Source organism: Camelus bactrianus, chromosome 10, assembly GCF_048773025.1.
Source record: "Camelus bactrianus isolate YW-2024 breed Bactrian camel chromosome 10, ASM4877302v1, whole genome shotgun sequence".
Taxonomy (NCBI): domain Eukaryota; kingdom Metazoa; phylum Chordata; class Mammalia; order Artiodactyla; family Camelidae; genus Camelus; species Camelus bactrianus.
This window is the reverse complement of record NC_133548.1, coordinates 25,433,014-25,577,192: the sequence shown is the minus strand read 5'-3', so window position 1 is coordinate 25,577,192 and position 144,179 is coordinate 25,433,014. Positions and strand designations below refer to the sequence as shown.

General features: G+C 42.5%; 1 long non-coding RNA gene across 2 annotated transcripts; it reads right to left on the bottom strand.

Annotated features, from left to right (window-relative positions):
* Window positions 1–37,374: 37,374 nt before the first annotated feature.
* LOC123619620 (uncharacterized) lies at window positions 37,375–139,976 on the bottom strand. 2 transcript variants are annotated; one of them, XR_012509857.1, is made up of 5 exons: window positions 139,727–139,976; window positions 106,246–106,383; window positions 101,279–101,369; window positions 68,988–69,231; window positions 37,375–40,054 (listed from the first exon to the last, which is right to left on the bottom strand). It is a non-coding gene; the product is annotated as an uncharacterized LOC123619620 (long non-coding RNA). The 2 variants fall into 2 exon arrangements; XR_012509856.1 differs by lacking the exon at window positions 101,279–101,369.
* Between the last annotated feature and the right edge of the window lie 4,203 nt (window positions 139,977–144,179).

The window sequence follows — 144,179 nt, the reverse complement described above, 5'->3', positions numbered from 1 at the left end:
CTAGGATATAAAGAAGCAAATACAACCCACGCACTCTTGGAGCTCTTAATCTAAGGACTAAGAAACCTGTAAACATTTGCAATACAAGGTGTCCATGGCTTGGGAGAATGAAAAAGAAGTTCAAGAAGCCTACAAAGAGGAGGAACACTTGAGGAGGGTCTTGAAGGCTATGTAGGAGTTCTCTGCTTAGGAAAAGAGAGACTTTCTAGGCAGAGAGGCACAAGAAAGTTGCACTGTTTGGCAAATGGTGAGAGCTTCAGTGAGGATTAAGAATAGTATTCACCTGGAGGGGAGAGGACCTGAAGATGGAAGCCCTTTACCCAATGCTGGAGAAGCTCAGGCTTTGCCCCAGAGGGAATGAGGAGGTGTGCTGGTTACAACTCTTTCATTCTAGCAGAAACGCGTGTGTTAGAAAGAGAGAGATTGAGCACGTGTGCTATTCCTCTGTCTGTAGAGACCTCAAGGACTTCATGAAGTCAGGCCTAGAAAGGGGCTGGCACTGAGAACAGGGAAGCTAGAGGAACTCCCCTCTACCTTTTGTCTTTTATTTTTTCTCTCTCCACATCTATTTTACATTAACCAGGATTCTTTTGGTCGTAAGTGACAGAAAAATAACTCAAAGTAGTTCAAGCCAAAAATGGAATTTATTGGCTCTCAAAAGTGAGAAGTCTAGGCATATGCTACAACATGGATGAATTTTTTTTTTAAACCTTGTATCCCCTTCTCCCATTTCTCCCACCCCTCACCTCCTGTATCAATGAGCTCTAGTTGTTGTTGTTGTTGTTGTTGTTTATTTGTTTGTTTAGATTCTATAAATAGGAGAAATCATATATTATTTGTCCATATGTGTCCATTTGTGATGTATATGTATCACAACTTCTTCATCCATTCATCTATCAGTGGACGCTTAGGTTGTTTCCATATCTTGGCTATTATAAACAGTGCTGCAATGAACATGGGGGTGCACATATCTTTTCGAGGTACTGTTTTTGTTTGCAGATAAATACCTGGAAGTGGAATTGCTGGATCATATGGTAGTTCTATTTTTAAATTTTTGAAGGACTTCCATACTGTTTTCCATAGTGGCTCCACCAATTTACATTCCCACCAACAGTGAACAGAAGTTCCCTTTTCTACACATCCTCACCAACATTTGTTATTTCTTGTCTTTTTGGTAATGACCATTCTAACAGGTGCGAGGTGGTATCTCGTTGTGGTTTTGATTTGCATTTCCCTGATAATTAATAACGTTGAGCATCTTTTCATGTACCTGTTGGTCATCTGTATGTCTTCTTTGGAAAATGTCTGTTCAGATCTTCTGCCCATCTTATAATCAGATTATTTGTTTTTGCTATTGAGTTCTTTATATTTCTTGGATATTAACCCCTTATCAGTTACATGATTTGCAAATATTTTCTCCCATTCAGTAGGTTGATTTTTTTTTTAATTTTGTTGATGGTTTCCTTTGCTGTGCAGAAGCTTTTTAGTTCAGTGCAATCCCATTTGTTATTTTTGCTTTTGTTGCTTTTACTTTTGGTGTCAGATTTTAAAAATCATGAAGAGCTATGTTAAGGAGCTTACTACTTATGTTTTCTTTTAGGAGTTTTATGGCTTCAGGTCTTATATTCAAGTCTTGAATCTACTTTGAGTTGATTTTTTTTTTGTATAGTGAAAGATAGTGGTCCAGTTTCATTCTTTCAAATGTGGCTGTCCACTTTTCCTAACACCATTTATTGAAGAGGCTCTCTTTTTTCCACTGTATATTCTTGGCTCCTCTGTCATAAATTAATTGACCATATATACATGGACTTATTTCTGGGCTCTGTTCTGTTCCATTGATCTATGTATCTGTTTTCATGCCAGAATCATACTGTTTTGATTACTATAGCTTCATAATAGTTTGAAATCAGAAAGTGTGGTGCCTCTAGCTTTGTTCTTCTTTCTCAAGATTGTTTTGGCTATTCAGAGTTTTCCATAATTCCATACAAATTTTAGGATTGTTTATAATTTATCTGTGAAAAATGCCATTGGAATTTTCACGGGGATTGCTATCAAAATTGTAGATTTCTCTTCTATTTCTATTTCTTCATGATTCAGTGTTGGTAGGTTTTATGTTTCTTGAAATTTATCCATTTTCTCTAGGTTGTCTAATTGGCTGATGTGTAATACTTCTTACAAAAATATCAACCAACATGTATGCCAGAACTATACTTGTTAATACAACTAAAGTTTAGCCAGAGATAGAGGAATCCAGCCAGAGATCAATGAAAGCATTCTGTGAGAGCCAATTGGCTCTATGGAATTTACAAAAAGATTGCATATTTTATTATAATTTGTAAACTGTGTGCCAAGCAGATTTTTATCAGTAAAATTTATAATGAACTTACATATGTACATATATGCTGGTTAAAAATGTTTACCAGCACATGATTCAAAAGGCACCCAGTCCTGATGCAAAACAGTAGATGTAAATAGATCCAAGAGGAGGGAGCTGTTGCCAAGTGTCACAAACCCAATGTATCGGAACCTCCTCTCAGGGCTGCCTGGGAAACCCAGCACATCCCATTTTATAGATGAGAAAACTGAGTCTTGTCCATAGTCACATAACTAGTGATTGATAGCACTGAAATCCCAACAGAAGTCCTTTTTAACTCTACAGCCCATCCCTCAAGACCACCTCATTAGAAATCATGTACCTGGTTCAACAGAGCATAGGGAAGTTGTAAGTGAGGCTCAGTTTGGAAATGGGCTAGAAGAAATTCCAAATGAGTCAGTATCCAGGTGAAGGCCAGGCAGACCTACAGAAAGGGAAGAGCAGGCTGTGATGGGGCCACATGCATAGGTACAGATTTTAAATGTGGCTGAGAGCAAACGTTTGGAGACAGAGATGGACAGGGACGACTTCCTGTGTCAGGGCTGCAATAGGAAGCACGTTTCATCTCATCAGTGATGGTTTGTACTGATGAAGACATTGTGAGTGCAAGCATCTGTAATCCAATTAAATAGTTCTATAATAGGAAATGGAGCACGCTTTTTAAGAGGTGATGAGCCAGAGATTACTAGGCGGTGCCGGGCCATGGCTGGGAGTAGTGCTAGTGGACTGTAAGGTGCACTACATTTGTGCTGCTGTTGCAGCTTGGGCGGTAAGGAAGTAAGAGCGTGTATGTGGCTACAGAGCTCATGCCTACTTTCTGGCAGAGCATGAGCAAGAGGAAACACAACTCAAGGTGACATTATCCCAGCTTAACACTCACTCAAAAGGGAGAGAGCTCCAGCCTGCCCACATCCGAATATAAATTCTCATTGGTCCACCTTCAGCCATGTGCCCATCTCTGGTCCAATCAGTGAGGCTAGGCAAATGAGTATTATGACTGCCCAGGTCTGGTGTGATGCTGAATTGGCAGCCTCGCCAGAACCACACGGAAGAAAGGGGCACTGCCCACCAAGTAGAGGGGTGCTGTCACTTAAAGGAGGGAAAGGATGCTGGATAAACAGAAGCTGAAGTCCCTTGATTTAGCAGAACTCTGCAGGGGATTCTCAGACACAGAGCAACTGCTAATATCAAGGCTACAATTATTAGACAAGGGACTTAGTGTCTTGACAAGACAGAGGGAGGAAGGGTTAACAATCACTGGATGGCCACGGTGTGAGGGACTGCACTTGGTATGCACACTGCCTCATCTAATTTTCGTTACTGCATCATCTTCATTTTACAGATGAGGAAACAGGATCAGAAGGTTAAGTAATGGCCCAAAGTCACACAGCTGATAAGCATCAGAGCTGGAAGACAAGGCAAGGTCTTCACCCGCTGGCACTGAAGAAAGTGCTGACCTGTGGCCCCCTGTCTTATCAGGCCTCACCGTCAGAGTCCTACAAATATCTTTTATGACCCTTGAACAAGATTTTCTTCAGGCTTTTTCCAAAGCTCAAGATGTAGGAAGATGTGTCCTCCTTCATTTCTAATTTTTGGAGGGTGGGATGTGCTATTTCAATGTCCCTGAACAGACACAAAAAGTAGTGGGGAAAAAAGGGGGCAAGATGGTGGTGTTTACACTGCACAGGTGGTCACTGGGTCCCCAAGCAGATTAACCAGCAATCAGCCTGGCTGTAGAGCTTCCCCTGTTCTTACATCTTGTAGAACAAACAGCATGGATGTCACAGAGTCAGCAGGGGAATGGAATCAGTCCCCACTTGTCCCCAGTTCCTGCCTCTGACACGTGCTGGCTGTATGAACTCTCACAAATAACTTAACCTCCATTAGTCTCAGTTTCTTCATCTGGAAAATGGGAAGGATCACACCTATTTTAAAGATGCACCAAAAAGATACTATCATCCCCATTCTTCAAGTCTGCCCATGGCCGACAAGGGACGTATTCTTGACACATGGCAGAACACTCACTCACTAGCTGACAAGAAACCACTGACATTCTACAGAGATTTCAATAAGAAGGGTAAAGACTGTTGCCAAGCCAGTTGTTGGTGCTTGAGGTGACAGGCCCTGGTGGATGGAGCTGGAACGCTATTTGGGCTCAAGCACAAGACGGGTGAGCAGAGGCAGCCAGTCAAGAAAAGAGCGAGCTTGAGGTACACGGGTGCTGTAAGCAAGAGAGATGCAGGATGAGAACAGTAACACGAATGACAGGAAAGGGAAGAGCCTGCCCTCGGCTCCTTCTCCCTTAGCTTGAGTGATCCCAGCCTCTAGTTCATCAGGGAGTGTCCACTCCTGACATCAGAACAATATGAAACAGAACACTGAGAGGAGCAAAAGGACCGCTCTCTAGGGGCATTCTCGTTCCCGGCACACAGTAGGCACCCAATACGCTTTTAGCACAGTTCTTTTCCTGGAGACAAAACTCATTCAGATTAGCCCCATGTGCCTGCAGCCGGGTCTGTATTTGGATCACCTTCCCTTCTAGTCCAGAAACCATGGCCAAAGTAACTTCTCCAAGATATACCGCACAATTAGTGTGCACCTCTTAGCCTTGGCTAATTACCTCTTTTATCAATTAAAAATATTTTCCCATTAAGCCAAGGAGTTGAGGGGGAGAGAGGAGTCTCTTCTCTATTTCGAAAGCCTTTGAAAAATCCAGCAAGATAACGTCACTGATTTGGTTAATTTCAGGTGCACATCAGGCCATTCAACCTAGGTGAATTTAATGACTCAGGACAGGGCGGGCGATGAATGTCCCTGTAAATCATTTATAATTGCAAGCATAAAAATTAAAAATCAGTCTGAAGAGCAAGATAACGTAATGCTAATGACGGAGGGCAGTAATCCGAAGATAGAGGTTCCCCGCTTTAATCAGGCCCATTCGGATGACAGAGCTCTAAGCCTCCAGGGGATTGTTCTGGAGACAAAAGGCTGAGAACCTACTTCAGTCTTTAATGACTCACCAAGATAAAAGAAATTAACTGAATTTTCATATTATAATTATAAAACTTAATAGGAATTTTTCTCCCCTTCATACTTTTTATTTTTCTCCTAGTCCAGATAAACCAACATACAGTCTATTCCCCTCACAAGGATGACTTTAAAAGGCCAGTTATGTTCAGCCACATCATGTCGAAAGTCTGGTTAATAAATCACGTCCAGGACGAGGAATCAGCAGTGCTATAAAGTATCTAGAGGCTTCAAGAAATTAGAAAAGTCTTTACCTTATTTCAACGTTTATATAATACTGTAGCTCTCCAAGTCAGAATCAAAAATGGGGTGAGCAATAAAACATCAAATTCCCCCCTTGAGATGCTTTCAAATCACAAATTGAACACTCTCCTTCCCTTGCCTTTTCTAGCTGATGGAGGTACCTAATCATATTTCCAAGTCTAATTCAGGTGGAACTTCTTCCAGGCAGCCTTCCCTGACCACCACCCTTCCTTCCCTTTTTCCCTGAACTTACCTGCCCTTGAGGGGCTCATCACTCTTTCTTCTGGGTTTCCTCTCAGCCTTGTACAGGAACTTATTCTGGACGTATCACACTGTACTGTGATGTATACTAGTGAGATCACTGCATTCTCTTCTCCAAAACTGTAAGTTCTTTGAGGGGGTACTATATGGGAACCATGACTGACTGACCCTCCAAACACCTGGCACTTTGTAAGCATCAATAAATACGTCAGCTGATTGAGTTTTATCTTAACTCTAGGCTAACCTGGGATAAACAAATGAGAGAAAAATCAAGAAAACACCAAGCCTTTAGCACTGAAGAATAAAAAATACAAAGAGAGATAAGAGGGGCAAAAAGGGTGGTTTTTTCTTTTCAGTAGATAAGTTTTTCTAAGTACACACACACACATATTCTTGTTCTTGATGATAAAAAACCATGAGGTATTTTCTCTGGAGCCTCTAAATACTTATAAGAGCCCTTGATAAAATTACAGTCTTTTCCTGAGCAGCTGGGGTGATATTGCTCTACATAATTTCACCTCTACACAAATTGTATATAGTCGTATTGTGAAATGAATGAGTAAGGATTTTTTTAGTTGCAAGGAAAAGAATCATTTTAAGGGAAAAACAATAAGCCAGGGTGTATTTTGTTACTACGGCCTAAAAGTATGTCACCAAATCCAATGGCAGGAACATGGCATCAGGGAGAACGGAACTGAGAGGTGGGAAGTTCTCTCAGCTGCAGGAGTCCCACCTTCCTCTCCCATCACTCATATTCCCTGGGTCTCTCTCCCCCTCGATACCAACTTAGTGTGTGTCAGAATCACCTGGAGGACTTGTTCAACTGCAGATTGCCGGGCTCATCTCCAGAGCTGTCAAATCACCTGAGAGTTTGCATTTTTCACCAGTTCCCAGGCGATGCTGCTGCCGCCGGTCTGGAAACCCACTTTGAGAACTGCTGCTCTATCCCAGTTAGTGCACAGAGCAGGAAGATGGCCACAAAGCGGCTTCATTTGCAGGTCACAGCTCTAGCCACCAGGAGAGACTCACCTTGCCTATTGCTCACTTCCTGGGACACAGGACTGACTGGCCCAGTTGAAGTACCATCTCTACCCCAGGCCCTCAGCTATGGCCAGAAATGTGGCTGACTGTGGGCACATGCAGCTTCCAGGGAAGAGGAGCTGGCAGACAACCCAGTGTGGCTGCCACAAGACACGAGGGAGTCTCTCATTTTTATTGGACTAACTGAAGCCCAGATGCCTTTATCACAGCAAAAGTTCAGGACTCAGGAAACCCACCCTCAACTGACACACAACTTAGAGTTACTCCTGTCTCTGCAAACAACAGCCCCTATGAAATATAAAGGAAGGAGGAGGACTTACATCAGGCTGAGTGAGACACTCCAGCAGAGGGTAGAAGAGGGTTTAGAGCGACAGTTATTAACTGGGGAAGACTCTGTCCCCCAGGGACACTTGGCAATTTCTGGAGACAGTTTTGGTTTTCACAATGTGGGTGGGGGAAATGAGGTCCTTCTGGCAGCTAATGGGTAGAGGCCAGAGATGCTGCTAAACATCCTACAAGGCACAAGACAGCACCCACACCAAAGAATTATCTGGCCCAAAATGTCAATAGTGCTGAGGCTGAGAAATCCTGGTCTGGAGTCTATAAGGTCCTTTAAAAAATTACAATCTTGTCAACCACAGAAGAGGCAACAGTGCTCCACATAGTTGAATCCCAGTCCCACCTGCTGAGCTGGGGTCCTTCACTGCTGCTTGCTAGCTGAGTGAGCTTGGGTAAGCCACACTTCCCCTAAGCCTCGGTTTTCACATACATATAATGGGATAATAGGGGTGATGGAAGGAATTCAATGAGTTAATAGCTGTAACAGCCCAGTGCCTGGCACAGAGTAAGTACTCAATATAGGGTCATTGTATAGCAATATTATTGTTGTTGTTGTTGTTGTTGTTATTATTATTGTTGTTGTTGTTATTATTATTTAGTTGTGAATGGAAATATGGAGGAATTCCTCCATGCCTCTGTGATTTGGGGTGGATAGCTCAATTAATTCAGGAAATTTTACAAGGGTAGAAAAAAGATTAGAGGGGAGTGATGTCAGCAAGATGGTGACATAGGTGGTTCCCGACTTTAGTCCTCCTCACAAGAAAACCCACTAGCAACTATCCATTGACAGAACATCACTGTGAAAATCCCAGAACCTGGACATGAGGTTGAAGCACTCCTCTGGACCACAGAGACCTCATTAGAAGGTGTCCACACAGTGAGAGGGCCTCTCTGGGCCTACAGTTTCTCCAGTAGGAAAATGAGAACCCAAGGTAAACATCCAGCTCCCCCAGCACTGAGAGATGCTTTCCAGGAAGCCCATGCAAGTCTTGCCTCATATGAATCTGTGGGGGATTCTGCAGGGCTTGGCCAGTGAGGATCAGATAGAGATGGAGAAGGAGGGTGGGACCTGCAGCAACCAGTGCTCAGATCTTGGCAGACTGCTTTCCAACTTGCAGTGGTGCCTGAGCAGAGATTCCAGCCAGTGGCTCTGCCTATCTGCAGAGCCAAACCAGTGGCCCCATCTAGCTAGGGTACTCAGTTAGCAGTTTTAAAAAAGGACACTGTCAACCAAGAATATCATACCTGGCAAGGCTGTCCTTCAGAAGGTGAGATAAAGACTTTCCCAGACAAACAAAACCTGAGGGAGTTCATCATCACTAGACCTGCTTTACCAGAAATGCTAAAGGACTTTCTTCAAGCTAGGATAAAAGAATGCTAATTAACATCATAATACATATGAATGTGTAAAATATTGGTAATAGTATATATATATAGTCAAAGTCAGATTCTCTAATATTGTAATGGTGGTGTGTAACTCACAACTATTGTTTAAAAGTTTAAAAACAAACATATCCTTAAAACCATATTAAAAACAACTGTAACTACAATAATTTGTTTTTGGATTCACAACATAAAAAGATGTAAATGTAATACTGATAACCTAAAATATGGGGGGGGGGGTAGTTAAAGTATAAAGTTTCTTTGTGCTAGCAAAGTTACCAGCTTAAAGTAAGGTATTATAAATGTAAGATAATTTATGTAAGCCACATGATGACCACAAAGGAAAAACCTTCAATAGATACACAAAAGATTATGATAAAGGAACTAAGTCATACCACTGCACACACACAAATCAAATCACAAAGGAAGAGAGCAAGAAACAAGTGATCTGCAAAAGTTAGAAAACAGTGAACAAAATGGCAATAGTACATTCTTGCCTATCAATAATTACTGTTAAGGTACATGTATTAAATTATCCCAATCAAAAGACACAGAATGTCTGAATGGGTAAAAAGATAAAAACAAAAAACAAAACAAACAAACAAACAAACTCAGATCCAATAATATGTTCATGCAAGAAACTTACTTTAGTTTTAAGCACACATAGGGACTGAGAGTGAAAGGATGAAAAAAAATATTTCAAGTAAATGAAGAAAGCAGGGTAGCTATACCAGACAAAATAGAGTTTAAGCTAAAAATGGTGAAATGAGACAAAGAAGATCATTACATAATGATAAAAGGGTCAGTCCATCAAGAATATATAGCAATTGTAAATAATTATGCTCCCAACATCAGAGCACCTACATATGTAAAGCAAATACATAAGTAAAATGAGACATAAATAGCAAGACAATAATAGTTGAGGACTCTAATACCCTACTCTCAACAATGGATAGATCATCCAGACAGAGCATTAAGAAGGAAACACTGCAGTTTAACAATACTATAGACCAAATGGACCTAAACATATACAGAATATTCTAACCAACAGTAGCTGAATACACATTTTTTCCAAGTGTATGTGAAACATTTTCTAGGATAGATCATGTGTTAGGCCACAAAACAAGTCTCAACAAATTTAAGAAGATAGAAACTATATCAAGTATCTTTTCTGACCACAATGGTATGAAACTAGAAATCAATAACAGGAAGAAAGAAAAGAAATCCACAAATACATGGAAATTAAACAACACACCCCTGAACAACCAACTGATCAAAAAAGAAATCAAAAGCAAAATTAAAAAATATCTTGAGACAAATGAAATACAAACACAACATATCAAAACTTATGGGATGCAGCAAAAGCAGTCCTAAGAGGAAAGTCTGAATAAAAAGAGAGATCTCAAATAACAACCTAACTTTACATCTTTAGGAACTAGAAGAACAAGAACAAATTAAGCCCAATGTTAGCAGAAGGAAGGAAATAATATAGATTAGAACAGAAATAAATGAAATAGAAAAGAGGAAAAAAACCAGGAAAGATTAACAACGTAAGTTGGAACTAATAAAATTTAAACAGTAAAGTTGCAAGATACAAAAATTAAAGTGCAAAAATCAGTTGTGTTTCTATGCACTAATAATGAACTATGAGAAAAAGAAATAAGGAAAGCGATTGAATTTACTGTAGCATCAAAAACAATAAAATACTTATGATAAATTTAAGCAAGGAGGTGAAAGATTTACACACTGTAAACTATAAAACACTAATGAAAGATATTGAAGAAGATACAAACAGATGGAAAAACATCCTGTGTTCATGGATTGGAAGAGTTAATATTGTTACAACATCCACACTACCCAAAGCCATCTATAGATTCAATGCAAAATTCCAATGGCATTAATTATAGTGATAAGGCAAACAATCCTAAAACTTACATGGGACCACAAAAGACCCCAAATAGCCAAAGCAATCTTGAGAAAGAACAGATCTAGAGGCATCTCACTTCCTAATTTCAAACTATATTACAAAGTTATAGCAATCAAAACACTATGATATTGGCATAAAAACAGACACAGAACAATGGAACAGAATTGAGAGCCCCAAAATAAACCCATGCATACACAGCCAACTAATACTTGACAAGGGAGCCAAGATTACCCAAAGAGTAAAAGATAGTCTCTTGAATAAATGGTGCTGGGAAAACTGGATGTTCACATGCAAAAAAATGAAACTGGACCCCTGTCTTACACTACTCACAAAAATTAACACAAAATCGATTAAAGACTTACATGTAAGGCCTGAAACCATAAAATTCTTAGAAGAAAACATAAGAAAAAAGCTCCTTGATATTGACCTTGGCAATGACTTCATGGATATGACATCAAAAGCACAAGAAACAAAAGCAAAATAAACATGTGGGGCTGCATGAAATTAAAAATCTTCTGCACAGCAAAGGAAACCATTGACAAAATGAAAAGGAGACCTAAGGAATGAGAGAAATATTTGCAAACCACGTATCTAATAAAGAGTTAATATCCAAAATATATATAGAACTTAACAGCAAAAACCCCAAACAATCAATTAAAAATAGGTGGAGGATATGAACAGACATTTTTCCAGAGAAGACATACAGATGGCCAACAGGTACATGAGAAGGTGCTCACTAATCATCAGTGAAATGCAAATCCAAACTGTAACGAGATATCACCTCATACTTGTTAGAATAGCTATTATCAAAAAGGAAAGAAACAAGTGTTCGTGAGGATGTGGAGAAAAGGAAACTTTTGTGCACTGTTAGTGGAAATGTAAACTGGCACATTCACAATGGAAAATGGTATGAAGTGTCCTAAAAAAAAATTAAAAATAGGACTATTCTATGATCTGGCAATTCTACTTCTGGGTATTTATCCAAAGGAAATGACAACACTAACTTGAAAAGATATGTATCTTTTGTACTCCATGTTCACTGCAGCACTATTTACAATAGCCAAGCAATGGAAATAATTTGTGTCCGTAGATAGATAAATGGATAAAGAAGTTGTGTGTGTGTGTGCACACACACACACGCGTGCACAATAGAATATTACTCAGCCATCAAAAAGAAGGAAATCTTGCCACTTGTGACAACGTAGATGGACCCTGAGGACATTATATTAAGTGAAATAAGTCAGATATAGAAAGACAAATACCATATGATCTCACTTATACATGGAATCTAAAAAAACTGGACTCACACTGAGTTCACTGAGAGCAGACTGGTGCCAGGCGAGGGGGAGGGGAGGGAGGAATTGGTGAGGGTGGTCAAAAGGTACACATTTCCAGTTATAAGATGAATAAGTTCTTGGAATGTAATGTACAGTATGATGACTGTAGTTTACAACACTGTATATTTGAAAGTTGTTAAGAGTGTAGATCTTAAAAGTTCTCAACACAAAAATGATTGTAACTATGTGAGGCGATCGATGTGTTAACCAACCTTATCGTGGTAATCTTAAGCATTATATACATATGACAAATAATTGTGTTGTACACCTTAAAGTTACACAATGTTATATGCCAATTATATCTCAATAAAGCTGGGTGGAGGCTCTAGTAATCAAAAAGCTTTCCTGGAAAAGAATAAACAAGCGGGTGGGGGAAGCCTCTTATCTTTGAAAAAGGAGACACTAGACCTTATGAGTGCCATCATCCTGCGTTCTCTCCCCATCTTCTAGCAAAGGGTTCTTATCTTGACACTTTTCATACTGCATTAGGGAAAGTGAATATTAATCTGAGCTGATACTGATCACCCATGACAGAAAATTCCCACTCTGATCAAACTTTCATAACATATTAGGAGTAAAAAGCCCTTTCTTGCCTCTCACAGGTCAACCTCCATGCTGCCTATAAGCGTATGGTAATAACTAGCATCTGTCCATCTGCAGAAGACTCCTTATACAGGGCAGTGACAAGAAGAAAGTTGAGACTGCAATCAAAATGTTAAATGGCCAAGTGACCAGGCCAGCCTCCAACAAGTGGACGGTCATATCCACTGTTTCCTCCAGAATGCCAGCACAAAGCTCTGCCCATAAAGATGTCACACCCAGGAAAGCATTAAGTCTTGGAACTTTTGAGTTGAAAAGACTCAGGTGTCTTCTAATCCAATTCTCTCACTTTTGAGCTATCAGTTCAGGGAAGGGAGTAGATGAATTCATCCAACCACCAAGATACTAAATCTTTTGTAGGAACTGGACTTTAGTTAGAGCAGGGGAATAATCTGAAAGTCCTTCTGTCCCATTGCAATTTATGATAGTTCTTTAAAATTTGGGACCAGAATTTAGCTGGACTTCGTGGTGTTTTAATTTCATTTTGATCTAATCTCATAGTCTCCCATTTAATGGGGGTAGTTATATTTCTGAATTGTTTCTGCCTTCTTATTTTGTTTTTTATGTTGACTAATTCATTTTTCTTGGCTTATTTTCTCTCTTTTTCTGGCTTCTTTTAGATTGACAATGTTTTTTATGATTCCTCGTGTTTACTCTGTTGGTTTAAAAGCTATAGACTACAATTCTATTCTTCCAATTGTTTTCTTTAATATTTTAACCTACCCACTTAACTGTATATTTGTACAGGAAAGTCTTAAATTATCCAGTATTTCTATCTTCCTTCCAAATGTGACACAAATATTAGCATGCAAAAATGCAAAATGACCTTTAAGTCCCAAAGCCTAAAATATTTACTAACTGGCTCTTTCAGAAAGGGTTTGCAGACCCCTGCTCTAGAATAATAGTTTTCTGGTGTAGAAAAATTCTATGTTAACAGTTACTGCCCCCCAGCACTTTGAATATATTACTTCAGTGTCTGCTGGCATTGGCTGTTGCTAATGGAAATTGTACTTTATCTACTACAGTTTTGCTATAATATGTCTAGCTGTGAATTTTCCTTTATATTTACTGCTTTGAATTTGCCATGCACTTTGAACCTAAAGAGGTTATCTCTTTCTTCAATTTCTTGTCAGATACTTTATCATCCATGTCTGAATTATTTCCTCAGTGCTACCCTTCAATTAACTAACTCTTTATTCAGCTGTGTTTAAGCTAGAGTTTATTCTATTACTTTTTTGGTTCAGTGAGTATATATATATTTTTATTTCTAAGATTTCTAATTAGTTCTGGTTTCATTCACTGGTTTGTTTTGCCTCTTTATTGCTTGCTTGACTTCCCTGGTCTGACAGCTTTGGAATTACCTCCACGCAGGCTACCCCTAATCACATCTTTTAATGGCATTTCAGGGCACCTGTTTCCTTGCATTATTTGGAAAACATAGATCCAGTCACGAGGCCATGGGCAACCTGGTTAAATTCCTACTCTGGAGGCACTGTGCTCTCCAACCTCCATCATTCTTAGAGTCCCATGGTTCTCAACCAGTGCTGACTTTTTCCTCTAGGAGGTATTTGGCAATGTCTGGAAATATACTTGATTGTCTCAACTGGAAGGGGGTGGCTGCTGTTACTGACATACAGTGGGTAAAGGTCAGTGATGTTGCTAAACATCCTACAACGCACAGAACAATCCCACTGCCCAAAACGATTATCTGGTCCGAAGTGTTACTAGTCCCGAGGGTGAGAAATTCTGCCATGGCCCCTAGTCAGTGGTCGGCCCTTTTTAGCCCCTTTTACAACAAGGGACCACAACCAGCCCCTCGCTTTAACCAGCAGTGAGTGTGCGTGAGTGTGTGTGGCCCAGCGAGCACTGGTCATTCTTTCACCCCTACTCATCCTTGTTGACTTCCAGACTCCGAGTCAACAGGCCCACGGATTCAGCCCCATTCCTGTTGCATTTCTTGTCTGTAGAATTAGCTCATTTCTGAGACAGGCCTTTTATACCTTTTTGGTTTTCTACTTTAATATTTTATCTCATTACTACACATTCGGAGCAGAAATACTGGGCCAAAGCATGAATTCACTGAGCCATCTTAACCCAAGCCAACTTCTTAGTGGGAGAAATCTACATAAATAAACCATTTCTTGGTCTTTTCATTTCTTTTTTAGATAAAAAATGCCAGGTATCTTGCAATATGCTCTGTTTACATATACTGTGGGACACAACCCACAGTATAATGAGATAATACTTTCTAGACAGAGTCTACTCAGTTACTTTTCAGCAGCTAAAACAGGCCTGGGTCCTGAGAGCCATCAAGCACTTTGCTCTAGTCCTTACAGCACCCAGCTCTGCTTCCTGCCCTAGGCTTGCAGGAGACGCCCTAGTGTCCTTCTAATAAATTCTCTTCATTGGCTTTATTGAGTGGGTTTCTGTTTCTGGCAATTAAAAATACTCTGTTGTGACTAAGCCACAAGAGGGGAGGGGCTGGATCTTGTTCACTATTGTACGCTCAGAGCCTAGCACGTCAGCATGTGATAGTTGCTCAATGAAGATTTGCCAGATGAATGCCTAGATGAGAAAGGTGTGACACGTGTGGAACCCGGAACAACAGAAAGATGAGGGTTTCTTCAGTGAAGTTAAGTCAGTAACATTTTTCACCAGAAGCCATTGCCAAAATTTCAATAGTCCAATGGAAAAACAGTGTGAATGCCAATATTCAAAGGGCGATGATGCTTTCTGGGCAAAAAGAAAATTTATCCCTGTAGTGAAATAAAACCGAGGATTTTAAAACTGATCCTGAAAATGTTTTCATAAATAAATATATAAATATTTTAAATCTTTCTGGAATCATAGATATTACAACTGGGATGGTCTGCAAAAAGATCAGTCCAATCAGCACTATTCTTTGAAGCAGTAACTCAGAGAGACTCAATAACTTGCATAAGATCACACAGAAAAGGTTGGGGTAGGGAGCCTGGACGCCATGTCTTTGGCCTCTTAAGGCAGTGTTTCTACTATAACCAGCTGCCCTTGGCAAGGGAAGTTCTTGTCCTTTCTCATTTCTCTGCTGCTACAATTAAAAAGACACCTTTTACAATACCCATTGAAACAGTCCCCATTTACTACTCCCAGTCTTTTAACCCTGGTCAAACGGTTGGACTAATGACCGCATTTATGCATTTATAAATTGAGCATGCATTTAAACAACAACCCATCAAATAAGTCAGCTTCATTGTAGCTCCATTAAAAAAAAAGTTTTAGATGACCAGGTTACCAAAAAAAAAAACCCTACAATTTTCAACTGTATTATTGCCAGTGAAATATTACAAGTGCAAAATGTAACTGCCTTAATGCTATTTTTGATATCATATCAGCAAATTACACCGAGTTCCCACTGTGACACTTCTATCAGGGTAAGCATTATCCTGTTGTGAGTGTCGATCCCTGGGGAAAATGAAGTCGCTCAAACGGTTTCGATGCTCCAGCAATTAGCCACCTCGAGACTGCCAGGAAGGACTGATTTCTGCGACACTCACGGAATGTTTAACCTGTAAACATCTAGGACATTTACCTCCTGTTTGTTTTTTCCCCAGTTAAGCCTCAGAGAATCCTCTTTATACAAGCAAAGCACCATTTTATGTAATAAGAACTTTTCTCCCTCTATTTTCCTTCTTAATCATCAGCAAATCCCCTTCTGCTATTAAAATACACACCATGAAAACTGGAAAAAGAGGTAGTAAGCATATATTGTACTGAAGGCTAATACCCTAATGTCATGAGGAGAAAAACTCACACAACGTGATGTGTTGGAGGATTACCTATCTTCATGTCGAGCAAACAAAAATAATAATTTCCAGCAATCTTTGGGAGCCAGTGATTTGTTTTCGAAGTTCAGAAGCTTTATTAGGAGATTATAGAGGATGCAAAACACAGACACACACATATACACTTAAGCTTTGCAAAATAGCTCCATTTACTTTGTGTATAAACACACATTGTACTGAAATCAGATGCAGCTTATAGGTTAAAAATTGTCTGGGCAGAAATGCCTCTCTGCACATTTCAGGTATCAATATCACGCACAATTTCAAATAATTTCTCTACCAGAATGAAGGACTCCACCCTCATCTCACTCTCAGTGAGCTCTGTTAAAATTTAACTGTGACAGGGAAATATACACAAGATCTTATGGTAGCTCACAGACAAAAAAAATGTGACAATGAATATATATATGTTCATGTATAACTGAAAAATTGTGCTCTACACTGGAATTTGACACAACATTGTAAATTGATTATAAATCAATAAAAAATGTTAAAAAATTAACTATGACATAAATGTAGTAAAGTTTTTAATATAATCCAGCTTTGTGATTGAATTCTGTAAAAATTACAGTTCGGAAGCTGGAGATTATTCATAAAGAACTATATTCTCCATACTATAAAACCAGTCCCTCAGAAAATGAACAGCCTTTTCCAGCTTAGCTGCAAAGATGAAAATATTAAGGTCGGTTACTAGATCTTGAGCATCTCTGCATTTTTGGTGTCTATTTTGGGTAGAAAATCATCCCTTAGGCTGCCATTCCATCTGGAAAATGTAATTAATAAATCATCAGCTCTCAGCTCTGCACACTGCCTTATAAAATGTACCACAAAAAAGAAAGACAGAAAGATAAAATCTATATATTATGTATCAGCCCCTAGTGCTGCTTTGCACACTCTCTTAAGTATCCCTAGATCTCTAGGAAAATGAGGTGCTTGGATTTACCTAGAGAAACTCGGCTCTCTCCTCTGAGCACACAGAACTATCCCTGCTCTTTCCAACCATCTGATCTCAAGCCCAGGCTTGTCACACATCTCAGCCTCTCAGCTTGAACCAGGGAGGGAGAAGCTGAAGAACAGAACTCCTCAAGGGGGCCCCAGGGCTTGATCAAAGACACCCTCTTGGGAACGAAGGCACCTTCCTTCTCCAGAGGGAAGGAGGAGGCCTGGCCGGGCAGAGCATCCTCAAATCAGAATCAGACAGAATAGGTTCAAACAGGTTCTCTGTATTGCCCTGTGAACTTGGGAAAGAGACCTACTCTTTCTGAACCTCTGTCCCACTCCAGAGTAAGCACTTAACTCTTAGCTCTGACAGTGATTAAAATGAACTAATTGGTTAGCATAGTAGCATCAGCCCCCCAGGAAACACCTGGTGGGTTCTGATTCTTCAGGAAAGACCATTCCAGGATGCCTGGTAGAAGCTGTTCAGCAGTGCAAGCCAGCATTTGTACTTACATTTCTTACATGAGGGTCCCAACCTCACGAAGGCTTCAATCTTCCCAGCTAATCCCAATGTCTCTCTTGCACCCTCAGACCAGAAGAACTGTTCTAATGCTACGTTAAACCTAAAAGGCTTACCTTTTCATTCCAGTCCTTTTTAGCTTCAAATTTACAATATTTACTCACTCTGCATGCAGCCCTGATTAATGTCTGAATCTGACCATGGTGGTTGTGTGTGTATATATATTTTTACATACAATTCCAATCTCCCACAGCTAACTGGAGTGTTATCTTACTTGGCTTCTGGTTACTGTACCTCCCTGCTTCAGAGAACCAGGTATTTGGGATTAAATCCAACCTGAAATGTTATTTGCTCTGTTTAGTGATTTTATGATGATTCTCTTATTATCTGTATGTGCTTCAGTACTAATTGTACATTACAATGGCTGTAAGCAGGCAGCCTGAGAGCAAAACAGGAGAGTGGGGAGGTTTGGAGCAAGCGGCTGTTCCACGGAATCCAGACAAGGGAAGAGCCAAAGGGAGAGATGCCAAAGGAAAAGGGAAAGGGGGCAACCTAGTTTGCAGTTCTCTGGGACGGCGTCAAATTAAGCGTTTGGGAGTACTTAGCAAAGTGTTCCACCAAGAAAATGCATTAAAAAGGAGGAAAATGAATGTTATTTCTAAAATCCCATGCGGTTGTTAAAAATAAACCTGAATCTTCAGACTCTAGAATCCATGTATGATTATATTCGAGGAATGTCTGCAAAAGGAAATACACCATTTAGGTTATTAAAACAGTCCAAAGACTTTGATGATAGTTGGCACACTGATTTAAGCATGAGGTTTAAAATAGTCAAATAACAAATTCCCAATCCTGAGTTTGAACAGAACATTTAAAAATCATCTGTCTGATATTTATCAGGACTCACAGGAACAATTATGTTCCACCCTTTACAAAAACATTTCCAGTAGTTTAGAAACCATAATGAGCCCTGAAATTACAATCTCTAGTGAAATACTCTATTATGTAACACATAGTTTGCAAATTATTTTTAAAGATAACATATGGCACTAAAATGCATCTATACAAGTAAGATAAATTGAACATAGAAAACAAATTATATGGTAGTTCTTGGGCATTTTTATTAGCTTTAAAATGATTGTAGCATTGACATTTTGCACAGTGTAATGAAACACAAATTATAATTAGAAAACATCTTGGTGTTCACTCTTGAATTCATCTTTTGCAGTTCCTGGTTTTCTGACAACTGCTCAGCCACTGGAGATGAGGGACGATCAACCATTACCAGCTTTGAACTTAACTTCCCCATTAGTCTTTAGGGTTTCAGCTCCTTCCACATGTCACACTGATCTGGAGAAGGGCAGGCTGATGTGGGGTTACTGAAGCCTGAGCTTCAGGGCCCTTAACTCACCAGGACCCCTTTCAAGACCCTGGACCTAATTTTGTGCTCTTTTTCTCTTATAAATAGGTTCTCCCAAATGCATAAATTTCAAGTCCCACAAAAACTGCCACTGGGTAGAATGGATGAACCCTCTTGAAGCATCTGAGCCACGCCAGGAATCACAAAATGCCAGCCCTTCCTAATCCCTGCACAGCAAAGGCTCAGCTGCCTGACACTGTGGTACCACAGGCAGATACCAAGTGGAGAGGAGCCAGGACCACACTTGATGGAGTCAGTGGGCGATGCTCCTTGTACGATATAGAAAGAAACTATAGTAAAAGATGGTTTGATGTGATTTTTCTTTTGTTAAAATAAGCATGTTATCAACACTCTGCTAGCCTTTGTTTTTGATATGCAAAGAAAATTTGCAGATACCTCTGAAATGAACCTTGGGATTCCAAAGTGATGATTTTGCCCAGTTTTGGGTAAGCATTGGTCTCTTTAAAATTTCATACTTGCCAAATGGCATATAGTTTAGCTTTCGCCTAAACATTTGAAATTTTCCTAAAAGTTCCATTTCTAATTTTACTTTGATTTAAAATTTTAATTTATGCACAGCTCCATCCAAAATGTTCAACACCATAAAAATATCTAAAATATCTGGCCTCTTTTGCATTTTATTTCAACTCAGTAATCAAAAGTTTGCAGAGTTTACAAAGTATTTCTCTAAAGACTGGAGTTTTTTTTTTTTATCATTGTATAACTACATTTCATCTTAGAGCTTCTTATGAATACAGAATTAAGAAACTGGGTTAAAAGACCTAATTTTATTGATCACCTCACCTCTCCCAGGCATTTGCTAGTATAAAACTAATATAAATCTCAGAATAATTCTATGAGGTAAGTACCATTATTCTTATTTTACAGCTGTGGAAACAGGCTCAGAGAGGCAAAGTAACCAGCTCAAGTTAAGTCATGCAACTAATAACTGAATAAGGATGGAGTCTGATCAATTCCATCACACTAGACAACTAAATATTTGAATACACACATAACCATTCTCATTTACAGTATGTATGAAGACAACCACTAAGAAAAGTGCAGAATTCATTCCTAACTGTGGTTCTCAAAAGTTAATATACGTAGTTTGATACCTCCGAAACAAAGAAAGTGACGTTTAGGGAAGATGGGACCAACATCAGGAACAAAGATGAGTGAAAAACAGACTCTAAATATTTCCCAATTCTGGTCATGTGTTATTAGTAACGACAAGCAGAAATTGTGAAGCACTGGAGACAGAAGACAATGCAATAAATTTTTTTAAAGAGAACAGAAATTCTTGGGCTGCAGCTAAAAACAGATCAAGGTTACCAGTTCCTGAATCCTGAAAAGAGTGCTTGATGCTTCAGATTTAAGAAAGAAACAGGCACTGACAGCACCCAAGACCAGAAAATGGGGGAAATGCTTTTTTAGAGGTGCTAGGCTTAGCACTAGACTGTCATACACTCCAAGGGGAAGAGAGGGAAGTGTCAGGATGGGATCCAGACAGTATCAGTTTAGAAGTAAGTTAAGATTCTGAGGCTGTAAGTCAAAGATCAGGAAACAAGGTCATTTATTCCAGAAAGTGATGTTGTTGAGATGTCTCAGTGGGATGCAGTGGAAATGGAAGAATGTCCACCCAGTTATAAAAGCTAGAAACTGACAGATTGAATAAGAAATGGACAGACACTAAAACACCAAATCAAGGAAGATGGACAGTCTTCGGCAAGAGAAGAGTGGATCTCTAAAATGAATTTGGGGCATAGGGTTGATTTTAGGTCTTTTGGCATCGATAAAAAATGACAGCAGTGCTTGATTTGATCTTGAGAATCAATGCCAATTCTTTATTAAACTGTCAATCTTTCTTAGTGTCATCCTTAAAGATCCTGATTCGGTGAATGTGCCAGTGAACCTGAAAGTTGCGAGTTTCAACAGCTCTCCTTGCAGAGCAAACACCCAGTAAATTCTGGCTCTCACCCGGAATTACTGGAGTTTCTGGTGCCGCTCAGTGCCACCAGCATGCAGATTTTCCTAACAAGCTACACTGAACTGTTTACTTCATGAATAATTTCCAGAAAACATGTAATTTTGAGAAATACTTTCAAAATAAATAGCTGGTACTGATTTCCAGAGCCCCCAAACAACTAAAACCCAATACTCCCCAGCCCTGCATTGCAGAAAATTGTGAGAATGGCCTTGCTGGCAATCTGAAAAGTTGTAAGACCTTGATAAAAATCAATCACATCGTCCAAACCATTTCCCCCTAGAGGGTAACTCCCCTGTCATCAGTCCATTTGAGCCCCTTCGGGGTTATGGGGAGGCCAGGGAAAGGATTAAAATCTGATCCTTCTTTGCAGAGTAGGATATAGGGAACTCCTTGGCTTCACAGCTCCCTGGGTCATGCAATGACTTGGGTCACACATCTGTCTACACCAAGCTTCAAAAGGTAGGCAGATTCAGATAACCCAGAGAGTGAAGCACCTGCTTGTGCTCAGCAGCCGTGGCCATTTCAACCTCGACCAGGTTGTCTGTGTCCACACTGAGGGGCAGCGGGTCTCAGGCTTCTCCTGCCCCTGGGGACCTGTCATTCAGCTCTACTGCTGTGACCACCATGGCTCGGCTCAGCCCAGCCAGGACCAGAAGACCCCACTCCACACAGGCCAGACAGCGACGTGATCAGGCTTTGCTGAGGGAAGTTCACAGCTAACACACACAAAGAAAATCTGGACTGTGAGGCTGAGCTCTCTCTCATCGCCCACTGGGTCCCGGAAGACCCTTTCCCCACCTGTGCCCGCCCGCCTCTGTGTGGCAGAGCCACAGCCCCTATTTCCACTCCATGAGCGTCCTCAGGCATAACCAGAACCCTCTTTGTCTAGATCTGAAGAGGTGAGGTCAGGGACAGACAGCACTCCCTTCTCCAGCGCCCAAGGCCTCTTCGCCCTACCCTGTCGGAGGCCCCCTCTCTCCTGGACTTTCGCTCTGGGATGGTCATCTTCTTCACAGGGGCGTCCTGGCCTTTGACTCTCAGTGTGGGCCTTACTCAGACCTCACCAGGTCAGGATACAGCTCCCACACAAAGGCCACGGACACAGAGGAGCTCAGACTGTGGGTGTTTGCTGATGGGGCTCTCAAGGCAGGTTTCGTTCATGACTCGTCCACTTAAAGGCAGCACAGAGAACTCTCTCAGGGTCAGACACTGGCCCACAAAGCACACGGAATGTTGCCTCTCCTCGAGAGATGCACTAAAAGAAATGTCAACGTGAGCCATACAGGGAAGGTTAAATTTTCCACATTAGTAGTCACATTAATACAAGTAAAAAGAAACAGGTGAAATTAAAGTGAACAGTATTATTTTATATAACCCAATATATCAAAATATTATAATTTCAATGTGTAATTAATACCAACAGTTATGAATGAAATACTTTACTTTTTTTGTACTACCTCTTCACAAACCCCTCATGTATGTGATACTTAACAGCACATCTCAGCTCAGACTAGCCACATGCCTTGAGGCCACCGGCGGCTGCTGGCCCCTGTACTGGGCAGTGAAGCTCGAGAGGCTTCCGGTCTAGTGGAGGTGGAAGATGTTCTGGTTCTCTCCAACCACCTCGCCGTGTAACATAATGTTTAGACTCAGAATTTGTCCCCTCCCTTACCCTGGGGATGGCGGCCCAGGGCTTTTTTTGGGTACATGTCCTTCAGCCACCCTTTAACACACATGGATGGAGTGCTTTATGCCAGGCAATGGAACAGACGGGAAAGAGTGGATCACAGCCCATGCTCCGCACAGTTAGCACCCAGACTGCCTGACCCCCGACACTATCGCCCACCTTGGGATTCCTGCTAAAGCTACTTTCTACAAGGTATGAAAAGAGCCTGCTGCTGGAGGGAGGTAGCTGAGCTCTCCTACCCAAAGGCTTTTACAACTGTTGTCTTGGTCGGAATTCCACTGTGGGTCCCTGACCAGTTGACTGCGATGTACCAGACACTTTGGATATTAGTACAGTTTATCAGTTAGGAGGAACAACTCTTCAGCTGCAAGTGACAGAATAACCGACTCACATTAACTCAGGTCGACAACTAGAAGGCCCAAAGAGGGTAAGCTTCAGGTGAGGCTTCACCCATCTCACCAGGGACTGGCCTGCGTGCTCTCTCCACTCTGTATTCCTGCACACGGACGTACGCGTCAAGCTTCGCCGAGTGCTCTCCAGCAGCTCCAGGAAACCACCCTGAGGTCTCCGAGTGGCTTCAGCAGCAGCTCACCTCACAACCAGCGGATGAGAAAGAGCCCCGTCCCCAGCTCCCTAGGATTCATCCCCTGCCATTGCCAGAACCAGGTCACGTGTCCGTTTCTGAACCAGTCACTGCTGCCTTCCCTAACTGGCTTGGGCCAATCAGGGCCCACCCCAGGAGCCGGAGCGGGGTTCATTCCACCCAACCTGTATGGCAGAGAATGGAGAATGGTGCAGTCCCCAAAGCAAAGCTCAAAGTGCCTCGGTGTGAGAAGCTGGGGAGAGATACTCGAGAGGCCCCAACAGACGTCTACCACAATCAGCATGATGTGTCCAAGGCTGTTACTTTATCTTGCCTGATGTGTGGGGGTTCCACTGGGGAATGGCTGAATTCTCTGGTAGCTTCAGCCATGTCACACACTATTAATTTCAGTCCCTCCAGAGAACTGTCAGAACCACCGGACTCCTTTGGGTGGAGGAAAATCTCCCCAGCACAATGCTTTTAAGAAAACAAGGCCCCATCCTGGATGGGATTTTCCCAGACTGCCTTACTGAAATCCTGAATACAATCCAGGGATATTAAGACACAGATGCCTCCTAAGAGTTAAAAAGTCCAGAAAGATGTTATGAACAAAGCTCAAGTGTTACCAGTTAGTACCCTAAGATTACACAAATAAAGCCTGGTCAAGCATGAGCCTGGCACATCTTTCAACATGTAGTAAAAAAAGTTAAGGAAGCTTGTGATGTCAAATTTCTCTGAAGCGCTCTTCAAATTTTTTTCTTAAACTCACAGCTTGCTGTGCCAACTCCTTCTGGTGACAAAAGGCCACCATGCATGTAGGGGGTGAGGGTGGAGGTTGGGGGTGGGGGGATCTCCAGGGATAAGGAAGCAAAGGGTGCACTTTGAAAAAGAGTAATTCTTGACACTAGAGCATCCCTTAATATATTTCTGCTCCAGAGGGCTTTAAAATGTAACATTCATTTGAAAGATAGAATGTTCTTCCTACATTTATAATCTATAGCAATTACTGTAATTAATAACCAGTGACACCCATATGGTCAGGAACTGTGTCTGTTCTGTTCAGCACCGTGTGCCCAAGTCCTGGAACACAGTAGGCATTCAGTAAATATTTGATGCAGTGAAATTAGATTGAATTTATTTTGTAGAAGCCAACCCATTTTAACATACAGGCTCAGCCTAAAGACTATTCCATGTCTTCAATCCTCAGTACTTCTTCTAAAAAAAAGAGTAAATAAACCTAATTACCTTCTCCCTAACCCCACCCAAAAAGAGGGGACACTTGAATAGTGATAGCACAATGTGATAATATATAACAGAAAGAAGTGTAAAATGATATGGGCACAAAGATGAAAAGACAATTAATTTTCCCTAGAAGGATTAAAGGAAAGACTTCTCGATTGTAACTGGCCCTACCAGAAGCTTCGACAGAGACAATATTTAAAGAGTGCAGAGCCCCAGAGGAAGGGTAAGCAGGAGGCAGGAAGATCAGAGGTGCCCTGCAACCCTGGAACCTTTCAGAGTGGGCAGGTTGTCTTCACAGATGAATGAGCCCTCCCTCTTCTGCCCCAAGAACCTTTGTGCATGTCCCCACCACAGGCCCATGGGTCCCAGTCTGCTAGAACAAAGCCCCAGGCAGGAGACAACACGTTGTCCCAGGAACTGAGGAGTTTAGCGGGGAGGGACGGAGAGTCCTTGCTTTGAAAGGAGGCTGTGGGTTGTTTTTGCCATGCTATTTTGTTTCTGGTGAAATTCAATCAACGGTAGTCCAGAAGAAGGGACCACATCCTCTCGCTAGATAGACAGATCTGTTTTTGCCACATGGTTTTCAGTGTTCCTAATGAACTGTTAACAAGCTGTCAATTAAGTGCACAAATTAGGAGAGATGACATGGAGAGGTTCCACAACAGAGCATACTCCCAGGCTGCAAACCACAGGCCCTTCCAGAGAGCCCCAGGGCCTCCCATTCGGACCTTCCAATGAACACCTTTGACCCAGATGGCGAAAATGTTGCAATTAGGTCTCAGTTTGGGGAGAGGGTGGGGGGAGGCGATTTAAGACACGAACTAAAAGTAAAATAAATTTTTTTTTCCTCATTGTAAGTGTTGAAAATCCTCTTGGCTTATGGCAAATCAAACAGTTAATTCTCTGCTGCAACTTGTAAACCTGTTTTACTTAAATGGGTGCTGACAGAAGACTTTATTCTGTGTGACTTTTATTGTCATTTCTTTTCCAGCCAATTGGTTCTGTGGGCTTTCTGCTGTTTACCAGGCCCCTCTTCCGGGAAAAAAACTCCACACAAAGGAAGAAAACTACACAAATGAATAACAAACTTTAGACATAACTTTCTCTGCTCTCTGCCTGCTGCTCCTTCCCAACAGTCTCTGAGAAGGACTTCTTGTTGGAGGAGCCCTGACTGCCCCGGCCTGTTTTACTGTCAGAGAGGGATGTTAAGGGAATGGCTGAGAGCAGTGCTGAAAATGCAGAGGCAGCTCAGCTCAGCTCATTGGTGGGGCGCGGGGGGTGGGGGGTTGGGGGTGTCTGTGAAGTTCCCTGGACACAAAGGGACATGAAAGGTTTTCTTCAGGCCCAAAAAAGAAAGGAAACAAAAATCACAATGGCTCCCTCGGTGAGAATTGTTGGAAGGGTTCCTCACACAGAAATGGGACAACAAAAAGACCAGTTACTGGTTAACTTTCAGAAAGAGCTGGACACACTGGGCAGAAGGGCGGCATCTTAATCGGGTGAATGAAATGGTCCTGTGGACAGGTTTCCCAAAGAGGTCGGTAGGAGTCCATTCCGGAAAGGAGGCCGCAGGAGAGGCTGTCCCTGAACACATGGAGCTGATGGGAAACAACTGGTCCCATTTCACCCCCAGAGTCAGTCATTTCCCCGAGAAAGACACGGGAGCCTCTGCTGGCTGGGCCCTAAGATTTGCTGAGCTGATTCCCGACCGGCTCCGGCCCTCTGAGACTTAGCTTCCCCATCTGCTGAAGGACTGGACTGATGATGAAGAAAGATGTTCTCTGTCCCTCCCAGAGTGGAGAGGTGGGCCCGGGAGGAGGGCTCCGGCCAGCAGTCAGGCCCTGGGAGGGCCCCAGTTCCTCCTTCCCTTCCTGGGGCACTGCTGCCTCCTGCTGTCTGCTGATTATATCTCAGGTCTCTCCCTACCTTGGTCATCACCACCTCCTTCTCCTTCCAGATTTCTCTTTGAGGCACCCGCAACCCTCTTCAACTCTGATTTTAAGCCTTTACCAGACCCTGCTGTAAGGCAGGAGTCCTGAGTTTGGAATCTGAAGACCCAGGCTCCAGTCCTAGCTCTGCCATCCACTGTGTGACAATAAATGCATTTCTTGACCTCTCTGAACTTTGCTTCCTTTCTGAAAACAGATCACAGAGAAAAAAAAAATCTGTTATGAAGCACAAATGAAATAATGGAAAACTTTGTAAATGAGGAGGCAATACACTAGAAATTTCAAAAACCTCCCCCCTCTTTTTTTTCCTCTTTTAGCAGTGTCAGCCTCGTTGCCAAATGACATTCTAACTGGAGTCCCAAAATATAAAACAGAGGAGAGGCAGAGTGTTCTGGTGGAGCAGGGGCAGAGCCCCCACCCCCTTGCCCACAACCTCCAGTTCTGTTCCCTGCTTCATAATTTGAAAACCACTGCCCTCAGGTAATAGTTACTAAATGGCCAATCAAGAGTTTCTGAAAATAAAATTCCAGGCTACAGATAACCTGAATGCAAGACGGCCAAACATTGCCCTGCAAATGCTTATTCACACTGACAGCTGTCAGTCCAGCATGCGGCCGGCTCCCGCCTACTGAAGTACAAACTTAACTGCAACAACCTGGCAGTGTACAAGCCTCCTCATGAGGTCTCCTATTCTGTTCACCACCATATCGCCCTTCTCTCTCCATGTCTTAAACTCATGGCTATTTATCCTTTAAAGGCGGTATCTTCTGTCCGTTTTGTGACTCACCTGTGCACACACACAAACTATTAATAGCTAGATAAAAGTTTAAGCTTCTTAAAACCAGTCCAAGAAAAATGAGCTACAGATTTATTAACCCTTTGCAACCCCCCCATGACCCTTACCACCACCACAATTATTGGTGGCCCAAAAGTGACCAGCAGTCACTGTCCATGGCTGCTAATGTCCCTGTGATAACAACGGAGTTTGCTGGACAGAGGAGGGGGTGGCAGGTTTGCAAGCAAAGCTCCTCCGATCAGCTTCTCCCAGGCCCAGTTTTAATTCAAAGTATTCCTGCAGGATTCCCCCATTTCCTCCCCCTTTTTGCACTCTGCCGATTTCATTAAGCAATTTTCCCAGATCTAAATGCTAACTGTCGTGGCAGGCTGCAAAGCCGCATTCCCTACCCCCAGCCCCCGAGAAGCCCAGAGGGAAAGTCAGCAGGCACAATTATAGCTTTCATGTGTCTTTCTGGAGAGAAGACTTAAGTGTTATTTTATATATTTTCTCTGCACCGTGTCAGTGATTTTTCTCGGGAAGCACAAGCCTCGGGCTTTTTCTCCCCCAACAATGAAAATTTCATGGAAAAGTTACCCAGACTAAGGAGGGCAACAGTTTTTTTCCTGAGAGCCAGGTAGGCTGCTTTCTCCCACAAGCTGCTGCTGTAAACACAGAGTCACGAATAAATCCAAGAAGGCAGAAGAGGGTGTAAAACATGAACAGGGAGGGAAAGAAAAAGAGGGGGATTCGAGAAACTGAGAGACCTCGGCATTTATAGGAAAAAAGAATAATAAATTGCTTTCCTGACAAATGAGAGAATCAGGCCTACAAGGGGCCTTTCCTATTAGGGTTCCCAGTGCAAACCGCCAGGCCATGGGCATTCGTGGCTTTCTTGTGCCCTCTAGTGGGCAAGGGTGGTCAGTGTTTTTCTGTGAGTGACAGCCAGAGCCTCTTATGCACTTGTCGGCCTTCTTATTACATCATGAATTTTGATAAGCCCATTAGCCAGCCAGGCAGCCAGGAGGAGGATGTCTTTCTCACTTGATGACTACACAATGAGGAGTAATATATTTTAATTTAAACACCATAAACCTATTGAGTGCTTAATTAACTTTAACCGTCTTTAGGGGAATGAAGCCAATTTGAGGGGGTCAAAAGGAGTTGTTTCAATATCAAACAGTTTTACATAGTCAATCCATTCATTCGGCCTACAGCTACTGATTAACACACAAAATTAACATGTTAGTAAAAATTCATATTCAGGCCTCCAGGGAAATTAAGATGCGCGTGCACAGGGCGTGATTAGCAGAGCTATTGTTTTCTCCCAACAATATAATTTAATGGGTTTTTAGAATTACAGAAAGAGAGACTCGGTGCTGGTTTGAATTGATTATTTACCACAAAGCTTTGAAATATAGAAAAGATAGAAAACATCTCAAGCCAAAAGGGCCAGCGAACAGAGGCGGACAGGCTCAGAGTGAGTGTATCTTACTAAGGAGTTTGGCCAGGATGAACTGATGCAGAGGCCGGCTGGGCGCCACCACCAGACAGGAGCCAGGGCCAACAGGAGGGGTGGGGAGAGGCTTTTTGGCTGCGAGGAAAAGCACAGTAAGAGCTACCTTTCCAGGCAGGAGGAAATTATTCCATTTAAGATTTAATCATACTACCCAGCCAGCCTATTTCCTAGAAGTATCTGAAGCATTTATATGATTCAAACACATATAAAAAGAGTATAATTTTGTTTTTAAAAAAAGATGAGCCCACAAGAAAGAGACCAGAGAGTAACAGAATAGGAGGTTATCCCATTTGCAAAGCAAACTTAGTTCTGAGCTTCCTGGTAGCCAAGGAAGAAGTGCTAAGTGCACTGGGATCTACAGTTCTCATTATCGATGTCCTTCCAGTTAACATGTAAGTTTGTCTGGATAGACATGTTTCCTTCTTCATGCTGAATTTAAGAGAAATTAATTTGTGTGGTTCCTTACAGGAAGTGTTTATACTCACTGAATAAGACCATCTATGTGTTTATGTATAGCTTAGCAAAAAATTACGGAAATGTTCTTCAGAAAGAGCTTCTCATGTTATCACTGCATAAAAGGTGAGCAGAAAGCTTTAAGCTGGAACTGGCAAAGCCATTTCTGTTGGGGGCTAAAATAATACAGGGTAAGAATATGCTTCCTGGTGATCTTTCTTGAGTTCAGGTGATAGCAGTAGCTTTAGGACCCAGACAAGCAGGAAGGATAAAGCACCTTTTCTAACATAGAATTTGCAGGAGCCTCATAACTGACCTGGAAGCCTTCAGTCTCTTGCCCTGTCCAAACCACCTCTACATGGCTGAAAAATGAACTTTCCTAAAACATTTACTTTAATATACCCATTTTGCTGAAAACCCTCCAGTGCCTCCTTGCTCCCCACAAACATCTGTTTCCAGCCTCGTCTCTCAGCATTGCCCACAGATCCTCCAGTCAACCCCCAACCAGGCCTCCAGCCCCGCACGCACCACTCCCCCATCCCCCGATGCTGCCTTTCCATTTCTTCAAATCCTTCTTTTCTCCACCAAACCTTTCCCTACTCCCCTCACAGGCTAGTTTTCTGCACAATGAGTAATCAAGGCCCTTCATTATCTGACCCCAGTCTTGCTCCTGCCATTACTTTCTGCGTGTCCCAGGCTTCAGGCTGCGAGACTCTTGCTTTTCCCCAGACTCACCACGAACGTTGCTGTCTCTGGACCTTTGTCCACATCATCCATCTGCCTTGCTGTCTCTCCTCTTTCAACCAAGCACAGAAGAGCCAGCTCATCTGAAACCTCTTTGTGAAGCTGTTCCAACCCTCTAGGCAGAGTTAGTCTCTTTCTGCCCTCTGCTCGCAAAGCACCTGCCCTCACCTCTTCTAGAGCCCAGCACAGCTTACTGCGAAGATTCAGGTCGGCTTCCATCTCCCCTGAAACCCTGGGAGCTTCCTGACAACAACGGGAGTGTTTTAGATGCCCTTTCTTTCCTTTCCTTCCCTTCCCTCCCCCTCCGTCTATCCCTCCTCCCTCCCTTCCTTCCCTTCCTTCCTGTGCCTGGCACTTAACAGGGGTCAGAATATGCTAGTCCAACTAAATCCCCCAGTGATCCTCAGCCACACGCTCCACGCCCACCACACTCACAGCTCCCGGGAGACAGGGTCTCAGGGCTTTGTTTCTCTGTGCCCCTCTGCTGGGAGAAGTAGTCACTCTCTGTGCTTGCTGTTGTAGGAAGACCTCTCACTTCCTGTCTGCCTGCCTGCCCTCCTCTCTCCCTTAGCTCTTCTCTCTTCTCTCAGTGGCTTTTCTTCACCAAAGAAGCCTGGCAAGGAGGACAGGTACAAGAAACCAGACAGAGTACAAGATAATGGCTGAGAGGACCCAAAGAACAAGTCTTTTTCCTCAGAGATACTTTACCCCAGCTGGCCTTGCTTCCTGGAGCTGCGAGAGGCCCAACGTCCAAAGACACTAAAGCCCAGTCCTTGGCAAAGTGAGCAGACCAGCAGTCGGGTCAGTGGAACAGGCTGGGGTCAGAGTGATGGAGAGAGGGGCTGGGTGGGCTCCAGCCCAGGTGACAGGACTGGAGCTCCTGAACAGGAGAGCTGGGGGCTGGGACAAGATGTGCCAGGACACTGGGGTGGCTAGCAGGGGGCAGAAACCTCACGGTGGGCTCACAGGCTGGATTAGGTTGGCAGCCAGTGCCCCTCAAAGAGGAGATGGCATCTTAATGTCCTGTGACCTTGGCCTGCTTCCCCTTCTCCTAACTCTTTTCTTCATTAACTACTTGGTGTCCACTCTGTTTCTCCACAGGTATCAGAAGATGGAAACATTTCAAGCCAAATATGTTCACAGGGAAGTTTGCTCACTACTGGCTGAGAGCAGCGAAGGCAAAGCTGCTCGGAGGCGCCCAGCGAGTCCTCTGGCTTCGGTCCCTCTGTTGGGCTTCTTTTGTCGGCACGTTGCTTCCCGAACCATCTGACAGCAGAGGCCAATCCTACCCCGTCAGGTGCTTGGAATTCACACTCTGATCCCCTCCACACACACACCCTCCCCCTCTGTATTGCACTATTTTGTTACAGAATAAGCGTATGTGTCTTTCATCACCATTGGATGGAATGAGGTTTGAGGGGGAAGCAGTTACAAAGCTACCACAGGTTTAGCTCTTCTTCGGAGACACACAGGAAAGATGGCTCCCTGAGTATCTGAAGAGACCACACGGAAAAACATCATCCACATCACCAGGGAGGGGCTTTCTGGTGGCAGTCTGGCACACTCACCTTTTTTTTAAGAAAAAAAAAAAAACACCTTTTTGGAGTGTGGGGAGATCATTAGGTTTATTTATTTATTTCTTTATTTTAATGGCAGTGCTGGGGCTTGAACCCAGGACCTCGTGCATGCTAGGCAAGCACTCCACCACTGAGCTCCACCCTCTGCCCAAACTCACTTTTTAGTCTTTAAAATACATGCAGTCTTAGGACCTTCAACTTATTTAGAAATTTATGCCAAATAAATGTGTACGTGCTCAGAGATTTAGCTGTACTAAATCTGGACATTCACTGCAGAATTATTTAGGGAAAGCTGGAAACATGCTCAACGGTAGATTGATTCATTAACGAACTTATGGTGTCCAGTCAACGGAATACCAGCAGTCTAAAGTAGATTAGTATTTATTAACAGAGGAAAATAATGTTGATCCTATCTTATTAAATCACAAAGGCATAGAATAAAAGAGTTTCTACAGTATAATCACATTTTATTTAAAAATAGATGCATGTATGTGAATATACAGGGAAACTTCTGGAAAGATAGTTACCAAGATGTTCTCAACAGTTGTCACTATGTAGTGGAGTCCTGGCCCTTTTTCATTGTAACCTTTCTGCTAATCTGCAATTTTTTATTTTCTAACAATAAAATAATGTCGCTTTTGTAAAAGGGGAAAAAAAGAGGAGTTATTTTAAATTACTTTTTAAAAACCTGACCATGCAGCTGTGAGCTCTTCCCACTCTTTATTGAAATAAGATCCCCAGATTTTAGGAAACTGTTGTATCTCGCTTGGCTAATACTCTGGTTGCCACTCAGCACACATGCTTCCCCCCCTTGGTAACAGAACCCCAGTGGGACAATCACTCAGCCTAATGACTAGGTTTTCCAGCCTCCCTTGTGGACGATGTGGCCCTGAGCCTAAGTGCTGCCGGAGGAGACGTATGCAGAAATGTTGTGTGGGGCTGCCGGGAAAACTCTTCAAGGAAGCGCACTCCACTGGAAGTTCTGTCCATCTGTCCTTCCCCCTTCCTGCCTTCTTGTTGCCATGATGGTTGAAGCTCCAACAGCGTTCCTAAATCACGGGTGACTTTGGGTTGGAGGCCACGTGATAAAACAGTGGAGCAGAAAGGTTGCAGGCGCCGTGGTTCCTGTCACCCCAGCCATGTCTGTTTATCCCTGGACTTCTTTATATGAAAAAAATTACAATCCTGTTTAAGTCCCCGCTATTTGGGTTTTCTGCTATTTGCAGGCATTCCTACTCCTCACTGCTACAGATGGTCGACAGTTACTAAGAGGAAAAATAAAGGAACTAAAAGAACTTGAAATTTTAAATTGGGGTGGCAAAGAGAGCCAGCAAACACTTCAGAGCTGGGCTTTTATGTGCTATTATTTAAAATCGTAAATGCTGACATTTATGCAACTGAGGGAGGAAATGCCATTATTTCAAGCATTAACAGCATACAGCTATGGCAAGTTATTTCACTTAGAAAATGTTTAACACAGGTACCATAATTGTCAGTTAATGGGTCAGGGAACCAAGAGAGACCTGCCTTTGTGTGCTAGGGCCTCCTCTCTGCAGATCACAAATATTTCCTTTTATGTTTAGGAAATGTAATTATGTCTAATGCAAATTACAAGCCAGAACACCACCACAAAGCTTATTGCTTTTGTGGCAGTTTAGTCTTTGCATTATTTTACAAACACTGCAGCCCCCAAAAGGCAAAGCTTAACTCCCCAGACCCTGTGGAGAATATGCACTCATGCCCGTGGCAGAAGTGGTCGGCACTGATGCTGGACAAAGCTTCCAAGGTGACTTTTTAACCAAGGCCTCCCCCAAACTGAAGCTTTCAGGGACCTCCCTCCTGCCTGACTTGTTCCTTTTTGTCTTTTAAGATTCACGTCTGATGGCCCCTCCTCCAGGCAAAGCTCAACTGGGGGCTTGTCCCTGGTGCTCCTGTAAACCCAGTGCTCACCTCTCGCAGTAACAGCTGCCACCTTATTAGGCATCAGGTGTTGTGCAAACTGGCGCTCTACGTGGACTGTCTCATTAAACCCTCGTAACAGTCCTGTGAGGTAGGGGCATGCACATTTTATAAATGAGGATACGAGGCTAAGAGAGGCTAACAGTTCACCCGAGGTCTTGCAGCAACGATCCTAAGGTCATAAAGTAATGATTCACCCAATTCATCTGGCCCTAGAGGCCAGGTCATAGTGCCTTGTAAACCAGAGGCAATCTCTGATTACACCGGATACTTCCCATCCCTGCAGCATCCAGGAGGTACTCAACAATGTCAGCTGAATAATGGACTGGTCCAGCGTCAGTCTATGCCAATCCAACTGCACAGACATGGGTTAAACATCACCAGACAAAAGTGAGACTCAGTCTCTGTGCCTGCAAGGAGCAGCCCCAGAGAAGAGGTTATGCGAAGTCTGTGTACAGGGAGTGTGACCTGTAGTTGAGGATGGAAGATCACTTGAAGACATCCTCGTACTGCGAGGGACACGTGGTTGGGTGGAGTCCACACTTCTCCCTCTTGATTCATCATGGAAACAAACTGGAACCAACAGCAGCTTAAAAACGCATAAGGACCAGCACCCTGGAGGCAGGGCCAGCCCTGTCCTCTGATTCCAGGAGGCAATGGCTCCAAACTCAGAACAGGATTTAGGGGGCGCCCTTGAAGGGGCTCCCAAGACTCAGAGCAGAGATTCGGACGAGGCCGGGGCCAGAGGGACCCAACCAATAAGGCTTTTCCTCAGCCTCACAACAAGGCGTGTCCCTGATCTTCCCACTGTACTCAGTGCTAACCAGACTCGCGTTTGGGGCCTGAGCAGCCGCCTACTGAGACCTTGCTCTGCACCAGGTACGTGTCCCTGCCCGGAGGATGCGCAGAATTGGGCAGGAGGCCTTTACTTCCCCTCAGGATAGCCAGAGACACAAGGAAGTGAAGGCAGGAGAAATGGAGAGATGAGGCCTGTTGCCACTCTTCTTTGAGCCCTCAGGGCCTTCCGACGCCCCCTCCCTCCCCTAACCTCAGCAAGCCCCTCAGTGGGCGCGGTGCTCGGGAGCCCGGGCCCCGCGGGGCAGGCGCAGGAAGCAGCGCCACGGTGGGCCCTGCCAAGTGGAAAGCGGCTTCCAGCCGCAGCACCTGGCCTCCTGGCAGCTCCTCAGCCGGGCTTGGAGTTGTGCCTGAGTTTTTTGTTCCTGGTTTTTGACATCTCCTCACTCCACCCCTACTTCATTTTTTTCACCCAAAAGCTTCCTCTTGAAAGCCACCCCTTGTAGCCACGTGAGGGGCCGGATGGGGCCGGTCCTGAACGGCTTCCTCAGTTTCCTAGGAACGCTGTCTCTGACTCCTTAGCCAACCACAGGCTAAAGTCTAGCGTTCTTGAAGCTGCAAGTCTGATCTGTGAGACGAAAATGAAATCCCTTTCCTCGAGCGGCCTCACAGGGCTGCCCGTGGCGAGGCTGTGATTTGTGGGCAACAGTTCAGCTCTGCAGGGGACACAGGGCAGGGCTGTCCTCAGCCTTATCAGTGGCCCCTCTAGACGTCAGCATCCTAAAGAGGAATGGGGCAGGCCAGGGACACAGAGACCCCTGCGCCCAGGTGTGCCTTCTCCCTGTGCAGCTGCAGTCACCAAGTGTGAACCCCGTGTCTCTGATGGTGGTTTTACAGCCTCTTGTCCTCACCCAGCACTAGAACAGCAGCCTTCAGCACCTTGTGTCTGGGCTGTCGTCGCGGCTCCCGTCTCTCTTCCCTCTCTCCTCTCCCATCCCTGCAGCCCTCGAGCACAGTGCGATCGTGTCTCCCCACTGCCAACTCCTCAGCACCACAGGCCAGCCCAGATATACTTTTCCATCCTCCTCCTCCTCTTTGACAATTCATACCCCTGCCACACTGTTGCTTTCTACCCCACGGACACGTGCGCACCTGTTGGCGGCATTGCCCCTAAAGTCTGTCCCCCACTCTCTAGTCTGCTGTGCTCCTCATGCTTCAAAATCCAGTGCACATTATACTCCCTGGGACGAGGACCGCTACTGCCCACTCCAGGCTGAATGAATTACTCCCACCTTTACAGTCTGTAACTCCTTCATTCCTTTTTCACCTCCTCCGTGGAACCATGTGCTCTTTGAGTCCAGAGCCTGGTGTGGACTTATCTTTGCACCTCCAGCACTGATAGGGCACCTCTCCTATGTAGGGACCAACAGTTTTGAGGAGAGAATGACAGTAAAAGGGAAGAGCAGACTTTGTGCGCAGATACAGACCTATGAGCCAGGCTCAGGTGAGGGAGGAAAACTGGCCGGAGATACCCAGAAAGACCGTCACGCTCCTCAGCATGAGCCCCTGCCAGAGACGAGTCTTCAGTGGGTTGCCCAGCCCCCGTCAGTGAGCGCCAGCTTTGGAGCCTTTCCACCTTCCCTGGGTCGGATCGCCCGCATTCCCGAATCGCACCTCTCCCCTTCCCCAACTTGCTCCTTCAAACATCGTCACCGGACTGCTCACACAACCCCTGCCCCCAGTTGCTTCCTAGCTTGTGGGTTTGGTACCGGTTGAATTGACTTTGGTCTACACTCTGCCTCTGATAACTCAGCTTCCAGGAGAACAGGTGGGGCACCTTCCTCTACCAGGTATTCTTCAAGGACAAGACAAATGCCTCATGGTAGGTTGTGCGGCCTCGGGCTGTTACTGTGACGTTTCTGTCTTAACTCAGCACTCCTTCATTCTGCCTGTTATTATATTTGGCTGCTTGCAATGCAGACTGGCCCTGCTAGACTGCAAGCTTTCGGAGGCAAGAACCCACCTCATCCACCTCTGTAATCCCCCACCTTGCCTTGAGCACAACAGATGCTCAGTGTATTTCCATTAGCTGCAAATTAATCAAAGAAGTTATGAGTTGTGTTTAAATAGGTTCATATGAGTTTGAAAGGCACTGTGGTCAGGATCATGATATGAAGCAGTCTGGAAGAGAAAAATGGCTCTCAAGGAGCTCATAGTATATTTATGATAATATAGGTGAGTGTCCAAACACTAAAAGCCACAAAGTAATGTAAAGAAAAACTATGTTCTTCAAGCATGCAAGGAAAATGAAGCAGAGATTGCACACAACTTATAAAGGTATTTTCAGGACATAACTCTGAATCACACCTAGGATTTAAAATACTATTGGCTTTGTTTGGGGAAACAAAGATTCTCTGAAAAGTCTTAATATTTGTTGCATGTAACTGTGACACTGTGTCATCATGATCAGCCCAACAGGGGGCTCTTCTGGTGCAGTGCAGCCTAGTGATTAAGAGCCAGATCACCTGAGTAAAAATTCCAGCTCCACCACTTACTAGCTGTGTGATGCTGGGCAGTGACTTAACCTCTCTGTGCCTCATGTTTTTCCTCCTGTAAATGGAGGCCATAATAAATACCTACCTCACTGGATCTGTGGGGGGACTAACTGAGGTAATAACATAGAAAGTTCTTAGAACATAATAAACCCTATGTCAACACTGACTTTATTCTTAAATATATCAACCTTCCAGAGAGGGACTGGGACATTGTCCAGCTAACAAGCATTTGTGTAGTACCTAGTATTGAGGAACTACGCTTTCCTTCTCATTGTGTTTGGGAACTAACTTTTAATGGGAAGCTTTTGTTGCTTGTTTTTAAGTGGCTGCCATCCATTAAGGGCTTGCTCTTTTCACAGAGTATGCATATAAATTAATCATGTATTCAGAAGGAACAGTGTACAGGAGCTAAGACCTCTACAGCCAGGTCTTCTGGGTCATTTGTAAGTGTCTCCACCATGTGACTTACCCTTTCTGGTTCTCAGTTTCCTAATTTGCAAAAAGAGGGTAATAATGTATCTACCTCTTGCCACCCTCGTGAAGATTAATGAGTTGGGACATGGAAAAGGCCCAGAACAGCACTTGAGATGTTGTTAATGCTCAATAAATGTAGCTGTTTTTATTCAATAAACAGGTACTGAGCACCTACTGTGTACCAGGCACTGTGCTAGTTACTGGGGATCCAGCAGCAAAAAAGGCTAAGTCCCCACCCTCTGGAGGTGTAGTATCCATTAACATCCTCGAACCTGAGACTAAGGGTGACTAAATCTGCCTGAAGTTACCTGCTAGTAAGTGAACAGGCTGTGGTTTGAACCTAGCCAGGGTGTAACCAGAGCACCATCCCCATTCAGCATGGAGCCCTCAGGGCTCAACTTTCACTTCTTCATCACCCTAGAGGCCTTGTTCACTGTCGGCAGAGTTAGAATTTCGACTCCTTAGGTTGTTACTCCAGACATGTCAACCCTGGTACCACCTTCATACCCCTCTCTGTGGGAAGCAGCCTGAGGCTGATCCACAAACAAGACAGAGCCACTAAGTGGACCACCTCTGGGCACCTGACTCAAAAGCAGCCCAGCTATAGGCTGACCATGACCTGTGATGTGGCCAGTGCGGGACCTCTGCCCAGTGAGGATAACAGGAACTAGTTAAGTCAGTTAGACTCAAAGTCTCGCTCTAGAATGTGAACAGAAAACATCGGAGAGAAACAAACCGATGGGGATGAGGGGCAGGAAGAAGAAACCATCCAGAGATGCAGAGAACACAGAGGGGCCGCATCTCTCTTGTTGGCAGAGAACAGGGGTAGAGACCTCAAACTCCAGGCACCGAGGGAAAGGCCTTGGACTCAGGACAATGGTGCATCCCATAGGATTTCCTGCCTACCTACAGATCCCGCATCCTGACAAGAAGCCTCTGTTAACTGTCCCCTCTGGCTGTGTGCAGCCATCCAAGACTCTCTGACCCCGGCCTCCCTGCCCTGCTTGCTCTCCTACTTCTGTTCCACACGTAGCGCTCCTGGGACCCAAACAGGCCTGGAGCATTCCTGCTCACACTCTCCCACGCCCTGTGCCCACATCCTTCAAGGTCTAGCCACACTCACCTTCTGCTTGAAGCCTCCCTCAGCAGGCACTGCTCACCACCTGTGACTTCTCTGATCTCCTGTTTCCTTCTCTGCCTTCAAGCCCATGCCCTGTCTCCCCAGCACAACTCCAGTCATGTCATGGGCCTAGTGTCTTCTGGTACAATGCCTTGTACACAGCACAGTAAAACCCAATAGACGTTTGCTGCTTGACTGGCCTTCCGATAATGCAAAGCACCGTGGGGCTAGAGAAGCAGTTCCCCACCCCAGCCCTGGGGGGCTGTTTTGCCCACAGGGGACACTTGGCAATGTCTGGACACATTTTTGCTTGTCACAACTGGGGGAATGTGTTACTGACATCTAGAGGGTATAGGTCAAGGATGTGCTAAATGTCCTGCAATGCACAAGACAACAGCCTGTCCACAATAAAGAATTATCATGCCTAAAATGTCAATAGCTGATGTTGAGAGACTCTGGGTCAGAGCCATAAGAAAAATAAAAAGAAACAAGATTTGAGGGGTACACTTACAACAGTAACACATTGATAGAAGTGGAATGTTCAACTAGACCATGTTTCTCTGAGTACTGCTCATGATTTTAGAAAAACTACAGTGAAACCCTGTGGTCCCAAATCCCAAGACAATGCTAATTTGGAGAAAAGGTAATCAACAATTGACAGCAAACTCACCCCAGCTTTTCCGTTTACTTTTCAATAAGCAATAAAGTGACCCCACATTTTACGGGGTGGAGTTTTGGACCCCACCGAAGGCATTATGGCGGGGTTAGATTGTAGTTCCATGGTGTTGGCAGAAATTGCGAGCAAGATAATGCCATTTTGGACGGTCCAATGATTTTTTAATCCAACCTATGGAGCTTCACTGGGATTTATCCTATCTACCTTCTTTTTAACTTGAACAGCATTTCTCCCTGCACCTCGGTTAAGCGCATAGGCTTTGTAATGGGCAGAGCCAGATTCCACTCTCCGTTCTGCCAGTGGTCTGTGTCTGTGCACCCCAGGAGGGCAGGGACCTGGCCTGTGCCACAACCACTGCACACTCAGTGTCTGAAAAGAGGGGGTGCCCAGGAGACATCTGTGGAATGAATGATTGCACTCACCGTGCCTCCTACCTCGTTAGAACTCAGTTTCTTCGTCTATAAGATGGAGAACACAGCACCGAGGACAGCAGTTGTTGCAAGAATTCGATGAAATGAGACCGTGTAGATCAAGCTGCCAGCACAGAGCTGGACCCAGTTCACTGAATGGCTGTCATCCCTCCATCTTAAAACTAGTGACAGCCTGCTGGCTCTTTCAGAATCCCGAACGGCATCACGATTTCCTCCCTGAATCGTCTGTTCTTCAAAGAAGCACTGTCAAGCCAGAGGAAGCTCCAGAGCACTGAGGCTGGGGTGGGTTTCTTTTTCTGAAACAAATTAAAAATCAAAAGTTCTTCCACGGTTTCTAAGCCAAATTTATTCTCCCATGTGGGCTTCCTATTTAAAATTTCAATCTGATTATACACATCTCAGACTAGCACCAGGAATGGATGAAGGCCAGGGGCCTGTCTTTTTATATTTTCCCAGCATTACCTACCTACAGCAGGTGCTTAATAAATAGTAAATGAACAAAGGAAAGGACCACAACCTCAGGTTTTAGCTACCAGATTCCACAAGGGTGAAAACTAGTTCACAAACATCAAAGCTTATCTGTCTGTACCATGGTTCACAACTGGACATAAAGCCATCAGGATGAAGGAGTTTAACTGTAGCGTCAACACTTCAGATAAAACCTTGCAGACCCTGTGGCTGCTGAGAGGATTTCTATAAGGCAGCATCCGTCAGCACACAGACCAGGAAGGCAGCCTTGCACAGCAGAGCAGGTGAAAGGGGCTGGCTCCAGACCATGCGAGGTTCAATTCCTGGTTCTACAGCTTTCCAATTGTGCAACTTCAAGTCTCCACGTTCTCATCTGTAGGACAACAGTAGACCTGCTGCTATGGGCTGAACTGTGTCCCCTGTCCAGATTCATATGCTGACATCTTAACTCCCAGTACAAAGACTGTAACCTTAATTAAAGGTAGGCTTTTTACAGAGGTAATCTAGTTTAAATGAGGTCATCTACTCCCATCTGACTGGTGTCCTTACAAAAGGGGGAAATTTGGAGACAGACAGGCACACAGGGAGAATGCTAGGTGAAGACGAAGCCAGAGATCAGGATGATGCTTCTATAGGACAAGGAACAGCAAAGATTGCCAGCAAACCACCAGAAGCTGGGGGAGGCGCGGGTGGATTCTCCCTCACAGCCCTCAGAAGGAGCCACGCCTGCTCCAAATCACATATATAAAAAACAATCACATTGACTTAGAAATAATGCCTTTTCCATTCCTACATTTCATGAAGTAAGTTTATTCTAACATCAGTCTTCATCACCTAGAGCTTTTTTTGAGTCAGTTTTCAGGAGAACTTCATCTTCATTTTGATCTAAATTATTTGAAATGCAGCACTTCTGAATCTGTATATGATGCTAACATGAAAATTTTATCCTAAACCACGGCACTATTTTCACATACCATTATAACTGTTAGTTTTTTTTTCATTTATTCGTACTTATTATATATTCATGACCTTCACAGTGTAACCATAGTGCTTTGTAAAGTGGTTTCTAAAAGGTGCGTTTATGACAAATTCTAACTCTTGCCATTGTGAAGTCATACCCAAAGGAATAATTCCTAAATCAGTGCTGGGAACCTCTCTAAGCGTTGGAAACTAAGGTTGATTTAGGTCAGTTCAGGCTAATGTGATTTTTCAAAGTAAAACAACTGAAGGAGAATCCCATAACATGAGGGAACTTGAAAGACTTGAATATCAGGCAACTTCTTTTCTGAGGGGCAATTCTGGGGTGGGGGGAGCCCATTACTTTAGTTCAGACAATAAGTAGCTTATGCATGGTTGACTTTATCAATCCCAAAGCTTTTTCCTACGTCCAAGTGATTCTCATCCTTCAAGGCTAAGTTCAAACATCCCTTCCTCTACGAAGCCCCTCCCCCACATAGTTGGAATAATTCTCTCATCATTTTAGTTTCCACTGCACACCACTGTCCATCTCCCATAGTTTTCTCTAGCCTGGAAATTGAGTGCTTGTCTTAATCACTCCCTTGGTAAACAATAGGTTCCTTTTTCGTTAATGAATGAGAGAAAATAATTTTATTTTTTCTTCTGTTTATACCATTATTACATATTTATTGTAAAAACTTCAAATTCCAAAGATTTGTGTCAAGACTAAAGTGCATCTTCTAAAACTCCCCTATTGTTCAATTTTTCATGTGTACACTTCCAGAATTTTCAGTTTGCACACAACACACACATGCATATACATGTGCATACACATATATATGAGACATATTTTAAAATAGGTAAGGAATCATGCCATAACATGTTGTTCTGTAACTACTCTTGTCACTTAATAAATTATGCACTACATAAAGAAATACAAATTTATATTATAATTGTTAATGGCAGCATAGTATTAGAATATCAAAATTTATTTAATCATTCCTGTACTGATGGACCTTTAAGTTGTTTCACATTTTTTTAATAATCACAAGAAATGCTACAATGAAAAGCCTTGAAATTACAGCTTAGAAAAATGATAATTTTCCTAAGATAAATTCTGAAAAGTAGTATGTTAGTTCAAAAGGGTATATTTAATGTCAGTTTTAGCTACTCCCAGCAACAGTGCAAAACAGTGCCTGTTTCCCAGGGTCCTCACCAACATTAGAACTAACATTGTTTTTAATCCTGGCTAAAATGAAAGAATATAAAAAGTAACGTTGCATTGTTTTAATCCCCATTTTTTATTACGAGTGTGTTTGAGCATCTTTTGATTAATTCAATTCTACAATTGTTTATTGTATAATACAATTATTTATATTGTATTATATATATTTGAATCCACTACAATTATTTATTGTATAGTGTAATTATTCATTGTATTGCATTATAATGTATCACTATTAAGTTCTTAATAAGCATTTGGAGAATAATAACAGTTAACACTGGATATATGCAAGGCCTTGTTCCAAGCGCACCTCCACATGGTCCCACCTCCTCTGGGTCATCTGGGTGCATTGATTAGGTATGTGAAGGTTGTCATTTAGTTTGAATAGGAGTCTGTATTAATTTGTTTGAAATATGATTACATTTTGAAAGAATGGTAGTTATTTGTTAAACATTTTACATATTTTTTTCCATATTATTCCCCCAACAACCTCGCAAGGTCTGCATTATTACTATTATAATCGTTACTTTGCAGTTGAAGGAACTGATGCGTGGGACGCTTAGGTGACTTACACAAAGGCACGGGTCTAAGACACGCAGTCATGATTTGAACTCAGGCTTTCTGATCCCAAAGCCTCTATCCTTAACCACTACACCAAACTGCCAGCGACAGAAGCCCTTGTCAGGGACACTTACTATCCACCAACAGAAGTAGTATCTGGCTCACAAGCCCCTCAAGATGGCCTCGTCTCTAAGTCAGAAGGGACACTTAAACCTTAAAAGTAAAAACAGTAAGAGCTAGAGATGAACCGGGGCACTGGAAACTCCCGTGCTTCCACCCAGAGCTTCAACATCTCCATCAGACACAGAAGAACCCCTGAACTGGAGACTTGTTCAGGGCTGGACAGGGTCACAGTGGGAGGTGGATTTCCTGCACACAATGGCAGGAGAGGTTGGGCAGCACCAGTATGTGAACCGGATGGGCCCATTCCATTTAGAAATCTAGACTGAGAAGCTTTGTTAGGCAAGCAAAGAGAATAAGAGAGAGCCAAGTCAGGGAGAATTGGAGAGAGTGAAATGAATAAGGTGACATTTTCTGAGTGCTCACTAGACACCAGGCACTGTGCTTGTGTCTCTGGTAAATCCTCCCAACCATCCTGGGAGGTAGGGATTAACATAGCCAAGCTGCATATGATCCTTGTGCAAGGTCACATAGCAGCAGAGCAAGGGTTCAAAGCCAGGTTTCTGATTCAAGTCCAGGAAGGATCCCCAGGGTTCTATGGATGTGCCTGGGTGGGACAAGGCTCTGGGCTTCTGACCTCACATCAACCAGCACTCCATTTTAATCTGCTTTGTAAAGGAAGGGCAGTTCCAGGTAAGGGTTTATTGGAATAAACTGCTTTAAAAAAATAAGTACCATAACACATCAGGTTCATACCTCCCTTTAACCATCAACCAATCATACTACATAGGCACATACTAATCATTTACTGTGCACAAGGCTTTCTGGCTGGCAGTGGCGTAATGAAAACAAACTGGACATCACGACACTGCCCTGATTCCACACTTACTGCACCAAACAGCAGAAGTGCAGGTGAGTAGGGTAAACGCGAGTGCAGAAACAGACAAATGGAACCAACCACGTGAAACAGGGGAAGGTTTTGCTGAAGATGCATGTTAGAGAGGGTCCTGGGATTTGTGATTTAACCAGGAGGACAGAAGACAGCAGAGGCAGAACCGCGTAGAATGAGGTATGTTTGTCCTTATGTCATGAGCACAGTGAGGAATGCGTGGGCACAGAGGGGCCATTTCAGGGACGAGGAGCCCCCAGACCAGCAGTCAAAGCTCAAGTAGCCTTTGTTTCTCTGGTCATCCTGGGGAAGATGATGGAAGCGAGAGCAGGGCTTGTACCCCCCAGCCTCGCTGAGTCTGAAACTCCTTCTAGTGAGCCAGGTGTGAACACTGCCTTTCCTCCAGAAGATGAGGCCAGAAGAGCCTCAAAATGAGGCTGTTTGGTTTTAATATAAAATGTGAAATGTGCATTCCTTTGGACCTGGAAAATTCTCCTTCTGAAGAAGAGATCTGATTACGGAAAGTGTTATCATAACAAATGTCCAATAGCAGTGTGCTTAGTAAATATATTAAGGTACCTTCCTACAATCACACACTAGAAAGCTATTAAAATTAATATTGGGGAAGAATACTTACAAGATTGAAAGATATCCATGATATTTGTTAAGTAAAAGAAATCAAATTACGAAATAGTGTTAGAGTATTACTCAATTCTTGCAAAAGGAAAACAGAGTAATATATGGAGAAAAACACCAGGGTGCTCATAGAGGTTATATGATTATTGATGAGTGTGGACCGACTGGTGGTTTTGGCCTCTCTCTATTTTCTGAAGTTTCTACAATAAACATTTATTATTTTTGAAGTAAGGAAAAAAAAAACAAGAAGTCAGTTTTAAATGTTCCTCCCACCCAGAATAAAGACCCAGAACAAGTACACGGCTGGCTGCAATACCTGGCTCTTATTTCTGTGACCTGGCTTGTTTCTAGACACAGAATTCAAGGTTGGGTATCAGAAGGTACAGACTGAATCCTCACCCAGGCCCTGTCTGCTGGAGCACATGCCTCTCAACCTCTCCATTCCATCACCACTGTTTCATTTAATGGGGAAAAAAGTATTTGAGTTCAGTTCAGACCCAATGTGTATAGGCTATTCTTCAACACTAAGCTGCCACTTCTTATGCACTGTTTCCACGCAGGGCTCTGTGCTAGACACCTTCAAATTACCTCCTTTAACCCTTCAAAAACTGTGAAAGTTAGCAACCATTATTTCTACTTTACCGTCAAGAAAACAGAGGCCCAGAGATATAAGTCACCAGCCCAATTCCTAATGACCAGTGAGTGACAGAGCCGGGTTTCGAATTCTGGTCTGTCTGACTCCAAAACCTTCTTTAATCTTTATGTCTATATGATTCTGTCCTTGTAAGGAACCAGTTTATTAATCTTCATAGAGAAAGCATATGTGTTGAGAGAGGTCTTCCAAAGATTCTGGGACTGGAATGAAAACCTCCATCCAGGAAGGTGTCAAATGTGAGGTAATAGGTGGCAACTGTGACAGATAAATTACATCAAAAATGAAGGTAATAAATGTGCTATTCAAAACTCATCACATCCTCACTAATTTACTACATTTTCCTACTAACTGTGCTCTCACATGTGTGGTAGAAACACTCCTGCATATCTCTTTCCAACTCTGCACTCCATGACATCTTGTTGGGAGCCTGAAACTGGCTATGGTGGGAGTATTTGCACCACAGAAATTAGCAAAGGCTATGAATCAAGGCTTGATTTATTGTTTTGTTGATTGTTTAGACTTAAGAAGGTGATGAAGAAAATGTTAATAATATAGATTAAACTTAAACTGTGCCATCTTTGGCTGTTACACTAAGAGTAGTACAACAAAGATGAAAAAATATTCTTTCAGTAGCTATTATCTGCTTCACTAAAGAAGTATCTCATGCCACTGATAAATGAGTAAGGTTCTGACCTATGTCTTCGTTGTGTCATTCCTGTTGGAACTGCACTCATTCATCAATGATGTGAGCAACTTCTTTGCTGAGTCAGATTGTAATCAGGCATTTATCTGCAGGTCTGATTTTGCAAAATTATGGTTGGACTGCAACCACAGCTGGGCTGCAGATACAAGAGTCCAGCAAAAATCAACAAAAGCACTCTGTAATAATCAGTTGACTCTATGAGGTTTACAATAAAATGTGTTATATCGTTTAATAATATTTGTAAGTTGTGAGCTATACATTGTCTATGTCAGTAAAATTTATAAGAAATTTTTTTTTTCTGAAGGAAAAAAATGTTTTCAGTTGTTAAACATTTAAAGCACACCTCTGGATAGAACCATGAACAACCTACATGGCTCCTCCAGCAACAAATTCTCATAACTGTACAGACAAGGTCCTCAGGGATCCCAAGGAATCTCTAGGGGAGTGACATTTCAGATCTGGCCCCTTTTCAAAACACATGTCCCACCTCCCAACTTCTTAAAGTCACTTATTCTCTGGGCCCGTCTTTCAGAGAGCTAACCATAGATCTCTCAATAAAATTAGAAAGTCTCCCCTGGACCATGAGCTAGAAACAAAATAAGCTGGGTTGGAACAGATAGCCTTCCCGAACACCTTGTAAAAACTCGATCAGAGCCTCTTCTTAGTCACAGGTGAAGATTTCACTGCCACACTAATCATGTGACATTGTTAGTTACTGATTTACATGTCAATTTCCCCTGCTAGACCATGAGCTCCGTGGAAACAGGAGTGTCTCTTATTCATCCCACGCTCAGCTAGAGTTCAGTCAATGTTCTTGAGCTCATGCATGAACGCCTAGAGAGAAGGAGGCTGAAAGAGAGGAAGGATCTCCTTTACAAATCTGGTGTTGGCCGAATTAACATCTGTCTCACTGTGCTATTTAGGCATTTCTTGTATTATTCAAGAGCAATATTTTGATTGTGATGCTACATCCAAATAGATGCAATAGCGGGTCAATTCAAAAGTCATCCAAATCCTTCAGAATATACTACGTATTCTTGTTATTCCTACTATATAAGATACCTCATCATCATAATTAATCAACAATATCCAAGGACTTCACAAACAAATAAGCTGCCTTTGCAAATATGACTCCCAAATTTCCAAATATACGGCCTAAAGACACTTTACAAGTATAATGTAGACTTGCCTCTTCAAGTTTTGTATTTGTAGAGGGAACAATCCATGGTTGTGTGACTATGTGTGGTGGGAGCAGGTCCCACACATACAGTTTTATCCAAGGGTATCACATCTACCCTGTGTCAGAGTGTGTAGGAACCCATGCTCAGGGCACTTCGGGGACAGGAGACAGAGATGCAGAGAGGTGACAGCTACTCTCCAGAATACAACCAATCCTGAGAGGGACAGCAGGCAACACCCACACAGGTACCACTGCAAAATCACCCACAGCTTAGACTGTTTCCTAAGTTGTGCATGGAATTTTAAGAAAAAGAAGAATGGCAAGCAATACACTTAAGTAATTAAATCATCATTTAATTCAATCAGTGATATAACAGGTATCAAAATAGGACTGAATTCTTCTTTGGGATCCATATAGATGTTGATACTGGCCCACCACCCTGATTCCCATGCTTTCATTGGTTTTTAATTTTTCCTTTCAATGACTGGAAATCAAATACACAATATTATCCTTCTTAATTCTCACTCACTAGAAGCTGGGAATTTTCTGATATAAGAAGCTAATTAAAAACATATTACTACTGCAAGAGTTGCCTTGCAACTTACCTGACATCTAGGAGTTAATCTCACACATTTAATACTCCACCTTAAATAGGAATAATAGAAGCCAGGAACCAGCTTTCATGACAACTTCCCTAAGATGGTGCTACTTCTTCAGAGCACAACAGCTTTAAAAAAAAAAAAGGCCATGCAAATGGAGATAAATGGTACGCAGGCCACCGAGGTAATTAAAAATGTATTTTCCATCTCCTAGTAATTGAATTGTGTACAAGCTGCAAGTTAATGAGGTCATCTACCCTCGAGCACTGACAGGAAAGCAGGAATAATTATCTTTCAATTTTTTCTTATGTAGCAATTAATTTTAACCATTCGCCTACACCCCACTTCCACTCCCCTCAATCCAGTCAGTCAAAGTCATGGCTAAACCGAATTGACAAGCAATTGATACGGTGGCGGCACCGAGCTGCCGAGGCGGGCAAGGTAATCAAGGCGCTGCAGCTGTTGAGGGCTAAGCGCTTCCAGGTGAATGTCGCCTGAGATTTCGCATTCTGCCACTCGGAGGACACGGGACACACAGTGGTGGCTGACAGAACATCTGGTGCCAGGTGGGCTGGGAAGAGGCACTGCTGACTTGGGAAGGCGACAGAAGGATGGACAAGGATTGATGGATGGACAAGACTTTGAAACAGAATGTCACTTAACAAAAACTGTTATCCAAAACCAGGGAAGAAATGCTCAGTCGCTTGTTAAACTTGTCTTGTGCTTGTGGCATCATTGAACTTCTTGGAGCTTTCTGGCTGGTGGACTTTGGAGTGGGGTCCTAATGGCCAATGCTTCTAGAACTCATGGGCACAAAGAATTTCATATTTAGATCAACAGAAGTTCATTGCTCTTTTTAGTCATCCACCTCTGAGCCCACTGTTCTAAGGCCAGAGCACTGCAGGACCTCTTATTCCAATTCTGTGGCTATCTGGTTGACTCAGCCCAAAATGCACCCCGTTTTGCTAGGTATTAAAGATCTGTCCACCTGTGACTGTAGTCAGCCCAATGTTTAGATCAAGTCCTAGCCACTCCACTCCATCCCCACTTTTCTCTGTTGAAATTAGAGCAAAATCTAAATACTTAAGAGAAAGAAAGAAAGAAATCAGGTCTTCATTCACTTAGTCTATTCAGACTTACTAAGCACTTAGTTTTTAATACTAAGTAGGGTGGGTTACATCTGTTGTCCTGATACAATTATTACGAGCATCTACTTTCACGTTCAAAGTGTCCCATTATGGATGGTAGCTTACATGGCCACCTGGTCACAGGGTGCCATGGGACGAAAGTTGGATCTAGTGAGAGCATAAGCCTCCTCAAAGTTATATGCTCTCTCCCCTCCTTGAGAGCAGGCTGCATTGACCTATCTCCCCTGACGGCACCCAGCACCATCAGGGAACACAGCTGCCTCTCGTTGAGTGCACATCAGTGACTTTGTGAATCCCACGTGAGATGAGAAGTCAGTGCAGGGAAGCTACACCATCAAGCAATGTGGTTTTCTATTAGCCCCTGTGCTGGAAAAAAAACAAAAACAAAAACAAAAACAGATCTAAGGCTAGTTTCTCCATTCCCAAATCAAGAGAGACTTTTTCAAGAATGTTGAACCAGGCAGAATATATAGCTGGAAATCTTTACATTTTCCCAGATACCTGCAAAAAGGAAATTTCCTTTTGAAAATATGGACTGACAGTTTTGAATTAGAGAGAAATAAAGCAAATAAAGTTTCTGAAAAGCTATGCATGAGGACAAGAGACATAAACTGAACGTCTTCAAGTCAAGCAGAAGAGCAGGGTTGTGTCACCTCTTTCCTTTGTTCCTGAGACGTCTGTTGCATCTTTGTTCTCATACTGTCTATGCCTTTTCCCAAGGGGACCACACAGGGAAGGGCACCTAGCATCCAGCGTTACTATGATCAATTCAGGGATGACCCAGGTGGGCTCGGAGCTCCATGGCAGGACAAAAGGAGTCTCCTTCAGAGGCTACTAGGCATGGCAATCCTGCTCCTATCAATGCCCTGAAACAACGGCAGAAGGAGAGTGATGGGGGAAGCTCTCCCAGGTCACTTTGCAAAGGTGGGTGGCTCTTGTTATAGGTTTGCTGCCCCTGCAATTAAACGCATGCCTGCAAACCCAGAACACAAGGAAGTCATCATGGAAAGATGCACATTGTAACAGGGGTGCTGCAATTTTTCTTATAGGTTTAACTGTCACTGCCCCTGACTACCCCGAAATAATTCTCTCTCTCTTAAGAGGATAAGGAAGCTAGCACTGATTTAGCACCTACCATGCGCTAGGCAGTTTACCTGTGTTTATTCACTTGATTTTCATAGCTCCCCTATGCCTCAATGTAAAGATGAGGAAACTAAGGCTTGGAGAAATTAAGGGATTTTCCCAAAGACACACAAGCTAGATTTAAGCCAAAGGTTTAAGATGTCAAACCCCTGGCCTTTTCCTTGATGTCCCTCAGCTGGACCAGGTAGGTGAGGTTTTCATCTTTTTCTCACTGCAGGTGGCTCTTTTTTACTGCTATGCTGTTACCAGATCTAGCTTTCTGGACAAGTGAGATGACATCCCCACTGATGCCTGAGTGTCCATTCTTGGATGTTTGTTTTGAGAACTGCCCTCTTCCTCTTCTACAGGTGAATCCCAAATGGGGATAGGGGGAGGGCACCATCTGTCTCTCATGCCTTAGTGTGACTGAGTTTACCAGGTCACTTTTCTCCTGAATTACGTGGCTATCAGGAAGTAAGTTCTACAAGAAGAGAAGAAATCTAGAACCAGGGAGAAGGACATAGATAATAAATAGGCTGAGGCTGAATAGTATATTGGTCAGAGTTTTCCAGAGGAACAGAATCAATGGGCCATAGAGAGAGAGAGAGAGAGAGAGAGAGAGAGAGAGAGAGAGAAAGAAAGAAAGAAAGAAAGAAAGAAAGAAAGAAAGAAAGAAAGAAAGAAAGAAAGAAAGAAAGAAAGAAAGAAAGAAAGAAAGAAAGAAAGAAAGAAAGAAAGAAAGAAAGAAAGAAAGAAAAGAGAAGAGAAAAGAGAAGAGAAAAGAGAAGAGAAGAGAAAAGAAAAGAAAAAAGAAAAGAAAAGAAAAGAAAAGAAAAGAAAAGAAAAGAAAAAGAAAAGAAAAGAAATTTATTTTAAGATATTGGCTTGTGCAATGTAGAAGCCTAGTGAGTCCAAAATCTGGTTGGAGACTCAGGAAAGAGTTGCAGTTCAAATCCAAAGGCAGTTAGGTTGAAGTTTCAGGGAAAGCTGATGTGGTTCAAGTTTGAAGGCCATCTGCAGTGGAATCCCTTCTTGCTCAGGGGAGGTCGGTCTTTTGATCTATCCAAACTTTCAACTGATTGGATGAGGCTCACCCACATTATGGAGGGCAATCTGCTTTACTCAGAGTCCACCAATTTAAATGTAAATCTCATCCAAAACATCCTCTCAGAAACATTCAGAATAATGTTTGGCCAAATATCTGGACATCATAATCCAGTCATGATAAGACATAAAATTAACAATCATTAGCAGGGAGGAGAGAAGAAGCTGGTGTCATCTCAGAGCATCTCTTGGGCCAAGACCTGGAGAAAGTAAGACTACTGTGCAGCTTTTATCGTTTGCATCACTTTTCTGGTTTCCCCCAGAATCACTGTCCCTAAGAAACTAAGGAAATGTGTAAATAAAGCATTCAGGATGTTTATTGGAGAAGAAACATGATTAATTAAGGTGATGGAAAAATGTTTTTAAGATGAGAGATAGTGGACCGTATGTCTACACTGGCAGAAATGATCACTGGAAAGGGAGAGGGGGTAATTCAGGAGGGACAGGAAATGGCCAAAAGAACCAAGACCGGTAGACTAGGAGCCACCAGTAGAATCACAGAACCTCGGAGCTAGAGGAGACTCTGAGCTCCCCACACGTTCTACCAGCAGAACAGCAAGGTCTGACAGGCAAGACACTCAGCCGGTTAATGGCATAGCCAAAACTAGAACCCAGACCTTACCAATGACTTACTGTTTGTTGAGCACTTACTATATGCCAGGCATTTATTTTACAGAGCAAGAAACTGGGGCTCAGAGAGGTGAGTTGTCCAAAGTCACACAACTAGTAAGGGTTAGATCTGAGATTCAAGCCTCATAATGTCTGATTCAGAAACTCAAAACACTTACTCTCCACACTAGACAGCCTCCCAGGCCGGGATCCCCACGCCCTACAGAGATAACTCGCTGAGTCTCTGGAATACCTCACCTGGAGCCACTCACAGACTTCTCAGGGAGAAGAGGAGTGTCCTAACCTCTTGGAGGGTGCTTCAGGCAGGAGGGGATTCTGATTCCATCTGTGAAACCCAGCCACACAGCCTCTCAAGGTGGGAGACAAGATTAAGATCAGATCCTGGGGAGAGTCTATCAAGAACACTGCACGCACGCACGCACGCACGCACACACAATGGAAGTGCTCACGAACAGACGGCAGGGCTTCATGTGGCTCCACCAGGAGATGGGCTGCCAGCAGGACCCGCCACCATCACCTGCCAGTGACAAGCTGTTCCACCCCCAGCAGAGCCCTGGAACCAGTATGCGCTCAGACACAAAAAAGCCCAGCTTCATTTTAGCAGCCAAATCGCCATCCAAAGAAAAGACTTCCCAGGACAACAGATTTCTCTGAGGAGAACACAAAAGGGTGGACAGGTGGTTTCCCATTGAAAAGCATCACCCACAACTTCCTCTCCAGAATCCAGGCTGCCCGGTCAGGCCACGGAGGAAGAGAAATGCTGGCTCAAAATAGAGGTTTTTTTGAAATGCAAATGTACCTTTGGAGCTGTTTGGGCATTTTGTTTTAACAGATAAAGGAAATTTCTTGGAAAAAGATAAATGATGATGATGATGACAAGTACTATTTATTAAGCTGAATAATGGCAGCTGCAATGTATTGAGGACTTATTACATGCCAGGAACTATGCTTTACTTGCTCTAATTTGATCATCACAATGCTATGAAGAGTATTCTGTTCATATTCCCATTTTATAGAGGAGGAAATGGAGGCTCCAAGAGGTAAATTCACTGCCCAAAGGATATTGAGCTAGTAAGTGCAATCAGGGGGCTTAAATCCAAGTCTACCTAATTCCAAAGCCTGTGCCCAATACATGTGTGTGGATGTGCGTGAGCAAATGTGTGTCTGAGCGTGTGTGTGGGTGTGTCTGAAGATGACCTAACATAAGATGCAAAGTACCCTGAGCAATTAACTGTCCAAGAAGCAAGAAGGACTCCAGGACAGAGTGAAGTTAAAACTACCCTCTCTCCACTAACAGGTCCACACGCTGGCAGGTATGCAGGTGAAGGCCCACAGTTCCTCTGTGCTCGGGGACAAAGGTGGAGGGACTTCTTGCCCCTTTCCACTTTGCCAGACTTTTCAGCTTTCTGGACATTAGTAAGACATGGGCTCCCTGGTGCCTCCCCAACTCCCTCCGTGACACGCACCCACTGCCTTCTGCATCGCTTCCAATATCTTCAATCACACTTAGAATAAAATCCAAAGTCCCTCCCTTGGCCAACAAAGCCCTGCATGATCTGGCCGGCTCTCCCCTCAACACTGCTGAGCTCCCCATCAGCCCCACACCCTCCACTGGACTGCTGGTGAGAGAGAAATAAACCCCTCTCCCGTTTAAGCCCGGCATTTGGGAGTCTCCTGTTACAGCGGCCTCGCCAATATCTAACTCACATACTTGGTCTCCGACCTTGCCCTTTAAACTTCCTCCAGCTCCTCGAATCTCTGACCTGCCCTGTCCACCCAACCCCACAGTCTCGGCAGATGACTGGATCTTCTCGTTCAGAAAGAGCACTCTCTCAGCTTTCACTACCTAAGCACTAAAGGTGCCATCTGCACCCAGCCTTCTCCTCCCCTCACTGCTGTGACTCCATGGCAAGGTCCCTCCTCCAGTGCCGGCCAGGATTTTTATCAGGGCTTTGAGTTCCATCCCCTCCTGTACACAGGGAACTCTCATTGTCAGTCCTATTCTGTATTTCAACCTCTCCCTCTCAATTGTGTCTACAGCTGTATTTATTGTATCTTTTCCATCTTAATAATACAAAAAAAATACCAAGACTTCTCTTAATCACACACCACCCCTTACTCTCAAACTCTTATATACTTCATAGTAACATTTTTTAAAGAGTTGGTTATGGTTTGTCTCTATTTCTTCAGCTGGCATTTCCTCTTCAAATGGAAGCCCCCACCACCCTGGAGGAGTTATGACCCAACCCTGCACAAAGAGTCCTAGTGCACATCTCCAATGCTCTTATGTTGAGAAACCCAGTCTGCGTCCCTCTTAGCCTCGCAGCAGTGCCCCGCCTTGTTCCCCTTCCCTCCTTAAAACTGTCCTCCAGCACACCACTCCCTCCTGAGTCTGGTCTCATCTCTCTTATAGCCCCTGTCTCATCTAATTCTCATAACGAACCTACACCTACAGGGTAGGACTACTCCTATCCCCGTTCTAGAGATAAAGCAATGGAGACCTGGGGGTGGTAAATAAACTTCCCGAAGTGACAGGGCACAGTTAGTGACGTGCTAACTGCACATCCAGGATCGGAAGCCGGACCCCCGACGTCAGAACCTTCGTTCTGAACCTCCACGTTAATGTCAGTTATTCTAACATGACACACGTTCCAGGATGAACACCTTCCCTCAATCAGTATATTGAAGAAGTTCAAGGAATCATTTACTTCCAAACACACAGGCAAATAGAACGAATGGTTCCTACCTTACCAAATTAATGGGCAGAGTTCCTCCCTGCTGATGTTGCAGTCTGGCAGTCACCTGTTTACTTTCTTATAACTCTGCTTTGTTATATTTTATCACACAGTCATAAAGTTTACCAAGCGTGTGTTTAATTTCAGAATTTGGGGAGGATTTGGGGGAGTCAGGTGGGGAGGAAGGAACCTCTGCAGAACTGGCTACAACCACCCCCAAAATCTTCAGAAACAAGAAAATTGTTTTGGTGAGCCAAACTTCAAAAGAGGCAGTTTTTCTTGTCTTCTAGAATAACATGAACCCACCCCGTGCCTGGATTTCCCCCAAGGTGGGGGCACCTCGGCAAACCAGCCAGGGAGTGGGTGCCTCTTCCCTCTTGCTGTTAGGCTGAAAACAAAAGAGGCAGAAATTTCCACTGTGGTAGGAGGGACTGAATTGAGTTCTCTTGCAAAATATGGCTAGAGAGGACTCAGAAAACACTGGCTGCTGTGGAACGTGCCAGGGAATAACTGGGGCCTTTACCGCCCCTCACCAGACACCACCACCATCATCATCACTGCATTTACTGCTCTTGTGATGCCACACATTTCTACAGTCCCCTCTGGAGTCTGCAGTGAACTTCGCATACTAAGGCAAGGCTGAGTAGCAGAGCAGATATTTCAAAGTAGGACCCTCACCTCTGCACTTGAGTCTCATTTTCATAAAATGCAAGCAATAGACAGATTAGCTCATAGGGTGGTTGTGAGAATATAAGTATATTATATATGTAAGGTAATCAGGATTTTCACTGTAGCCCACAGAAATGAAGTCTGGTGAATTTAGGAAGAAAAGGGATTTACTGAAAGGCTTTTGGAGAGCCCACAGAACTCCAGATGGGCTGGAGAATAGATCTAAAGCCTCTGTTGCCAGAAATAACTCCCAAAATCACATTCCAGAGTGAATTCCCCGAGGAAACCTCTGCCATGGCCACTATCCCCAGACACTCTGGACGCTGACACAAGGTCACTGTCATAGCCGCCATCTCAAGCAGCATGTAGCTGCTGTAGGTCCATCATGTTGGCCGGAATGGATCCTGCACCATCCTGACCTCAACAAGTCAGTAGCTGCTGATTCTGAGGCAGGTGCACTGACAAAGCCTGCATTCTGCACCAGCACCTTAGCGGCAAAGGAGGCTGGGAAAACAGGTACCTGGCATTTTCAGCTTCTAAATGTGTCTGTTGGAAGAAAGGAGTTTCCTGCAGTCACAGGAAGTGTGTTCAGTTGCTGAGAGACAAAAAGAATGACTAACATTCATTAACAAATGAAATACTTAATCCAGTACCTGATGTGTTATCTGTCACCCGTATACTTTATCTTACCCAAGTCTGTGTCGAGCACAGTGTCAGAACACCGTGTTGTAAAGACCTTCACAACCACCCGCACGTTCCCCCAACACCACACAAAACCTTCCACCGGTAACACCCACCTGTCCCCACATCCCAGTCTCTTTATTCTTCTCCCCAAGAAGCCAATGCCTACCTGATAACAAATCTGTGCCAAGCGCTGACTGAAAATGCGTTACTTAGTGTCTGGTTCTTTCTGGAATCTTCCTGTTTCCCCCAGGAGATTGCAGGGGGCACAAAAGTTCAGCCCAAAAGGATTTCAAGCAACTGTGAAATTTACCTTGGAGAGGTCCTGGTCAGCAAGGACGTCTTTTGACTCAGGCAACTGCTCTTCAGTAAATATCCCGAGATAAACCGGTATCACCAACTCCCTAACAACCCCTTACCCTTGAGCAGACCTCACTGACTTACATTTGATGTCACCCAGTCTTCTCCTCAAAGCTCGGATGACCTTCAGGGAAAGTATAATTATCTTCATTTGACAAATGAGATACCCAGAAAGATTTAATGAGTTTCCCAAGGTACTACATTTGGTAAACAGCAGAGCTGAGACGGGACCCAGATTTCCTGACTCCTATCAGGTGCTTTTTACTTTCTGTGACTCCTGGCTGCCCTTCTCCAGGTTTCAGACAACCCCAGGGGTGTGAGTGAACAGGGGACCAAAGAAACCCATGAGACAGTCCTGGGAGGCAGGAGAGGCTGGCAGGGGAGAAGAAACAGCCCCGGGATGATCCCCTTCCTAGAGTGAGTTCTAGTGGTTTTGATTTGACTCGGAGTGTTTTCAAACAGGTTCCGATTCCAAAAGATTTACATTCACCAGGAGGACTGAATATAATGGCTTCCCTTTTCTCTCAAAAACTGCAAAACTTAGGGGATGTACAACAACTACAGATGGAATCCAGGAGCTGGGGAGGGGGGCAAATCTGCAAAACCGATGCGAGCCTTTTTAGCCACAGCGATGGGGAAAGTGTGCCTCTCTGAGCTCCATGATTAAAGCAACTGCAAATTAGTTTCCACAAAGGTCTTTCCCCTTAAATTGAAAAGCACCATGTAATGGAATTTCATAGACACTGCTTTGCAAATGACTTCATACCTCACTCTGCTCAGAGCTGAGAGGCGGCCACATGCCGTGAATCGTAAGAGGCTGAGGCTCTCTCATAGGGCTGCTGAATTTTCCTCTGACTGCGACGTCTAGACACTCACGGCCTACTCACCCCATCCCTCACCCCGAGAAGGGAATTAGTGAGCTCAGAGCACTGGAGTCACACGATTACATGATTAGCAGTCTTCCCCTTCCCCAGACCAGGCTATTTGCCTGCAAACTGTGCTTTCTACCTCAGTCAGGCTCCAAGGGGTTGCTAGCTGCATACGGATGGCCCAGGTACACGCATTTTACATAAAAGGCTCTTTGGAAGGCTGTGGGGTTTCCAGGGTTTAATGAGATTTCCAGTAATGATTAAGTCAGGCTGACAAAGATACACTGAATGCCGTATCATGTTCACCGACCACTTTAGCTTTCTTGAGGGCACCTCTCCAGAACATAGGAATCACATTTCCTAACTGTCAGCGGTTCTACAGTAAATCAAACAGGTTGCGTTTCAGTGTCAAGCCTGTTCGACTAATATTTGCAGACAGCCCAAATCTCTAATTCATTCACTCAAGGAAAAAGGTTATTAGCACCTACTATGTGCTAGGCACCATGCCAGCCCTGGGATACAATGGTGAGCAAAGCTATCAGTCACGGCTCTCATGGTGACCATAGTCAAAGGACAGAGACAGGACGCATTCAAATAACTGTTCCAACGAATGGAAAATTGCAACTCTGACAATGTGTTACTGTGGGCGACACTGAGAGAGCCCAGGAGAGGGGAATTAGACCTGGTCAGAGCATCCGGAAGACATCCCTGAGGAAGTGACCATTTATCTGAGAACTAGAAAATCAGGAAGAGATAACCAAGAGAGAAGGGAAACCCTCGAGGCAGAGGGCACAGCACAGGCAACGCCTGACCAGGTCAGGGGCTTGGCGAGAACTGGAAAAAAGGCTCGTATACATTAAGCTTGGTGACTGAGGGGAGCGTGTCAGCAGAGGATCCTGAAAAAGGGGAGACTCCGCAGGGCTTTGCAGAACCTGCAGAAGAGTTTTGTCTTTATTTGAGATGTGAATTGCATGCCCCAGAAAACTGTAATGGGGGTGAGGGCCACGGGAAATGTCTGTCTGGCTTCATCACGGTGGCCACATTAGAGGGGATTTGGGGAGGAGGGGTGTGTGCCAAGAGTTATTTGCCAAAAAGCCATCAAGGAAAGCAGGTGTTCAGAGTCTCACCTGCCCTCGCGGTGACCTGACTCACCCACAATCACACGGGCAATGGCACGGCCAACCCAGGAATTCAAGACAACAGCCTCCAACCCCAAAACTCTTTCCACTACAGCATTACCTAGTTGCACAACTTTTAAGCAGTGATGAGCAGTGAGTTAGTAAACCAGGCAGCACATCCCTTCACCTCGCTGGGGAACTACCCATGGACACAGACAACAACGGTGACAATAATCAGCATGAGGGTACCAACTGCGATGACAGCTCATCAGCACACACCTGGGGATCTCTTCCCAACTATATACCCTCTGCCCGAGAGATGTTCAGGTGTGTGCTCTCTAAAATGATAATAATTTTAAATTTTAACCTTCAGTCACTGTCTTTGTGCTTGTGTACTGGAGATGAGGAAGAGAGCTGGACACCCAAAGGACCAAACTGTCTCTACCCCTTTTAGGAACTAGGGCTCACCTTACGTGGCGATTTATTTACTTAAGAGTTAAAGCACAATGTCCGCACGGCACGGGCCACCGTAACAGAGCACCATAGGCGGGGCAGCTTAGACAGCAGACATGTATTTCTCACAGTTCTGGAGGCTGGGAGGTCCAAGGCCAAGATGCCAGCAGATTTCCTTCTGGTGAGGGCCCTCTTGCTGGCTTATATTCGGCCGCCTTCCTACGGCGTCCTCACGTGGCTGAGAGAGTGAGTGAACTCTGGTTTCCTTGCTTCCAGTCAGGGCATTAATCCCATGATGGGAGGTCCGTTCTCATGACTTCGTCTAAAGTTAATTTTGCCCCAAAGGCCCCACCTCCTAATACTTAGCCCATTGGGAGTTAGAATTTTGACGTGAATTTTGAGAAGATACAATCATGCAGTCCATAACATGATCATTTTATGAAATTATTTCACATTTGCTTATCATTTCATAAAAAGGTCTACCTAACGTACTGGGGTTAATTTTTAAACTTTTATCAAAACTTTTCCTGTTTATAACAATCCTGTGGTAACCATGTTGCACAGAGTCCACCCAGAGCTCTGCCCCTTCCCCTCTGCCCAGTCTGCCAGAGTGGCTGACGTGCCCACCATCCCTTTGTTTCTGTGAAAATTTATCACTATGGTCCCCAGAAGGGGTTCCACATACGCCCACAGCATCCTCTGACCACATCAGCATGGAATAGGTTATTTAATGAGTCAGAAATCAGGGCTTTACACAAGTGGAAGGCAAGACAGATGAGCTTTGATCATGAGGCAACGGAAGGTAGAGAGACAAAAAAAGAGTGGGATAGGTGCACCCTTGTGGTGGCAACCAGCAGGCCTGAAGGCATCAGGTGCCAGTGAGTGGAGGGACCAAATCTCAGCTTCTGTGTGTCCTTGCTTCATCTTTGAACAAGGTCGATGTGGCAGGGAAAACTACCTGTTCAGCAAGCCCCATTTCTTTTTTCTCCTGGGGACACTTTTAGACTATATTCCAGCCCGTCCTTTCAGTTAGGTGAGGCCACGTGATGTCTGCCCCACAGAGTGTGAGTGGAAGTGCTGTGTGCCACTTCCAGGCCTGGCCTATAAAACCTCCTGCAGAATCCTCTCGGCTCTATTTTCCCATCTCCTTGATGAATGGAGGAGGCTCCACTAGCTCAGAGCAGGGATTCTCAACCGGGGTCAACTTTGTCCCCCTCCCCTGAGGACAACTGGTAATGTGTGGAGGCATTTTTAGTTGTCATACTGGCAGGATGTCCAACTGGCATCTCTTGGGTAGAGGCCAGAGATGCAGCTAAACATCCTACGAAGCACAGGACAGTCCTTTACAATAAAGAATTATCCAGCCCTAAAATGTCGACAGTCTTGCTACTGAGAAATGTGATCTACAAAGACAAAGAGCCACAAGGTGGGTTCTTGAGTGACCGAATGGACAGAACACCACACACACACACACACACACACGCACACACACACTGACCTGCATTAGACAGCGGTTTAAACAAGACATAAACTTTGTTGTAAGTCACTGAGATTTGGAGGTAATTCATTATAGCAGCTAGTGTTACTTACTTTAATAAATACAACTGAGAGAAGTCGATATAAAAGTGTACCCTAGCAACAGAGCCCCATCATGCGACAGGTACCGGGAAGGTGTCTGGAATAAAGAAGTGAAGGGCAGTGGATGCCTGGTCCTGTCCTGTGAGTCGGGGGCCTCAAAGCGCCATGGGGTGAGTGAGTCAAGACCGCAGCAGCTCCTTCGAGCTCCTTCACCCCGAATGACCAGAAGCGGTGCCTTTGGGGAGAAGTTCTTAGCGACTCAGTGGAGGAACCGAGCAGGAGATCACCCAGAGGGGGAGCCCACGCTAACCTCTTTCGTTTTCCTCTTCCTCTGGCCCGTCTCTTGTGAGACAGGGACTAGCTGACAACAGTCAGCAAGGTCCGTTTAGTGTATGGTCTGGCCTTGCTGTGACTAATAAGATGATTGGTTGTATATACGCTCTTCATGGCTGTTCATTATATCACCCTAACATAAAGTAATTTAATTTCAGTGGGATAATTAGGGTATTTCTAATCTAACTGATAGTCTGAATGAAATGAGATTCTCAGAGGGAGATTTGTGTATCAGGAGACTGGTGACCTCTGGCCCCAATTTTCACACAATGTATTAATCTGACAGCCCAACTTCCCAGGCACACTGTATCCGTACATTTCCGAGCCTGTGGGTTATAGAACGCGCCCGCAAATGAGATTACTTTATAATGAGATTTCCCTGGGCTGGAGGAGGTAGATCATAATATTTTAACTGAGGCCCTCAGACTGACGGAGGAATCGTTATGTTAAGAGATCCTGAGACGCAAATATACACAAGAGGGCGCTTGGCTCGTGGAGGGGGAGGGTCTCAGATGCGACGCAGCAGAAGACATAAGGCAGAGAGCCCTGTGACGGGGACAGCTCAGGGCCACCCCAGCAGGGCAAACCTCTTGCTGGGAGGGCCACAGCAAGACAGTTCTCAACTGCCCCTTGGGGAAGCTGCAGAAACAGTCTGCTCAGTAAGCCTGAAGTGGAGGACCAAGGAGACCTGGAAAAAGGAAGCAGCAGAGGCTGAGGGGTCAGGCCCAAATTCTCAGTAAGCAAGCAGCTCAGAGAGCTCCCGCCTGCTCCCTGGCCCCTCAAACACACCCCCAGGGGCAGACCCCCTCACCCCTGTTCTCAATGCTGGCTCCAAACCCTACCACTAGAGTCATGCTTTTATCCCAGTCATCGGAGGCAGGATGCCACCTCTTATGAAAATCTACCACTGAAAACACTTCCATTTTTCATTTGTTCATTGAGCAAGCACTGGTCAGACCCACAAGAGATAAAGGCCCCCCTTCCAGGCTATTTACATCCTATTGGTTTTGTTGCACAAGACTCCTTGGTAAATTCCTTTATATTCCCTTTGGAATTTACTTTGAGAGAAAAAAGTGTGTTTTTCTGGGAGAAATAATATGTCTTCTTTTATCAAATAATGAGAACTATGTAGTTCATCTTGTTCCCCTTGTTTTCTTGGGTGCCAGGAAGCTCAGAGGTTAACGTCATACTCAGTTGCAGCACTAGGTTGATGTTTTCTATCTTTTTCCTTCTTATATTCTATTTTACTTATTTTTTCTATTTCTAGTGAAAAAGGTTTATTTAATGCTTCTTATTTCTCAAGGTATTTCAATAGTTCAAGTTCAATTTGGAAAGGAGTATTTTATTAATGTATTTATTAAGTATTAAAAAATAAAGGTAGAAGCACTGATGTACAAAAGCCCACTGTTAAAGATCCGTTAGCATTTACCAAGTACCTATCAATAGCTAACATTGGCCGAGCACCTGACATGAGCCCTTTTCCAAGCACTTCACACCTCCCAAGAGCCTACTATCCCCACTCTAGAGAGGAGGGAGTGAAGGACAGAAGGCCTAAGCAGACTGCCTGAGATCACACAGTCAGCAAGGAGCAGAACCAGGATCAGAGCCTGGGCAGTCTGGCACCAACAGCTGCCCTGTTGACCACTGCTTCTCAGCATGTGCAGCTTACTGTGCTGGACAACGGAAAGTGCACAGTACATGTACTGGACGCCTCTGCCAGGCTGCCTCGCGTCCTCCAAAGCCCCCTTTTGTGCTCCAGCCATTGATACAGCAACTGGCAGTACTCGGGCCCAGGTGTGACCCGGCAGCCCCTTGCTGGGGCAGCATGGAGAGTCTATCGCTTTCTGCCCCAGGGTGTCTCTGCCCCAACTTCAGGGGAGGCTGCAGGAATCTGCTCGTGATTCTGACACAGGCACGCACTTGGAAGAGACGGGGAGCTAACACCCCATGGGGCAAACCTTGACCAGGTGAGGGAGGGAGCCCACTGGTAAATGCTCCCGCTTCTGCCCTGTGGGTAGAGAATTCCGAGGCCCATCCTATGTGGCTCCTCAGGGATCCCAGCGGCATCCAGCTGCTGTTGCCCACACTGCGGATCAGCTCAGTGACGCCGTGTTGGCCTTCCCTCCAGTTCACTCCTCCTGGGCCCCCACTCTTCCTCCTTGGGATCCATTTCTAAAACTAACGACCCCTGTGTGAGAGCTTGTCTCAGCTCTGCTTTGCAGGGAAACCAAGGCTACGACACTGAAGCTCCTATCTTGAGTTCAGATTAGGGTGACATGTCATTACAAGGTGGACAGCAGCTCAGTGACAATGCATGAGCAATCCACGGTTAAGCAGCCAGAAGTGTGACATGAACTGTAAAATTATAAGAGTGTAGATAAAGTGTAATAAGCAGGGGACTACACTAAAGTTTTATTGGAACATAGCTGCATATTCATTTACATGTTGTCTGTGGTTACTTTCCCACTACAACAGAAGAGCCTCATAGTTGCTACAGAGACCCACGGGCCACCAAACCAAAAATATTTCATATCTGACTGTTTACTGAGAAGTCTGTGGACCTCTGACACAGAAAAGCCAGGACCTGTGGGAATACAGAGAGTGGGGACGTATCCTATTCACGATGCGGTGGCTGGGGTGGTTGGGCTGCTGAGCAGGAGCAAGGGCACTCCCGGCAGAGGAACAGTGGGACCAAGGGCACAGGGCTGCGAATCGGCACGCTGCTGGCGAGGAGCCACGGCTAGCTTACTGCTGCGGGAGAGAAAGGAACCACGAGAGTGAAGGGAGAAGAGTCTCCAGGCAGAGATTCTTTAAGGTCTCTGCTGCTGGGTTATGTCTCTCATTTGAGGATATTTCCTTCAACAGTCACCATAGCACCATAACAAAGAGTAACTCCAGAGCCAGGTGTGCACCTCCCACTGCAGGGAGCTTATGTGGAGTTGGTGACAGTTACACTCTTGATGAACAGTGGGAGCCCTTCTCACAAAGCAGCCCTCTTTGCACCTGGGCACCCCTGACATTAAAGACTGCTGCTCTGTCCTGCTCAGGGGGCAGGGCTCGGGATATGCCAGCTTAGGCCTCCTGCTCCTCTTGCTGCTCAACCAGACACCGCTGACGCGTCACCATTACAGTCAGACCTCGCTGGGTGCTCGGATGCGTCTCCCTGCGGGCCTGCTTTTTGGTTTCCTGGTATGAGGATGCAGTAACGGGTGGGAAGAACAACCATGGGAGACTGAGACCTGCCCCATGGCCCCAGGAGGCGGTGCTTCTTCATGCCACTGGGAAAGGAAAAACCCTGGGTGAGCAGCATAGTCTGAGGATGAGTTATTTTGTTTAGTTCTTTCAGGGACATTCACTGAGGGACAACAAAATACACACCAGGCAGGGCAGTCTATTTGGGATACATAAAAATGATGGAGGTCCTGTCCTGCCCTTGAGGGGCTCACAGTCTAAGGGAGGAGATGGGAGGTGCTCCTTCCATGGCAGGGAGAGTGCTGCCAGCTTCCCTCTGATGGGAGCGCAGCCCTGAGAGGTAAAGCAGAGAGGACACTAAAAGCTTAATGAACGTCCTAAGGGAATCTGCCTTAATGGTTATTTTGGAATGAACATAGTTACTGCATCATCTGCTGACGTTCAAGTACAAGGACAAAGTCCTGAGGATGCCCCAGAACAGTTTATTCCCCTCAAGAGATGCAAGATTCCCCTGAAGATCCTCATTTATACTCGTGGCTGGATGGGTGAACCATTTTTGAATAAGCAATACAAAGGTAAATTTCAGTCCCAAAAGGATAGAATTAAGCATGATTTGAAAAGCAAACTGGTAATGCCAAGTTGCTGGCATTTTCAGTTGTTTTGGATTTGGCTATAAAGGCTAGGACGGAAATGTTAAAAACCAACATAGATTTTTTTCGAGAAGAAAAAAGAGTTAACATTTACTGAGTATGTACATTTTGTCCAGCACTATGTTTCAGATGCATTTATCTCATTTAATCTCCACAACAGCCCTCTGACTGTAGATTCTACTATTGTTATTGTCTCCATTTACAGACGAGGCAACTGAGTCTTAAATAGATTAAGTAACTTGTCCCACAGCCATCACTGGAGGAAGCAGGCATCACCTGACAGGTAACCACAGGGGCCACACCCTTAACCATCACACCAACTGTCTCCCCTTACTGGCCAGTCCCCAGTTCCTGCCTGGGACATCTTTTTTTCAGCAGTTTGGCCCAGAATAGATTTCAGGGTAAGTTCCTTCATTGTGATAAGCAGGGCCCAGGATCCCTGACAGCTGTTCCCCGCTCTTCATCATCATCTGAAACAATCAGTAAGCATTAGAGAGTACTTTTCCCTTTACAAAGGTGATAATTAGATAACAAGCTGAGATTAAAGTAATTACAGTTAGACAGCTGGCGAGGCAGCACAGTCATGTTGAAATATTGTTGGTACTTCAGCATCTGGTTCTAATAACAGCATAGGCTAAAGGATTTTACATTAATTACAGAACATAATTTAATATAAACATATTTAATTACAATTGATGAACGATAAACTGTTCAAGAATGACTTAACCCCTTCCGCGTGTCAAAGTGATGGGAACTTTGGGCAGACTGTGGCCTCTTCTGCTGTCTTTCTCTCTGCCTCCACCCCAAGCCCTCTGTTACCCCCCGGTCTCCTCTCCTAGAGAAAAGCTCCCTCAAAGAAGGAATGTTCTAGACAGGCTCATTGCTCACTGATTATCCCACGAGTGTCTGGCAATTGAGCAGGGCCGCCCTTCCTTAGAAGGTCAGGTGGAAGGAGGCGAGAGTGCATTGCTTCCACCCGACCAGCTGCCTTCCTCGCACAGGGGAAACAAGGCTGCCTCTTCCTGGCTGGTCTTCCCAGGGTCCTCACACCTTTATGTGGTGCTGACTCGGCTTCTGACAGTCAAGTGAGCAATGTATTAAACAATCCTCAGATCTCTTAGAAAAAGTGTAAAGGTAGACCCATCTTTTTGTTGTGATCAGGAAGTCCCTGGCCGCAATGGCCCGGGTATTTTCACAGTTTTGGAGTCGCTGTGTAATACCTGGAGACTTCTACATGAAACAGGACACTATTCTGGCAGGAATTCTTCCTCACACGGTGCCAGCCCCCATCCCTACCCCCAAAACTGGCAGAAGCAGACCTGGGATGAAACAGCACAGCAAACTGAGACCACACAGACACAGTCTCCATGGGATAAAGGACTCAACCATCATATTTGCACACTGTCTTCCTAGAAGCCTCATTTATGATTGGAAGACATTCAAAAGTCACAAAAGCCATGTTATGGACTGCATGTCTGTGTTCCCCCAAAATTCATGGATTGAAACCCTACCCTTCAGTGGAATGGAATTGGTAGATAGACAGGTTTAGGTGAGGTCATGAGGGTGGAACCACCACGATGGGATTAATGTCTTTACAAGAAGAGAAAGGGACAAGAGCTCAATCTCTTGGCCATGTGAGGACACAGCAAGAAGGTGACTGTCTGCAAACCAAGAAGAGGGCCCTCCCCAGAACTCAACCAAGCTGGTACCCTGATGCGGGCTTCCCAGCTTCCAGAACAGTGAGAAATAAATTTCTGTTCTTTAAGCCACCAGTTTATGGTTCCATTATAGCAGCCCAAGCTAAGGCACACCACTAGGTCTCACCAGCAATAAAATTGAGTTGACCCAAAAAAATCGCAAGACTGATTCTTCCCTAAAAAGAATAAGCCTTGGAGCGACTTGGGAAAATTCAGTCAAGTTTCCTTATGTGACAAATGATGTGAAATTACAAACAGCCTCAAATACTGATTTTACCACCTGCTGTGGCTTTCAAAGTATAAAGCATACATTCTCCTAAAAGCTAAAACGAGTGCTGAAAAAGACAGTTCATTATTCAAAAGTAAGCAAGTGTGAGCTACTTCTAGAGGAATCACTGACAGATGCACACAAAGTAACATTAGTGTGACAATTCAGGACCATATACCATCTAAGAGAGAACCAGGCTCTCTTAGAGTGAAAGTTGTTCTTTCTTTTTGAAGAAAAAAGAAGTTTAATTTCTCTAACACAGCAAATCTGCCATGGGGGTGAGAACTATAAGGCACTTCTTGCAGATTAAGTGCTCCTGCAGAAGTGAGGAAAGGATAGGAAAGGAAAGTAACCAAAAAAGTATTTGCTCTTCAAAAAGTTACCACTGTCATCAAAATTAAAAATCTGTGTGTGTCAAAGAACACTAGCAAGAAAGTGAAGAAACCTAGAGAAGGAGAGAAAGTATTTGCCATCTTCACGCTTTTCCCTTTGTCCTACTTGGTTACGTGGTGATCATCCTTGCAGTTTTGGTTGTATGAGACCTTCTGCCAGCTTTCAGCAGGTATTCTGTGAGAACTGTTCCATATGTAGATGTATTTTTGATGTATTTGTGGGAGGAGGTGAGCTCCACATCCCTCTACTCTGCCATCCTGATCTCCAGGAGAAAGTATTTGTAAATCATATTATATGATAATGGTCTAGTATCCAGAATATATAAAGAACTCTTATAACCCAACAATAAATATACAAATAATCCAACTGAAAAATGGGGAAAGGATCTGAATAGATATGTTTCCAAAGAAGATACACCAAAGACCAACAAGCACATGAAAAGATGCTCAACATCATTAATCATCAGGGAAATGCAGATCAAAATCAAAATGTGATACCACACCCCCGGATGACCATATGCAAAAAGATAGATAATAACAAGTGTTGGCAAGGATGTGGAGAAATTGAAACCCTGATACATTGCTGGTAGGAATATAAATGGTACAGTCATTGTGGAAAACAGTTTGATGGTTACTCAAAAAGTTAAATACAGAGTTACCATGTGACTCAAACAGTTCGATTCTAGGTACATACCCAAAAGAACTGGGAACATGTCCATACAAAAACCTGCACACACATATTCACAGCAGCACTATTCATAATAGCCCAAAAGTGGAAACAACCCAAATGTCCATCAAATGATGAATGAATAAACAAAATATGGTATATCATGCAATGGAATATTATTTGGATGTAAAAAGAAACAAAATAGTGATACAAACTGCAACATGGATCAAAGTTGAACACATCATGCTAACTGAACGAAGCCAGACACAAAAGATCACATATAATATGATTCCACTTACATGAAATGTCCAGAACTGGCAAATCTGTGGAGGCAGAAAGGTTGCCAGAGGATGAGAAAAGAGGGGAATTGAGAGTAACTACTAATAGGTATAGGGTTTCTTTTTTGGGGTGATGGAAATGTTCTGGAATCAGATGGTGGTGATGGCTGCACACATTGTAAATATACTAAACACCACCAAGTGTACATTTTAAATAGTTAAAATAGTACATATTATGTTCTGTAAATTTTATCTCAATTCATTTTTAAGCTACCAGTCTGGGAACTAGACCCCAATCCCACTAGGGAAGCCTGGGATCCTGTGTACAGTCCGCAGCTCAGAGTTATCTCATCCAAGAGATAAGGAAGCTGGGGTATTTGTGTACTAACTCTCGTCAGTCCGTGACTGAAGGCTGCTTTTAGGGAACATTAATTCCCTGCACTTCTGGGAAAAGAGAAAGTCCTTAGGCAAAGAAATGTCAGAGCTGACAGCTGACAGTCAGGTCAGTGTGTCCTGAAAGGTACAGGCAAGGAGGTTTGGGCAGTGGACCGACAATCTGCTGTTCTTTCACCAAGCTGTTTTAGGATTAAATAAGAAAGTCTGTGTAAAAGGCTTTGCAGTGCTAGACACAGAGAAAGCACTCAATAAATGTGTTATTTTTACAAAAGACCATATGGTTAAATACTTTGATCCAAACGCATAGTCAATGTAAGGTGGAGCTAGGATTCACACAGCTCTCTCTGTGCAGCCTGATCTTTCATATAGAGAATTATATTAGCCAGACATTCACTGACCAATCTTGCAAGCACATCTCAGACAGCATCGTGTCATCATGGCATTCAGAGGCTGTAATAAGCATCTTTCCTCTCTCTGCTCCCCCTTCTGTGCCCTCAGTGGGGGAAGCAGCTGCTTTTCTCACAAAGGCCTTGAGGGCTGATGTTGCTGCCTGCTCAAGTTCCCGGGTCTGAATATTGTGTGGTTTATTGTGCAGTCGCTTAATTGAGATTCAAAGCTTGCACATTGCTGACAATTCTGAGTAAAGGACAAAGACATACAAACACCTGAGACTGCAGGAGCAGCAGGGCAACCCTGTGCCCACTCACGTATTGGTCGGGCTGGTCTCCTCCGGAATCATCTGATTCCAGTTGGCTCAACCTCTGCTGGAGGCAAAAACTAGCAGAAACACTAGAGCAAAACAGGAATTTCTTCCTAGAATGCCCTACAAGAACTCCCACCCGAGGACACGCCAGAGGGGTGACATGAGGATCGGGGGCTGCAGAGCCCATTCCTACCTGATCAGGTAGTGGCTGATAACCATGTCGAAGTAGCTGTAGCATTGTAGCATTGTTCACATGGCCGTACTGGTCATTGTCCTGCCACCTCGTCTGGGTGGGCAAGAAGTACCCACAGGCTGCATGGTGCCGATGACAATCAACTCACCGGCTCTCTGACGATGTAGTCAAGGAACGGACTTTCCTAGGAAGCAGCCTGGAAGCCCAAGAGGTCACAGTTGGTGGTTGCTGCCTTGGAGAGTACCTTCAAGAAAAAAAGCAACAGAGGATAAGAATGGCCTTCACAAATCTTGATTTTAGTTTTACAAAAACAATTGCATTAAATTTTGGCCATTGGTTTCAAAAGGAAATTAGATTTGGGGGTTTTTGACTAAGAAATAAATCTTCCCTGATAACTGACGTCCTTGCCACACACCTATTTACTTTTAAAATGACTCCTTAATTACAAGGCACACACTGACAGAAACAAGTCTGAATTTGACCATTAGGATTTTAAGAATATTTTTATGGAGGTACTCTGTTCCACAAAGTATTTCAAGGAGGGTGCTGTTTCTGACAAAATCTGTAACACCACTAAGGGCATAAAGATAGAGCTTAGGCAACCAGTATAAATAAAATGTTTACCAGAAAATATTATCAATTGGGCCCATCAACTATAAAGTTTCTTTAAGTGTATTAATTTTCTTTTAGAACAAAAGTAATGTCCTATGGAAAATGTGTAGATTATGCACAAAAGGGAAAAACATAACAACCCACCAGTGCCAGCTGTTAACTCCTCTATGTGCATTATTCCAGTCTTATATTTTATATATCTGTGTATACATTCTTAAATGGGAGCACCCTGCTCATGTTGCTTTATAATCTCTCGTGCTTAACAATACTCTCTATTGTTAAATAGTGTCTAAATATGCTTAAATTCTCTCTTATATCACTTGCGATGTTGAATTCCGTTATATTCCATTGTATTGAAACACCACAATTTATCAAATATTCTACTGTTGCATATTGAGGATTTTGATTCCAATTTTAACTAGGATTGAAATCTTTGTATTAATAAACCTTCACATACATCCACAATTATCTTCTTAGGATAAATACTCAGAGGCAGAATTGCAGGGTCAAAGGACAAGTGAGTTAAGGATTTTGATATAAATTAATGCCCTCCAGAAAGGTGGTACCAATTTATACTCTCCCCAGTGGTATATGAGCAGGCCAATTTCCTTGTCAATTTTAAAATGCTTTGTCAATTTGACTGTGTTCTCTCATTTCCATACAAATTTAATGAAATGTGCTAAGTGGAAAGACGACTGCTGCTACTAACTATGATGGAATAACCAGCACAGAATAACCCCTCTGTCTGAGAACCACCACCAAAGCCAGACGAAACGTAAAAGAAGAGCTGTCTGAAGGTGTGAAGAAATAACCAAGGCAGCAGGACTTTACAGGCTGCAGCCCCGGGGACAGGGTGACACACTTGCCACTGCCGTTTCTCACCAGGGCATCTGCCAGCCAATTCACCGCGAGGGGAATAAAGGCTGAAGAGATAACAGCAGCCCAGCGCTTGCAGTGGCCTTGCTGTGTTGGGAGAGTTGCCAGAAATCGAAAAGCCGACATCCTGGAGAAGAGTGAGCTGCAGAGAAGTCAGCCTAACAGGGCAAACTCCCCTCCGGGCCTTTGCTGACTCTTCAGCCTCACATCTTCTGTGAAAACAAAGAAACCGGCAGAAGCAACTGTACACAGCCGAAATCTCAGGAGGGCCCAAAAATGAGCTTTCAGAGGTGCCAAGGAGGAAGGCAGAGACCCCAGACTTTCAGTTTCAACCCAAGAAAGGCTACTCCCTTAGAATGAAGGCAAACCTTAAACTGACCAGCCTCAGTCAAGGTTATCCACCCATACATCATCTGTCAGCTAGCAGAAAATGAAATCATCTCTGAAGGGAAATGACACCATCCAGAGCCTCCACAACATTTTATCCACAAAGGCTGGCATTCAGTCAAAAATACCAGGCTTATCAGGAAAGAGGAACAAAAGAGTTCTAAAAAATAAAATAAAAATAGTCCCAAAGACTCACATGGATTTAAAAATAACTACGATTAACGTACATTACAGATAAATGGCTAATATCCATCCCCAACACACAAAGAACTCTAAAACTGAAGGGGCAAAAGATGAAAAACACAACAGAAAAATAAGCAAAAGTCACAGACAATTCACAAATAAAGATTTTTAAATGATCTTGAAACATATGAAAAAAATGGACAACTTCAGTCATAAGAGAAATTATAACTGCAAATTATAACTGTGCTGAGATACCATTTCTCAATGATTAGATTTGGTAAAAGTTACGAAGCTTGACAGCATGTTCTCTTGACAGAGTCATGAGGAAAGAGACTTTTTTACATTCTTTGCTGGTGGGGATGTCCTCCACACCTTTGTGGGAGGAGGACTTGACAGTATCTAACAAAAACCACAGGTGAGTTTACCTTTTGAATTACATCTAAGAATTTTCCTTGAAGATACACCTTCAAGAATGTAAAAAAATATACAGGGTACACTATTTGTAAATGAAAAACACTGGGAAAAATACATAGGTTGAATGAACTATGGTATATTCACACAATGGTGTATCATGCAGCTGTAAATAAAAACTAAAGATGTGATATGGAGTGATTTCCAGGATATACTTGCTGCCAATCAATAAAAGCAAAGTGCAAAAGAGCATATATAGTATGATACTTCTGTGTAAGAAAGAAGAGGAAGAAAGATAATACAAATGTATTTATTGATATTTACAAAAAGAAAGTCAGGAAGGTTGCACCAGAAACTCGTAAGGGTGCATTAAGGTGCATCAGCTGGGGAAGGGGAAGTAACACTCCTCCAAATACAGATTTTTGTGTAATTTTGAGTTTTGAAAGCATGTTAATGCTTTGCATGCTCACACAAAATGATGATGATGATGATGATGATGATGATGATGATGAAGTAAAATTAACAATGATGGAAGGGAAAGAAACCTAAAATGGAATATAAACAGGAACAAGCGAGATTAACTATAATTCAAATGAATAACCTAATCACACTGAAGGGGAAAATAATTACTTTTGAATACAGAGGTTTTTATTACAAACCCTCAGTATAAAGACAAAAATCTTTTAACAAGTACCAAACACTGGTCAGTTGGTATAATTTTTTATAGTGCTAGGGTTAGCAATTTTGAAACGCTTTCTGTGAATCTAAGACTGGGCAAGTGAGTAAATATACTGAGGATAATGTGAGCCAGGGTTCTTACTTGGGAAAAGGACTTACAAATACAGAACAGAGAAAGACTAAAATGAGCCTTCTGGTGTTAGATTAGATCTGGGAACTTGAATATGAACTCCTTGATGAGAGACAGAGACAGAGATTTCTGAGCCTGTCTGAGCCTAGACACAGTGGCACTGCAGGCGAAAATGAGCACACTGAGCATCCAGATCTTAGCTTCTAAATACCCATCTCCACAAGAAGGAACCAGGGCTCCTTGAAGAAATGACTGATTCCATTGCTGGCGTGGATAAAGTAAAAGGTGATCTCTGAGTATCTTGTTTTGCCAGAGAATAAAGAAATGTTCAAAGAATGATGGGCATGTCAAAAGTTCATAGGAGCCTGCTTGAGTGGGTTCCCTATGGCCAAATCTGGAACAGTTGAGCATCAAATTAAAAAAATAAGACCAATGGATTATAACCTTTTGAATTAAATAAGAATCCTTAAGTCTACTAAATTAATAACTGGAGGTGAAGGAAAGTTATCCCTTACATAAGTTTGCCAAGTAATAAATGTAAAAAGGATAACAGAATGAGAAAAGCATCATTTTGCAAATATCATAATAATAACTGATTCAGCCAAGAATCATTGATGGACACTAAAACATACTGGATACAAATTTGGTGAGTAGCAGATTAGTTGCATTGTCCCAAAGTATTTCCCCACAAATTATTTATTCATTACAAATTAATAATAGTAATTTTATGGCAGCTCATACTGGTAATACATCTCCTTATCCAAGATATCAAAGTTAATATCACTAATAATGAAATTAACATCATATGCCTCCTGAGATGATGGACTGAGAAGGATGCAACATTGCTTTTGTGTTATTTCTGTCAACAATGCAATACCTGAATCTAATCGTGACAAAACACCAGAGAATCAAAATTAAAGAACAGTCTACAAAGTAACTGTTCTGTACTCTCTAAAAATATCAGGGTCGTGAAAGACAAAGGGAGAAGAGTTGTTTCAATTAAAGGAGAGTAAACAGCCATGACAACTAAATGCAATGCATGATCTGAGATTATATACTAGACCAGGGAAAAGATGTTGCTATAAGGGACATTATTGGAATAACTAATAAATTTTTTAGACTATAGATCATAGTATTGTATCAACATTAAACTTCCTAAATTTGAATTTGTACTTTAGTTATATAAGAGAAATTCCTTGTGTTTACTAGATACAAACTGAGGAATTTAGGAATAAAGAAACATGGTATCTGCAACATCTTGCCAAATGGTTCAGAAAGAAATAGTGTGTTGGGTGGGTGGGGAGTGGATAATACATGTGCATGGAGGGGAAGATGACAAAGGAAATGAGGAAAGAAATGTAAAAAATTGGTGAATCCAGGTAGAAGATATGCAGTAATGCTTTGTACTATTCCTACAAGATTTCTGTAAATTTGAAATTAAAAAAAAATTCAAGTTACCTCCAAAAAGCTATCATTAACATATTCAAAAAAAAGATTTTAAAATGGATAATGTTACCAGAGCATTGGAATCTATGAAATACAATTATTATACTATGAATTCAATAGACAGGTTAAACAAGACTAGTCACAGAAGGGGGAACTAATTAACTGGAAGATAAATCAGTCTAAATATTCAGATTGAAGCACAAACATATAAAAGATTTAAAATACAAAATAACATAAGCAACAGATAGGACACCACTTTTTAAAAAAGTAACAAGTATTATAATTAAAGTTCTAGATAGACAGGAGAAAGATAATGGATAAGAAGCAGTATTTGAAGAGACACTGGCAGAAATTTTCCCCAAACTAAAAGACATGAAGCCACAGATTCAAGAATCACTATGAATCCAAGCTGGATAAATTAAAGAAAACCAAACATAAGAAAACAGCTGAAAAAGAAAGATAAAGACTATGAAAATCTTAAGCAAAAAGAAAAGACACTTTACCTTCAAAGCAACAACAATAAGCTGACTTGTTCAATGGGAACAATAAAAGAAGACAAAAGAGTGGCAACTTTAAAATTCTTAAGTAATTGCAGAGCTAAAATTCTACACCCAGAAGAAATATCCTTCAAAAATGAAAGCAAAATAAACAATGATTTTAACAAAAACAGAGAATTTATCCCCAGCAGACCTACACTAGGAAATGCCAGGCTGGTTTAACATTTGAAAATCCATCAATATAGTTTAGCCCCATTAACTAAATAAGAAAAGTTATATAGTCACTAAATATATGAAAAAAAAAAGCATGTGATGAAATTCAATGCCCATTCATGATGTTTAAAAATCCTAACAAAGCAGGAATAGAAGGAACTGCCTTAACTAATAAAGAATATCTTTTTAAAAAATCTATAGTAAATATATGAATGGTAAAATAGTGAAAGATTTCCTACTGAAATTGATAATGAAATCAGATGTCTGCAATCACTTCTATTAAACTTTGTACTGTGGCCCAAAGAAAAGAAATTTATTTTTTTATAATGATTTTTTAATTGAATTATAGTCAGTTTACAATGTTGTGTCAATTTCCAGCATAGAGCACAATTTTTCAGTTATACATGAACATACATATATTCATTGTCGCATTCTTTTTCGCTGTAAGCTACCACCAGATCTTGTAAGAAAAGAAATTTAAATTATTTTTTCTTAATTTTAGGGGAAAAAAGTCACCCTTGTTCACAGATGATATGTGTATACGAAAAATATTCAAGATCATCTACAAATAAACTATAAAGAATTAAAAAGTTAATCAACAAAGTCCCTTAAAAATCATGCTTAAAAATCAATTGTATTTCTAGATACTAACAATAAACAATTGAAAAATAAAATTAAAACAATACAATTTACATTAGTATAATAGAAACTATCTAAGAGTATCTCATATCAAAAACACCAGATACCTAGGAACAAAACTAATCAAAAATGTGCAAGACCTGTGCATTGAAAACTACAAAATATTGCTAAGAGAAAAGAAGAATGACATAAAGGGAGGGAAGTACCATATCCACGGATTGAAAGGCTACATGTTGGGAGGATATAAGTTCTCTTCAGTTGATCTGTAAGTTCAATGCAATTCTAATCAAAATCCCAGCATGCTTTTTTATGAAAACTAATAAATTGATTATAAATTTTACATGGACCTGTAAAAGACTTAGAACAGTCAAAACAAACATGAGAAAAGAATAAAGTTGAAGAACTTACATTATCAAATACCAAGATTTATTATAAAGTGTAGGGTAATTAAAACAGTACATTGGTACAGGATAGACAAATATATTGATGAAACAACAGATGGTCTAGGAAACAGGCCACCACCTAATTTATGAAAAAGGTGCCACTGGAATCCAATGAGGGAAAAGATAATATTTTTAATAATTTATATTTTTAATGAAACTTTATCCCACCCCAAAGCATGGACACAACTCAATTCCATATGAATTAAACACCTAAATGTAAAAGGAAAAACAGTGAAGTTTCTAGGAAGTAATACAGGCTACATATTAACATTGGGGTAAGCAAAATAATCTCTTAAAACAGCACACAAAAATCACTTATTATAAAGGAAAAGATTAATACATTTCATGTCTTTAAAATTAAGAACTTATGTTTATCAAAGGACATCAGTAAGGTATACAGTACATATATATAACCAAAAAGAATTCATATCCAAAATATGTAGAGAACTCTCACAAATCAGTGAGGGAAAAAAACAGACAACCCAAATTAAAAAGAAAAGAAAGTTACAGACTTGAATAGGCACATAATGAAAAAGCATATCCAAATGGCCAATAAGTGTAATAAAAGGTGCTAAGCTAAGTATCATTAGCCATCAAGGAAATGTAAATTAAAACCACAGTGATTTCACTTTTAAACCCCTCATAATGGCTAACATTTTATTTTGTTGATGAGGATGTGGGGTAACTAGAACTTTAATTCTTTGCTGGGGGAAGTGTAAATTGGTAGATAGAATTTAGAAATGTTTCACAACATCTACTAAAATTGCACAACTGCATATCTTATGATCCAGCAATTCCACTCCTTGGTATATAGCCAATAAAAATGCATATATATGTCCCCCCCCAGAACACATACAAGAATATCCATAGCAGTATTGCTCATAATAGCCCCAAACTAGAAACAACACAAATATTCATCAACAGTAGAATGGATAAATAAAAAATGGTGTATATATATATATATAACAGAATATATATATATATATATAACAGAATACTACACAACCTTGAAAAATGACTTTCTGCTACACACAGTCACATTAATAAGTCTCACAGACATAATTTTGAGGGAAAGAAGCCAAACGTAAGAGCAACTGCTATACAATTCTATATATATAAAGCTCTAAAACATCAGCAGTAATCTATAGTAATAGAAATCAGAATGATGGTTACTTTTGGGTGGGGGATAATGACAGGGAAGGGGAATAAAGAAGGCTTCTGCAGGATTAGTAATGTTCTACACCTTGGTCTTGGTGGCATTTACATGGGTATATTACTTTGTAGAAATTCATCAAGCTTCTTTCATCAATAAATGTGGTATACTTCAATTAAATTTTTTCCCCAAAAGTGTGCAACACTTGTGAAATTATGTGATTAGACTAAATTTCTAGCATCCAGGACAGTTTATTAGTTTATTTTTCATTTGTTTATATACAGGGAATTTATCTCTTGTGCGTTCACCCTAATAAAAACTCAGAAAACTTGAGGGAGTCAAGTGTCTTCTTTATCCACATAAGGCCTTGTTATATTGGTTGCTTTGTGGATATGTGCATAATTATACAGCCCTAGGCAGGCATTGATTAAGATGGACTTTAACTCTTACACAGTAGGAGAGCAAGTAATTACTTAGAATCTTTGATGACCTGAAAATAAACTACCAAGTGACATTTAAAAAGAGAAGGTTCTTAACTTACACATCTTTACATCAAGCTTTCCTAAGGAATCAGCCGTCATTGTCTGTACCTCTTGGTAACACAAAGGCTAATAATATCCACTTGAGCACACACACAAATCTCAAAACTGAAGAGCACTCTGCATGATAGTGAGTACCAGTTGGCATTTTGATTGACCACTAAGAGAAAGGAGAGGGAAGTCATCTTTTATAACCATTTTAAAGAACTGTATTATGAAGAAGCAAAGCACACTGGCATAATCCAAAGGAAATCAATTTTGACATCTGCATCACAAATACTCAGATTTTACAAATAATATTAAGGGCACTCTAAATCGCCTTTGGGAATGTGCCTTGACTCAACAAAGTCACCACAAAACGGGCACTTTCCTGAAGTCTAAGTGTGTGGGGGAGGAGGATCCTGCCATGCAAAGAAATTCTCAGGAAGCTGTGAAGATATTAGCTATTTTACTCAATTTATTCCAAGCTGAAACATAATAGTACATTATAAATCTGTTTTGATTTTACTTAATCTAATGAAAAAATGTTCATCTTTTTGATAAGTGCTCATTAGCCATTTTTTTCTGACATAAACAGACAAGAAAGATGTTCTTGTGCTGCATTTAAAACGCAACTCAGCTAATTACAGTGCAATGACTCAAAGAACAAAATCAATGCGCTGAAGTTTCTCACTTGAATTGTCTTTATAGTTGACTTAAAAAATCTAACAAAAAAAATTTTAAAGGGCCCCAGCAGGGTGTTTTACACTTAGGTTGAATAATGTTTAAGTAAACAAAGGCTAAAGTCTAGCACATTATATAAATTTTTAAATTTTCTGATGTCAATTGCTCTCTAGGAACAATCGCTGGATTTACCAACAAATGGATATTTGCTGGGGGCCGGGGGATGCTCTCTTTTTTAAAAGTGGTGATAAATTTGCATAAGGAATTCATTCTATTTTACCCAGTCCCTTGTGAGACCCAGAGTCCACATGTTGATCATCCCTGGTCATGGTTAGAACCAGAAGAGGGCCAGAGAATAACATGAAGATGAGTGATCATTTAAGAATCAAGCCTATTTATAGGCCAGGTTTATGCCCAGGACTTCTAGGAATATCAGATGTTTTGGGCTTTTTGAATCATAGAGTATTAATCTGTTGAAAGATTATCCTGAAAGAGTCTAACAGAATTAATGCCATTTTCTAAAATGCTTGATTTATGCTCCAGGAAGAATTTTAACTAGAGTAATCTGACACTTTGGGTATCTTATATCTGGCTATGAATCAAATAATCATTTCATTGATTTTTTAAATTTATTTTTATTATAAAATATATTTACCTGAGACTAGAAACTTCAGAAATTATTTTAGCTCTAGGATGCATAAATTATGCAGATTGTATGCAAACTTCCAGGCAAAACATCAGAGGAGTAAGTAAAATTACTTAAATATGTCACTTCTTCCTACCGTTTCTATGAGGTCAGTATTTAAATGAATACATGCAACTTTTAAAAGGCTCATTTGAATGAACAAACAAGAGAACAGTCTAGTATGAACTCGTCTGATGATGGTTGTCAGAGTCACCTTCATGAATGATTCTGCTAGCATTTCATAGTCTTTAGACATTGGATACTAAGAAAAAACATACATCTTGTGTCCAGCAGGAATTCCAATTGCTCTCACCCTTGTTAAGAAAATGGCTATCCTTCATTAACAAAGCTGTAAACACAGCAGAACCTCCTTAAAGCAAAAATGCATAGCGTGGAGGTCAAGAATTCCGGGTGGAAAAGACAGAAATTCAAGTCTCAACTCCACCCCCTGCTCTTCAAGGGAAACTGAGCAAGATTCTTCACTTCTCTAAGATGCAAAAATGAATAAATGTCAAGGGAAAGAATACCTACATTGCTGTTATGAACATTCAGTAAGATGATAGGTGGAAAGCACTTAACACAGGGCCTGACACATCTTCAGGGTTCAGAAACTTAGCTGAGATTAATGAATCATCGGTAGGAATGAGTCTCGGGGAACTTTCCGGGAGTGAGAAGCCACTTTTCTTCCTGTGTCATTTTCAACATTCCTGGCTGGTCTGGAATAAAATCGCAGACCATTTCCCTACACTAACTGGCTGGTTTCAAGCATCAAACCTACAACCTTGACCTTGTTATTATCACCCCAGCACATCCAGCTCTCTCTATTAGACCTCACCCCAAAGTGTCAGCATTTAAAAGAAATGTAGTACATGGTACATGTGGTCATTATGGGTCATCAGAAAACAACACCTTTTCTAAAATTCTACTCCTGGGTTGATATATCTATTAATATTAATTTGACACATAGGAGAAGTTTACCAATTTATTAAGTATTGGAATGGGCCATATTTACTTTACTCTGATCTTATCTAAAGCAAATGAAACCATCAGTGCTCTATACATGCTTATCAAGGCTGACCAGAATACCTCATTCCTCCCCATCAATATAAAAATTTAGTAGTCAACCATTATTGAATGCTTATTAAGTCCTAAGAAGTGTGTGAAACTCTTTAATAGACTATCTATCGCATTTAATTCTCAAACAATTCTAGACAGTAGGTACAGACATCATTTCTTTCATCATTAGGAGAGTGAGACTTAGAGAGGTTAAGCAACTTATTTAAGGCCATGCAGCTAGTAAGTGATGGAACTAGGATTCAAATTCAAGTTGGTCTGATTCCAAACCTCATAATCTTTATCATAAAACCATAACACCAGAAAGAAGTTACAAAGATTATCAGCAAACGCATCCAGGGGCATTCACATCAGCAAGAATTAATTCCGATGGGGGTCACAATTGGACACCAATTAAGTGTTATTCTTTCTACCTTGGGGTCACCTGGACACTGCCTAGCAAGTTCATTCTTTCATTTATTATTTCCTGACCTGGAGTCTCAGGTGCTTCTCCCAGGCCTCATCCAGAGCCCAGGGACATCCACTACAAGTCCTTTCCTCAACTGCCGTGCTTTGGACAAGAACAATGGACTTAGAAATGAAGGAAGTAAGATTTTCTATATTTTATACAAGTTAATCAAGTTCTCTCCAGCCTGTTCTTTGGGCACTATTGCCGCCTGCAATTCCACAGCGTTAAACAACACATATGAGGGGTTTCACAACCTTCCTCAGTTTACCAGACCATTCCATTGTTCTCCACCACAGACCCTAATTTCCAACATTGCTGAGAAACACTCAGATTTTCCCAACACATGGGGCTCCTTCTCACCCCCTATACTGTGCACAAGCTGTTCCTTCTACACAGCATGCCTGTTCACCTTAGAATATCCATCACCATGTACCACCCAGCTCAAACATCACCTTCTTTATTATATCCTCCCTAATCATTCCTCTCTCACTGTCTACAACCTTGAATAATTCACTCATTCTTTCAACAAACTATTCCTGGAGTTGGGACAGATTAGTGAACAAACAGACCAATATCTCTGCCCTTGGGAAGCTGACAGTTTTGTGGTGGGAGACAGACAGGGAAAATAGATGTAATAATTGAGCAAATTATACAGAATGTTATAAGCTGATAAGTGGCATGAAAAGAGATGGAGTAGGGTAAGGAGAGTGAGGATGAGGGTTTCCAGGGGAGGGCTGCACACAGGAGGAGTTGCAATTAAAAACAGTGGTCAAAGTAGAGCCAATTAAGAAAGTGACAAAGAACACGCATAAGGTGAGGGCCTCTGAACATTTCCTAATTCCTCTCCCCCTTTACCATTTTGCAATTTCTCATCTGCATTTCAGTCTTCCTCATTAAGCTGGGAGCTCGCCAGGGGCAGGAACTAAGTGAATTATCTTTTTCCTCCCCAGTGTACAGTTCAGCACCTGGGAGGAATTGCTCAATTTATTGTTTGTTGAGTGAATAAATGAAAGAAGTAAACTCTTCACAGGTGCCACAGTCAGAGAATCAGTCACTTCTCCTCCCCTACATTTTTTAAATGGTGCTTTACTTTGTTTGCTTTTAGTATCCCCACATCATCTTCCTGCCCTCTAAAACCAGTGATATCTACACGTGGGATGTGCGCCAAGGGCTTTCCAGGATGATCCAATGATGAGAAGCTTGGAGAGGCAGGAAAGAAACACTAGAAGTTCTATTCATATTAATTTTTTAATATCAAAGCTAAGCGAGAAAATAAGTACTACTGAAATATAATATATGGGCTGATGCTGATACCCGTACTCACAGTGAGACCTGAGATGTCCTAAGGGAAAGGGGGCTCACTTAAGAATGGCATCCCCATTTGGACAGGGCCCACTGCTGACACCGTTTTACAGTATGCTCTCATCCTAGCAGGCTCTCAACAAATATTTGATGAATAAATGAATGAATGAGAATTACAAATAGTGAAAGTTCTGGAGAACTGAAGCAAAACTTGTCTGCACCTCAGTGACCCCACGTAAGGGCTGGGGAGGACGAAGCTGTCAGAGACAAAAAGGGCTGCACTCATTACCAAGTCAAGACTTTCCTGTTACCTGAGTCACCTCAGCCAAGGAACAGTGGCCCTGGTCTATAAGGTTTTATAAGAAAGGGAAAAAAAGGACCTCCTCCTTGTGCTGTGACCTGTCCAAAGGAAGAAGCTTTTTCATCAGGCTTTTCCTTACCTGCCAACATTTCCTTCCTCATAAACAAGATTCAGATACCTGAGAGTCTCCTGTGTTGAGTTAGGACTCATTTAGCCTGACTCGGGGGGAAAGGACCACCCATGAACCAACTCTTTGTCCTCGTGGAAAGTAAGTAATATGCTCTGTGACCTCAGTAGTAAGCCTTTGTCTGTAACACTGCAAGACCCCACCACTTGACTCTGGCACCCTGGACATGGCCAGGCAGGGCTGGTAGTTAGAGATGGGTAGTCAGAGTAGCCCTGTGGTACAGGCTCGCCAAGCTCTCCCTCAAACCTTCTCTGGGGACAACAAAGCAAGGATGTGCCAAGGGCACCCCATTATCACTGGGCTACTGGGTTCTGATCAAACTGTGTAGAGTTTCTTCCTCCTTCTCCCTTCCTCCTGGGGTTGGAGATGTGGTACTTGAAGAGGACAGAGGAAAACAATCATTTTGGCACAATGACAGTATAGGAGACACCCAACGAATTGTTTGTCATATTTTGCAAATACTCCCCACTCAGAAAGGACATCGTGAACATCCCCTCTAAGTCCATCATTCAGTGCCCTGGTACCATCTGGTCAAGAACACAATAGAAACAACCAGCATAGAAAGAGGCAAAACTGAGGACTGGAAACAGACAAATAAAAACTGAAGAGGGCACCAGGGACGCAGAGAAAAGGTAGGAAATTAAGAGAGGAAAGACTTACTTACCATCCCTGAACCTGCTTCTCTATCTATAAAATGGGAATAATTATGTAAAGTCCTGAATTAGTGTAAAATGTCACCTGCACAAATATAGGGAGGGGAATCTCTGATGAGAATCAGGGGTTGAGTTGACCACAAGGTTAATATGACAAACAGCATGATGTACGCAATTGTTTAAAAAAAACACACACACAAATATAGTCTCTAGCTGCATGAATAGAAGTAAAACTGCAATAAACATGGCAAGACACTTCTCTTCCTTCTGCATGGCTTTGAGGTACAGCGTTTAGTAAGGGTCCCTGGAAGGGTCGTGGTGAAACCAGCAGGGATGCTCCCACGGTAAGTACGAAGAAACCCAACCCTGCCGACCACCTTGCTCTGCCTCAGCGCCTTTTATGCAAATCCAGCCATCATTAGCCACTTCCTGATTATGAAACCACCCTCAGACAACAGAGAATTTCACTAAACAGGTCAATCTGACCTAATATTTTATGTGTACGTATGTGTGTCTATTTAAATATGTAAGCATTTGTTTACATCCTGCCTCATTCTAAAAGGGATTCACAGTTGTTTACAGTGATACATACAGCAATGCAAAGTAGCATACAGCGGGGAGCAGTTTTGAGAAAGATAAATATTCTCTTATTCTACCTCTTCTCCTCCCCAACCCCCACTTTGCTTTGGGTTCCCAAGACACAACTGCTGTCCAGTTTGACCCAACATCTGCTCCAAATGAGCCTGCTTCAGCGACAGCAGCCAGAGTCAGGTCTGTGTACTCAGCTTCCCCTCCAGCTCCCTTCTTCTGATGCAGGAAAACAGATGTGGGGCGTGAGGAGGGCCGTGTCCCAGGTCTCAGTTGAGCCCCTGGGACATGCCCCGTCAGGTGTGGGTGCTTGGCTTCATGCAGGAAAGAATTCAAGTGCGAGCCACAGTTGAGTAAAGGTAGATTTATTTAGAGAGATACAAACTGCATAGAGTGTAAGGCAAGAGAAAGGCAAGGAAGTGGGAGACAAGAGGTGTGGGAATCGGGTGCTCAGGTTAAAGTAAAAGTAGGTACACTCTCCACAGACAGTGTGGGCCGTCTCCAAAGAGGAGGGAGCGAGAAAAGGGCCGTTAGGCGTGGTGGTGTCAGTTTTTATGGGCTCAGTACCTTCACACGCCTACAGGTGGGACCATTCCAACTGCCACCGCCCATTCCTTGGCCTTTTGCGGTTATCCTTGGGGCTGTCATGGCACCTGTGAGCATGTTATTTATCACGCTGTTACAATGAGCATATAATGAAGCTCAAGGTCTACTAGAAGTCAAACCTCTTAATCCTCGAGGCCAAATAGGAGTTGAATCTTCCACCATTTTGGTGAATCTTCCACCATCTTGGTGCTAAATTGCTGTCATTCCTTGAGTGGCTGTACCCTGCCCCCTTCCCTCCCGTCTCACTTCCATCCTTACTTAACACAGCCAGTTAAGAACTGGAAACACAACAGCGGCAAGACAAGGCCACTTCCCATAAAGAGTGCACAGTCCAGCAGCCCACCTTCTTCTCAATGGATAGAAAGGTTAAGAAATTGGCAGCGTCACTTAGAAAGTGCAAGTTTAGGGAAACTGGACCGCTGTTTCCAAAATCTGAAGGGCTCCGACATGGTTTATCTCTTTCTTTTGGTTTTTTAACTATGCTATTTTATGTGCACTTTTATTTGAAGAGACTTCAACTTCCATTTGGCTCTGAGTAAGTTATAAATTAGAAATGAGCGACTACAGGACAGCAAGATAGCAGAGCAGTTCAGTGCAGAGGTTTAGAGTCAGGTCTCTTGGTTTCAAATCTAAGCAGGCCTGGTTATTAGCTATGACTTTAGATTAGATTAGTTTAGATAACTGAGATTAGACTTTGGCAAGTTATTTAACATCAGTTTCCTCATCTTTAGGAAGAGACTATCAATATGTTGTGAGGATTACATGGCATGATGTGTGTGAAGCACTTCGAAACCTAGTAAGTGCCCAAGCCATTAAATATAAGCATATTTGAAAACATATAATGTACAAAAGGAAATCATGATACCAGAGCTGAATTGTTTCTTTATTACCATCACCTCTAGAAACAAAATCTGGGTTTCCTTAGATTGAGATTTTTTACTTATCAGTATAAGGAATAAGTTTCTAAGCACCAAAACATTTAACAACTGCAACAACGTGGGGGTAAACTCTCCATTGGTGCGTGGACAAGCAGTGCGATCATCTCTATCATGACGGTCCCCAGGAGGGAGCTGGGCTAGTATCTTATAAATTTCCTTCCTACTGTAAGACCTTGAATTTGAATTAAATCTACTGCAGCATGAGAACAAAAGAATCATGTTAGCTTGACCTCAGAAGACAGGACTAGAAAAATTAAAGGCAGTTTTCTGAAGCACTGCAAAGATAAGGGGATTCTTGGAACTGGAAGCCTCACGTGGCCAGAGGCCAAAACAAAAAGTGCTGGATTATTTTGCTTGGTTCCTGGAAACCAAATGTAAATCTAATCAACAATCAATCAATATTTATCATATCCAGGATTATGAAAAGCTCCAGACATGGTCCCAAAATAGCACATGAGATCATTAAGGATGACAATGACCATGAACCTGTCTTTGCATCCCAGGATCTGGGCTGTGTCCTCTGAGGCACAAGTCAATGGCAGTGCTTTCAGTTGAAAGCTGCCAGGCCTGCGTCTCACTCAAATTGCTCAGAGACACCATTCTTCAGTTCCTCTCCTAATGTTGTGGGCACAGCATGGCAGCCCATTTGTGACGTGGTGATGCGTGGGTTGGTAAAAGAATTTACCAGAGATAAAGTATGAGATTAGAAAAGGAGTTTATTAGGGGTACGGTGTCATAGACAACAGCAGGCCACACTGACGAGAGATGCCTGTGTGAGCCCTGAGGGCCACTTGTTAAGGTCTTTTATAAGGTCCGTCACAAGGTGCCTAATTGGCTTGTGCACAAGTCTCTGATTGGTTGCAGGCGAGGTAAGAGGTTTAGGGTCCATGAAGGGTGGTGGTGTTTATCACTCTGATAAGGTGGGCTGAAACAAGCCAGCTATTGTGAGATTCATTAGGCATTACCTAGGGCTATTAATTTGTTAGGGGAAACACGCCTTGTAAAGAATGCACTTTATCTGTTGAGGGATCAAAGGCGGACATCTGAGAGCCCAGAAATGGGGGTCATTGAACTTTGAAGGACGTCGGCTGGCCCAGCACTAGACAGTGAAGCACAACCTTTGAAGAGCCACAGCATTCAGTTCTGGAGACAGTTACTGTATAAAGCTGGTGATGGTTTGTTTTTTTTTTTTTTTTGCTTTGTCTTTTTTTTTACTTCATAAAACATATATGTGTGTGTGTATGTATATATATATATATATTATCTGTATATAAATATATATATATTTTTTTACTGAAGTACAGTTACAATGTGTCAATTTCTGGTGTACAGCTCAATGTCCCAGTCATGCATATACATACATATATTTGTTTTCATTTTTTTTAATTAAAGCTTATTACAAGATATTGAACATAGTTCCCTGTGCTATACAGAAGAAACTTCTTTAAAATCTATTTTTATATATAGCGGCTAACATTTGTAAATCTCAAACTCCCAAATTTATCCCTTCCCATCCCCTTTGCCTGGTAACTGTAAGATTGTTTACTATGTCTGCGAGTCTGTTTCTGTTTTGTAGATGAGTTCATTGTTGGACTGAACATTTTTAAAGTTTGCACTTGAGCTCTTGGAAGAAAAATACATCAAAGGCAAATAAATTTCTAAAATCTAGGGGAAAAAACCTTATCAGATTATTTTAAAATAAACTGTCATTTTTAAAGCTACCTTCCAGTTCTTTACAGAGGAATGTTAACTTTGTTCCCAATCAAAAGCTTTTTCATGCGTTTAGTCCCGAGTTGTCATGCTGCCTACAAAATCTGCAATAAAGCAATTAGAAGCTGTAGGGTAAACAAAATGTGTTCAGTCGGATGGCAGGCTCAAGAAGCAGATCAGAAGTATTCACACATAGTCTGTCAGCGTGTTTTCTGGGTTCTTCTCTGTTTTATTCATTTATATTAATGTGTGGACAAGAGGGTTGAAAACATTTTGCTATGAATGAAACCCTGAGATTTATATGTAATTTCTAAGCTTATCCTTGGGAAAGAAGCCACAATCTGTTTTCAGACAAGACTAAAACAGTTGCAATTCCCTTTGAAAAACAACGTCCAATCTTCCCTTAAATTGAGATGCCAGAGAAACGAGATTGAGATTTAAATCAGAGGACAAAATTAACCCAGGTACGCTAGGGTGGAAGACGAGGCAGACCAGACACTGGTAAATAGCCTATGAATTCAAAATGTGGAGACTTCTCCCTGCCCTCAGCCAATTTTGACTTCCAACAAATTAGAGAAATAAATTGGCAGTTCACCTACGATTCACTGGAAAACAAATTTTTCACCTGCTACTTCACGACCGTCTTTTGAGCTGAGCCTTTTTAAATTCCATAAAGAACTGGGCTGTAACGATAACTCTTGGAGTTCACAATAATCCTTGGCAGGGCTCTAATGAAAAACAAAAATCTCCACCTAATTCCAACAATTTGCCATAGTAACAAAGCCTTCCTATTATTAATATTAGCATGGCCTGGGAAGAGTTAGAACCTCAGTGAGGGGCAAGGACTGACAACAGCAGCTAAAATATTGCATCTCCTGGATAAACCCAAAGAGATTTGGTTTTCAAGTTGGGTTCAGAAGGCAGATATTTGGACCAATATCAATACCAAGGATGGACTTGGCCAAACACCTTCACATGCAGCAAAAATGACCTGATCATCCTGGTCAGATAGAGGCTTGGACAGCTGAGATTTCTTTGTGCTATGGGGAAGTGGAGCCATTTGTTGGTTCTTCTTACAAACTAGATTAAGGGGTTCCAGTCCATATTCCCATAAAAGTCAGTACACCTGGGGAGAATCATAATCCCAGATCCGCCCTCTCTTCTCTTTGGGTTCTGTAACCAGCTGAGATCTCTGCTGGCAGAGAATTGAGGGTTTGGTGGGGAGGGAGGGAACACATTCGGACTGGAGGAGTTTCTGCTCCACAGAGGTGCCTTATCTCTGCAAATATGTCCCACTGGCAGATTGGCTGGAACCAGACCTATCTCTCCAAGGCAAGGGCATTTCAGGATTCAGCCCAAGGTGGCATCTATTTAGTCCAAAACTTTGCCGTCGATAGAGCACACACAATCTGCCTATCACGGCTTGTGTGTTTTCCCCAGCCCCCACCCCAACTCCTTCCCTGGTGAAAGGCACTGATCCCAGGTGGGGAGACACAGCCAGAGATGAGAGAAAGAGCCTTCTACAAAATAATTTTTGCAAAGGTTTAGGTAGTGATAAGGAAGGGTAGGGGACAGTGATTTGCAGTAATTTAACACCCTAGCATTAAATTCGGTCCAAGTAGGCTTTTGTAAAAAATCATACCAAATGCTGGGAAGTGATAATCAACTGAAAGCAAAGTGGTCCTTCCTCACCAAAAGGTTTCCAATTCATCATATTTTTAATGGGAGAAGTGGGTCAGGAGGTGCAGAAGTGCATCTCCGAAAGACACAGCAGATCACAAATGTGCTGATCTAATAATGTCAATAACATCTCATCCCAGATGGCAAGTGAAGGAGACACTGGGATTTAAGGCACATAGACATTTTCCAACAAAATATGAAGACATTAGGAAAAACAAACAAACAAAAAACTGAAAAATAATCCTTAAATTGCATTATTTAAAAGGCACATAGGTCTAAAATATTTCAAGGAACAATTTCAAGAATAATAAGCATCTAAACCTCAGAATAACATGAACCTCTAAATGCAGGGAACAGGGATGCTGGCTAAATTCAAATCTGTTCAGAGACTTTATTCCAGGGCACGAGGCTGAGCTGCTGTAATGTACACAAGTAGGGTGTAAAGTCAATGGGATTACATTTTCCTAATTATTTTCTGCTTGAGCTTTACAGCACATACACAAAATGAGATCAGCCGGGACTTGCCTCTCTAACAAATCACTCAGATTTAAACATTGCTCACATAAACAAAGGGGGTGGGGTGGGGGAGAGAGGCACAAGGCTGGGAAAAGACAGAGAAGGGCTTCTTCAATCACAGTTGCAAGGAACAAAAACCTGGAGGGGGGAAAGAGTTGTTGGACCGCCACCAAATCTCCCCCACTGGAGACAAGAGCCCATCTGCTGAGCTCGGCAACTTCGCTGTAACTACCATTCAGCTCGCGTCTCTGCAGAGATCTGTCTGCAGAACTGGCAGATGGACCCCTGCTTCCCCGAGTTGCTGTGTTATTTGTTTAATAAATTTAATTAATATCCATACTGCATTGGATTGCTCCCAGAAAGGAGGCCAAAGTGCTCCCTTTCTGAACAGCCACACGATGAGTGATTTCCCAGAAAAGAGCAGATAACGGTGCCCCAGGGCCACCGAAAAGTTAAAAGTACCGTGTGCTTACATTTCTTTGCATGTATTAGTTTTTTGCAATGTAGTAATATATTTCTGATGGGTATTTTAACTCTATGAAAGTATGCAGCTCTTTAAAAAAGGCAGGTTATCTCTTCTTTCAGATCAGTTCTGTTTGTTCAAATGTTTTTTAAAGAATCCAATTCAACCATATATTCAACATTTTTATCAATTTCCCCCAAAATGGTAGGTCATGAATATTAAGGAGGTTCCCTTTAGCAAATAGCTAAACAAACTGAAAAATCTCCCTGGTCACATTGAACCTGCATGATTTCCTAAGCTGAAAAATGTGGCCATTGCAAACATGGAGATTAGAAAGAGTCTTGAACAAAATCAAGGCAGTAACATGCTCCCTCTTCATAAAATGCAGTGCCAAGCTGCTTGGTGACTGAGTCCCTGCAATCAACAAGTATGAATTAAAACAGTGTTTTACTTGACTTGTTATTCAATGTCATCCTGTCTTTCTTGGCGGCATATTTCATCTTAACCTAGATTTCCCAGAATGAGTTCCAAGAATAGTCCCTTGAAGATGAAAAAAGTCTAGTAAACATTTTGTCAAAGAAGGTTAAACAGGATTCTTCACTGTAGGACTTCTCATAGCCTTTAATGTGCTAACAAGCATTGTGAATATTCCTGTAGAAGAGGATGGGGTTCAATATAAGAGGCAGCATTTACCAAAACCCAGGATTGTTTGGTTCATCACCACATCCCAGGGCTTAATACAGGGCTTGGCAGATAGTAGGTACTCATTACTCATTAGTAATTGATGAATGAATGAATCAAAGGAACAAATGAATGAATGAATGAGCAAAGAAGTGACACCCCCCCCCCAGTGGTTTTGCTTAGGGAAAATCCTTGGGCACCTGAACCTGACCACTGATAAGATTTTATTAAAGAACAAATGAACAAAATCACCTCCATACTAAGGAAGAACTGAAGGAACTTGAATCAAATACTGAATTTGGAGAGTTTCACTTTCAAGGTGCTATTTCCTTATATTAGGCTGATTCTGCATTTAAACTTTTCCCCATTGTTAAATACCCTAAACAAGCCCCACTTCCTTTACATATCATGAAAACCTGATCTTGTAGAATTTTGTAAACTTCTCAGTTCCTTGGCAATATCCTAATTTATTTGCCTTTGACATGCACAATCCCTTCCAAGGATCTAAGTAATAAATTCAATTCAATCGTTGGCATTGAGCTGGTAATAAGGATGAAAAATTACTCATTTCAACAGAATTATTTTACGTGCAAAAACTTACAAAGGCAGAATTATTCTGAGAGTTTACTGATAATCTCAATGTTAAACTTGTTAAAATTAAAGTTTTACTTAATAGGAAAAATTAACAATTATTTTAATGTAGGTTACCCCCTGTGCATTTTGTCCAAAACAATTGCTCATTTTCCTTATGTACTTTTCCTACAATACTCCATCCTGTTGATACAGCACTGAGTTCACTCATCTTTCTCCTACAATTTCAGACAACTATAGCCTTTCCTGCTAATTTGATACTCATAAAGAATACAAAAAACTGGCACCGGATCCTACATACCCAGAATAACTAGATGATAAAAATCTCTCCTCTAACTCAGCTGGCTACTAATTTCTAAACGTAAAGAAAAAATCTTCTGTTACCTAGTGATTTCAAGCAGCTGATTGCAGTTTCATGTTGAAAGATCTCAGAAGTCTTCACTAACATTAAAAATTTTAGGAATAAAAGGAGAAATGAAGTCTTAAATAAGCAGTGCATTTTAAAATGTTGTTTTAAAACGTTTTAAACATTTATAACATTTTTAAAAATCAAAATGTTTATTGAACTGGGAAGATTATCAATAAACAGAATGCAGAAAATATTATGGGCTAGATATTAGGAAGTAGGGGGAAAACAAGAAGGGGCAGGAAAGTTGATATTAATTGCAAGCCTACTCACATGCCAGCCACAGGGCTCAGTAATTGAAATAGTAAAAAAAATCATCAATGATAGCTAACATTTAGTTATGTGACAGATACTGTGATAAATATTTACATGGATATCTATTCCTCCCAGTAGGTACCATTATTATGAGTTCAAGTTAAGGAAACTGGGGCTCTGAGATGCTAAGCAATGTGCCACAGGTCATGAGACTGGTAAGTGGACTGGGGGAGCCCAGATTCGAACCCTGCCTTTCTGACTCCAGGGCTTATGCTCCCAACCACCATATAGAGCAAATGTTTTCAATCATTCAACAAGTATTTACAGAGTGGTTAATAGGACCAGACACTGTTCTAGAACTTTTTTTTTTTAAAGAAGTAACTAAAATTATATTGTAAAAATTCACTAAGATCATGACTACACTCCTTTCCCCCCGGGCAGAGACACAGGAGAATAGTGATTAAGACAATCATTGTTCTTTTCTAATTAAAGCCCCCTCAGCATTTACTGTTACAGACTATTTTAAGAATGTTTTCTGAAGCTAGAGCAATGATGAGCAAATCCACTTGTCCACAGATATAAAACACATTCTCTAACATCAGCTTTAATAATGGTGGTGGTGCTACTTGAGTCCCCATATGCCTTCCTCTTCTGTCTTACAAAACTCAGTTGATCAGAATCTGGAGAAGAAGAGGGGTATTACTTATTGATTCCCTTCAAAATTTAATACACATTAAGTAGGGAGCTTCAACAAGAGGTGGCACAAACTAGACACCTCGCCCCTGATGCTAAGAAAACACTTAAGCTTCTCCGGAATTTTAATTGCCTTAAGGGAGAAGAAAAGGAGAAAGGTAAAAAGAACACATTTTCTAATTGATAGAGGACTTACCAAAAGAAACTGAGAAAATCCAGAATTACTTGAATTTACCTTAAGTTGGGAAGACTTTCCCTCCCCATCCCCTGCCGTCAAACAAACTGGGGACTGATAAGCTGGCTTAGGTTCAGCTACAGAGAAATAACATTCCATTTTTGCACACCTAAGTTTCTGAAAAGACCTATTACACAAGCAAATAAATACTTTACAACCTGTAATAAATGCCAAAAAGGAAAGAAGGGAAAATGATAGTGGGAGAGTGATAGAGATAGTCAAGGAAGATTTCTCTAAAGAGGTGACATTCAAGCTGACATGTGATGGAGGAGAAGGTTAGGGGCATGTAAAAAGTAGGGCTGAGGGAATAGCACATTTTTTGGAAAGAGGAAGAGCCTCGCACGGGGCAGGGCTGGCAGTGGAGAGATAGCTAGGAGGCTGCTGTAGGAATTTAGGTAAGAGATGATGGTGGCTTGATCTGGGGCCTTGTTAATGGAAACAGAAGTTAGAGGCAAGAAATATTTAGGAAGTAAAAATAACCAGTGAGATTGGATGGGGGTGGTGAGAAAGAGATGGAGAGAGAATGAGAGGAGAGACAGAGAAAGATGGACTACCATGTGGACGATTTCCATGTGTCTGGCTTAACAACGTGGTGAGGCAGTGTACTTAAACGTGACCCATTTCTTAGGCTTTGAGAAAAGTTTCCCATGTGCCTTGAGAAAAATTCTAAAGAACCAAATTCTCACTTTTTATCCTGGCAGCTATGGGCAAAATCCTCCATTAATTGGGAAATCAGACAGGAAACAAACTAAAATACCTCCAGAAAGAGGGCTAAGTTAGATAATGTGTGAAATCAAGAAAGGGTCTTTACTGATCACCTATTCCAAGCACTTTATTTTAACAAATGAGAAAAGCATGATTCACGGATGGTAAGGAGCTGGGCCAAGTTAACAGTCAGTTAATGGCAGAACCAAGGTTGGACTCCAGTTTTTCTGACTGGACCAAATATGCATGAAGCAACATGACAAATGAGTACAATGATTACATGTACTTAATAGCCATGTACTCATAATTTCCTTTCCACCCTCCTCCAATCCTTGGTGGAAGACATGTGACATTTTAATGCATAATGGGAGGAGGCAGGTAAATTTTTTCATCAATTTTTGAAGACAGTCTGCTAAACATATGCTATGGGACACTAAACTGTATAGCCCTAAATATTACTGAAGACAAGGAAGGAAAGATAGAAAGGAGGGAGGGAAGAATGGAGAAAAGAGGGAGGAAGGAGAAAGAGAGAAAGCTGGAATTTTTAACCTCAAATTGCATTGCTGAAAATGAACAAATTTGGACCCAATATGGATTTTAATGTGATGTCTCTTTTGCTTTACTAGGCTATAAATGATAATGAAATCTGTGTGAAAACTTTTAATATTTCAATTTCCTAAGTCTAAACATCTGATTTTGTAATCTTTCCTACATTTTTCTAGTATTCCAATTCTAGTTTTTTTCCAATATGAAAAAAGATTATGAATTCAGAAAGAGGTACTAAATGAAAAGAGAGAAGATAAAGCCAAGATACCATTATTTTAGTTCCAGTATTCCCTTCCCAAATGACATTTCAGCCCTGGAGACTTCCCATCCCACTCCCCAATCCACTGACATTTACTTTTAACTCTACAAACTCATTCTGATACAAATTCAGAGAGAAATCTATGTAAAATATTTCAAACTGTTACTCATCTCACAGTAACATGTTTGACTAAATTCAAGTTCTTAGGAAAAGACAACTTTGAGTGAAGCCTTTCAAGCAGACTTATATCTTCAAGCTTAAAAAAAAATGCTTCTGTCAACATATCCAATTTTACATGAGAAACAAATAGCTTTCATACACATTTAAACCCACCAACAGAGAAAACAATCTAGCCTAAAGCTACCCACTTTTCCTGAAATTATGGGTACTCTATGCAAGTTGAAAATGTCCTTTTGAAATCTTTAAAGCCAGAATTAATTTTGCTTGTTTGAAGATAGCCACCAAATTTCTTTCCTCTTAACAGGACAGTTAGTTCTTAGGGCCTGGATTCATTGCAAATTTGAAGTTCGGAAAGATCAATTGCTTCTCTTTCTTTTATTTCATTTTCTCACACTCAAAATGGCTGGCTCAATTTAGGTAACACTTTCCTCCAAACACCTCTCATTGTAAAGCACAATGTAACTGCTCAGAAAGTATGAGTCATGGAAATGAAGAGGTTATAAATATAAAGCCTTTCTCTTCTAAACTAAATAAAAGCATGCATTTATTTATTTATCTCCAACCACAGGAGATAAAAGTCAAATCAGTCTCCCCGCAAGCCAGTGGATCAGTTCTATAACCTCCCACAAGATTCTTCTCAAATAGTCTGAAAAAGAATTAACAGAGCCTTCGCCAAAAGAGTTGAAAAAACATCCCAGTGTTTCTGTAATTCACTGATGAATTTATGAGAGAGAGTTGATAATTTTCTTGTCAACGGAAAAATCCAACTTCACTCTTCTCCAATTCAGTTTCGGATTTAAGTGATACCTTGCAGTTTAAACAATAAACCTTAATCAAGTAATGAAACAAGTCATTTTACTATGTCACAAACTAAGGGGGCTGTCATAAATTCAACCCCATCGTGTCCCCTATCTCAGGACCTATGTATTAAGACTCGGTCCACAGCCAAGGGGTTCATGGGCCTCCAATCCCGTCAGACTGGGCAGAAAAGGGAAAAGGAGAAGATGAAAGGTCCAAGCCTGCCATGTCTCCCATGCTTTTCTCCCATGTGTTCTATTTTTCGGCCGAGAAAGCAAAGGAGGCTTAAAAATATTTTCATCATAGTGACCTACTACTTACAGGGACCCAAAAGAAAGTAAGAGTCCAGGATTATTTTCGACAGAGAGAAATAAACACTACCACTAGTTACTAAGGGAAGCGCCTCTTTCACAGATGCAGGCGTTTATTTATTCAGCCGGTTTTCCACTCAAGGGCTCCTCCCATCCACTCAGACCCATCCGTCAGCCCCACCTCCACCCCACTGCCCAGCCCGCGGGCAGGACAGAAGGTGCTGCCCATTGATCTGACTTGTAAAGTGGCTTCCAGAAAAGTAGTCCGTCAGGTGGCCAATCACGGGCTATTTACATTCTGTTTTGAAAAGCTTATCTATCTGAAGCTCAGATCTGGATTCCTCCCTCCCACTAGAAAGAGTGTGTATGCGCGCGCACTAAATGTAGGAAAAGGTTGTTGAATGTTAGGATTAGAAAATGAAAATGCTGGGGAAGACCAGTGGGTCGATCACCACGGACCCCCAGGCCTAGGTTAAGAAATATCTTAGGTCTGAATGGCACTTTATAAGAATATCTTTATAGATATTTATAAACACATCTGTTTCTTTGCAAGAAGCCTCATTCAGCCTAAAACTATTGAGATGTGCCACAATTTAGTTCAAGTTGGAAACAGAATCCTATATGCAAGGACTGTGTTTCTTCTGGCAATTTGTACAAACTGTGAATAGACACATTATCCCCGACATTCACAAATGTGGGAGAGAACTGGGAGAAATCTTATGACCCTAAAGTCTCTTAAAGCCTCTAAGCCAAAGTAAACAGGCCAAGTGTACTAATCATCGGACAAATGTAGAAGGCTGAGACCTCCACTCAGAGCTTTATAAAGATATTCTAAAGCTCACTTTATTGCAAGTAGGATTTTCAAGATATGAATTTCACTAAAGCACAAACTGAATAGAATCATGTCAGTATAATCCTCATATACTCCTGCCAGCTGGGATCCTGGATGTTGAGATGTGACCACCTCTCCATGGGCCTGAAACCACCAATCTGTTTCACCTGGGTCGCTGCACAGCCATCAGATGGAGACACTGTGTGGTCACTACCCCAAAAAACAGATCCAAACCCCCTACGTGGAGGGAAAAGGCTACAGCTCCCATTTCCAATCTCCCAAGCCACCCCAGTCCCACTGCAGTGGAGTATCAATAGAGAGACTAAACGAATTGTTTACTTAATTGTGCTGTGCAAGCTGAATAATTGCACACTTTCCAGAAAGGCTTTGTAACCAATGAGATGGCACTGGATCTGCCAAAACCTGTACCTTGAAGCCAACATCCTTTCTTTCTACAGTCTCTCTCCTATCACAAATAAATGCAGCTCTGGTATTATTTCCAGAGGAGGCAAAACCATGGCAGAAACATCAAAAATCCTGTCTTTCAAAATAGAAAAATCTCCATTAAGCTGCTGCTGAGAACTGCTATCTCTGTATTTGCCAATGTGAAACCTTTAGTCACAAACCGTGATTTTAATGCATTACACACTCAAACAGCCAACAAATGCAACAACCTACCTTTAGGGCGAGCAAAATTGATCCATTAAATATAATGACCACATTTTAAAAAGATAAGAGAAAAGTGATGAAAATAAGTGGAAGCAGTAGGAGCTGTTTTTAAAATATCAAATATTATGCAAGAAGACTAGAAAGATGAAAAATGGAATATTATTTACTAGTTAAAAGAGTCTTTAGGATGACAAAGATCAATTAATACCAGGATAGAAAATACTGAAATAAGATATGTTGAGTGAAAAAAGAAAAATCTTAAGGGTAGCAACAACCAAACTTTTAGCCAGAAAAAAACCCCACATTACTAAGTCAAGGGAATAAGGCTAAGGAAGATGTCTTTATTATTCTCCTGCAAAAACTTGCTTGAAGCATTAAAAAACACAATGGAAGTTCTCAAAACAAAAGATAGAGGAACTATTTGTAGCACTTCACACTTACTTTGTTGTTTTCATTTAGTTGTTTTTCAACAGGTAAGCCTTCAAAGACATTCAAAATTTCGAAGTCTCCCTCCTGCCCTGGTCTCCCACCATCCATCCCTCTTCCCAGAGGCAACCACTGTTTCTTACGTTTCCTTCCAGATCAGAGATTTAAATATTCTTTAAACTAAATTTATTTTGTAATAATTTTCCTTCTGTATTTTCTTGGAACAGTTTTTCATTGATAATAATTGGAGTCTTTTCTCCTTGATAGGTCAACATTCAGACAGTTTGGGATTCTCCAACTGGCTATTTCTTCTTGGATGCCGTATCTCACTAACAGGATTAGGACGTTAGAAAAACTATGCATCCGAATCTGACAAGAATGCAAACATGTGATTTTTATGCAAACATCCTTCAAAAAACCAAGAGATTGAAAGTATATCGAAAATACAATGTGTAACTGCCACCAAACCAAAGCTCTAAGAGGGGTTGAGTCTTGGCAGGACAGTGTTACCTTGATTCAAGTGCCAGCTGGCCTGGATTCTGAAGTATCAACCTTAGTTGAGTTTTCAGGTTCAGACTGGGAGAAGTATCTGAAGAGTTTGGGGGAGGTAAGTCCAAGTGTTTGCCTCCCCAACTACAAAAGCTTAAGAGGAAACTGAAAGTTTCTTCTATCAGATTCTCCTCTCATAAATCAATACATCCGTAAGATGGACATGTGGCGAATCAAACTTTCTCCCTCAAGACTCTGAATCTTTAGCAGAACAGCACAAGAACAAGAGAAATAACCAGAGATAATTCACTCCAGAAGTGATACCCAGGCAAGAATGTTGAGTAATTCCTGCTATAAGGCTTTCTATTCTTCAACTTTCCCTTCAAATCTACAAAACAATCTCATATCCTCTCAATAAATTGTCTTTCCTACTCAAGTTAGTGGTTTGCTGCATACCAACCCACTCCAAAAGCTAATGGCCTAAAATAACCACCATTTATTTACTGACAATTCTATAGATTGGCAATTTGGGTAGGGCTCAGCTGGAATGGTGTTCCTCTGCTCCATGTGGTATCAGTTGGGTTCACTTAAATATCTGTGGTCAGTGGTAGATCTGCTGGGGGCTGACTGACCCTGGATTGCCTCAGTCATTTACTTATTGGGAAGCTGGTTGGAGCCACCAGCTGGAACACCTCAGTTCTCTCTATGGTATCTCATCCTCCAGCAAGCTAAACTGGACTTCTTTAAATGATGGAGAAGTGTTCAGAGAGAATAAAAGAAGCTGCAACCTCCCTTATACCATATTTTATTGGTTAGATAGCTTGAAACCAAACCAGATTTAAGGGACGGGAGAATAGACTTCATCTGTTAATGGGAGGAGTGACAAAGAAACCCTCCCAAGAAAAGTGGCTACAGGGAGATGTGATTCATTGGGGACCATTACTGTATTAACTTACAATGTTGAAGCTGGTTTCTGTTGCTTGTAACCTAAAATTGATAACCAGTCTGCCAATCAGTGGCATGTGACATGGAACACATTAGATTTGGGGGCCTAACCACTTAGGACATTTTCTGTGTTTATACCTCACATGAGATTATCTGGAAAGATTGTGGGTGTCATGGTAATGGGGCTATAAGAAGCAATGAATCTAAAGTGAAATTATCATGGTTCAAGTCTTGTCAGTTATTTAGCTATGTAATTTTGAACCTACCAAATCTCTGTGACTTCATTTACACAAATGAATGAATGAATGGAATGGGTGTGATAATATTTGCCTAAGCTACAAAATTTTTGTGGATATTAAATTGTGTAACTCTGTGAACTATAGGCGATCCTCATCTTGCATGTAGGACAGGAACATAAAATGACTATGTAAGTTGAGACTGTGCAGAACTGTCTTAATGGGAAGTCTCATAATTGTTCTATGACCTCTAACAAATTTTTGTCAAAACATTAAAAACTCTCTCACTATTGGTTATAAATGTATAAGGAAATGAAAAAAATAAAGCTGATGTTAACTTAGTACATTATTAAAGTACTACAACATTGAAAGTAAAATGTCTTATTTGTGAAAAACCTACCAAGATTAGCTTGAGTGGTTCTTGCCTTCTTGTCATCATGTAACTGACAGTGGGGAGGGAGCATCGTTTCTGTGCCTCGGCAAACTGTCACACTGCCATCTAAGTTTACATCAAGCTTCCAACATTTTATCCCTTGTATTTTCAAGGTCATGAAATATCTCCAAGAGTTCCTTCTATGTGAACTTTTTGCTGGGGTCACGTTCCCTGGGACATTTTTATCCTTTCATACAACCACTTTCCTCATTTATGTCAATAAATTTGCCTTCACTAAGTTCCTCTGATTGCATGTCTTTCAAAAGACAGTAATGTTGACATTCCCAAAATTAGCTATTTCTTCTACACTCCATTTATGTTTGATTTGAACTTCACTTTCAGCACTAGTACTTTTGTTTCTTTGTTGCATTGTCATTTTTGTTGAACAATACTCTTTTCTAATTATCCGTTATTTGTTAAGTGCCATATGTGTTTATCACTGGGAAACAAGGAGGCAACACAAATACATACCTTGCTGCCTGTCTGTGAACTGAGCAACAGATGCACAGTGACCAATCACTGACAGACTTGGAAAGAAGTGACAAGATTGGTCATCAATCATGATGTGCATCTGTCACTTTTGCAGTGTCCTGTGGTCTAAAAATCTAGCAGCAAAGTTTGTACAGTATGCAACTTATCAGTTAATGTATTTGGTAACTGAGATTTGAACCCTGTTGTTGGGAAACTGGTGTTATTTAAATTGTGATAAATGAAATTTGTGTATATCAGAACTATGCAAAGCAAGAATTATCTGTATTAAAGATTATGTCGAATTTAATTATTGCCTCAGTTGTTTTATTAAAGAAGGAAAGACTAGACCTCATTCTCACTGTATTAAAGAAGGAATTCAATTTAAGTCAAACACTATTAAGTTCCAACAGTTTTCATCTTTGCCACTGCAAGGTCGGCAAATTAGTACTAGATGCAAGCAAACAAGAGGGGAGGAGGAAGGACTGAAAAAACAACTGTGTTTTAACCTTTCCATATAGGCCTATAGGAGAACTCCTGGAGAGGAAAACAGAGCAGACCAAACCCAAAGGTCATGCAAGAGTTGTCCAAATTAAGTGGCTCTTTTTGCTGCTCTTTCCTTCCAAGGTCATAAGGAAATATTTCAATATAGCATTCTAGGAATGTGGCTGTTAACCTCCTAATATTCACTTTCCTTTCTTTCTTAGTAGCAGAACCTCAATTTCTGGCTGGTTATACTGATACGCCCAATTATTTCCCAACTTCCCTTGCAGCATGATTTAATACCATCCAACGCAATATAAAGGAGAGGTTTGGGGAGATTTAGGGGAACTCCTTAAAAGCTTATTCTATTAGGAGAAGCAACCTCTTGTCCTTCCTATTGTCTAGAATGTGGACAAGATATTAGAAAGTCATCTTAAGACTATGAAGCAATGTTGAGAATGGAAGCCAGGCACTGGGATGGTGGAACATAAATACAGAAGGAGCTTGAGTCCTTCACAGCTTTATGCAAACATCATACCAGCTCTGGGCTGCCTCCCTCCAAACTACTTTATGTGTATTTATGCTACTCTCTCTTATCCACATCTGAATACAGCTCCTAATGGATAAAATGAATATTTTTATCTACTCAATGGGCTATTTCAGTGACCCAAGTAACGGTGATTGGCTCTTACATCATTCTACACAACAAAGGTCCCAAATGAGGCAGAAACACATGGGCAAAACAATACTTTCCACATGGTGTTGGGTATTTAGGGGAACAAACGCTCATGGTTGTTGCAAAGTCCTAAAATAGACTCAAATAACCAAAACTCACACACAGACCTGTCTTAAAAACTGTTTGCACAAAAAATAAAAATAAAATAAAATAAAATAAAAAAGAGGGAGGGAAAGAAAGTACTAGCTCACAACAAGCTTGTGATGAACCAGAAACTAGGTGGGAAATAGAAGCCCTCAAATATAATTGGGTGATAGGCTGCCCTCATATAAGTGTCTAGAGGAAAACAAAGGCGGTCCTAGCTCAGTGCTGGTCCCAGGTTACCATGGACACTTAACAAACAGAAGTAAATCGAGGTGAGGGCAACCAAGGTGGTCTGTTTATCTCCATTTCGTGACGGGTGGGGGAAGCAACTGGAGTTATGTAGCTGGGAGCAAAGAAGGCAAAGTAGAGATGTGACTGGTATTTCAAATACGTGAAATACTATCTTGTAAAAGAGGGTTTTTCTTTAATCAGCATGGTTTTAAGCATTAGAACCAATGAGTGATATAAAAATAAAACATATTTCAACTCAATAAAAGAAACACCTTCTGAAAATTAAAGCTTTCCAAAACTGGAATGTGCTACTTTGTAAAGCAGTGAGTTATCTGACAAGGTAGTGGATTTTTTTTTAAAGTAGGGACCAGAATAGAATTCAGGACTTCTTCAGAAACTCAGAATAGGAAACGAAAACACTGTTGCATCTGGAAATCCTTGGAAAAATTAAGTGATTTTGATTCTTGGATGACTATCAATGAAGAATACTGAGGAAAGGAGTTCTGCATTAGATGGGAAACTGGACCAAGAGGCCCATCCATTCTATCATTCTACTAATACTGTATTTTTCCTGTTACCTGTGAAGTAGTTAATACGCAATGACCCAGGTGTCGAACAAATGCTCCCTGAGGAAAATCATGATGACTGTAGTAGCCAGAACTCTTCCACCTGTAAGTTGATAAAACCAGTTCAGAATAGTCAGGGGCAGGGGGTGATATAAGAAATTTAATAGGGTAAATCTCACTTCAGGCTCAGACAATATGGCGGAAATCTTTCTCCTTCTCTTGGGTTAATTTTCCCCCAGCTGGCTTCAGTCTCAGGCAGACTCTTACCATGGAGAAGACTACATGGCCTCTGTCAGCTTTATACTTCATTCTCTAGCCTAGAAATTTCAATGGATAGAGAACTCCTTTTTCTCAAAAGTCTTAAGCTGACTTGGACTAACCTGGCTTCAGACACAGCCCATTTCTTACCCAATTACTGTGAACTTTGATTGGCCACACTTGGGTCACAAGAACTGAGCATAGGGCAGGGTGGTCTCCATAAGGAAAAGAAGGCCTCTGATATCAGGATGATGGGAAGATAAAAATAATAAATGTCCACCACAATGACAGCAATGAATGTGGCAGATTTTTTTCAATGGCAACTTTAATAGAATCCTGGGCCTATTCTGAATCTCAGAATAGGAAATAGAAAAACTGTTGTATCTTAAAATCCACAAGAATATGAAGTGAATTTGATTCTAGACCTTAATCTAAAATTCTAATACTCAGGCAAATACTAACTTTAACATGTCTGTCTTTTCACCAATTCCCTCTTTTTTTCTTAAGATGCCTCTGTTCACAGACAGCCTCATCAGACAAAGTAATAGCAAATGAAGAGAAAAGCACAAAATGTTTATTGAAGTGGATGAAGCCACGGTATGTAAAGAAAAATCATTCATTAATAGTTGAAAAAATCTTTCTCTATATTTAATATTTAGGTGACATATTTCTATTTCAAGAGAGGTAAACATTATTGGCATGAATAGCAAACAGAAACACAAACTCCATTTATTTGTAAAATAAACTCATTTTCTTTTCATATCAATGCAAAAAATGACCCAATGCCATATGTTCCATTTGCCATGATTCTAAGACAGCAAAGCTATACAATTTCTAGATCATTAACTTGTCTTCCTATTTTTCCAAGTCTTACAGTTCTGCTAGGTAAGCGTTCGTTCATTCACTTTGATAATGCTACCTTTTATAGGTTTGGTATTTGATTTGCTCAATTACTTCATGCAAAACTACAGCAGCCAGCGGGTGGGGGTGTGGGGAAGAAAAGGACCCACCCTACGGTTTCTCAGGAACTCAAGACTGCACTTCTAATGGTTTTGAACAAAAGGGGGTTTTGTCTTTTGCTAGTCTCAAGTTTGAAAAAGGCATCCATACCCCCTCATTTTATATCATCGGAGCCAGGCTGAATGCCACAGTACTCAGGAGAGCACAATGGTACAACAGAGCGGTGTGTCAGTTCTATAAGTAGGGGGTGGCAAGCTGGGGAAGAGGAAAGTGTCCCTGCAGTCACATGGGAATCGTGGAAGGCCCCTGGGAGAGAAGAGGAGCAATCAGAGGGCTTCAGGTTATCTGCATAAAATCAGAGAAGCAGAATTCTGCAAATAAGTCTCAAAATCAGACCTGAAAATTATAATTCAGGGTCATTGCCATGATACGAGAGAGAGAGATATCCTGAGGTTAAAACAGTGGTGTATCATCCCTGAGTTTTCCATTTTTATTACATTGCTTAGCTATCCATAGAGAGATTTCTTCAGGCCAGCTTAATCCATTCAAAATGGTTGATGGGATTGAGACCATTATGGAAAAAATGTATTCAACTTCTGAGACAAGCTATGGAATTCACACTAAACAGCCTAGTCTATATGACTTAGAATATAAAGTCATCAGTGGATGCTTACCCAAGAAATCAAGCAGGAACTTGTTTACAAGCTGAATATGTGAACATGTTAACAGGATGTAGGAGCTAAGCAGTAACAAGAGGTGTAAGAGAATGCAGCAACTTGTAACAGGTGCATGCTTACACAAATTAAACTTACTACTTCTTTTTGGGGGAAAAACTCAGGAGTTTTTAAAATGAACAGACATAATAATAACTACAAAAAGACCACCATGATTTATTGAGCATGAATAAATCATTTAATAAACCCAGTATGGAGTACATCATTGAATTCTTTCTATAGGTAGGCTCTAATGGTATCTTCATCTTAGAGAAGAAGAACGTGGATCTCTGAGAATTTTGTATAATTTCTTGAAAATCACACAGCTAGTAAAGATAAAGCCAGGATTTTAATTCAGCCAGTCCAATTCCTAATTCTATGCTTTTAACCACCAGCACTTTTTCTCAAGTACTTTGTAATTAAATCACTCATTCAACTTGATTCTCATAACAGTCCCCATAAAATAGAAATTATTATCTCCACTTTTCTAATAAGAAAATCAAGAAGATAAATCATTTGTCTAGGTTCACACTGCTGGTCAGTGACAGAACCAAAATTGGAACTCATGTCTGCCTGACTCTAGAGCCTATGTTCATAGATAATATGTCATAAACTGCTACTTGCCCATCAAAATCTGGTCTCTTCTTCCTGGGCACAAGTCTGTTTAGCCCAAAACTACACTTGTAAGCTTCCTTTGCAGTTAGGTGTGGCCATGTGACTCAGTTCTTATCAAAGGAATATGAGTGGAAGTGATGTGTATGACTTCTGAATCAAAAGGAACTCCGTGGTCCCAGACCTCCTCTTTCTCTTTCCCAGAAACTGGAATTCAGAATAGTAGGGGCCAAGCTTCAATCATACAGACAATGACTATATCATAAGGGAATGACAGAGTTTAAAAATTGAAGGAGCCCAGGTTTCTAAATGTCTGTATGGAGCAGAAGGGCCCCATCTACCTGGACCACCTTGGAATTGTTACACGAGAGAGAAATTTCTACCTTTCTAAACCACTGTACTTTTAGAGTATCTTTGTTACAGCATCTTAGTCAAACCCTAACTAATACAGCCAACAAGTACTATCACGTGAGCAAAGAAAAGATGCCACAGACTTAGGTAAGGAGGCAGGCATGAGGGTGTGAGGGAACCCGAGACTACTATTCTAAATATTTATCCTTTCTATGAAATCACCATTGTAATACATTCTTCATTCCTAAAAAAAACAAAGTACTCTGTACAGAAGACACCAGCAAAACATCATCTAATGAAAAAGGCAAAGCAAGGACAAGAACAACCACCTGGCATGTAACAGCAAGCACTGGGGAAAGTGGTAAGACTTTCATTTCTTGTTTTTACTTTGCTCCATGACACTTAAACTGACTAGGAGTCATTTTGAAATGGATATCTAAAATGGCTGTTGGTGGAATCATTAGAACAGCCAAGCTAGAATCCATTAGAACATAAGAAAAGAAAAACAAAATCCCCTATAAAACAGGTGTATTAAAGTGAGTCCAAATCACAATATTGTGACAGACTAAGTCACTCTATCTGGACATCACTTCAGTTATCTTCATTTCTCCCCTGAACTATGGGTTGCCTCTCTTGGACATGTTGTTCTGGGTCATACAATGCAAATTCCTTTGTCACCTTTTTGAAAGATATCAGAAAATATTGTAGGGACCAACTTTCAATTATACACCCACCCCTGAGTCTGTGGTTACCCAAAGAACTCATGGGATCTTCCAGCTGAATCTGAGAAACCTTAAGTTTTAACTTTTTAATGTTAAAAAAAGCATTCCTATGGAGAATAGTTTTCAAATATTTCAGTATCCATTAAAATGATCATAACTTTTGACACTCTAACTCCACATCTGGGTGCTTATTTTAATGAAATGATAGGAAGTATTCTATTTGCAAAGAGGTTCACTGAAGCATATTTTACAAAGAGAAAAAATTAAACAAAATATAAAAGAGTAGAAAAAATAGTTAAATTATGGTTCATTGCTAGAAGAACTTGAATATGATTGGACTATACGCAATATCAAGGAATTACTACTAATTTTGTTAAATATCACAATGGTACTATAGTTGCATAAGAAAATATCCATATTTTCTAGAAACACATAATAAAGTATGGAGGGGTGAAATGTCTTAAGGACTGGAACTTGCTTTAAAATACTTCAGTCACAATTACAGCCATAACAACAAAACACAAAGCACACAGGAGTACAAGTTCTGCAGCAGCCCCCTGAGCTGTTCCAACTTTGATCCAACACTTAACTAGTCATATGACCTAAGGCAAGTCACTTAACTTCCCAGTGCCTCAGGCTCCTCTTCTGCTTCCTAGTGATACCAGTTACATCTGTTGTCTTGGGTTATTGTGAAGATCAAATGAGATGAGCTCCATAAAGTACTCAGCACAACATGTAAGTTGTTGTTGTTGCTGTTATTGTTGTTGTTGTTATTAACAACCAGTATGCTCTTCATGCATCTAGGATCCCAAACCCCACTCACCAAAACCCTTAATCCCCTGAAGTCTCTCCTCTGTCTTTCTCTCCAGTTCTTGGTTCCTTCCTGTTTCCTCCCTCCCCAGCCCCTATTTCCTTCTTCAAGATCTAGAACCTATGTTCTAATTGTTAACAATGAACTCACATTTCATTAATTTTTAAAATAATTTTCTTTCTAAAAACTAACTTAGAAAAACTATAGAAAAACATGGAAATAAAGAGAATACAAAATTAACTGGTATAATTACACCCAGATATGAACATGGAAAAGGAAAGGAAAAGCAGAATATATAAGTGGAGACATTCTGAATGATTTTCCTTATAATCAGCGATTTCTGTCATTAGGTTCAAGCAAGAAATTAACCAAAAAAAGGAAAAAAAAAGCAAAAGCAAACTCCACAGACCTGAGGGACCCTAAGAACACTTGAATAATACCTGTGTGTGTGCTTTGATGGGGGAGGGCGTGCGTGGCTATTACTGGCAAATGTAGAGTACAAAAAGGAAGTGGAAGGCATGAAATAATAAGAGTAATAGTAAAACTTCTTACCTCATGGATTCCACAGTTTCATGGGTGTGTGACCTGTTCAGTCACACAGGGTCTTGTGCTTAGAAGGGCCCCACACTTTAGAGCCTCTCCCGGGCTGCCTTTGGCCTGACTCAGAACAATCCAGGATCGGGGGATCACCTGACAACGTTAACAAAACACAGAGTCACGCGAAGTCTTAAGGGTTCTTTCCAAGAGCTTTAGTGGCTATGATTGTTCCTTTAAATGGATCATTAGACTTGGAGCACATTTCAAAAAAACAAACAAATAAACAAACAAACAAATAAATAAATAAATTCTAAAACCTTAGACATCAGGGAACCAGTTCCCAGATTAGTAATATGAAAAGACACCCTCAGCTCCCATCTGTGGTTTCACTCTGGGGGAGGTTAAATGAATTGCATTCTGTTGCACTGGTTCAGTTAAAGCCAGAGGGTGAGGCCACAGCCCTGCGTGGAGAGGGCTGTGAAGACTCCTTCTGGCAATTAATGGAAATGAAACAGATTTCAAACAAGCAGCCAGTCTGTACGGGGCAGGCCACAGGCAAGGAAGAAACTCCTGTCCCTCCCTCAGATCTTCTCCCATATCTGGATCTGCCTCCTCCCTCTGTGGTGTGGAGGGACACCCTCTGGCCAGGAGGTAGCCAGGAACTGAAGGCAGCTGGTGTCCAAGCTTCCAAACATCTTTATCCTCTGGAGTAGCTTTTTAATGTAAAGATTCCACGACCTAGTCTAGGGCAACTGAATTGGAATTTTGAGGAACAGCCCTAGATCATTTTGGTTATTTGTCTTTTTTTTTAAATCTGTTTTTTATTTCCCACGTGATTCTTATGCAACTTGATCCACAGACCAGTTTTTAGAACCGCTAGTTTTCCCTTGACCACAGAGTCGTGTACCCACCCCTCCCCCTTGCAATGCAGCAGAAAGGTGGACAGCGCCCTCTCTGGAAAGAAGGGATGATGGCAGCAGTGATCAGTGATGTCAACCAAAAAGGAAAGTGAATCTCACGGACCAACACTTAGTGACCATGAGGCCGAATCTTGCTTCAACCAGAGTAGTTCTGCGTTTATCTGTTATATATATTGCAGTTCCCTGTGCATTCATCTGAAGGAGAGATTCCACTGCAGGGGGAAAATAGTTTGAAAAACATTGCCTTTTATAAACCATAACTTAACCAAAACACATTTCTTCTTCAGCTACACTTTAGGCAAACAGAGTTTTGTGGGCTGCTCTAAAAATCTAAATATCATTTATAACATAGATCCTGTGGAAAAATATCTCATGAATCTGAATTCAAGATGGCAAAAAACACATCTCCCTCCCCACCAGCAACTTCCCACGGGTTGAGCAGCGAGATGGGATTTGTTATTGCCTCCTTGAATGCCCTCAACCCACCCATAAGACTGCAGTGACTCCCAGCTTGGAATAAAGGAAACTCTCCCTGAAGCCAGAAGGGAATCCCTAGTCCCTCCCTTCTCCCCTTACCACCCTCGACAGTGGCCACGAAGGCTGGACATTGTCCAGTAGAAAGGGACAGCAAAGGCACACTAGGCGCACTGATTCTCTGGGGCTTAGGAACCCCCCCCCCATGCCAGCCCTGGTTATACCAAAAAGGGCCCCGATAAATAAATAGTTTACATGCAAAGAGGAAGCAACTGACCACTGCCAGTACAGGATGTTAGAGTGCGGGCTTTGAACTGCTGTGAGGAGTTGGCTATGCATCATCCCCATGATCTCTGGGGCAGAGCAGCATCTGTGGAGTCAGCCCTGGACGTAGATTAAAGCAGATCCACGCGGTGACCTTGTTCTTGGCCTCGTGACTACAATATCCCAACCAGACGAGGCCAAAAAACCACTATGGTAAGAATTAAGGCATTGCTAACTACTTCATTTGCCAGACTTGTATTTCTCCTTTCCTTAACTTCTGCCTAACAAAACAACACTTTAGCAACTGCTGGATCAGCACAAGGAGCCAAAAGTCCTGTCTGTTCCTGGAACTAATGAGCTGAATCAATGGGAAAAAATTCTAATTCATAATAGTTCTAGCCTACCTGAAAACAAGCCAATCCTAAGCATGAATAACAAACATTACACCATATGTGTCTTAGAGGGAATAAATTCACTTAACTCAAATTTCTCAACCAGCGACACCACCAGCCCCAGTAATGACCTTTAGGTAACGACCTAGAAATAGGTAATGACCAGTAATAGATAGTGACCTATAATATTCTGGATGCTTACGTGGGAGACCTGAAAGAGCTTCAGCTGCAAAAGACTGAAGTGGGCTTGTGACAATGTGTTTATTGGTATAAGGAAGACGCACACATTTCCTCACACGTTCACGAACAAAGCTTGAAACCAAAGAGGTTGGGGAGACAGCCTTCCTAGTTATAAAGGACAATGCCTTAAGCATTCCAGTTAATTAAGAGCTTGCCTCGTGATCGCATTTGTAACACTAAAAGCTTTCATCTATTCATATATTAAATAATAATGGCAGCCAAATACCAGGCACTATTCCTGGCCTCATTTCTAATCACCCCACCCCTAAATTCCACCTTCTAAATATACCGGGTTGCTCATAGCGCCCAGATCATGCTGTGCTCGCTCCAGGCCTCTACACATACTATTCTCTCTGCCTGGAATGTCCTTCCCCACCCTCCATAGGAAGTGTACACACACACACACACACACACACACACACACACACACTCTCTCTCTCTCTCTCTCTCTCACCATTCCCTTTGTCAGCTTCCAGCACAAATATCTCATTCTCATTCACTCAGCTCAAAGGCCATTTCTTCCAGGAAGTCCTCCCCAACCCCCCATATGTGTTCCCACAAGTCTGTCTCACTGCAGAATGGAGCCTGCTCACATGTCTCTCTCTTCCAGTGAGCTCTGGAGAGCAGGAACTGTGACTTTGAGAAGTGGTTCTTCTTAGTGGTTACCCAAGCCCTGGAACTAACTCCCTGAATTCTAACCTCAGGTCCATCTCTTAATCACTGCATAATTTGGGGCAATAACTCAATCTCTCTGGGCCTCAGTTTGTTCATCTTTAAAATGGAATAGCAACTATGTCAATCTCCTTGTGTTATTAAAAGGATTGATCAGTACTTGTAAAGTACTTAGGATAGTGCATTACTCATCGTAAGAGCTCTATAAATGGTTTCCTAAAAATTTCTCCTATAGAAATGTAGAAAAAACTTACCTACATACACCTCCATGATACTGCGAAAGGGTATTATAATTAAATGACTTGTCTCTTTAAAAATGTTCAAGGATAAAATTAAGTGACAAAAACCTACAGAAACAGGAAGAACCAAGTTAAAAAAAAAAAAGCAAGTAGTGGGAGATGGTACTTGCAATGCAATTAACTGGCAAAAGATCTGTTTCCAGAAAAGACCGAAAAAAGAGAAAAAGAAAGAAACAAAAACCCTCCTATGAATCAATAAGAAAGGCAGAGACTCCCCAGTAGAAAAATAGGCAACGGCTATTAATTATGAATAAGCATTTCACAGAAGAAGAAACCTGAATGACCTATATAACTATGCAGTGATTCTCAGGGAAACAGAGATAGCATTTGATAGCCACTAGAAAACGCCAAGTGTAGCTGAGGACGTGGAGAAATAGAAACCCTTGTCTCGGGCCGGAGTGGGTAAACAGGCACAACCACATGGAGAACATTTCCAAAAGGAAAACCGAAGATGTGTAATCCCACTCCTGGGTGTCTTCCCTACAGCAAAAGAAGTAAAAAAACAACCTAACCGCACACGAGTTAGATGTGTATGTGTCACAATGAATAAATCTCAAAAAATACAGTGTTGAAAGACAAGCAAGGTGCAAAAGCATACAGATGATAAGTGCAAACTGTAAAACTCAAAACAGTAGTAAGTATTATTTACAGATACATACAGGTGCAGTAAATGTATAAAACCAGGCATGGGAAGGGGACATGCATACGACACGCCATCTTTAGGCAACAGAAAGAGGTGAAAGAGAGGAGGTGGGTTTTGACTTTCATTGCTCTATTTTCTTTCTTTAAAAATGAGGGACAAAGGAAATTTGAAGTAAATATGGCATAATATGAAATCTGAATTGTTGATACATGGGTTTCTAGAAATTTTTCTTTTCTAGTTTTAGATAGTCGATGATTTAAGTTTTTATGTCAAATGAATTTAAAATAAGAATAAATATTAGAGAATTAATGTTTCCAGATATATTTCAAGAAACTGTATATCCAGATCTTTTACTGATACTTAGTAACTTCACTGATTCCACTAAATGGATGATTAGGTGAGAGGATGAATAGATGGACGGAGGCAGGGATGGATGAATGGATGGATAGATGGATGGATGGATAGACAGATGAACAGGTGGCGGGACAGACTGACATTCAAATAAATAAGTAGACAGAGGCAGAAGAAATAAAGTAGCTTAGAGAAGTGGAAAGTTGTAACAGAATTATATAAAATTAAGTGCTCTGGCATTGGAGTCTGAAATCCTGGCTCTGCCACCCCTTAGACTGTTAGTTACTTTGGGCAAGGCCACCAGGTGAACTGGACAACCCCAGAGGGCACCATCTACATAGGCAACAATGTGACTGGTGCCCTCTGGAGTTGTGCCATGTCCCAGCCCTGATGGATACATGCCTTAACCTCTCTGAGTCCCCATTTCTTTATCTGTAAACTGAGCCCAGTATTACCTGCCTCACAGGGTCTCTAGGAAGATTCAATGAGACAATGCATGTGAAGTGCATAGCACAGAACCCAACACACAGTAAGGAGTGAGAACATGGTAATTATTATCCAGGCAGTACTAGGAAAATGGACACTAAGTCTAATGTTCAAGAATAAGTTAATATGCAACAGTAACCCCAGAAGCTGTCTCCCTAGAATTTAAAAACTCATCCACTTGCAGCAGGAAAGCAACACGTGTGTACATGACAGATACCTAGTCAGTTTGGGATCTTGGTGACTGTAAGTCTTCCAGTAGGCACTGGAGTGTGTTACAGCAGTGGCCTTCCACTCCACTGTCGGGGTTCACTGGAGTCCCTCGAGGGAGCGGGGTCAGACTGGGCGGTTGAGCGCCCAGATCCTTCCTCTGCTGCCATCACAGCAGATGGGCCTTTCTGTGCCCGGAGATGCAGGCATCTCTTAGCTAATTAATGTAAGCAATGTAAGACTTAACGAACACAAATGTGATTTTATGGAAAGCTTTCCACATGGTGTCTATAAAACATTCATGGTTAATAAACACATGAACAAGCTCAGGCACGATGTTTCTGGTGCGCGGGGACGCGGGGGCTGGGAGAGGGCAGGAGGAGGCAGCAACATGCGGCGGCTGGAAGCAGTCTCTCCTCTGTTTACATGGCCATCATGCAGGAACAACTTCACAATTTAAAAGAAGCTGACTTCACACACAGAGACACACCAGACTTAACATAAGGTCTCCCTGAAGGGCTCCTCGTCCAGTCATCTATTTCTCCGTAACAAACCACCCCCAAAACTTAGTGACTGAAAACAACAAGAATTGACCATTTCTCCTGATTCTGCACTTGGCTGGGTGGTGCTTCTGCTTTTCTGGTGGGCTTGCTTCCTGCTGCAGTCAGCTGGAGGGGCACCTGAGCTGGAAGGTCCAAGATACCATCCTGACGTGCCCGGCGCTCAGGGCCGGATGTTGGCTGGGTGGCCTCAGCTCTCCTCCAGGTCTCCTCTCATCCTCTGGTGACAGGGACAGCTTTTCCATCTGGTAGTCTTGGCAGTCTCGGGGCAAGGACCCAAGAGGAGGAGTAGGGGCTGCAAGGCATCTAGAGGCTTCCACACATTCTGTTGGTCAAAGCAAGTCAAAAAGGGGAGGAGAACCAGACTCCACCCCTTGGTGGGAGAGCCCTACTGCAGAGGGACTGGCAGGGGCTGATGGAGGTGTCTTAGGAAACACCTGCCACAGGGCCCTTTGAAGTCAGGCGTGGACTGGGCTGGGCTGCTACATATGATCTGTTTAAGAAAAAAATGTCAATAGTTTAAAAACCACTCCATTAGAGCAAAAAGGACAGAAATACTAAGAAAGTGGGAGTGAGGTGCATTTTTTTTTTCTGAAGAAAAGTCTTCCTGATGAGAGTAACAGGGTTCCTGAGGACACAAGATTTCTCCTCCACTGAGCAGACAGTGAAAGTCATATCGATGTGACCAATGAAGATGGTGAACAAGTGACGGGGGAGGGGAGGCCTGGCCTCACTGGAGCAGGTACCTGAGACTTGTCCTCATAGGACAATGACGACAGAGAGTGGGCTGCCTGTGTGTTGGCAGGCCAGGCTGTCCGGTGAGAGGGAGGTGGGGCCGGTGAGCCAACCCGGTGGGGGTGGGGGTGCGGGGGGAGTGGCACTGAAGGAAGCAAACGCAGAAAGAGGCAGAGCTGCTCAGTACAGGGACGCCCTTCACCAAAGGGACCAAAGGCTGAAAAGTGACCCTCCAGAACTCTTCCTTTCCTCTTCTGGGAAGAAAGCAGGAAAAACAAGAAAGAGGCTTTGTCACAGTAGCAAAGCCTTATTAATCCAATCATTGGACACTAAGTAAATGAGGAGAGAGTTCATAATGCCCTGACAACTCAAGAGGACAAAGGAAAAGAGAACAGAGTAAGACTGAGATTCAAACAATAACCAAGCCAGCCCCCCTCTGAGAAACACTCCAGCTTCCTCTGTGCTGGCAGGTGGACACGTAGAGTCATACTTGTATATGTGGGTCTATAATTGGTTTCATTTTATTCCATAGTAAAATGGGTTAATAGTACATCCATATTGTGACAACATTCTCTAGCAAATGTCCTAATTAGGAACCCTAACTAGCGTTCCATTATATCAAAACTGTCCAAATCTGGGTAGACCCCTAAGGCCATCTGGAACCTGGACCTCTGCCCGGGCAGCAAAGGATTGTCCTTCATTAGACCTCTCCATGCCCCATCTATTGGAGACAGAGGCAGGGTGATGGAGAGTTACGTGGTGAATACTAGAAAACAGCATTCCCTGCTCAGACATTTGGTTTCATGATCGTATCTTCCTTGCAAATGACCATGTTCATAAAACTTTTTCAAAGGGGATTTTTCTGGTGCTTTGGCTATTTAAAATGAACTGGGACATGCATTTAAGTATGCACTGATGTCTGCATACTTCTGCAGAACACTCATCCAAGAAACAACAGAAAGTACTGCTATTCTTTATTTTATCTCTAAACTATTTTAGTTTGAAGGGGAAGCTTTTTAAAAATCAAGAATAATTTCAAAATCCAGAGGGAGGAATTGCCAATAAAGTAAAACAACTCACGTTGATTTATCATTGTATTTCTGCAACCATTGCTTGCTTCAGTAGCTTGTCATCATAGTGGTTGTGTGCGTGTGGGGTGGGGAGTAGTCATCTGGAGCTCATGTCACATCTAAAATCTGATATGGATTTTAAAATTCAATCATAAAGCTCCCCCAAGTGGATATTTTTAAAACTGCATGAAGAAATCAGCCACCGTATCTAGGATCGCAATCAAGACTGAGGCCCCAAATAGGCTTTTGATGGGCAGCAGTGACCAAGCCTATCCATCATTTTGTACATAATTTAGTAAGATTTTCATCTTGGGAAAAGAATTCTATAAATGTTAAAAGAGAATCTGCAAAAGCACTCCCCCTGGCTTCCTGGGAACTTAACTCAGCCCAGAAGCTGCCCGTGGCTACGCTGGATCATACCTGGACTCAAAGGATCCAGGGATATAGTGATTTACTGCTGCTCGGAGGTGGAAAATCCCCCTGTGGCCCCTCTGGAAAAGCTCCCTGTCCATTCAATTGTGTTCCTTATTCCACTATCTGGGCTGATTATACTGAATTACTTGGCACCCCTGTTAAGCCTGTCACTTAGATTCTAGAACAAATTAAGTTTGTTGAAGGCTTTGCTCTTTCTCTCTATTAAAATATTCATATCTACTCTAACAACCTGATAAAAACTGGCTAAAAGCCTTGCGGTATCCCCAACAGGGAGTGCCATTTTTAATGAACCTGCAAGCGTCATAAATAAAAAATAACTGGTCTTAATAAAGAATTGATAGAGCAGCTCTGGCCCCAAATAGGTGTCAATGGGGAAGCTACACGCAGCCTTGGGAGCCCCAGGGCAGCACACGAGTCTCCCAGTTGGATGGGGAAGGCCCCCATCCACCAGCCAATGCCAAACAAAGGCAGCATCAATGAGTAACTTTCCATAAAACAGTTGAACCTCGTGGGTCCCAATAGGGTTGGATGGTAGAGGTGTGACAAGGAGGCACTTCCAAGGGTGTAAAAGACAGTGGGGGAGGAGGGCAGGGGATGGATGTTGGTAACAGAAATAGCTAACACTTCTGGAGCGTTTACCACGTACCAAGCATTCTCTCCCCAGCAAACCTACTAATCAGGCAGTATTACCCTCTCCTCACAAATGAAGGCAAAGGGGGTTTATACAAGCAGCCCAAGATCTGAATTCCAACCCAGAGTGACCCTAAACCCGAGTCCTTAACCACTAAAGGCTTGAGGAAGACTGCTTTAAAAACTCTTAATTCACTCCAGTTATTTTTTGGCAAAAGGTGGGACATGAAGTCAGCAATCGCAGCATTCACTCGTCCTTGCACCAAGGACCAAGTCCCAGCCTCCTTCCTACCAGGCCAGCGGCCTGCTCATCCCAACCCCGCCCCACAGCCCCACAAGAGAGCACAGGACCCAGAATTCTAAGCTCCAGAAAGTAAACTAAATAAATACTCTCATAGCCTTTGGAATCAAGGCAGAACTGCAGCCCTGCCTCTGTCATTTGGGGATTGTCCTCTCATCATTTGAACTCGTCCTCTCATCTCTCTGAGTCTGCAAACTCTCACTTAAACAAGGATGACAGCCTTCACTTTCACACCCAGCCTTGTTCCCAAAGGATTTAAGGCAGCTAGTAACACCTACTTCACTGATTGGTAGTCAGAATAAAACATAATTTCACTACCTATTTATGACAGTGGCACTTGTTATGAGAGACTCTCCATAAAGAGCCCAGCACGGAGCCTGGCTCACAGTGGGCTGGCAGTAAACGTGTCCCTGCCCCTTTGCTCTGGACCACTCACATCCTCCCAGCCCTCCCACAAAGCCTTCCCAAGGGCTCCCATTCCATTCACATACAGCTCCCACCCCATCGCCGTGCCCCCTCTCCCCAGCCCTTCATTCCTTCCATGACCTATACCTGGGGATGGAGGTGGGAGGGAGGTCAAGAAAAAGGAGTTGAAATCATCCCAGCTTCCCTCTCACTCCTCAAGAGTGTTCACAGGAAAAGCACTTAATTAGTCAAAAGGCTATTGTTGCAGTGAAGCCCCTGCAGGATAGGGTTGACTGCACTTGCTTCTAAACCTCCTTCCCAAGTCCAAAGGGCAGGTGGACAGAGGGAGGCTGCCCCTTGGGCAGCCCGGTGTGTGACATCCAACAGAAGACAGAGGGGGGCTTCGGAGGCAGGGAGTGGCACAGGCGGTCCAGATAAGCAAACCTTCTTTCTCCTTCAGTCATACTGCTTTCTTGCTGAGTTTTATTACAAGTTTCAGACGAGTACCATTTTGGGGAAGGCCAGCACTCCAGAGTCCACAGCCAGACCAAGCCATGTAACCTCACTTTTCTCACCCACGATACTGGGCAGTGATAAACTGTGCCTGGGAGGGTGGTTGTGAGGACTAAGTGAAATAATCCACGTGAAGTCTGACATAGGGTGAGTGCTCCATAATATTTAGATTTTATTATGGGAGCTAAAATAGACTTGGGCTCATCTGGGAACCTGGCTGCCAGTTAGAAAGCACGTGGCTGAGGGAGCATAGGTTCTAGGCAGGCACGTCCAAGCACTAGGAAAACACTGCAATGAGCAGGGCAGAGCCAGGAATCAGAAGCTGACTCCATCAAAATCACACAGCTCAGGCTAACTCAGCAGTGATTTCCTAAACCTGGCTGTTTATCAGAGTCACCCAAGGAGTTTCTTTGATTCTCTGCTTGTTTTGAAATTGAGGCTTTGGGCCCCGCAACCCAGGTCTGGGAGCTAGGTAGGAATCCTGTACCGTCTAAATGTTCCCCCCATGTTTCTGGCTATAAATCAGGCATAGGGACTTCTGAAATGAATGGCGACTCCTCATAAAATATTTTAAAAGGAATTAAGAATAAACACATTTTTAATTTTTAAAAAACCCTTAAGCTTTCATGCAAAGAGAATACATATAAACTGCTTAGTAATAAGTTTTTATAATCCCTGGTATAGCTGCACAACAAATTATAGAGGAATAAAAATACTCGTGTCTCCACAACTTAGCAATTCTCAGTTTTAGTCAGGTAACCAATCAACTCTTCTAAATCATTCCTAAACCACTGCTTAAATATCATGGAATTTAAAAGCTGAAGAGCCTTGCACATTCCTTCAACGATCTCATCATGGACGAGAAGAGACGTCAACCACAGACATGAAGTGTCTTGCTCACCCCGTGGGCCGACCCGGATCAGAACCCAGGTGGGTGGGCTCACCATCCAGGCCTCGCTCTGCCACGTCCTAGGACGTTCTTCAAGAACAGCATACCCTGGGTCTGCAGCTGCAGTAAAATTAATCCCCGCAGGTAAGAAGGAAGGCCATTTAAGCTATAACTCAACTATGGGATTTTAGGCCCATTCTAACAAGAAGGAATCTATAGGTCGCTTGACCAAAATCTACGAAGAACAGGTAACCTGGTTCCACAGACCATAAACAACCAACAAAACACAAGGCTGGAAGACCAGGACTTGAATGAAGGTCTCTGGAGAAAGATGACTTATTAACCCTTCCAGGCCCAAAACTTACACCCCCTGTGAATCACACAGGGGGCGTGGAGGGGGCATCACTACAGGTGTTGCTTCCCCGGCAAAGATTTAACCACCTTCACTGTCCAAGTTGATGTCACCCCACACATAGCCTTTCCCAGGCAGCCAGGTAGCAGCAAGGGGAGTTTCCCTGAACTCAAATGGCATGGAGTACCAGGTTTGGGATCTGTGAGGTTTGCCACAGGCATGTCAGCAACGAGTCTGCAGGGTTCCCCTTGGCTACACTCCCCAGCAACTCCTCTGCCTGCCTGGTGACCCCAAAACTAAGACAGCAGGTGAGCCCCAGAGAGTGTTCATGTCAGGGTGCAAGTGGTTCACGGTGCTTCGATTCATAAGAATAAGGACAGTCCACTGACAGGAAGTGAGCAGAGTTTACAGGAAAATGCCATTCAGGGACAAGTTGGTGTAAGAGCGACGCTGGTACAAAGGAAGCGCAAGGTTCCTCTCAGACGACTGAAGTCTGCGGGCCAGTTCTTCCCTCTGTGCTCTGAGAACCTGCTCAGGTCAGTTAAGTGCTCTGATTCCCATTACTAGCCTGTAAAACGGAGGGACAGTTAGGGTGTCCTACCTCCAGCCTCCGCTGAGCTCACCTTTGCAAAAAAAATAGGAACTTTGCTAAACTCTACAGTCTACGCAAGTCGGTTGTTCTTGTTACTGCACTGTGTACGGTTGGGGGGAAAGGTGATAATTACCAAAAAAAAAAAAAAAAAAAATCCACCAGGTAGTAACAATTATGGTTACTGCTCATTGAACACTTAACAAGAGCTTTGCCAAGTTCTTTAAATTTACTCCTCCCCAAAATCCTATAAGGAAAGTATATTATCATTCCGTTTTCAGAGGGGAGAGGAAATGAGGAAGCATTTGGCCATGTGCACAGGGCCCCGCGGCCAGGAAGCCGCTGAGCGGGACGTTGAACTTAGGCGTCCATCAAGTCCACCAGGCAAGCAGTCACCCTTTGTTTCTTAACTCTTCAAATGTATGGATATCAAATGCAAAGCTTCAAATGAATGGTGGTGGTGGAACTCTTTCTGATATTTTGTGCCTTGGTAGCCTGGGGGGTGGGGGTGGGGGCAGGTTCCTTTTTCCTGCAGTTTTAAACAGCTGTGTGAATCCCTGCCTGAGACTGTGCTCCCAGGTTCTCTTTATCCTCCCTCCATGCTGTGGCTAACTCTTTCTGGAAAGCCCTGCCCACCTCTGGCCGCCTGGCTCCGCAGCTGTCTCCTGCGCTCCAACGTTGCACTTTCATCAAATTGGCAATGGCTTATCCCGATCTGCTTGATGGCAAGGAGCGGGCTGCTGTGTCCAAAATCATCAGGAGGAACAAGCCACTTGTCACTAGGGCGATACCTTACACGGGCTGTGCAAATTAGCTACAAAGTGAAGAATTTTTTACAAGAGGAAACACGCCCATATTTTTTAATCCTCAGAAATATCTCCAAGCAAAGAAGCTCAAAGAAAAGTCAGCTTTCACCAAAGGCAAAAAAAAAAAAAGTAAGTGATTTATGAATCAGCATCTGAGGCCACAATGGAAACACAGGCATTACTCCTCTCTGCTGCCCCCAGCCACCGGGGCAAGGGCATTTATCACTAGAGGCTCAAGAGGGCCTTCCAGTCACTGGGCTCAGGAAGATTCCCCCACAGAAAAGGCCCCAGCAGACAGTGAGCTGTTGGGGGAGAACCAGACGCCCACCCTTTAAACAAGGGCAAACACATCCCAAAGCCTCTATCTTCCCCACAGCTGTGATCACAAAGCTTTCTTAACTATTGCCTCCTTACTTGGACAGTGGCTGCTGGAAGTCCCACCCTCAGCAAGGCCTCTGCAAAAGCCTCAAAAGGGGGTCTCAGCAAAAGCTTCTGAAGCAGGAGTCCCCTTCGTGAGGCCCCTCATGAGCCAGCCCCTCTCAACTGTCTCTCTGGGCTTCCCCCTCCCCACCACCCATACTGCAGCCTGATCAAACCACTGCCTGTCCTGATCCCTGCTCTAAGTCACAGTGCCTGGCATAGGGAGGCCACACAACCATCATTTACTGTATTGGTGCATACCTGTATCTCCCGAAATGAACCATGTTCTTTTTCATCTCCAGGTCATGGTTCAAGCTACTTTTACTGATTGAATTATTTCCCGTTTCCCTAACTAACTGCCTCTCTCCTTAAAAGAACCAGCTTTAGAGTTCTCCTCACTTCATCTTTGACCCTCTCTCTGAACTGGGTGAGGGACAGCAATTACAAAGAAGATCCTGGGTGTAATGGAAAAGAAAAGGGACTTGGTTGTGCTTTAACAAGCACATCAAATTTACATTCTGAATGAGTGATGTCCACTTTAAAGAAGTCATTAGTCCACTTTGAGAGATCAGCTGGATTTATGGTATTCGTAACCCTCTTAGAAGGCTAAGAAATACATTAAATTTTCCAGAACATCATACCACTAAGGGTGGCATCACTCTTCCCATCTCCCAGGATCCTGACTGAAATCAAAAACTGCAGGGCTAGAAGGTAACCTGGAGATCATCTCAACCCCTCAGTTTAGAGGTGTGGAAACTGATGTCCAGGCTGAAGTCATCCCAGAGCTCAAGCAGGAAGGTGGTGGCAGCATTCAGACAAGACTTCAGTTTATCTTTAAGCCGATTACCCACCCAAGACATTTATCTTTTCATCCCACACTCAGAATAAAAATCCTGTAAATTTCTCCCAATACCTGCTTTGAATTGTATTCCGTGCTTCATTTTGTTTTTTGCCGTACCAGGTAAAGAATCACACTATAATGCTAAAAATTTAAAGTGAAGATAGAACGCTGTAAGAGTTCTAGACAGATGCATCGTAAGACATATTATTTCAAGATATGGGACCATTCCCAGTGAGCAAAGACTAATTCTGAAGTTCCCAGGCAACTTGTCTTTAGTCTAATGTTCCTTAAACATCATTGGTTCACATATCATTACCTCAATTTTTGTCATACTTGAACTCCACTTTTATTATTATTTCTCTACATATTGACTTTAACTCGCTTTTCCTTAACTCACTTTTTTTTTTTACATTCTTGACGGTTTTTTTCTTAACTCACTTTTTAAAACACAAATATCTAGTTTAACCTTAGCTTAAGCAAAATAAATAACAAATAATCCAAGAAATCACAGGTTTGGTATAGTATGGTATCTTCCTAGCATATTTAAGATGAATACATAACTATTTAAAAATATTTATTTGCCCCTTAAAATCAGTCTGCATAGTACTAGCAGCATGCAAACCCCACTATAGGAACAGTGATTTTACTCTAGATCACAGCTGATTCCATCTAAAATGAAACTGTTCTCCAGGGTCTGTATTCAGCCTATATGCACCTATTTTATCGCAGTGCCAATCAGCAGCAGCACATGCAGGGCCCACACTGACGTCTCTCTTCTCTTCCCACTAACAGCTTCTCTTATCAACCTCCAGATCACTGTGCCTTCCACACATTTGATCTGTCACTTTGTTTGAAATAATCCTTTACCCTAATGTTCTTCACTGACTATTAATAAATTACGAACAAACAGCAAAAATAATTACCCTTTCACCTAGGAAAACACTGGTGACTACGACTTAATGGTCTGCCAGTGACGTATGGCTTTTCCCAGCATAATGGATGCAAATGTGTAACAGGATATGGGTAAGTTATTTTCACACAAGCTGTCACTTGTCACACAAATTACATGGGCTTCTACTAGCTGTTTAACTCACAGATTAAAAAAAAAATTCCGCTCACAATACCTGCCTCATTCCTGGATCTCCTGAGGAAGGCAGAACCACACACCCCCAAAACCCCCAAAAGGATAAAGGCTGAGGGAAGAGCATTTTCTCTGTGTGTGAAACTCTGCTGTGTGTGGTGGAAATTACATTAGTCAGAACTGTCCAAGGATAAGGAAGTCTTCAGAGAAGCGGGAGACCCAAGATTATGAGAGAAGCCCAAATCTGGCCGCCTCCTTGGGGCAGGAGCTCAGTGCATCGGCCGAGTACTCGGTGGGGCTGCCAAAGCCCGGGCAAGGTGGGGCTGCTGGCGCCACACAGAGGCAATGCTAAGGTCGGCTGCTTTACGCCATCAATCTAGACTGGACAGGGCCCCCCGAACGGTGCCTTCCACACACATTCCTGAGGAGCAGTGACTGGGGATGGGAGACTGAGGAGCCTGTGTTGCCGGGGGCCCTGGGGCTGAGGCTAGGCTGTGGGGCCAGCTTCAGCCCGGGGCTCTGTTACCACTGTAGGAAAGCAGCGGATGCTTTTGCACACTGACTTGGTTTTATTCATAGCCCTTACATCTTAGAGTTGGTACATTTTACATTTTCCTTCCTTAAGATAATAATAGCTAATATTGATTCAGTTCTCATCATGTACCAGGCACTGATCTAAGCACGTCCAAGCATGAACACTTGTAGAATCATTAGACGTCTGACCTGGAAGGAGCCTCAGCTGGTGTGGTGGTAGGCACCCTGGACCTATCTCGGGAGACGAGCTGTGAGATCTTGAGGGAGGCAGCTGCCTCTCCTTGGGCCCATTTTCTCACTGGGTAAGGTGGTGACAGAATGAGAGAAGACGAATAGGTTTCTGTATGAGTGCCAACTCTGAGTCCACTGAGCTGTCTGGGGCACTATGTTGAGTGGGAATCCGTGCCCCGATCCATTAGCAATGTCTTCCATCAAGGGCCCAGGAGCAGGGGGTAGGCATGTCACCTACTCCCCATCTCTAAGGTGCCTCCCTGTTCAAATTACTTGAATTCATGGTTCCAGCCTCCCTGTCTAAGTGTAGTCTCTTTTTATAAGTTAAAAAGAAAGAGAATAAGAATTAGTTTTGGAACCTTGGATTCCTCATTTCTGTCATAGGCCTTTGACAAGAAGTTGAATCTCCTTAGGTCTTAGTTTACTCATCTACAAAGCAAGGATAGAAGCAGTCATCTTAAGGATTAAGTAAATGCGTAACACAGTGCTTGGTGTGCTGCTGATGTTCAGTTACGTGGAAGCAACTGTCGGTACTTTCATCACTGCCATCATTATTAGTCTATCACCTCCAAATGGGATTTACAACATTTCCTGACCCGTGGTTCATAACTTCAAGAACCTATGCTTACAATGAAAACTGACAACCATCATTTTCCTGGAGGAATAAACTTGAGCCCCTTCCCAAGGAACTATCGTTTAGATTTTTTATTACAGAAAACTATAAAAATATACAAAAATAGAGGATATTATAAAGAACTTCCACGGACCCCTCGCTGAGCTTCAAGAATTATCAATTCATGGCTACCCTGGTTTCATTCACAGCCCCACCCACTCACCCCTCTTCCAGACAACCTGGATTTTTTTTAAAGCAGATCCCAGGTTTCATATCATTTCATCTATAAATTTTTCAGTATCTATCTCTAAGTAATAGAAACCATTCATTCTTTGTAATTTTTAAAATATTTGGTTTTTTTTAAACTAGATGAAATGGCAGCAGCAAGGCATAATTAGGAAACTGTTCCCTCACGTCTCTAATAACATTCCATAAAAGTCATTAACAAGTGTATGTACTTTAAAAATAATAATAAGGGGCTGGCTCAGGAGGCCACGTGGGGACTGTGGTATGCATGATTTATTGCAGCTACACAAAATGAGTTATTTCATTCTTTCAGATATTTATGACACCGCTAAAATGCTGAACACATCAACATCAGAATTAATCATGAATAATATTTAATTAGTGCTTGACAAGGATCAATTTGGCAACTCTTTTTGTTCTTTGTCCTTCCCCCAAATAGAAAAATAGTCATAAACTAAAGTGTTTTATTTTTTCCATCTGCTTCTGGTAAAGCGCATCCCTGAATTGCTAACTTAGTTGAGATCTCCTGAACTTTCATATACCCAGGTAATTAGACTCAGATGCTGTCCGGACTGGGATTATAAATCAAGTATGTGTATGTAAGCAGAAAACAGACTGCTCACACCAAGGGCGGGTGTTCTGGCAGGTCCGGTCCTCGCAGACCTGCCCGGGAAGCAGACAGGCCCCACGTCTGAGCAGAGCAGAAAGAAGCTTTCATGTAGCTCCCGTGGCATTGAACCCCTTCTCTCACCGCTGCCACCCCCAGAAAGCACTGATTACCAGCTGAATTTTTATTTACAAAAGAAAAAAGTCCTCTTGGGCATTCAAACAAAAATTCTGCCCAGAGTCGTGCTAGTAGGTATGAGCCAGGAGACTGAGGCACAATGGAGGCACAACGGGGGTACACGGGGATGGCATCTTTCCAAGCAGACTGTCAACATCCAAAGCTCTTGGTGCCCCCGAAGAACTTGTGTACCACTTCCCAATCAGGGAGTTTTGTTCTACAGCAGAATGATTAGGAGAACACTCAACCCATTGTTTTGTAACAAGATATGCATCCTCTGAATTTTAACAGAACAGCAGTATTTGTTTCAGTTAAGTTAGTATTTTAAAAACTGGGTCGCCAAAGGCTCCTGGGTTTTTGAAGATGTCTGAAAGGAAGTGTTAACTTAGGTGTCAATCTAAGGGGTCGCCTTTTCTTTACCTCTGACTTGTATCAAGTAAAACCAAGTTGAAATGCCTGTTAGAGACAATACACGTGACCTTAGGAGACAGGATTTGGAGATCAGCTAACATTTGATAAGATCTACGTGCCAAGTCTGGTACTTTCTGCATCTCATAGAAGCCTCATGACACTCCTGGGGTGGAGGGACATGGTCATCAACGTAAGAGAACACAGAGGCTCCGGTGCTCTGTGAGGTGTCCAGAGTCCCTAAGCTGACATGGAGGAGTTAGGAGTCCAAATTCAGGCTTCTCTGACCCACAGTCCAAGTTCACAGCACACAAGCTGATCCCCTACATCGGATCTTCCACCCTCAAATATACTAACCACCATTTACTGAGGACCATGTACTAAGAGTTTTATATGGTGTAACCCCCACCCCCACCCAATGCTGCTCTTAATCCCATTTTACAGATTTGAAATATAAGGCTTAGAAAGGATAAGTGACATGCCCACGGTCACAGAGAAAATTCATCTGACTGAAGGGCCCTTCCTCTTAGCACTCTACCTCTCCCTGAAAGGCAAACTGGGCCACAATTGTAACATAAGATTGTAAATCAACTATACTTCAATTAAAAAAGAAAAAAAACTGGGCCACATTCATGATTCTATGAGACATATAATACTCTGAAATTCTGAGTTCCCGTAGATTTGTAAATACTGCTGATGGCCTGGGTAGGTGCTCAATGATTTCACACTGCGTAGGGCACAGAAAATTAGAATTCTAAGCCCTCCAACAGAGAACATTCAACAAACACTCACAGCTCATAAAGACACAAGCAAAAATGGATACCACTGAATGATTTTTCATAAAGGGGAGGAATGGTAAGAAGGGAACTGGCCAGAGTTTATCATAAAATGCTAAGCTCTTAGAAGATATCATTGAAATAAAAATTCTATCTGCTTTTATCCTCCCCTATGTCAGACGCTGAACTCCCTCCTCCATGGCTTGGGAGATGAGGTCAGTGGATCTTGTTTCTGCTCCACTGATTTCTCCACATGCAACCCAATAGCTTCTGGAAACAAACCAATGATTACAAGATCATTAAAGTATGTTATTTTAATTAAAGGAGGGTCCTACGTGGAGCGGGGAGGGGCAGTAAGGAGGTTAGTGGACACCCAAGTACCAGGTGAGAATCCACTCAGTGGGTCCCACCAATTCTGCCCCCATATCGAACAGCCTGACTGGAACCAATTCTGCTCTGAACACACATCAAACTGGGCCAGCCCACCTGGAACCTCACATGTGACGTTTTCCAAATACGCCTTGAGAGGTGAAAAGTTAGTGCGTTAAAGCAGTTATCACCACCAGTACTAAAAGAGAGGCTTGAAATTTAATAGGGCTTTGAAAAAGAAAAAGAAAAGAAAAACGAAGGAGAGTCTAGACTGCCAAGACTTAAACTGGCATTGCTGTAAAATTGCGTTGCACAGCGAGAATACAAATATTATTCATGTTAAGGAAAGGGTTGACCTAAGATGTGATTTATAGGCACTTCAAATGCAGTACAGGAAGTAAACGGAAAAATTAGGGTGCGAGGTCACCGAGTAGGCAAGAGTCAACTTAAGGGTAAAGTTAAAAACTCTAGGAAGGGAGCACACAGTTCAGCTTGCCATATAAATTAAGATCTGTCCTCACTTTGAAAAAATGGAAAAATTCGAACATTAAGGTACATACATTACTGAAGGCATTTTCTTCTCACACACAAGAAAATAGGAAATTTTGTTATAGAATGAGAAATGCCAATGGGATGTTTCATAAAGAAAACAGAGAGGAGGTTGATACGATCCCAGAATCAACTGTGTTATCAGTCAGTAATGTAAACGAACCACAGTTACAAGCTAAAGGACTTTAGAGGCACTGTCCTGAGCAAGAACAAGGAATCCAAACCAAGTTTTGTTTTTAGGGATGTGTTACTTCATTTTTTATTAAAATAATCTAAATTGGTTTGGAAGGTTCCCAAACTTGTCAAGGGCCAGGAAATTGTTACTTAAGCAGAAAGAGGTGTTCAATTGTGAAGTTCCAGGGACTCAGCTCTCTTAAGTCAACGTGCTCTCTGGCTATTCTGTTTAAAATACTGTTAGCATGTTAGCATTAAACCTTGTCTTTTCTTTCCTTTTCCCCAGAGAACGTGAATGTTTCCCAAAGATCCACTAGAGGGCGGACTGTGTGATGTTCTGAAATTAATAACTGTTAAACCAGCCCAGCTTCCTGGCTGCTACTAGAGGTAATCACAAAAATGGCTGTGACCACACTTCTGGAAAGCCTGTGACTGTCTCCCCTGGGCCAAAGTGCACATAAAACAAAACAGTCAAGACCCTTGAAGGGCCCTGTATCCCTCCTGTTAGAATGAAGGGCTCAATTACCGCCGATACAGGGCAGCCCAGAAGGGGGCGCTCCACATTGAAGCGGATCAAGATGGAGCTGAGGCTCAGAGACCCCTAAGGTGCCCAGCATCCTCCCGGGGGGTTGGCAGGGGCTTCCCCCACTGCGCACTCCACTCACATGCCTGGGACTACTTTCCGTTGCAGTCCTTCCCCCCTTGACCAAGCAAGCCCCTTGTGTTCATTTTACTGTGATTTCATCTGCATATAAAAATACTGGGTGAGAAAAGTCAGGATATCAGGAAAGTTTACTCCGGGCCTAATGCGTTTCTTATTTGCAGCCCTCTGTTAAAACTCTCCCTGTCCTCTGTTGGGCTGTTATCCTGGAGCGACCAGAGTCAACGTTGGAGGCACCATCCTGAGGGCTGCAGTGATGCAGAGAAAATGGCGCCTGGGTGAAATCTGAGTGAGCACCGCTGAATCAGTCCTAGGCTGCCACGGATGGCTCCCACAAAATCCCACCAAACCCTGTCTCTCTGGCCTCTAAGAGGCATTCTCATGCTGGAAAACAAGGGAGTGTGTTCCTGGGGTCCCGAGTCCCTTCACTGCTCCTGTCCCCTGCTTGGAGACCTGAACACAAGGGTTCAAGCTAATTCCCAGTCATCATCACCCACCCCTGCAGTAAGGTCCTCATTAACCCACGCCCTCCTAGCACGTCTATCAGATAGAAATCTGATCTCAGCTGAGGGTGTGGGAAGGGGCAGTGGGAATTTTCTCTCTTTCAAACTTTGAGTTAGAGTCCTATACCAGGTTTAATTAAAATTGTCATACAGGCAGCCTCTGCCAGACTGCTCCAAGCCTCAGTTTCCTAACCTGTTAAAAGATGAGCATAGAATTAACTACCTCATGGAATCACTAAGAGGCTGGAATGTGGTAATGAGGTAATCCTTGCAAAGCCCTGAGTGCTGGTTACTTCTTGGTCAGCCTCTATTTGCAGACCTCTGTCTGCCTACTGTCTCATGGGATGACCTGCTTTTCCACCAAAAACTGTGAGGGAAGGAGGGTACCTTCAGACTAAGCAAGTCTGTTTCTGCCTATCACCTGGAAATGACTCCAGATTCATCGTGTGACCTCATAAGTAGATTTCTCTATCTGTAGAATAAAGTAATTTTATCTTCATTTCCTCAGGGATCCCAGGACAATCCATGGTTCAAAACGATCTCTAGGATTGCATCTACCGCTTCAGCAGCTGTGCCCCATACATAGCGGGTTCATCTTAAGCTTGTGGGCACCGAAGACCCCAGATCTTTTCCACAAGGGCTATCCATAAAGCAGCCCTCCATCACCCCAAACTGAATGTCTGCCCTTAACATAGAATTTCATGTTTTTCTTCCTGCAGGTTTCAGTGCAGGTTTCAGCCTGTTAAGATCATTCTGAATCTCCAGTTGAGTGCTTCCCTCCCAGTTTTAAGTCATCTCTAGATTGCAGTGGGTCAGGGAGTATCCAGGGCAAAGCTGTGTGCTTTAAACATACAATTTATTTTCATGGCCAAACCACAAAAGAGGAGAGGGATTTTTATATCTGAAGCTAAGTACCAAGGGACGAAGGGGTGAAGGGCAGTGATGGGTGATGGGAGTCTCCACTGACAGGGTGCACCATCAAAGCGAATGAGACAATGTGTGTGAAATATTAGCATAGGGGCCAGCACATATGGTAACTATTGTTATTAGTTTTTACTATGATTAACATATAGTTCGGTCAATTTAGGGCCACTTTTTCTCCTGTTGTTCAGCTTTGACTGCATGTTCACACCCAGACCTAGCACAGTGTGGTGCAGTGAGACAAACCCAGGACCAGGAGCTGCATGATGTTGGGCAAGTTACTTAATATCTCTCAGCCTCGGTTTCCTCATCGATAACACAAGGGTAATAAGAGCACCTCTAGAACTGGCATGGGTAGTAAAGACATAATTATAAGTTTGCACGAGTGTCTAATGTAATGGGCACTTGCTAGGTAATAATTATCATCGTTACAAAAACAGGTACTTGGGCAACTTGTTAATTGTCTGACTAGAAGAAAGATACTCCTGAGAAAAGAGTGTGGCATTTAAGGCTGCACTAGGGTTCCAGAATTATCAGTGGATTTCAGTAAGTAATTCAGGTGGGCTCTTTGCTTTCTAGCCACTATTCTCAACCCCCCACCTCCAAGACACACAGATGTACACACACACACACCGAGAAAACTAAGAGCTTTCCATCAGACGAAATAAAACCTGGAACCCATCCAGTGATGCTGCCTGTATAAACCTGGGTAAATCAGGGAAACTGTCGAAAATCTACTTCAATAATGAGAAACATGAAATACATGGAGAAAATGACTCAAACATTAAATTATAATGTACAAAAGTACAATTATTATAATGATTCCTCCTCCACTGCACACATAAAGCACCCCCCAATGAAAGGACATAATATAGGGTGTTTTGTTGAGTGACAAAGCCTGGTGAAGGATCTGAAATACACTTTTTTTTTAACTAATACTTGTTACTCACCATAGTCTAAATGAAATCTGGGTTTAAGGACTAATGACCCAATCATGTCAGAGCTCAAAATTACACACCACTTTCCTCTCTGCTGCCTCCAACTGGCTTTAGCACCAAGGCTAGTCCAACTCTGGGTTTTGTTGGGTTTTGGCCAGATTCTCATCGGGATCCGCCAAGATGGAGTAAGGCTGGGCAGCTCTGGGTGTAATGACTGCCGGCCACAGGTTCGGTTCTGGCCGGGGAGAGCGCACCGCAGGGAGAGGCCGGCAGCAGGCCGGTCACCCTACGGCCGGAAAGCGGGGAGTATGTGACCCAGGTTGCTAGAACTAGATAAACAAACCATCAGCACTCAGATCCAATGGCTGGAACAGAGCAAAGAGGGTCTTCAGAGAGAGCCCAGGGTAATACTAGGTTTATTTAAAATTTCCTCCCAGGGCCATTCTTATAATAACCCAGGAGTGGTTTCTGTAAAAGCCAGATTAGATCGTCCTGCCCTGCCTTTTAGAAGTTTCCACAACAGATGGAGGGACACAGCTTTAGAGGAAACCCCAGCTCACATCCATCTGCATTCATTATTGGCCCTGTTCTCGAAATGCTATATGTTATCTTGAGCCTGTTTGTTTTTATCTGTCAGAGTGGTTTATTGTTAGGGAAATGTGGTGTCAGCTGTCTCTTCCCCACCATCAAAGCCGCTTCATTAAAGTTAATAGTGTTTGACTTGCAGAGATCTCTTACCGAGGTAACCCAAGAAAGCCCCTGCTGGCTGTTATTTTTCCGGCAGTAAAGGCACCAAATGGATGCAATAACTGCATTAATCTTTTAGGAAGAAGAAGAAGAAAAAAAAAGCCTACGGCTTGACTCTATCTAGTAGCTGCTTAATAAATGCATCTTGAATTCAACAGGCTAACCCTACCCTTTGGTTTGGGACCAGGTGTCAAACTAGATGACCTGTCTCCTGCCTCTGCCACTCAAGGCTCTGTGGCCTGTGGCTTGTCACTCCCCCAGTCTGAGCCTCCGTTTATTTATCTCAGAAATAAGGGGGATGATCATAAGGAAGGCTTTTTTTCCTAAACAAGGAATTCTTTGGACAAAAGTAATCTTACAATGAAAACCGATAAATAAAGCAGATAAAAGCAAATGTTTTCTAGCTAAAGCGGGTGAAAGAGACCAGAAGACCTACCTTGTCGGCATCTCTACCCTCCTCCAGACCCCCCCACCTGAACCCATCCTTACCCCTCCCCCAGGCGGTCCTGAGCAACCTCCGTGCGATACCATCCCCACCCAGGACTTCCTGGAACATCATCTGAAATCTACTGGCCTAGGGCGAATTATCTTTAAGGTCTTTTCTGCTCAGAGTCTGGACTCTGTGATTAAGTAACTGGAGTCAAACCGCATCAAGACAGTTTCTAATTAGTGTAATAACTTTATGGAAGTGTCTCTGCTTAGTGCCAGACAAACATGAAACAGTTTGGGGTTTGCTTTGTCTTTTTTTTTTTCTTTTTCTTCTAATCACTGCTGTCAAATCTCCTTCCCAATTGAAGCATGCATCTCAAGCAAGTTCCATCACCTCTGGGTACCTGTCACTGACTGCCCGTTAGTTCAGCTTGAAGTGTCAATCTGCTTAGTTGAAATCTCACCACCTCCCCCAGCTGCAGGGCAAAGTGTGACTCTTCAGAATGCTTCCTCACCCAGTGGGCCGCCCTCGTAGGTGGAAACACCAGCAAGCAAGTCAGACGCTGCAGCCCTGCACCACCTGACCACGAGAAACTCAGACATCCTTTGCCACCTCAACCAGTGCGTGTGGAGGCCGCCCCACAGCCAGCACCCCCAGCAGCCCGCCAGCAAGCCAGGGGACAGACCCGCCAGCCCAAGCAGATGTCCAGTAGGGAAATCTAAAGCCAAGTCTCCCTTCTTACAAGCAGGAAGGAATTTTCCCCTCATTTAGTTTGTTGCAGGAATTACCCTCCTAGCCTCTGTCTCTCCCTCAAGGAACGAGGAGAAAATATGAACGCTGTTCCTCCAAAAGGCTGTGGCCAAGAAGACTCTCTCCCTCTCCCCCCTCTCCCCATAACCTCAAAAAAAAAAGGCCTTCAGGCTGAGAAAAGGGGCTGGGTCAACCAGTGGAGGCAGAAGACCAAGCAGGCTTCCCCATAGTAGGGGGTGAAGGGGAGGCAGAGGATGGATGGAGAAGGGAACGAGAGGGGCCTCAACCGGCAGTGGCTTTCTTTAAAATGCTGCATTCTCAACTAGGGCTCTAGTTGCCAAATCTAATACTGCAGGAAAAAAAAAATCCCACCAAACATCCTGTACACGTGTAAAATTAGGATGTCTACCAGACTGTATTAGTGTTTTTACATGTGGTTCAGACTTGGATGGGTACCAGCATGTGCACCTGTGTAAAACCCTAAAGAATCCCAAACCACACATTCAGTTTTATTTTTTTGACCCAAGTCACTGATGGAGAAAATAAAACTAGAGCAAAAAGAACCATTGCTTCATTCATGCATGCATTCAGACTGGTTGTGGAACCTTTCCTCACGTGGGGCACTTGAGCGAGGCGATGGCAAATAAAGCCTACTCTCCATTTGGCCATGGTTATTCCAAACCACAGAAGTAACTCCATTTGTATAACACTTTAGCATTACTTTTCAAGATGCTTTTATACACAATAGTTCATTAGGATCCTCGCAATAACCATAAGATGGTTATGGCAGATATAATCACTATTTTACAACTGAAAAAAACAAAAGTCTGCAAGGTTAAGTGACTTGTCTAGTCCCACAGATAGTGAAAGGATTAAAACTGAAGTCATCTGACTTCCTATCCCAGGCCCTTTCCATTTGACCAAACTGTAACCAAATGTATCCTGTGACTTCCTACAGATGCCATTATAATGACTGTATACCCCAGACTTTCAAGGATCTTTTCAAATATTCTGTTCCTTTGTCTTCCAACCTTTGCTTATCAGACCACCTGAACTAGTTCTGAAAATACAGTCAATATGTATCAGCTTTAGGGTTGAAAAACATCCCAACTGTGGACTCTTTAGTTCAAGTGGATTGAAATTAGGTTTAGACTTCATAGTTTAAGATGATACAAGAGCCACCACTTTTCAATCAAACCATCCTTTGGTGTAGAAAATTATTTTGCTACACACATTGTTTAAGCTATTCTGAAACTTACTCTGACATTCTTTTTATTAATCTTTTTCCTGTTTCAAATCCTTCCATCAGGCATTTCTGTCAGGCTTCTGAAGGGTCCCATATGCACACTTCCAGTGCAGAAATGTGTTCTTTTTTGGTTCATTGGAATCCTTCAGAATGTCTGGCACTGAAACATATTGGCTTTAATTAAAAGGCTATGATTTCTGTGAATTCCCATTAAGCTAGTGAAAGAAATCTGCATTTAAAAAATACAGTTAACACATAAAGATACAGTTGTACTGAAAAATGGTTCATGTTTAAAAACTACTTAAGCAGATGAAACTAAGCTGCCTGAAATAAAAATATGCTCATTTTTAGTAAAATCCTTCACTTCTAAATAGAGGGCTCAGTTTTAGTACATATGTGCCCAATTAGCCATAAAAACTCAACTAGACATGAACCATGCAATCCACCAATCTGCCCGTTGACGTTAAAACACAGATCCTATTAACAGGAATGTAATTTAAATGGTTAAAAAGTGATAAAGTACATAACTATAATCTGATAGGGTTTGAAATATGATACCGCTGTATACTGATGACAAATCAGTTTTGAATTACGACTCCAGCAAAGTTTGAAATAGCTCAAGCATGCTAATTAGTGATCCACAAATTCAAGAACTGCATTATATTATGTCATATATTATATTCAGTCACACCTCTTTGCCCCTGAGCAGAAGCAGATTCTCTAACATTCAGAGAAAAAAGCCATGTGAATCTTTTAAAATTCTACACCCTGGATGCCCTAGAAATCTTCGACATAGTTTTCCATATTCAACTTACTTATCTTTAAAATGTGATATAACTCAAGACAGTTGCTCAAGAAACAGTAGTTCAGAGGACCCATGATTTCCGAGACGTTCGATGGTTACTGGGGAAGAGCACAAAGAGCCATCAGTATAATCACTTCTCTCCACATCAATGACCCTCAGACTCTGTGGGGACAGGCCCATGTGGGCACAGGAAAGATGGTGATAAGGAAGGACTGGGAAGAACATATCTGAACCATTTATTATTAGCTTTATTAGAGATAAACAGGAGTTTATGTACCTTATTCCTTACTATAAAATAACACCCTATACATTTCTGGGATAGACTTGAGCCCATCAAGATCTTAATGGTTCACCAATGATTTGGCCAACTTGCTTTGAGAATCACTGCTCCAGGAGCTTATGATATTAAAGGCAGGGTTTCTTCTATAAGCATTCATAAATAAAAATTAAGATTTGATTATTTTGGAAGACAAACATCTCAATTAACTGTCTCATTTTTTTAAGTGGCTTCAAAACAGTGTATTGCAGCCCTGTTGACCGTGCATTCTCACCTGTCTCCCGCCCTTAGACTCAGCTCCTCAGATCTAAGCCAAATCCTGTTTGCTTGGGTTCGGCAAATTCCCTCTGGTTTTATAGTCATTGGAAAAAGGGACATCTTGTGACAGCATTCTCCAAATCCTATGCCACCGCAGCAAACTTAGAGAATGGCTAGGAACAGTGTGCCCTACCAGAGGACCTGGGCTCTGCCAAAACTACCAGATCAGAGGCTGAATAATGTGATCCAGCTGGTGTCTCTAAAAAAACTAGCTTCTTGGAGGAGAGGGAGGAAATCAGCATGAAGACACTGGCAAACCAATCTATTTAGTTCTGTAGAGTAAGCCCATTGGGTTATAAAGACCTCCATTCCAAGTTCACCAAATGTTACTGTGGTTTTACATTAATGATAATAAAGACGTCCTGCTAGCTTTCTAATCAAACTCAGGTTCACTCCCTCCTCTCCATTTTCTGCTGCATCTCTTGAGTGGCATTATATGTAGCACGGACTATTGCAGTAGCCTCTTAACTGGCCCCTCCACCCTGAGTCTGTTGTTTTTCACACTGCCGAAAAGTTAATCTTCCCAAAGTCCAGCTGTGATAAAATTACTCCCCAGATCAAAAAACTTGAAGCATTGGTTCCCATTGCCTGTCAACAGAATTAAGGTCACATTCCTTAGGCTGGGATTCAATGCACTTGCCTCTTTCTAACGTCGTTTCCCACTTCACTCCAGGTAATTGACAAGGCGCTCTCCTCTCTGTCCAGACTCCCTGCTTTTGCTCTTTCAGTCCCCTCACCTGGAGTTCTATCCCCTGCCTTCATTCCATCTCCCCTTCAGCTCTCTAAGTCAAGATTTGGCCCATGTTTAAAGGCCTATAGGAGAGAAATTACATCTTTCCTATAAAAAGTGAAAAGAGCAATCCCTGGTTCAAAAGCACTCAATAAATGTTATCTGTTATTGTTGCTGCTGCCATGAAGTCTTCAGTCTTCAAGGATGGACTAACCCCTTCCTCCTATGGGATTTTTAACTGGAGCTCTCTTATGATATACCTAATTACATTTTGTTTCCTTTCATAGTTATTTAATTATATATTTCATCTCTTCTTATAGATGGTAAGCTGCTAAAAGAAAGATCTTATTTCATTCACTTTCCTATCCTCCATGTCAGAATAGGCTTTACACACAAATTTAAAGAAAAATGTTAAATATTGCACTACGCCACCAGGGGGCATGGTTGAGCTACTCTAATAGTGGAATCGTCCTACAGTTAGTAATAATGGCTTTAGAATTGAAAGGCTTTTCTCCTTTGAAAGTGTATTTGTAAATCTGTTTAAAGTAAATATATATGAATTATGTGTGATTACAAATCTATTCATGTTGACATGGAAAGATAGCTGTAACGCAGTGAATTTTAAAAAGGAATAAGCAAAACAGAATTTGTACGGTCCAAGTTTTATAAAGTATCTATTCTTAAATAAACACAGGAAAAATAAAAGTCTGGAAGAACACCTACCAAAAGGTTAGCAGCTGTTATCTCGGTGAGGGGTAGAAGGTGGTAATGTGGAAGTCTATTTTGTACCTTTCTAGATTTTTAAAATAACCAATACATATTAATTTTATAGTTTAAAAAAAAGCTATTTACTTCAGAAAAATATCAAAGCAAAGTGTTTATTTCTCTTGTCATCTCATCGCCAATGCCATATTTGATGTAGTTAAAAGAGTATTCCTAAGAAAATTTAGCATCTCCCCCGAATTTCCCAACCCTTCAGGCAAGACTGAAATTCTCACTTTATCTTCATTTCAAACTGGATAATGCACTTTCCCTTTGCTATAAATCCTAGGCATGATGAAACAGGACCTAGACTAGCAGCTTGAAGAGATGGGCAAATGCAGACTGACCTAGGTTCCAGAACCCAGTGTCCTGGCCACGAGGTTCCTGTGAGAGCTGCTGGCTGCAATGTAGGACTGACGTTGTTGAAGATCCGAAGCCCTCGGCTTGCTCCTTACTTGCAGGCCTAGTCTGTTGATACATTTCCAAACTATATTCTAAAAATGTTTGGGGAGGAGGATATGATACATTCTCTCTAAAGGCTCAGAGAAGTCCTGCAGTATAGAATTTTCGATTTCAGCTTTCTCAAATCCTCGTGCACTGATCATTTTCAAAATATCCCTGGCTTCTCCCCTTCTTGACACCTCTATTTTCAGTGGCACCCAATCTCAAATCTTCAGTCTTTTTTTTTAAATTTCTCCTTTTGTCAACACATTCCATCAGCCATCACACTATAAATTTGGCTCCAGCCTCTTTCATCAACTTCTTTTTTCCTATGTCCCCTGCCGTCATGCTAGTTTAAGTCCTTGTGAGTGTCCCCCTTGGCTGTCCCCAAAGCCTCTACATTGGTCTCCACATGTTTGATTTCTTCCCTCATAACAATCACCAGCAGAAGAATGCTTCGAGATCGAAGTGCTGAGCATGTGACAACTATGCTTAGGAAACTTCAGTGACTCCCCATTTCTGACTGAATAAGGAAGGCCAGATCCCTCAGCCTGGCAAGTGAGATTCTTCATAGTTCTCACTCCAACCTGCCCTCCTAGCCTCATCTCAGGGAGCCTCATGTTATTTAAAGGACCCAAGATTTCCGACCACCACCACCTCCCGTTTGCTCTCCTTAATCAGGTTTGAGCCTCCTCATTTTCCCCTTGTCTTTATTCAATGTTGAAGTCCAGCACAAATGCTGGAATCGCTGTGAAATCATTGATCATTTTTTGGCCCTCTCCCAAACAATTGTTTGAATCTCGTAATTCATAATACAGCTCTGATTAGTGCCACAAGTTTCAAAACAATCAGTAGTACATTAGCCCGTGACATACTGAAGGACTGCAAACTATCAAACTGTCCTGTTCATCTCTGTATTTTCCCTAAGTGCCTAACACAATACTTCACACACAAAAACATTTAATAAATGTCTGTTGAATGACATTTAGCCCTGTTTCAAACTATCAGTGTGAAACACTAACCTCAGTTGTATTCTTAAGCCAGCAATAGTCAATTTTCTTTTTCTTGCATCCTGGATCTTTTTTTCTATTAAAATCTTAGGTAGAATCCCAATATATCTTTCGTAGAGAGATTTTATGTCTTATATACTGAGTAACTAAAACACATGTAAGTGGCATCTCATTTTACACGCATTTATTTTAAATTAAAGTGTATAGCATTTCTTACTATAAAGTGAACTACTGAGAACAGTAGGCAATTTTTATGAATATAAAACTTGAAGTAGACGGTTAGAAGTGGCAATTTGCAGTCAGCCATTTCTGGATCCAGGTTATTTCTATATTTTTGACTTGGCTTCACACTATCAGGAGAATATCCTGATTCACACAGATAAGTCACAGCGCGCAACTTTACGTCAGTGGGCCACTGGGAGGGTAAAAAATTTCATTATTTTTAAAGCTCAGATACAACCTGCTATCTCAGCAAAACATAAGAAAGCCACACACAGCAGTTAAGAACACAGACTCTGATTTAAATTCGGGATCTCCTATTTAACTGTGCAGACTTCACACAAGTTATTCAGCCTCAGTTTGCACATCAGCAAACTGGAAATAATTCTTCTCCCATAAGGCTGTGCAAGAAGACAAGGCACACAAATTAATGCCCCCATGGTCTTCAGTGTGTTAAATGCAGTATAGGAGACATTAGTGTGCACAGTCTTACTGTTTTATCATATATCAAGCAGTTACTAAAACATTTATAAGATATGTGTAAAGTATAAAGAATAGCATCACAAAACCCACACACCTACCCAGTTTAAGAAAGAGAAAGGGACAATTACTTTTGAAATCCCCGATGTGTCGCTCCTTGATCCTATTCCCTTTTCTCCCCCATGAGGTAACTGCTACCTTTTCCATATTGTATTTTTCATTTTTTTTTAAGCACTTACCCTGTTAGTATGTGCCAGGCTCTAAATGCTTTCCAAAATTTATTCCATCTAACCCTCATAGGCACCCCATGAAGTGGATAACATTATCTGCATCTTACAGATTAGTGTGGGCCACGGGGAGGCGTAGGAACACGCTCAGGGTGAGCGCACCGTTTGCAAGTGGAGCCACCAGGATTTGAACCCAGGCAGTGGCTTCCACAGTCCCTGTCCACGACACAGCCAAGGCTTGAAACACAGCTCGAAGCACACTCTCACGCTTCATACGTGAATGAACACTTATTAAACACAGCATGGGCGGAACACCATGCTGGGCACCGCAGAACTTAACTTCTTCCTTGCTGGCAACCGGCAGCTCCCAGAACCTCAGGGGGCTCGCACTGCTGTGGTCTCTGGCCCCGCCCACCTGACCTCCAGGGCAGCCGGAAGACCTTGGGAGGACAGTGTGGCCTTGAGTTAAGGCAAACAGACCCAGACACCCCACCTGGGTGTTGCCCAGGATGGTTCTCAACAACAATCAATCCCCAAAGAATCACGGGAAATCCCAAACCTTTCTGCCCCAACTCCCGGCCTCTTCCTCATTAAGGCTTCCTCCGAGAAGTGAACCACGTAGCAATCCACTGGAATCCACGGCCTCTGCCAGCAAGAGGCCAGTCACAGCCTCGTGAGTGACCCAGCCCACAAGGAAAGACCTCGACTTGAGCGCATGTCACTCCCCTAATTATTCCCTGTGCCTGGAGTCCAAGAATAACAGCGCAACTTTCACAAGCAGCTCCCACCACGAACCTTGGAACCTCATGCATGCAGCCAAGCACTAGGACGTGCTAAAGGGTCAGGGAGTTTGTGCGGCTAGCAGTCCCAGGCCTCTGGGGGAGAATCCCACTCGCTCTCTAGTCCAAGAACTGGACCCAAAGAAAAAAAAAATACTGCCGGAGGCCCCAGCTGCCTCCAGGGCCTACTTCCTAGGGCTGGTGGGTCACTGTGGGTGGGGCCTTAGAAGGGCCAGCAGGTCACACAGCAGCTGCACCCAAGCTAGCCAGGGGGAAAGACAAGGGGTGGGGGACAGGAGACATTTCATTGGGGGTCACATTCACTTAGTAAATGCTCCCAAGGCTACTTTCTATACTGCACACTTTTCTTTTCTTTTCTTTTCTTTTCTTTTCTTTTCTTTTCTTTTCTTTTCTTTTCTTTTCTTAGTATTTACTAAATAGGAGTCCTGGTAGAGCCTGGGAGTGGGCCAGTATGGTTCTAGGCTGTAACAGGAAGTAAAACAACAAGGTCCCTTATATTACTGAGGTGGGGGCAGGCAATAATCACATTAATAATTTCAGATCATGGTAAGTGCTTTGAAGAAAATAAAATATCTGTTGCATGGGGGTGGGTAGGGAAATGGATATTGGAGCAGAGATCTGAGTAGGGAAAAGCTAGCACAGCAAAAGCAAGAGAAAATCATTCCAAGGAGAGGAAACATCAGTACAACCCTGAGGTCTCTGATTTAATGCTGATTAGGGGTTTAAGAAATGTTTGATGAAAAAATTAATGTTCTCAAAATTCTAGTACAAGGTACAGTTGAGTTCTTAAGAGTGCAAAGATCAAAGTGCTGTATTGGAAAATTCGTTCTTGGCTTTAACCGAAGATGCAAAAAGAATGTTGTGTGAATATATATTTATATGCCTCACAAGGGTCTTTTTAAAAAGCCTTTCATGTCCTTTATTCTTTAAACTTTTATAACATACGTTGAAGCATGATACAATCTTTAACTTCCAGCTCATGTATTGGGAGATCTTTTTCTCAGAACTAATGAAGACTTCCGTTCTGCTGGGGTGTAATTCACCTCCCTTGCTCCAGAATTTGAAATGAGCATGCCGTGTACCTCTAAATGCAACTATGTAAAAAATACGGGTGTATGTGGACTAGGCCGTGGGGAGCAGGACAGGGGCGCGGTTGTTTTCAATATTCTTTTTTGTTGTTGTTATTAAAACTGGGAAGAAAAGAATACATTGTGCACAGCTATGCAATATCCCTGTCCTCGGTGTTAACAGATGTGTTTTTAACGGCTGTTTATATTCCATTTCTAACATCACTACCACCTACATCCTCTCCAAGCCACAGTTAAAGTTGAAAAGTGCACCAGGTCTTTGCAAACCCTTTTAGAGTGAGTGCGTCTGCTCACGTACAATCCATGTGCCCCCTTCTTTCTCTCTCTGGACAGAATTTCTTGGGGATCCTTCAGGCCCCCGGCCGTATTTCTCCCTAGGCTCTTATTAAAACCAGGTGCGCGGGAGGCGGGCCTTTTTGGACAGAAAAGCCTTCTCTTGGCCCAAAGCTCCCCCTTCCGGTGTGTTTTCTAGAGGGGATTCGTGAGCCGAGCGAAGAGAAGGCAGGCGGCAGGTCCTTGCCGGGCTAGTGAGGGTGGACAAGTCCAGACGGGCACGCGGCCTGGCTGGGCCGGGACAGGTGAACAAGGGCGGGAAGCGAGACTAGGGGGGTAAGCAGCTGGTGACCGGGGACATTCCCGCCCCGTGCCACGCAGGAGCGTCTTCCGCGTGCACTGAAAGGCCCCCCGCCCCTCCGCGCTCCGCGGGGCTGAAAGGAAGCCGCACGGCCGGCGCGCGTATCTGAACCTGCAACCCTGGCGGGCGGCGGACTCCGGCCAGACGGCGGGCTCCGGCCAGACGGCGGCCTGCGCCCCGGGCGCGCGGAGGAGCCGCCGGCGACCCCGACTTCCTCCCTGGGCTCGCCCGCGGGTCACGCAGCGCTTACCCTCGGCGGCCGGTGTCGCTCGCGTCTCTGAGGACCCGGGAAGTCCGGCAGGGGGCAGGTCCGGTGGTCCGGGCCTCGGAGCGCTCGGCGCGCCCTCCAAGAACCCAGAGCCGGAGAGCCTGAGCTTCCGGGGACGCGGGGGTCCCCGTGGGCTTCTCTGCCCGCGACCTTTGACCCGAGAGACTAGGCGCCAGGCAAGGCTGCAGCCCGTGGCCGGGAGGGGCAGCAGTGGCCAGGAGGGGTAGCAGTGGCCGGGAGGGGTGGGGGCAGTTGGGCCTCGATGCCGCGAGGGCGGCGCCCCTTCGAGTGCGCAATAAAATTCCTGCAAGGGCTATGACAGCCTCACCACGAAGCCTGCACCGCGACTCCGGCCCAGCTTCTGTGAGGGCGCTGGCTACTTGTATGGGTCAAAGATTGGAGTATTGGCGGTTTGATTAAAGGCTGAAGTATTCAAAGTAGGAGACAGGCCTCAGAAGAAAGAGTTGCATTAGCTCACAAAAAGTTAAGGTGCAGAGGAAAAGAGACCACAAAAAGTGCTTCCAAATTTTGAGTGGCCATTTCTTTTTCCTTGGACCAAATAACAAGCTGTCCTTTCTCTTTCTTTTTTTTTTTCCCCCTCTAATTGCTGTTTTTTTAAGCCTGTTACCAGGGTCTGTACAGCCATACAGCCTGACAGCCTTGCTTTCTGAAGGGGTTGCATGAATTTTAAGTGAGCCCGGGAAATAACAAGACAAGGTTAGAAGGCCCTGCCATCCCAAACGTTTGCCCTAACACACCAGGCTCCATAAAAACCTCTCCAAAGTGGGTCACCCCAGCACATTTTCTGGGCTTGGTGCCCTATTTGATGGGAAAAAGTTTTCTCAGTCTCAACCCTAAGATCCTGTGACAAGTAACAAAGAAACTCCAGAGAAGTTTACAGATTCAAGCAACCCTAGTAATTTCTGGCAAAATACTGTCTAAGCCAGTTTCTCAAATTTTGGTCCACAGACCACCTACATCAGATTCCCAGGGCATCCTTGTTACAGATTCAGGATTTAGGGCCTGCACTGTAGCTGATGAGTTAGATTAAGAGTGATGAGGCCCAGAATCTGTATTTTTAACAGGCTTGCCTTGTGAAACGTCAGCTCACTATAATTTGAGAATTACTAGATTTGGCCCTTCATTTGGCATTGCTGAAATGGTGCTTGTTTTTCCATCTGGAGCCCTCTTGCTCAAAACTGTCAACAGTCCTAAACATTCGTTTCTTTTTTTTTTTTTTTTTTTAACTATAGCCTATGAAGTTTGGCTTCCAAACAAACTGTGCCTTATTTCATGAATTTTTTAAAATGAAATTATGTTGAAAGCATTATTTCCCACTCTGTAGAGCTCTAGCACATCCTGATGGTAGGTAAGTGGGTTATGCTGTGTGCCTTGTACTAGTGCTGGGCTTTTTCTCATTCTGAGCCACACACAATCCCGTCCTTCTTCTGGACACTAAATGTTTTGTGTCCCCCAGAATTCGTTTGTTGAGACCTTATCCCCAGTACGGTGGCATCTAGAGGGTGGAGCCTTTAGAACATGATTAGTCATGAAAGCACAGCCTAGTGGGATTGCTGCCTTTGTGAAAGTGGCCCCCAAGAGCTTCTTCACCCATCACCCTGCATGAGGACACAGCCAGCAGATGGCTGGCTGTGAACCAGAAAGTGGTTCTCACCAGATACCGAGTCTGCCTGTGCCTTGGTCTTGGACTTCCAGCCTCCAGAACTGTGACAAAATAAGTTTCTGTTGTTTGCAAGCCACTCAGTTTCTGGTATTCTGTGACAGCAGCCCAAAGGGACTAAGACACCTGCCAATTTTTCTTCTACTGCTTCATTCAGGCCCCCACAGCACAGCTTTTCTTGGATAAAATGGAAGCAGAGTCTGTGATTAAGATGATTTACAAACTGAACTGCGCAACCAAAGCATCTTTGGACCTTTTTAAACTACTGACCCACACAGAATCTCAGCAGTCCCAAGCATATTTGTTTGCAGAACCTATTTTCACAAAGCGTCTTAAGGATTAATAAGCTATCAAAAGCAGTACTGTCAGAAGTAGCTCTGAATTGAATTTGAGGAAATAATTAAGGGTATAAACAGCATTTACAACAAAAATGTTCGACACAGTTGCTTATAATACAAAGAATTTGGAAATAATCCAAATTTATCAGGCAGTAGAAAGTTGGTTAAGTAAATTATGGTACATTTTTATGAAGGAATACAAGACAACTGTTAACATAGTTCAGAGAATATTTATTGACGTGGAGAGATGTTCTTGATCAATAAAGAGTGCAACATTAACAACTGCTCCCTTCTTGTTTAAAAAAAAAAAAAAAAGTCTAGTGGTAACTGACAGAAGACCCAAGAAACAGACTCCTAAACTGATGATGGTGAACACAGAAAAGAATCCTAATTTGCACTGCAGAACTGGGAAACAGCAAAACACAGAGCTGGAGCTGGAAGTCTATTGAAGAAGCAATTCAAGATCCTCTCCAAGTCATTACAGCTGGGTGACTGTGCCCCACCCCAGCAAAGCACTGAAAGTTTATTCCCCGAAGAAGCTAAGTGCATTAAAAACAGGAGGATTAAATGAAAATGTAAATACTGCCCAAGCCCTCTTCTCCAGCGGGCTGGAAGCCTGACATACATCCTCCAGAGAGGAGGTTGCAAGATTCTTCTCTGCTAAATCTGGCCAGCCGAAGAGAAAACATAAAGCACAGTGACATGTTCCTGATCAGATCCAGTAAGATCACCCTGTGGTGAAGCCCATAGTCAACAAACCCCATCCACACACACAGAGCTTCCAGTTAGCTTTTTTTCCCCTCCACTTGGCAGATACCAAGAGTCACCAGCTGCTAGAAGAAATATTCTAATGTCAAAGAGATGGTAAGAGCAAATAGAAAAAAGAAACCAAGGTTATCAAGCAAGAAGAAAAACAGGGTTTTTTTTTAATTAAAATTCTCAGAGAGAGGAAAGAATATATGCATCTAAGAAACAAGAACAAGCTGTTTAAAAAAAAAGGAAATGGGAACAAGGCAGAGCTCTTGGACATTTAACTATATGAAAAAAATGACTAAGGGATAAAAGATACAGATGAGGTATGTGAAAATAAAGTACAGACTAGATCAGCTAAATGGATGGAGTTCAAAAAAGAGAGAAAGAGAAGACAGGAAAAAACAGAGGGGAGGCTATCATTAAATAAATAAGTTGGGGGGAGGGTATAGCTCAGTGGTAGTGTGTGTGCTTAACATGCACAAGGTCCTGGGTTTAATCCCCAGTACCTCTATTAAAATGAATAAGTAAATAAATAAACCTGATTAACCTCCCCCCAAACAAAAACAAACAATAAATTAATAAATAAAATGTTTTTTAAAATAATTAATTGATTAAATCAACCAGCTTTTCTCAAATTGAAGGACATCAGTTTCTTGATTGAAAGGACTCTTGAGTGTCCAGAATGGGTGAAAATAAACCTCCATGACGGAACATCATTATACAATTTCAGAATATTGGTACAAATAGATTTTTAGCCACTTCTAAAGAAAAAGAAATGAGTGACCTAGAAAACATCAAGAATCAAAACAGCTTCAGATTTTTTGACCCAGCACAAAAGTTGCAAGGCAATAGTAGCTAATAGTTAGGGTAGATTTTAACTATATTGTGCTAGATTAAGTGCTTTACAGTTCATCCTGACAACAATCCTGTGAAATAGGTACTACTATTATCTGTTTTACAGGTGAGAAATCTGAGGTACAAAGCAACGAAGTCACTTACCCAGATGACTCAGGTAATAAATGGTGGAGCTGGGATTTGAACCAGGCAGTCTGGCTGCAGAGTCCATGGTCCTAACTGCTCTATCATACTGAAGCAGTGCCTTCAAAATTAGAAGGGAAAAGCACATCCAGCCCAGAACTATGTATCTGGCCAAATTATCAATACATGAAAAAGTAAATAATTTTTTAGATATGCGTGTTCTCAAAAAAAATATACATCTAATACACCCTTTCTTAAGGACTAATATTGTATGATTCCACTTCTATGAGGTGCATAAAACAGTATGTGTAGAAACAGAAAGTAGAACAGTGGTTCCCAGGGACTGTGGGGAGGTGAAAGGAGTTGTTTTGAATGGGCGCAGAGTTTCAGTTTGGGATGATGAAGTGGAGATGGATGGTGGTGATGGTTGCACAATAATGTGAATGTACCTAATGCCACTGGACTGTACACTTAAAATGGTTAAAATGATACATTTTATGTTTAACAAAAGGGGGAAAAGCTACTAGAGTAAAAGGTATGCCACCCAAATGAAGGATTGAAGCCAGAAAGAAGAAAGTTGGTATTCAGGAAGCAAGAAATCTGACTCAAGAGCAAGGAAAAAGGAAGCCCCAGGAAAATGAAGAAGGGCGATCCCAGGATAGCGGCTGTGCGTTAGGCTCAGAAT